At 38.7% G+C, this 144,179-nt stretch overlaps 1 protein-coding gene across 1 annotated transcript; it reads left to right on the top strand.

Annotated features, from left to right (window-relative positions):
* The first annotated feature begins 25,836 nt into the window (after positions 1–25,836).
* Positions 25,837–75,038, top strand: ZPLD1 (zona pellucida like domain containing 1). The gene is made up of 10 exons (XM_003418970.4): positions 25,837–25,942; positions 39,774–39,994; positions 43,946–44,127; positions 45,685–45,757; positions 49,507–49,604; positions 51,028–51,108; positions 54,332–54,503; positions 55,964–56,072; positions 72,037–72,066; positions 72,491–75,038. The coding sequence occupies exons 1-10, from the start codon at positions 25,837–25,839 to the stop codon at positions 72,664–72,666; spliced, it is 1,248 nt and encodes a 415-aa protein (XP_003419018.3). The 3' UTR covers positions 72,667–75,038.
* The last annotated feature ends 69,141 nt before the right edge of the window (positions 75,039–144,179 follow it).

The raw sequence follows: 144,179 nt of genomic DNA, 5'->3' as shown, positions 1-144,179 counted from the left end.
TATATCCCTATTATTAGTATGTTTGCTTGCAAAGAATTCCATTTTTTCAGTTCATTTTCCACATTTGTGCTTTTATTTTTTGTTCTTTCTAGATTTAAGCTGGAATGTAAACTTGGTTGAGGCTATAACTCAAACTTGATTTGCTATTTTTTATCTTCATTACAAAACAGTGTAGCTGGAAACCAAGATATGCTATAAAGTGAAGTATTAGGCTGAACTTTGCAGACTCCCAGTCATTGCTGATTATTCACAGATATTTCAGTTGATTTCAAGTGGAAAATAATAGGAATCCTAAACTCCCAAGAATTCAATAATCAGGCAAAGAAAAGTACACTTAAAATAAGAAGTGATTGCTTAATTCTATACATTCAATAATACTCCTCCGAATACGGAACGAACATCACAGTATTTTATTGCTGATGACCAATGGCCTTGCCAAAGCTTATAGAAAATGTATTAATAAGAAGGTAATAAAAAGGATGATATTTGCTGAAAGAAATTGCAGAAGCAATCTCTAAATGACCTGTTCCCCTGATCTGCATGTTGCGTGAGTAGGTAGTCGCACGCTAGCTTAAAGCAGTCAGTGAACTTTTCTGCAAAGGACTAGATAGTGAATATTTTAGCAAATATTGCTTCTGTCATAAGTACTCAGATCTGCCATTGTAACATGAAGATAGACAAAGAAAATACACAAATAAATGAGCATAGTTGTTCTAAGAGATTTCATTTATAGGCACTGAAATTGAATTTTCTGTCATTTTCGTTTCACAAAATGGTATTGTTCTTTTGATTTTTTTCAGTCATTAAAAAAATGTAAAAATATTCATAGTTTGCAAGCCATACTAACACAAATGGTGGGCAGGATTTGGCCTGCAGGCCAGGGTTAATTTTCTAGGATTTGTGATAAGATATACTAGCACATTAAGAAATATAAACAACAAAACAAAATTATACACATGGATCTTTATGGCTTTTTTTTTTTTTTGAAAAATGACAGAAATGTTAAAAAAAATGCTACAGAGACATAATTTGAGGGGAAAAAAAAAAAAAAGCCGCTAAACCTTAAGACCAGCAAAGCCGGAGTGAAAGGAGAGGTTTGGGATCCCTCTTACTGTATGCTGGAAAAACACAGATGTGAAGTACAAAAGATTTCTTTTCTATTTTGGCTAAAATGTCATTGATGCTAAATGAAAATGTCAGTGGCTTTATCTGTAAAGTTAAGATTCCCTATAAAATGGGATTAACTTGAAACTTTCACTAATATCATAGTTATTTAACGTGAAATTGCATCATTTGAAAGAGTAAAAAAGAATGAAGTCTATTTGTCCTCTATCAAAATTTGAAGTATGGTATTTGCTCAAATCTGCTTACCTAATAAAGAGCCAAATTTCCTGTAACTACACACTCTCTCAGGTGGACACATCATTACACCACGGAATAGAAATCTTCTGGATGTTACACGAATCGTCCTTTCTGATTAAACCATTTTTCTTTGGGTAATAAATGTTACTATATTGGAAAGAATTCATTGCCAATTTTTATTTCTATTTCGAATATAATTTGTGTTACTAATTTTGATAGAATAAGCAATAATAATTGCATAGTTTTTTAAATTACTCATCTTTTACAGATTTCAGCTCATTAGCCGTAGGATATGTACAATTTTTAACACTTAAAAGCATTCTTTGTGCCTGGGGTTTCAGTCTCAAAGGCAAAGCAGCTTCTGTGTATTTGAATCCTGACACAGCAATTTTAATTAGAAACTTACATTTAATAAATATTTAAAATTAAGGTAATGAATTTCTGGTTTCTTAAATTCATTGCTTTATCAACTCCAACTTAGAAACGTGTGCCATCATGGTCAATGAAGTGAAAAGGAGCTTTGGCAATGGATTACATTATCTAAGCTTAATGCTTCTCAGTTCATTTTAGTTGAAGTTACTTATAAGGTGTAAGAAGTACTAGCTGAATATTTTTTTAAAAAGTGAACCAATTGACCGAAGTTATTTAGGGGACATATAATCACTAACTGAACATTAAAAAAAAAAAACGAACCCATTAATCAACTAAATTCAAACAATTTTTAATCCAAAAATTTTTAACATTTAGATGTAATTTCCAATCAAGTTCTAGACCCCCCCAAATCTCATTTCCTTTTATATTAAAATCAGGTAAAAGCAACAGAAGTTATTTCTAGTAGGAGTGGGTTGATTCGAGAATTTTCATTTAGTTGATTAGATGAAACTGAAAATTTAAATTTTATCAGTGATTTGATATTTAAAAAATATAGTATCATCTCCATCAGGACTAGATGTTGGCGCGCTCAGTCTTTCACATTTTGCAGGCAGTATGGTATTATCCTTTTGTAACAAGACAAGCGGCACCAATGGTTAAGTGCTCAGCTGCTAACTGAAAGGTTAATGGTTCAAACCCACTCAAAGGCTCTGTGTGAGAAAGACCTGGTGATCTGCTTCTGTAAAGGTCACAGCCAGCACTTAGCAACAACAACAAGCTTTCATTTAACAAACATTTCCTCATTTAACAAACAAAACTCTTCGTCAGAAATGATGAAGAGTTTTGAGCAGAGAATTGACATGATCAGGCTGTCTATTTACAGGACTCATCAACCATGGTGTAAAGTGTCGTGATTATTTAAAGAAACATAAAATCTTACATCATTTGCTCAGAGAGGAGCCCTGGGAGGCAAAGTCTCCCAGTAGGAAACATGGGTCTCTAGTTCTTTCCCTAGAAATATTTTTTACATCTGATTCAACACTTTTTAGTTTATTAGTCAGAACTATATCACAGAAATAAAAACTTAAGCTTAATTCATTTATGGAGTCCCTTGAATGGCACAAATGGTTGAGTGCTTGGCTACTAACTGACAGGTTGGTGGTTCGAACCCACCCAGAGGCACCTCAGGAGACAGGCTTGACCATGTGCTTTCAAAAAGTCACGGCCTTGAAAACCCTACTGAGCAGTTCTACTCTTTACACATGGGATTGCCATGTGTCAAAACCGACTAGATAGCAACTAGTTTGTTTGGTTGTTTTGGGGGGGGAGGGGGCACCGAGGTGAGAGTAAAGAAATAAAATGTCAGTCTTGAGAACAGAAACTTGAAAAATTAGGTAGGAAGCTTAGGGGGCAGTGAGTTTATGCTAATAGGGGAGGAACAACTCAGCAAAGGAGGGCGAGAATGGTTGCACAACTCAAAGAGTACCATCAGTGTCCCTGAATTGTCCGTGGAGAAACTGTTGAATAGATGCAGGTTTTGCTGTGTATATCCTAAACAACAAAAAGAACAACGGAATAAATGAAAAACAACAACGATGATTAACCTAGGAAGAAGCTTAGGGTTATAAGGATGGGTGAAGGCAGATTCTCTTTTACTCTGTATATTTTAGAATGGTTTTCATTTTTAAAACAAAAATGTATTGATAAATTGTTTAATAAAAAAAAAGTTAATATTAACTCACTTGCAGTAGGTTCATAAATGTGCTGTGTTGCTGAACGGCTGACTACTGAAGGGACGTCAGCTGCCATGATGTTGTATCGGGCAGCGTTGTCCTTCCTTGGAAGCTCTGTGTTAAGATTCCTTCTATGAAACCAAGGTGCAGAAAAGAATCTACCCTCTAATAATAATAATAAAAAAAAAAACTAGAAATGGAAGTTCAATGTAGCAAAAGCGAATCCCTCTACCTCAGTGGTTCTCATGCTCACTGGAATCTCGGGGAGGAGACGTTTGGACATCTGTATTTCTTAAAACTCACTAGGGAATTTGAAGTAGCAGTCAGAGTGGACAGCCACTGTATTTTCCTAACTTAGAGAGCTCTGCTATGGCTAAAAAATATTAATCTCACATTTTTGTTTGGCTTTGTAATTATTTCTTTTTTAGGTTCTTCTCCAGCAATCTCACCTTCTTATTTCCATTAAAAATTAAAGTGTATATTTGCATTTTCTGCATATACATCAACTTTCAAAGGGTGGCTTGCTGACAGTGTTAAATAGCAAGAGGGAGCTAGTCTGTGATTTCTTACATAAAATTTGCAAATTGGAAAGTCTCATTCAGGTAGCAGAGGGTTTATGATGGATTTGAATGTGGAGTTTTTGAACAATGGCATTGATACTTTTAAAAAGGTCTTCTTTTTGCTGGCCGGCTCCTTGGCTGGCAAATGAGGCTAGTAAGCCTGGTACGGTGAAGGAAGGGCTGGAGTGTGATCTTCCCATGGCCCATTCTCTGTTCTTCAGCTTGACATCACACACTCCATCCCAGGCAGCGGCCTTGAAAAAGTGGGCTTTTCTTGCTAACATGTTATGGGGAAAACTGAGATTGTACTGATGCTAATTCAGCCCTGGAAAAAAACAGCTAAGAATGTCAGCCCTAATCCTTTGTTTACTCAACAAATAGTTATTAATTATTTGTTGTATATAAAGGGGTAACTTTTTTTTTTTCTTTCATCTATCAGGAAACTGAAAGGAAAAGAAAGTTAAATCTTTATTCTCCATGGATTACTTATTATGTTGTATTTAGTATGCAAAGGAGAAAACACTATTGTTATAAATATTCTCCTCTTCTCCCAGTCTCAAGAGGGTTTTCCTTTGTATTTTTCTTCTTCTTTCCCTTTGTGAAAACATTTCCTCTGGATACTAATTCCCTTCTAGGTACCTTCCTATTTTTCTCCTTCAGCTCACAAACTTCTTAAACAAGTGCCTTACATATACTGGATCTACTTCCTAAAAAAAAAAAAAATTTTTTTAATGGCAAACATCCCCTTCCAAAGACATAAACAAATAATCAACCAGATCCTATAATCCAAATTTGAGTCGTTACTCAGAACTTGGGAAATGTGTTTTCTCTCAACGTTGTTCTCGTGGATGGTTCGGTCTTTGAATGCTATTTACTTCTTGTTTCTTCTTCCGTGAGATCACTTGAAACATGTTTGTGGGTGGGGAGATTTAGTCCATAGGCATCCTGTCTCTACTTTATTCCAAACCTGTGGCTTTCAAACTTTTTGACTATAATTCCAAGTAAGATGTTTTACATCGTGATCTAGTTTACGGACACCTTGGAGCCCTGGTGGCATAGTGGTTAAGAGTTTGGAGGCTAACCAAAAGGCTGGCAGTTTGAATCCAATAACCGCTCCTTGGAAACCCTGTAGGGCAGTTCTACTCTGTCGTATAAAGTTCCTATGAGCCAGAATGGACTACACGGCGATGGGTTATATACGCTCAGACATAGCACAGGAGTTTTACATAGTGCTTGCTGATGTTTCCCATTCCATTCCATTCCATTCCATTCCATTCCATTCCATTCCATTCCATTCCATTCCATTCCATTCCATTCCATTCCATTCCATTCCATTCCATTCCATTCCATTCCATTCCATTCCATTCCATTCCATTCCATTCCATTCCATTCACCCTGTCCTATGCCACCCTATTCTATTTCATAAAAAATGCTATTCTTCACCCACTAAACTAATATCCTAGCACAATAATGATAGCAAAGTTGTTTTAATCTAAACCCATGATTTCCAATAGGGCCTGTGCAAGGGTATCATCCTCCTAAGGGGATGGATAAAGCTCTCCGTGGGTGTACAGTTAGTTTGACAACAAATCTATTCTTTGTTCCATTGTTTTGGTTTGTTTTTAGCAAAGAGAGTTAATTTATTTAGATTTTCAAATGTCAAATGTAAGAGAAATCAATTTTCAGAGTTAGGAGTTGATATGATGGTTACCCCCAGTAATGAATGATTTTTTTTTAAAACAGTTAATATGGTACTAACTTAAGTAAGAGGAGCCCTGGTGGCTCAGTGACTAAGTGCTTGACTGCTAACCAAAAGGGCAGCGGTTCGAATCTACCAGCCGCTCTGTGGGAGAAAGATTTGACAGTCTGCTTCGGTAAAGATTACAGCCTTGGAAACGCTATGGGACATTACTACTCTGTCCTCTAGAGTTGTTATGAGTCAGAATTGACTAGACAGCAGTGGTCTTGTTTTCGGTTGTTTTAACCGATGTACGAGTTTAAATATAAGGATTTGAATTTTAAGGTTCTCCCTGATTTTAACATCAATTCCTAAGCCGTGTTTTTATGTGTATGTGCTTTTTTGACTTGACTGGCTAAAAGTTCTGTGGATCTGAACTTATTATGCCCAGAAGTATCGTATTTTGTGGATTTAATTTTGTTGTTAGCAAACAGCGATGTTAGAGATATTAGAAATTATTATTTCAGAAACTGTTTTTATTTATTTTTGCTTATATTGTCTCTAACAGGCATGTAACTACCCAGAAGAATCATTTAGACACTTGGCATCATTTCCCATGTCTAAGAAAAAGGTGGCTCTGTGGGCTTCAATGTGTGTCTCAGAGTGATGCCGCGAAGGTTAATACTGCACCTCCCGAACAGCCGACAAATAATAAACGAAATCATGAGCATTAACGAGAGCAGGGCTGAATGTATGTGAGGCTGGATACAGTGCTTTCCTGTAGGACCAGTAGCCTATTTTACTTTGTGATTACTGCTTCCTAAAGGCCTTTGAGAAACAAACACAAATGTAGAAGCTAGGAGAAATAAAAGTACAAAACCAATATCAACGTACTTATGTCTCTTCATGTAATTTTAATTTTGTACATTTTTGTCTGGAAAACAAAAGCAGAAGAGCTAATGTTTTTCTTGAGAACCACTGAGATTAGGCTGTGGGGCCTCTTGCTGATTTTATTTCTTATAAAATGACAAGAGGAGAATATGAGGGTGTTCCGGAAGCACCATTTGCCACTTCATCAAGCCTCGTTGGCTCTCTCTAGGGCAAGAAGGCATTAGAAGATCTCTAAAGCCTCCTGGTAAAGTAAGGCCTAAATTCTGAGAAGGGTGGTGATTTTAGAAAGAAGGCCTCAGGGAACTTATCATATTTTATCCTCAGTTGTTAGAATGTTAAGCATTCACAGGATTTTTGTAGTTAGAAGCCATTTCAGTCCTCTTCCAGTCACTTCACTTCATGCGTGGGATCACTGAGAGCAAGGCCCATTTGTGACTTTCTCAAGGCACACAGACAGTGACAGAGTGAAAAAACAGAGTCCAGGCCTATAGTTATATTTGTTTAGGGGTGTGTTATCTATGTGGTGTAAATGTCGCATTATATGAATCATATAGAAAACATGCAAACAAAAATACTTTAGCGATTCGCTAGGAGGCAGCTGTTGGGAACTCTAGGCTACACGTTATGAGAGTAAAGCAGCTTTTTTTTTCTCCTAAGAACTATTTCATTACTCCAAGTCTGTTAAAAAAAAAAAAAAAAGGCTATCAAAGATATTTTTGGTGAATTGGGGAAATTTGAATATAACATTGACATTAGATGTTATTGTGAATTGATTATCTTTTTTTGAGTTCGGTAATGGTGCTGTGGTTATGTGGAGAAGGTTCTCAGAAGACGTGTGCTGGAACATCAAGGATCACAATGTCTAAAACTTAACTTCCTGATGATTCAACAATAAAATGGGTAGATGAATAGATAGAGAAAGCAAAATAAAAGAGATGGAAAAAGCTTTATCTGACTGGAATCTGTACATCTTGGGGCTGTGTTAACTTCTGTAGTCATCTCGGCTTCTGAGACTGTAACGCTGGTAAAACCGACCTCATTCCCAAGATGGTAATCTATTCAGTTGTGAAAAGAAGAACTAGCTGTGAAGAGCTCGCTGAGAGTCTGTGTGTCTGTGTAAAGGGTTTGTTCATTAAACCAGTTTACATCTCAGATGCACCCAAACGAAGTTTCTTTGTTTCTCTCTAAGTGAACTCAAATTACACAAGAGACTGCTTCTCTGCCCATGGTCATTTCAAGCCACTTCAAGATACCTCAGTTACTGCTGGTTTAAACTTTAGTTCCTTTGCTGTAACTATTCAGTCGTATTCAACCTTACGCTCGTCCCTCTTCTCATGTCTCACTTACCGTGGGTGGAAAGAGAGGGTAGGGAGACACTGTATCAAAAAAACAAAAACAAACCTGTTGCTGCTGAGTTGATTTCAACTCACAGTGACCCTATAGGACAGAGTAGAACTGCCCCACAGGGTTACCAAAAGCAACTGGTGGGTTTGAACTGCCATAGTGTAGGTTTAAGAGTACAGACTCTGGAGCCAGATTACCTTGGTTTAGATCCCATCTCTAACATTTCCTAGCGAAGCACCTAAAGCAGGCTACTTAACCTTTCTGTGCCTCAAATTCCTCCAAATAGGAACTATTATGGTACTGATCTCATAAGGTTATAGTGAGAATTAAAAAGGTAATATTCATAAAGCTCTTAGGATAGTGCTGGGTACATGGTAAAAAGAAAATATTACATACATTAGCTACTTTTATTTTTATTTTTCCTATTGTTCTGGCATTGGTGAGGGTAGTCAGTCCATTTACCATCCTATAGTTCTAATCAGCCTTGGATGAGAATTCTCATCTATTTGATCTTTGGATATGACCACTGCTGCTATTGTGTCCACTAAGGCTGGCGTAATTTATTATCTCTTTTCTCAAAATGGTGAAAGCACAGTGGTTTTTCCCACCTCCTACCTGTGATTTACCCTTTCTCCCACAAATTTTATCTCTTACTGGTACTGCTAGCCCTTGGAACTTCTACCACATTCCCTAGCTGTACCCTGGCTTTGGGCCATCTGTATTGCAACTATCCACTACCTCCTGACTCCCCAGCAAGGTACAACACATCTCACTGTTCAGTTGTCTTCTCTGTCTCTCTTGAGGAGTGTGAAAGCTTTTTATGATATTCTCCATGCTTGCTGGAAGACTGTATGGAAGCTATCTTGAATCTTCTCTCTGTCTAGATCTGACCCACCACCATTGACCCTCAACTTTGACTTTCCCATGTTGGCATGGAGCACTCTGACACATACCTCCTACCAGGTTTAAGACACACATCCTTTCTTCCACATATCTTCCTGGGTATTTTTATCCAAAGTGGGGAATAGAAAGAAAGCCTCATGACATAGTACTCTTGATTTTCATACTCACTCCTGTGGAGCAGAGCACCGTATTTATGAGACATCTTATTTCATACCTTCTCTGTGACTTTTACTACACACTTGGTGCTAAGCCCTTCAAGTCTGCCTCTTACAGGTAAAGCCTAGGCATTGAAGAGCTAACATTTCTTTGTCCTAGCAGCCAAAATCATGGATTTTTTTTTTAAATTAACTTTTATTAAGCTTCAAGTGAACATTTACAAATCCAATCAGTCTGTCACATGTAAGTTTACATACATCTTACTCCCTTCTCCCACTTGCTCTCCCCCTATTGAGTCAGCCCTTTCAGTCTCTCCTTTCGTGACAATTTTGCCATCTTCCCTCTCTCTCTATCTTCCCATCCCCCCTCCAGTCAAGAGTTGCCAACACACTCTCCAGTGTCCACCTGATTTAATTAGCTCACTCTTCATCAGCATCTCTCTCCCCCCCACTGACCAGTCCCTTTCACGTCTGATGAGTTGTCTTCCGGGATGGTGTCTGTACTGTGCCGACAGAAGGTCTGGGGAGCATTGCCGCCGGGATTCCTCTAGTCTCAGTCAGACCATTAAGTATGGTCTTTTTATGAGAATTTGGGGTCTGCATCCCACTGATCTACTGCTCCCTCAGGGGTCCTCTGCTGTGCTCCCTGTCAGGGCAGTCATCGATTGTGGCCGGGCACCAACTAGTTCTTCTGGTCTCAGGATGATGTAGGTCTCTGGTTCATGTGACTCTTTCTGTCTCTTGGGCTCTTAGTTGTCGTGTGACCTTGATGTTCTTCATTTTCCTTTGCTCCAGGTGGGTTGAGACCAATTGATGCATCTTAGATGGCCGCTTGTTAGCATTTAGGACCCCAGACGCCACATTTCAAAGTGGGATGCAGAATGTTTTCATAATAGAATTATTTTGCCAATTGACTTAGAAGTCTCCTCAAATCATGTTCCCCAGACCCCCGCCCCTGCTCCGCTGACCTTTGAAGCATTCATTTTATCCCGGAAACCTCTTTGCTTTTAGTCCAGTCCAATTGGGCTGACCTTCCTTGTATTGAGTGTTGTCTTTCCCTTCACCCAAAGCAGTTCTTATCTACTGATTGATCAATAAAAAACCCTCTCCCTCCCTCCCTCCCTCCCCCCTTTGTAACCACAAAAGTATGTGTTCTTCTCAGTTTTTTCTATTTCTCAAGATCTTATAATAGTGGTCTTATACAATATTTGTCCTTCTGCCTCTGACTAATTTCGCTCAGCATAATGCCTTCCAGATTCCTCCATGTTATGAAATGTTTCAGAGATTCGTCACTGTTCTTTATCGATGCGTAGTATTCCATTGTGTGAATATACCACAATTTATTTACCCATTCATCCGTTGACGGACACCTTGGTTGCTTCCAGCTTTTTGCGATTGTAAACAGAGCTGCAATAAACATGGGTGTGCATATATCTGTTTGTGTGAAGGCTCTTGTATCTCTAGGGTATATTCCTAGGAGTGGGATTTCTGGGTAGTATGGTAGTTCTATTTCTAAATGTTTAAGATAACGCCAGATGGATTTCCAAAGTGGTTGTACCATTTTACATTCCCACCAGCAGTGTATGAGAGTTCCAATCTCTCCGCAGCCTCTCCAACATTTATTATTTTGTGTTTTTTGGATTAATGCCAGTCTAGTTGGTGTGAGATGGAATCTCATCGTAGTTTTAATTTGCATTTCTCTAATGGCTAATGATCAGGAGCATTTTCTCATGTATCTGTTGGCTGCCTGAATATCTTCTTTAGTGAAATGTGTGTTCATATCCTTTGCCCACTTCTTGATTGGGTTGTTTGTCTTTTTGTGGTTGAGTTTTGACAGAATCATGTAGATTTTAGAGATCAGGCGCTGGTCGGAGATGTCATAGCTGAAAATTCTTTCCCAATCTGTAGGTGGTCTTTTTACTCTTTTGGTGAAGTCTTTAGATGAGCATAGGTGTTTGATTTTTAGGAGCTCCCAGTTATCGGGTTTCTCTTCGTCATTTTTGGTAATGTTTTGTATTCTGTTTATGCCTTGTATTAGGGCTTCTAAGGTTGTCCCTATTTTTTCTTCCATGATCTTTATCGTTTTAGTCTTTATGTTTAGGTCTTTGATCCACTTGGAGTTAGTTTTTGTGCATGGTGTGAGGTATAGATCCTGTTTCATTTTTTTGCAAATGGATATCCAGTTATGCCAGCACCATTTGTTAAAAAGACTATCTTTTCCCCAATTAACTGACACTGGTCCTTTCTCAAATATCAGCTGCTCATACATGGATGGATTTATATCTGGATTCTCAATTCTGTTGCATTGGTCTATGTGCCTGTTGTTGTACCAGTACCAGGCTGTTTTGACTACTGTAGCTGTATAATAGGTTCTGAAATCAGGTAGAGTGAGGCCTCCCACTTTCTTCTTCTTTTTCAGTAATGCTTTGCTTATCCAGGGGTTCTTTCCCTTCCATATGAAATTGGTGATTTGTTTCTCTATCCCCTTAAAATATGACATTGGAATTTGGATCGGAAGTGTGTTCTATGTATAGATGGCTTTTGGTAGAATAGACATTTTTACTATGTTAAGTCTTCCTATCCATGAGCAGGGAATGTTTTTCCACTTAAGTATGTCCTTTTGAATTTCTTGTAGTAGAGCTTTGTAGTTTTCTTTGTATAGGTCTTTTACATCCTTGGTAAGATTTATTCCTAAGTATTTTATCTTCTTGGGGGTTACTGTGAATGGTATTGATTTGGTGATTTCCTCTTCGGTGTTCTTTTTGTTGATGTAGAGGAATCCACGTGATTTTTGTATGTTTATTTTATAACCTGAGACTCTGCCAAACTCTTCTATTAGTTTCAATAGTTTTCTGGAGGATTCCTTAGGGTTTTCTGTGTATAAGATCATGTCATCTGCAAATAGTGATAGCTTTACTTCCTCCTTGCCAATCCGGATACCCTTTATTTCTTTGTCTAGCCTAATTGCCCTGGCTAGGACTTCCAGCACGATGTTGAATAAGAGCGGTGATAAAGGACATCCTTGTCTGGTTCCCGTTCTCAAGGGAAATGCTTTCAGGTTCTCTCCATTTAAAGTGATATTGGCTGTTGGCTTTGCATAGATGCCCTTTATTATGTTGAGGAATTTTCCTTCAATTTCTATTTTGGTAAGACTTTTTATCATAAATGGGTGTTGAACTTTGTCAAATGCCTTTTCTGCATCAATTGATAAGATCATGTGGTTTTTATCTTTTGTTTTATTTATGTGATGGATTACATTAATGGTTTTTCTGATATTAAACCAGCCTTGCATACCTGGTATAAATCCCACTTGATCATGGTGAATTACTTTTTTGATGTGTTGTTGGATTCTATTGGCTAGAATTTTGTTGAGGATTTTTGCATCTATGTTCATGAGGGATATAGGTGTATAATTCTCTTTTTTTGTGATGTCCTTACCTGGTTTTGGTATCAGGGAGATGGTAGCTTCATAGAATGAGTTGGGTAGTATTCCGTCTTTTTCTATGCTTTGAAATACCTTCAGTAGTAGTGGTGTTAAGTCTTCTCTGAAGGTTTGGTAGAACTCTGCAGTGAAGCCGTCCGGGCCAGGACTTTTTTTTGTTGGGAGTTTTTTGATTACCGTTTCAATCTCTTTTTTTGTTATGGGTCTATTTAGTTGTTCTACTTCTGAATGTGTTAGTTTAGGTAGGTAGTGTTTTTCCAAGAATTTATCCATTTCTTCTAGGTTTTCAAATTTGTTAGAGTACAATTTTTCGTAGTAATCTGAAATGATTCTTTTAATTTCATTTGGCTCTGTTGTGATGTGGTCCTTCTCGTTTCTTATTCGGGTTATTTGTTTCCTTTCCTGTATTTCTTTAGTCAGTCTAGCCAATGGTTTATCAATTTTGTTAATTTTTTCAAAGAACCAGCTTTTGGCTTTGTTAATTCTTTCAATTGTTTTTCTGTTCTCTAATTCATTTAGTTCAGCTCTAATTTTTATTATTTGTTTTCTTCTGGTGCCTGATGGGTTCTTTTGTTGCTCACTTTCTATTTGTTCAGGTTGTCGGGACAGTTCTCTGATTTTGACTCTTCTTTTTGTATGTGTGCATTTATCGATATAAATTGGCCTCTGAGCACTGCTTTTGCTGTGTCCCAGAGGTTTTGATAGGAAGTATTTTCATTCTCGTTGCATTCTATGAATTTCCTTATACCCTCCTTGATGTCTTCTATAACCCAGTCTTTTTTCAGGAGGGTATTGTTCATTTTCCAAGTATTTGATTTCTTTTCCCTAGTTTTTCTCTTATTGATTTCTAGTTTCATTGCCTTGTTGTCTGAGAAGATGCTTTGTAATATTTCGATGTTTTGGACTCTGCAAAGATTTGTTTTATGCCCTAATATGTGGTCTATTCTAGAGAATGTTCCATGTGCGCTAGAAAAAAAAGTATATTTTGCAGCAGTTGGGTGGAGAGTTCTGTGTAAGTCAATGAGGTCAAGCTGGTTGATTGTTGTAAGTAGGTCTTCCGTGTCTCTATTGAGCTTCTTACTGGATGTCCTGTCCTTCTCTGAAAGTGGTGTGTTGAAGTCTCCTACTATAAATGTGGAGGTGTCTATCTCACTTTTCAATTCTGTTAAAATTTGACTTATGTATCTTTCAGCCCTGTCATTGGGTGCATAAATATTTAATATAGTTATGTCTTCCTGATCAATTGTCCCTTTTATCATTATGTAGTGTCCTTCTTTATCCTTTGTGGTGGATTTAAGTCTAAAGTCTATTTTGTCAGAAATTAATATTGCTACTCCTCTTCTTTTTTGCTTATTGTTTGCTTGATATATATTTTTGCATCCTTTGAGTTTTAGTTTGTTTGTGTCTCTAAGTCTAAGGTGTGTCTCTTGTAGGCAGCATATAGATGGATCGTGTTTCTTTATCCAGTCCGTGACTCTCTGTCTCTTTATTGGTGCATTTAGTCCATTTACATTCAGCGTAATTATAGATAAATAAGTTTTTAGTGCTGTCATTTTGATGTCTTTTCATGTGTGTTGTTGGCCATTTCATTTTTCCACATACTTTTTTGTGCTGAGACGTTTTTCTTAGTAGATTGTGAGATCCTCATTTTCAAAATGTTTAACTTTATGTTAGTTGAGTCGTTACGTTTTTCTTGGCTTTTTTCTTGAGTTATGGAGTTGATATTCCTTTTTGTGGTTACCATATTATTTACCCCTATTTTTCTAAGTAAAAACCTAACTTGTATCGTTCTATATCGCCTTGTATCACTCTCCATCTGGCAGTTCAATGCCTCCTATATTTAGTCCCTCTTTTTGATTATTGTGGTCTTTTACCTATTGACTTCCATGATTCCCTGTTATGTGTATTATTTGATTGATTTATTTATTTTTTAGAATTAATCTTAATTTGTTTGTTTTTGTGCTTTCCCTGTTTGAGTTGATTTCAGGACGTTCTGTTTTGTGACCTTGTATTGTGCTGGTACCTGATATTATTGGTCATCTGACCAAACAATCACCTTTAGCATTTCTTGTAGCCTTGGTTTGGTTTTTGCAAATTCTCTAAACTTATGTTTATCTGTAAATATCTTAATTTCTCCTTCATATTTCAGAGAGAGTTTTGCTGGATATATGATCCTTGGTTGGCAGTTTTTCTCCTTCAGTGCTCTGTATACGTCGTCCCATTCCCTTCTTGCCTGCCTGGTTTCTGCTGAGTAGTCTGAACTTATTCTTATTGATTCTCCCTTGAAGGAAACCTTTCTTTTCTCCCTGGCTGCTTTTAAAATTTTCTGTTTATCTTTGGTTTTGGCGAGTTTGATGATAATATGTCTTGGTGTTTTTCTTTTTGGATCAATCTTAAACGGGGTTCGATGAGCATCTTGGATAGATATCCTTTCGTCTTTCATGATGTCAGGGAAGTTTTGTGTCAGGAGTTCTTCAACTATTTTCTCTGTGTTTTCTGTCCCCCCTCCCTGTTCTGGGACTCCAATCACTTGCAAGTTATCCTTCTTGATAGAGTCCCACATGATTCTTAGGGTTTCTTCATTTTTTTAAATTCTTTTATCTGATTTTTTTTCAGCTATGTTGGTGTTGATTCCCTGGTCCTCCAGATGTCCCAGTCTACATTCTAATTGCTCGAGTCTGCTCCTCTGACTTTCTATTGTGTTGTCTAATTCTGTAATTTTATTGTTAAGCTTTTGGATTTCTACATGTTGTCTCTCTATGGATTCTTGCAACTTATTAATTTTTCCACTATGTTCTTGAATAATCTTTTTGAGTTCTTCAACAGTTTTATCAGTGTGTTCCTTGGCTTTTTCTGCAGTTAGCCTAATTTCATTTGTGATGTCTTTAAGCATTGTGTAAATTAGTTTTTTATATTCTGTATCTGATAATTCCAGGATTGTATCTTCATTTGGGAAAGATTTTGATTCTTTTGTTTGGGGGGTTGGAGAAGCTGTCATGGTCTGCTTCTTTATGTGGTTTGATATGGACTGCTGTCTCGGAGCCATCACTGGGAAACTAGTTTTTCCAGAAAATCTGCTAAAAAAAAAACTGCAGTCAGATCCCTATCAGAGTTCTCCCTCTGGCTCAGGCTATTCGGATGTTAATGGAGCCGCCTGGGGAGGGTGAGGGAGGGATCAGAGAGCTAGGAGTATAGCACCTCAGAATATAGCCAGAGTTGTTTGTCTTACTTGGAATGACTCTTATATCTGAGATTTCCGTGGGGCCCGTGGCCTATATGTACTGGCTGTGTGGAGATTGCCCCCCAGGGGGTCTGGCCCGCTGGCGTCAGGGTCAGATCCTCCGCTGTCAGCCCCACCCCCAAGGTTAAGGCTCCCCTACTGGGACGGTGCACTCCCGACTCCAAAATCAGTCGCTGCCTTTTGGGGACTCCCCTTCCCGCAAGCCCTGTCGTGCGCCGCTCCCGCGACCCGGGTGGGCTCCCCCCCCCGGGGTCAGCTCAGGAGAGCGGAGCAGCTCCCTGCGCCTGAGCCGCGACTGCGCGTCCCGTCTGGGATGCCGCTCTCCCCGCTCCAAGGCTAGCCACTGCCTCCCGGGGACTTCTTCCACCGGCTGCACCGCCACACCGCCCGCGGGAACCGGCTGGGCCCGCGTGAACCGGTTGGGACCGCCCCGGCTTCAATTCAGGGGGATGGAGCCGCACCCCACGCTCATGTCCCTCCCGCGCCCGCCAAAGTCCCGGCAGGACGGCTCCCCGGCTGGGATGCTGCTCTCCCCGCCTCAAGACCAGTCACTGCCTCCCGGGGACTTCTCCCTCCGACGCACCGGGCCGCTTGTGTGAACTGGGTGGGCGCCACCCGCGCGAAAGTCTGGCCCCCCCAGGGTCAATTCAGGGGAATGTAGCTGGTTCCCGCGCTCGCGCCACGCCCGCTCCCCGCCAAAGTCCCGGCGGGACGGCTCCCCGGCTGGGATGCTGCTCTCCCCGCTCCAAGACCTGTCACCGCCTCCTGGGGACTTCTCCCACCGGGTGCGCCGCCATGCCGCCTACGCCAACCGGCTGGGCTCCCTCCCGGGAGGAGTTCGGGGCTAGGGCTGGGCCCCTTGTCTGTGCCGTCTGCCCCCCTGGGCTCTGCCCCAAATCGGGCTTCGAAGGTCACCTGACTGGTACGCTGGCTCCTGGCTCTGAAAACAAGCACTGTCTCCCCGTATTTGTTCGTTCTCCGTCTCTAAATCTGTGTTTGTTGTTCAGAGTTCGTAGATTGTTATGTATGTGATCGATTCACTTGTTTTTCTGAGTCTTTGTTGCAAGAGGGATCCGTGGTAGCGTCCACCTAGTCGGCCATCTTGGCCCCGCTTCTAAAATCATGGATTTTTATGGCTAGTTTTTTCTACTTTGAGTTTAAAATAAGATTGTTTCAAAGCCATAGTTGGGATTTTTTCCCTCCCATATAGATTATTTTCTCCTTAACTCAAAGGCCTTCAATGTCTTCTCATTCTACTTAGGAAAAATGGCCAGGCTTGTCTCCTGCTCCTCCTCTCCTTGCTTGGCATCGTGAAGTGTCTTTCAAATTCCACAAAATATTGACTGTTTTTATGTTTTCGGGTCTATGGTTATGCTGTGCGCTACACCTGCAGCGCTGTTCTTCTGTCTTCATTCAGCCAGCTCAAAGTAACCCTTCAATTCTTGTCAACTGTGGTACTTCACAGAAAATCTCTTCCTGATACCTTCCATCTAAATTAGGTTCTTCCACTGTACTCTCTTGAAGCACCCTGTGCTTTTCCTTCACGGTGTTATTGTTAAGGTGCCGATTCATGGTGACTATGTGTACAGAGTAGAACTGCTCCATCAGGTTTTCAAGGCCGTGACCTTTCAGAAGCAGGTTACCAGGCCTCTTCTGAGGTGCCTCTGGGTGGGTTTGAACCACCAGCCTCTTGGCTAGTAGTCGAGTGCATAACTGTTTGCACCACCCAGGGACTCCCTACTTTCCTTCATAGCACTTACCAAACATATTTTGTGAGTATAACTTTATGAATGTGATTATGAGCTTAATGACTGCCTTCTTCTCTAGACTATAATAAGCTCTGTGAGGGTAGACATCTCATCTGTTCTGCTCACCACTGTATTTCCAGTACACTGAGTCTGGCACTTAGAAAGTGCTCAATAAATATTTGTGGAGTGAATGAATAAATGAATTAATGTAGGAATTTTAAATAGTGGAGCACTATTGGAAAAGAGTTCTTTTATTCTTGGGCAAGAGGTACCAATATATGTGTTTATCTTCCTATTATCATTATTGGTACCAATGTAAACAACTTTGGTTGGAATATATCAGCATGATATCTTTCCTGCTTAGTCAGTTTATGTGCTGTGCCCGTTCCTAGTATTTTGAATCTCATCTCTAGTGAGAAGAAATATTTTCAATCTAAAATGCTGATACTAATAGTCAATTGTCTAATTAAGAAGGAATGAGCATTTAAGATAGTTAAATTATCATTTTGTTATTAATTTGTTGCCAGTACACCTTATTAAAGGAGAAGGAGGTCAATATACTAAGATGGCTTCAAAGCTGTTTCAGAAGAGTAAAAATATGAGTATTTTGAAAATGAACCTGGTAAATTATTAAGCAAAAGCTTTTAAAGTGACTCGGCTCAATCTGTCATTATCCCCACTCCCCTCCCTTCCACCCCTGAAAAAGAACTAAGGGACTAGAATAAATGTTCTAACTTAAACACTGTGGATCATTAAATGCTGTAGATTACTAGAGAAACCCTCGACAGAAAGACAAATGAGGAGGGCAGGCAAAGCAAAATAATTGAACATTCACTTTGTGTCAGGGACAATTGCAGTAGGTTTTTCTCTTTGGAGCAGTCTTTAGTATTCTTATTTCCTTATGGTACACATCAACATCTTAAAAAAAAATTTTTTTTTTTTTTTTTTTTTTTTACAGTTATAAAATTTCTGAATGTCTTCTTGATGGCTAAACATATTTCCTTCTTGTTTGAGGCATGATTCTGAAAATACACCATGTGTTTTATTCTTTGTTTAGGAAGACAAGGACATACTACATTAAAGAATGCATGTGTATATAATAATGGATATTTCTGATGATGGTTTTATATTTTCATTTCCCTTTGTAATGTATATGTTGCCTCTGTTGCCCAAGTGCAACATAGAAATAAAGACTACAGAGCTTCAAGCTAGACACTACATCAAAAACCATGTTTCTCCATTAAATAGTCATGATCCCCAGCACATTAAAGCCAGTGATATTGGAGGAAGAGCTAATGTGTTCTTTTTCTAGAGGCAAGTCTGTGTAACACCATAAGACTTAACTCAGCAGGACAGTTGCCTACTTGTACGGCTACAGTGCCACTTTGCCTCAGATCTTACCGGGTCCTCTTGGTTGCCTTGAAGGCAGAGTAGGGCTTCATTCCTTTAACTTAGACTTTGATCTCTGTTAAAAACAGAGTTCTTGGGAACTCTTGAAACTCTTTAAACTGTTTCCAGTCATTTAAAGTGTAATGTGAACTCTTTCCTATCTTTTCCAAGAAAGCTTAGCTGGGGAGATACATGAGCTCGGGGGAATGAGGACATGACCCCTGTAGGGTCCAGTATGCCTTTACAGAGCAGCTAGCTGATAAATACCATCCAGTTGCCATTGAGTCGATTCTGACTCATGGCCATCCCGCTCATGTCAGAGTAGAACTGTGCTCCATAGGGTTTTGAAGGCTGCTCTTTCAGAAGTAGATTGCGAGGGCTTCCTTTCAAGGTGCCTCTGTGTGGACCTGAACTTCTTTTATTTAGCAGGTGAGGTCAATATGTATAAACCAGAACAAAACTAGTTGCCATGCAGTCAATTCTGACTCATGGTAGAGTCTCTTGGTGGTCCAAATGGTTGAAGAGCTGGGCTGCAACAGAAAGATTGAAGGGTCAAGTCCACCCACAGACTGGAGAGTCAAGTCCAGCCAGGATGCACACAGGTCTCCACAAGTATAGAGATGAGCTTGAATGAGACGATTGTGGAGGGCACCAATGCCAGGTATCATTTCATATTTTGTGAATATGAATAATAAAATACTCAGCTTGTATTTAATCATCTTAGGTTGATGATTAAATATCCCAACAAATAATATTTGGTTTAATTTTCTATTTTTCCTTTCAACTATAACAGCATCATACATATCTGCCTATATGAAGGCAATCAAATTAAGGAAAGGTGAAACTTAGACAAATTGTTGAGCCTATTCATCTCTTGAAAAGTTATTTCTTGACAGTAGATAAAGGCACTTTCAAACACGTTCATTTTTTTTCAGGTCACAGTGGTGCTATTTAATAAATTACTTTTCTCAGACTCTAAGAGCTACCTTTATGCCTCTGAAAAGGTTAATGCAGTTTTCAAAGTGTCCAAGTTATACTCCAGAGAATAATTTATGCACTACAAAAAGTCTGTTTTATTTGGGAAGTGCCTAAATAGCAAAAAAGGGTGAGGTGTAAATGAAAGACAGATTAGGGAGTTCATAACCAAAGTTGTCTTTTCCCCTCAAGCTTCATTTATATGGATTGATTGTATATCCCTGACCACTGCATTTACAATTTCAGTACTCTTTCCTCTTCATTCTAGAACTTTCTAATCTTCTTGCTTTATTTTTCTCCAAAGCACTTACCACAAATATATTCTGTATTGTACTTGCAGATTTTGTTTCTTTGTGACTTCCCTCACTAGAATGCAAGTTCTGGTCAGATAAATTTTTTTTTCTAACAGCTGTACCTCAGCCCCCTGGACAGATCTAAACACATGCAGTAATTATTTAATATATGAATACAGGAATAAATCTATGTTGATCAAATTCACCAAATAGCTATCAACTTTCCATTTAATCTGGTGACATATGGATTGGCAAAGCCATGTAATGGTTGAGGGTGGTTTCTGGAGTTATCGCACCTGGGTTTGAATGCTGATCCTAACACTAGCTGTCTGCTTCACCGTGGGAAAGTTACTTAATGTTTCTGTGCCTTAGTTTTCTCATCCCCAGAATAAGGAGAATTACATTACCTATCAGGGTTAGAAAAAGACTTTCTTCTGAGGTGCCTGTAGGTGGGTCCAAACTGCCAACCTTTCAGTTAGTAATCGAGCGCTTAACAGTTTGCGCCACCCAGGGACTCCCCCGGTACATGGTCAACCCTTAAAACTCACTACTACTACTAAATCAGTTTAGTAGAAGAGCAGAGTAATGTTCTTTATGCCCTTCTTGCCTAAATGAAATAGTTATGACGATTAAGTGGATGTTAAAAAAGAATGCTTTTGCCACAGTCATGTGAATCATTTAGTTAAAAGCATGTTTTAAACATACACTATTAATATGGCTTACTTTCTGAAATGTAGCAGAACATTAATTTTATTTACTTGACAAACTCCAGTTAGGTCAGACAGACCCGTGTACTAACTGCAAAGGTTGAGTTAGACTTTGAATTCTACTTGATCACTTACTAGGTCTGTAACCCTGGGTGAGTCAATTCAAAGCTTTAAGCTTCAGTTTTCATATTTATGAAATGGGTAAGAGGACATTTATACTAGTATTTGACTATTGAGCACAGCACAGTGCCTGGCACATATCAATAAATGGAAGGTCAAAAAAGATTGTTATATAGATACAAAATCTAGATAACAGTGCTTATGACAGAACTGTATCAATTTATATAAAATTGAGTAAGAATTGAAAGGGAAATTAAATTTTCTGACTCTAAATTCAATCTTAAGCAAATAAATTAGAAATTAATATTTTGGGAGGAGTGCAAATTATCATTAAAAACACTAACATAAGAATATTCACATACTTGACATTAAATCACTTAGCATAGGAACCCTATTGTATGGTTAAGCATAAAACACAGGGTCGGTTTGTAATGGCTTAAAAGATGCAGGTGTCTCTTTTTAATCACTTCTAAATTCCTTGAAATTCAACTTGGTACATGGGATCCTCCCCCTGCTCTCCCACCTACATAAGAAGTATTTACGAAGGTACCAAGCTAAGAAAGGCCCCTGGGTGGTACAGTCAAGCATTCAGCTGCTAACCTAAAGGCTGGCCATTTGAGCACAACCAGAGATGCCTCAGGAGAAAGGCTGGGCTGTCTACCTCCGAAAGGTCACAGCCACGAAAACACCGTGGAGCTCAGTTCTACTCCGAAACACGTGGAGTCGCCATGAGCCGGAATTGACTCGATAGCAACTTTTTTTTTTTTTTTTTAAGTTAAGGAACTTGTACCTAACCCTTGTGCACACAGGTCTTCAAGGTCATTATTATCTAGGAATTTGTTGTTAATATTTTTTAACACTGACTGTGTTAGGTAGAGGTATTATAAACATACCAAAAAACCAAACCCATTGCTGTTGAGTCCATTCCGACTCATAGTGACCCTATATGACAGAACAGAACTACCCCAAAGAGTTTCCAAAGAGTGTCTGGTGGATTCCAACTGCCGACCTTTTGGTTAGCAGCCGCAGCTCTTAACCACTGCAGCACCAGGGTTTCCTATTATAAGTGTGGTTAGGAGCAAAGTGGGGGGCTGCACTTAGATATAGCGGAGAAGATGGAAAATGCTTTTTCTCATGCTCTCTAACCAGCGCTTGCTGGAGCCACAATGGGTCAGTAAGCACCTCAGGTCATCCCAGAGTGGACCAGAGAAGTCTGGGTCTACCTTCTGACATCAGCTCCACTAAGTTTCTACAGCCAGAGCAGAAATGGAATACAGATGTTTGGAACTGCACCTGCTCAGGAGCAAAGGAACCCACGCATGATACTTGGGTAAATGTAATGAGTCTTCACACAGCCCGCAAATTCAGAGAAATTCCATTTTCAGAAAAGAGTTTTAGGGACTGTGGAAAGGTAGCGGCTCTGATCTTACTGCCAAAGTTGATGCTCAGAGGAAATGATGAAGATAGGCCTGAGGGTAGGAAGTTTGCAAGTTAATAGTTCGCCATTTTATTTTAACCTGTAAGTGAAATGTAGAGTCTCCTGAAGTTCTGAAAGTACCATAAGTACTGCCAAATGTTACGGGAATTAAACATATGGATACTGTCTAAATAAAAGATATGGGTGTCCTTTTAAAATTTCTTCCCTAATATACCTTAATATTTAAACACAGGTCAATACAGACATGATAAAAAATAAATTACATGATTCAACTAATCAGGGCATCTGTCAGCCCTGGGCACCTCTGTATGGAGAAGCCTTGCTCCAGGGTGCTTGGCTTGGCCAAAGGCGCGCAGGCCTAATCCCCGTCCCCCGTGCTGGATGCCTGATTAGGGCACAGGCTGCTCATCAGTGTGCAGTGGTCCTGAAACTAATATTTGAGCACCTTCTATATGCCCAGATTATGCTATGCTCTTCATACACTTACTCTTTATGAAGTTTTATGACCATCGTAAAACTTTTCAAATGACAAATCTGGTAAAAGGCTGAGGAGGGATTTGAATCCATACGCCTGATATCAAAATCAAAGTATTTTCTGTTATAGCGAGCAGGCTGCTGTCTGCCTTTACCTTCTCTTCATTGAAATTACTTACTGAGAATTTTAATCTTCGTAACAGTGCTGTAGAGTTTGTTCAATGTGTGAAGAAGGGAGGCATGCGTTTTTGGGAACAACCTCAGAGCTGATCTCAAGTTGTAAAGGTAAGACTTTACTGTTGCTATCTTTTTTTTTTTTTTTTAATCAATAGGGTGTTTCAAACAGCATGGGTTTCTCATCCATATTTGGATGGGGTGTCTCAGTGATTAAACATTCGGTTAGTAACCAAAAGGTCAGCAATTCGAATCTGCCAGCTGATCCTTGGAAACCCTATGAAGCAGTTCTACTCTGCCCTGTAGGGTTGCTGGGAGTCAAAATCGACTTGATAGCAACAGATTTCTTTTCCCAGTGCTGCCTATAGTAGTAATTTTCACTGTTTTTACATTGAGCCCTTGTTTAAAAAATATTTTCTTCCCCTTAATTCCCATATTGTAAAATGCATTTATTAAGCAAATTGCATTCATTAGATAAGAATGTTTATCTATTTTCATACAAAAAAATCTCTTAAATATTACAATTTAAAAGCAAAAGATAGCAAACAATGGTAAATGGCAGTAGAAAAACCACTAAACTTACTTAATAACACAAAAAGTATTTAGCTAGTTTGTGCAGCAAACTTTATTGTCAGAAAGAGATGTGTGGTTGAATCTTGCTCCTCCACTTGTTGTCCATGTCCTTAGATTCCTGACTCATTTCTTCCGCTGTGCACGGGGTACTAATTCCAACCTTACCTGGTTGCTACAAGGGATCTAAGTGAGAGACTATAGGTAAATGATTTAACACAATGATTTCTCTGTATCGTGTGTCCTCAATAAATGTTACCTTTCCCTTGTGAGAGAATATGAACACTAGAAAGGTTTTAAGAATAATGAAAACAGCTCACCAAGCACAATTCTTGACTCTGTGAATCCCTAGGGATCTGGAGCCTCTAGGTTGAGAGACAACAGTGTGGAGCTAGGGTCTCCAGTGCCTTCTGGGAACTAAGGGGGCCTCCCACAAGAAGGGGTCTTCCAAAGACTCCAAAACAACCAAAAACAAAAACAAAAAAACCATACCCGTTGCCATCTAGTCAATTCTGACTCATAGCAAGCCTATAGGACAGAGTAGAACTGCCCCATTAGGGTTTCCATAGCCTTCCAATTCTATCGTTAAGTGTTTTGAGGAGCTGCACAGTGAAACAATAGGTGTGGCCGAGACAGGCCCAGGGATCGGCTCAGACATTTGTGTGAGCCTTTTGTTTATTGGGCGTCTCAGGGGATCAGACATAAGGCTGTCTCCCAAAAGTCATTAGTTTTGTGCCTGAGTAGTATGGTATAATGCTGAAGGAACGGAGTGCCTGTGGAGTTAATATTCTTGCCAGTCTGTTTTTGAGAGTAAACGTACGCCTGCCTTTCCCACATCCTCACCAAAGTAACTTTGTTCACCATAAACCTGGTATCCTAAAATGATAACTCAAAGGCTCTATTTATTTCCTTCCTTTTGCTAAAGACTTAATCATCTAGGGGCAGATCTTTTAAGGAGAGCCAAATACCATTTTTTTCTCTCTAAAACCCTAAGCTTTTAAATGCACTAAACAGTTCTACTCTGTCCTATAGGGTCGCCATGAGTCGGAATTGGCTCAACGGCCCTGGGTTTTACACCTGCTTACAACTTTCTTTTCTTTCTGCTTTTGATGCATAGGCCAAAAACACCAATTCAAAAGATTTTTTTTTTTTTTTTTCCTCAATGCTCTGAGATGAGATGGGCACTCTGGAAGCAGCTATGGCTTTATAAGGACAACGAAAGGGCATCCAGGAAAAAAATAATTATTAAATACCAGACCGACTGGTGTTTAAGTAATAAAGTCAATTTCTATTTATTTGTTCAATGTGCCATAGACATTTCAGATAACGCCTCTCATTACTTTTTCGTAAGAATTCAATGTCTATATCCGTCCTTATTGGATCCCTGGTGGCAAAGAGCTTAACATGCTCAGCTGCTAACCAATACGTCGGTGGTTCAAATCCAACAGGTGCTTCTCGTGGGAGAAAGATGTGGCAGTCTGTTTCCGTAAAGATTACATACAGTCTTGGAAAACTGTCTGGGGCAGTTCTACTCCGTCCTGTAGGGCAGCTGTGAGTTGGAATCGACTCCACAGCAGTGGGTTTGGTTTTTGGATCAGTCCTTACTACACTCCAAGGGCCAGCCATAGGAGGAATCACAATGCCTTCCCACACATAGTATTTTTCACTTCTTCCTCTTCCCTTCTGTATTTCCTGAGAAAATGATACACAGACCATTGATTTTCAGAAGTGGCAGTAGTTTGGAATTCCTTTGTTGAGAGGATATAGTTTTTTGACATTATTTGGTCATTAAGAGTATTGAGGACTCTTAGAATCAAGCACTGAGTGCTTAAATCCCTCTGGCTTTGTCTTGTTGGTGCCATGTAAGGTACAGAGTTGGCTCCAAATTGGTTGGTCTGCCTAGCTATGCTGTTCTAATCCATCAGATACTTGGCATATGTTCTTTCTATTTATAATAGAGAATTTTTATTGTTGCAAACTTTATCTATGGTTTACACCTTACCTCTTCTGCTGCAAAAGCCTGGCTTTTTCACCCTTAGGAAGCTGAAGCCAAAGAATGAAAAGAATATTGAAATATTGTAACCCAAATCTCTGCCTTCACTGCTGATAATTATTTCTGGTAATTCTCAGGCCGTTAATGAGCTTTGACTGCATAGATGTAAACTGTGTATCCAATGCTGAATTGAGGTCAGCTTTAGTCTTCCCCACGCAGAGGAATGAAGGATGGTAATGACCACATGATAAATAACCCTCTTCTAGGTTTTGCAATGGAACGAATGTGGTTGCTGCTGCTTCTCACAGTTAGAGTGCTTGCAGGGTCTGCACAGTTCAATGGCTACAACTGTGACGCCAACCTCCACAGTAGGTTTCCTGGTAAGTGAAAATAATATTTTCTCTAATTACATCTGGAAAGAGTGATTATGTTTGAATAATAAATCACTTAAATACACATGGAAAATGGAAGCCTATCCCTACATTAAGTGGATATTAACAATTGGCAAATGACAAAAGGCATTTTTCTGGAGTTGCAATTTACATCTACATTAACATACAAAGTGTTCATCATAGTTAATATTATAATGGTCACTCACAGATTTGAAAAATATTGGCTAGTGGGTGGCGAAATTGGAAAAGCTTAATTTCTTTCAAAAATTTGCCTAATTGATGCCTCTTTTTTTTAGTAAGTTAATGTGGACTTTTAAAACTGCCCCTTTATGCTAATAGTCTATTTAGGAAAAATTCTTAAGAAAATAATTATGATATATTATGCAATTCTCAGAAAAGGTAATTTCAATGAATTGTTGATCATCACAAAAGTATACAGGCCAGCCTCACAACGAATTTCACAGAAGTTAATTGCCCACCCATACTGTGACAGATATGAGATCTTGACCATATTGATGGACGTATCGCACAGGTTTCTAAAATCGGAAGTCAGTGAGAAGGAACTCAACATTTCATCTAAGTATCCACCATTTTATAATAGTTAAAGTTAGAGAACCGTAGTTCAACAGTTCCAAAATAACAATTAGCCAAGCTGGAACTGCTTTTCCAAGTCTGCCATGCAAACCTGAATACCTTCTGCCATGTTTACATTCTCCAAACCTGTCATTGGTCCTAGGCTTGGATGATGCCTGGCAGCATCACACCTGTGTAGAGCCATCGGTAAGTAGTAACATCATTGATAGTAGGTTCCTAATTTAACCGAAGAGAGGTAATCTGCCTTGTTCCAGAATAAACACCAGAGCAAGTCACAACGTCATTATGAATATTTAGTATGCATGTGCTTGGCATATTAATTAAAATATGGAGGTCACGGTGGGGAATGCCTAAGGGCAAGGCTAGAAAGGTATGCTCAAACAGGGTTGTTAATGGTTTTGAATAAAACAAATGAGTTTTTTTTTAAATTTTTATTATGAAAATTTTCAAACATATACAAACGTAGAGACTAGTACAAAGAGCATTTATACTGATCATCCAACTTCCTTAATTGTCACCATTTATCAATTTTGTTTAATTTTTCTCTTCTTCTTACCACTCCCATCCCAAGAATATTTTAAAGTAAGTTTATTTTATCTGTCCATGCTTCAGTATGTATAATTAATGGAAAATAAGTTAAAAAAATGGAACATAACTATACTTCATGCATACATCTAATAACCTTAACAATAATTTCTTAATATTATCTAATATTCAACCAAATTGCCTCTAAGACATCCACATGTTATACATATTTGTTGATACATCTCTTAAGTTTATTTAAATTTATAGCAGCTCCCCCTTGGCCCCTTGGTTTTTAAAAATGCTACTTATCTCTTTAAACCATTGTATCACTTGTCTTGTAGAATTCTGACACTCTGGATTTGGCTACCTGCAACTTTGAGGTGTCATTTAGTATGCTGTTCCTTCCCTGTATATCCGATAAACTAAATAGAGCTAGAGGTTTGCATAAATTCAGGTTCAATTGCTTTGTCAAGAATACTTTGTGTTAGGCTGTGTGTTTTGCCTTTACCTTGTAGACAATGAAAAGCCATTGAGTAGCTCTTAGCAGTGGCACGAAATAGTCACCTTTTGTAGTAGGAAGCAGACACTGGGAAGAGTGTGAAAGATAGAATTGAATTAGAAGAGACTAGAAGCAGAAGGAAATAGTATGAAGGCTGTGGCAATGGGAGCAATAGAAGGAGACAGCTATTAAGAGATATTTTTGTGGTGGACACTGCATAACTTGATAACTGATTGGACTTGGTGAGGAAAAGAGAAGACTGGAGGATGTTTTGAACTTGGACAACTGGATATTGATACTGTCAGCTGACACCAAAAATATAAAATACTTACACATTTTTTTAAAGTTTGAATTTGGAAGTAATAATTTTGAGGTGTTTATAGACTGTCTAGTGGTAGGCTCTATTTCGTAGTAGGAAATACAGACAAGCATCTGAGGAGAAAGATAAAAACTGAAGACAGTTGTGTGAAAGCTGAACCCAGTACAGTGAGGGAGGAATGAAGAGAGGAGAGGAAAATGAAAGCTACGCCCATAGACAACAGTTTAGGTAACTTTGGTTGATGAAGGAAGAGAAGAGTAAACCGAGTCAGTAACTAAAATGAGGAAAGAGGCTTTTCGGACTAGAGAAGCCTGAGCATACATAAGTAAGGAGAAAGTATTCAGAGATTGAAAATAATGAAAGAGAAATAATTGATGCAATGAGGAAAGAAAATACGGAAATGATCAAGAACACAGGTGGTACAATCAACCTTGGAAGAGTGGTAGCTGTTTCCTTGATTGAGGAGAGAAAGAGAGATAAATACCCAGCAGCTGACAGAGGCTAATCGTGTCCACCGCCTCAGTGAAGTGGGAGGCGGTGGCCCTCCTGAGAGTGAGCTGGTCAGAGGCCTGGCCTGGGGCCTGGAAGGTTGGTCAAGCCGTGACCCTGTTATGGATGAGTAAGAAGGCCAAAAATAAAATGATTCTTCAACAGGAAGGATTTAGCTGATGTACATGTAGTCACATATTTGCAAAGATAAATAAAACATGCCAATAAGCCGGGCAGTGGCTAGGACAGCAGAAGGAAGCATTTATCATATGATAAATTAGAAAAAAAATGTTAAAAACATCCATTTACAATGGCATCCACTGACCGCCTGTATCAAAATCACTTCAGGTGGTTATTAAAAATGTGGACTCACCTGCTTTACCCCCAAACATGCAGAGTTTAGAATCTCTGAATGTGGTGCTAGGAATCTGCATATTAAAAACCTACAGATGAATCTAATGCAAACTTATATATAAGAACAACCGATATAGTGTATTTTATTATTTTTTTGAGTCTGTTATTCCAGTTAAAAGCACAGTCATGTCAGCATTTTTAGTACTGTCCTTAGACAACAAACATCCAAACTTTCCAAACATATACATACCCACAGAAATACATGTACAAACACACACATACACATCGTTGCAATTTAATATCCGAATATATATTTTTTCAAACTAAAACCCAGATAAAGCAAAAGCCCCAGGAGAGGCTTTAAGTTTATATGGGCATTATTTTTAAATAAGCCCAGTTTTGCAGAATGTTGGCAGACAGAAGACCACAGTGAGCGAATAAGATGTAAAGGTTAATTACTCATTCCCCTCTTGACTTGCAACTTCTTTTCCACATCAGAATCACCCTAGATGTCATCAGAAGCCCCACTAGCTGCTCAGATCCCAAGCAATGGGATGGAATGTGAATGAGGCTGGCAAAGGAGAGGGGCTATCTAAATGCAAAGCAATGTTAATAATGATGAGAGTAATCATTTCACCCTATCTGACCTTTGCTGTTTCATGACATTGAACTATTTTCTTTAATTTCCATGGCATTTATCCTTGAACTAAAGGAATCACCATGGTCTAATTCATTTTACATTTAAAGGGGTACCATTTAATTTTAAGGTAGTTAACTCTTGTCTATCCAAGCTAATGTCAATGGAGCAGAATCATGAACAACTGAAATTATAGTAGTGCTCTTCCCAAAATAAAACTCAAACATACAGTTGACTTTTAGAGTACCAAACAATTATTTTGACCAGAGTGAAACAGACAGATAAATGCACTTGGCCTCTGTGACTGATGGAAACCTTCTGGAGTTATCCCCTTCTTTCGGAAGGGAGTAGTTAGCATATGAGAGTTAGGCTAAAATTCCAGGCCTCTATAGAAGTCTGTAATGATATACCCACAACCAAGGAGAGAAACTTTGCGGCCTGACGTTGTCTTACAGTGAACTAACCAATCCTTGAGGAATTGAATGAAAGTCTGTTTCATAACTTGTCAATTTGTATTGTATTTAAAATAACAATAATAAAGAATGGAGGGGCAGCAGTGGCACAGTGGTAGAATTCTCCCCTTCCGTGCGGGAGACCTGGCTTTGATTTCCAGCCAATGAACCTTATGTGAATTCATTACCCCGCCATCACTGGAGGCTTGCATGTTGCTGTGATGCTGAGCAGGTTTCAGGGGAGCTTCCAGATTAAGGCAGACTAACAGGAAAAGCCTGGCGATCTAGTTCCAAAATTCAGCCGATGAAATTCCTTGGGTCACAACGGTCCAATCTGCACCTGATCATGGGGTTGGTGCAGGACTGAATAGCTCTTTGTTCCCTTGTGCATGGGGTCAACATGAGTTGGGTGCTGACTGAATGGCAGCTAACAAATAACAGTAGGAAAGAAAACAACAGGTTCCATGTATTGAGTGGTGGACACATCACGTAAGTCACTCTTTTATTCCTTCCAACAAACCCACAAAATCTTTTTTTTTTTTTAATTTTCATCTTCAGATGGGAAAACTTAGTATTTGTCCAGTGCTACAAAGCTAGAATGTGACAGAGATATAAAACTAGGACTACTTCCACCAAACTATGATGCTTAAGATGAAATTTGAATACTGTTTAAAAAATATGTATATAGGTGGAGAATCACAAAGGATATTACCACATTAAAGGATCTGAAAATCATATATGGTAGGGAAATTTGTTTAGCCTTTTTAGGACCTGCTTGACTAAGGAAATATTTTTTTCCAGTAATACTTATTAATATTTCATTGAACAGTAGTTCAGAAAAACATATTGAAAGTCACCTATTCAGTGGAGAGACTTCCTGGGTGGGTCAAGCACAATGAACTGTCTAGTCTTATGTTAAAACAAAACCAAACTCGTTGCCCCCAAGTCAATTCCAGCACATAGCAACCCTACAGAACAGAGTAGAACTGCCCCATAGAGTTTCTAAGGCGTGCCTGGTGGATTCGAACTGCTGACCTTTTGGTTAGCAGTTGTAGCACTTAACTACACCACCAAGGATTCCAGTCTCGTGTTAGGTTTTGCTTAACCATTGCACTGGCCTATGCCCAAAGACAAAGTAAGAGTGGATAATGGAATAATTAGTTGAGGATATATTCTGGCACTCCGTGTAGATAAGAAAGGACAACTCTCCTGCCTTACTACTTACGTTGTAGCGTTTTGGTCTTCAAGATGTTAAGACGATGCCTGCTTTCTACTTTGCGCTTGTGATTGCAATTACTAGACCAGATGAGGTAGAAGAACTGATCCAGGCAGCAATTGCTGATCGCAGCCTGATTAATCTACAACGATAATGTGCAATGGAGAGGAGAGCAGTTAGTCAACAAGTCAGAGACCGAATAATTCAGGGCCTATACCCTTCTACTTCTCCTGCTTGTATAAGTAAAACCCATATACTTTTTCCCTGCCTGCAAAAGATGACCAAACTCTCCTGGCTCCAGAGAACGTGGAATGGTAAGTGCAAAAAGAAGCCTGCAGAGTTTGCATCCAACTGCACATGCATTTCCTACAGACTGGAAACAACAGCTTGTGTTTGCTAACAAGAAACAGATGTTGTGATGAAAAACTCACCTGGCAAGAAACCTGTTCAATACAGAGAGGAAACTTGAATTCCTAATCCCGTTTAGTTTCTCTATCAGCTGTTGGTATTTTCTGTAGATGAAATATCAATACCACTTTAGGACTTCTTGCATTTTTAGCACTAAACCTCAATATTGTATAAAAACTTGTTAAGAGGAAATATAACTTTAAAAAAATGAGTTAAAACAACATATATAGCATCTGTTCTCTAAGCAATTTAAAAGTTTATGTAGTGCCAAACATGACTATCCTCATTTTACAGAGAGAGAAGTGGAAATGACATATAAATTGCTCTCATAATCCACTAAAATGGTATAAATTGGTTTTGGGGTATTTATTGGATTCCAGGAAGTAAATTATTTCCAGGTGAGATTTCTATGGCACTACAATACAGTGTAATCTTCAGCACGTGGAAAGATTTCTTGTTCAATAGTGAACAGGTTTTTGTTTATACTATTCATTTTAAACCAGTACTACTTTTAAGTCTGTACTTCCCAGCCCATGGAAAAAGATGCAGTCATATTCACGAGCGCCTGGAATGAACTGCCCAGAGCTTCCACTTGTTCACAAAAGACCCACCCACCCACGTCCACAGCATGGCTCCCCAAGTTGTTTCGGAGAGTCCCCAGGGTGGCATCTCACACAGGCTCAGGAAACAATCGACACCTGTTCTTTTCCTCTAGCCTCCTTGGCAGAGCATCTCAGGAAATACCTTTGCAAGCAGTGCTTTTTGTGAAAACACTGTTCCACTTGGCCTAGCTGCTCCTTGCGCTGGGCTCTCCTGACCCTCCAGTCGGTAAACTGCTGTGATCTGTGGAATGAGGTAGAGGCGGCGGAGGGAGAAAACTGATCTTCTTCCCAATTTTGCTTCACACGTTGCCATCGGAGCACTAAATAGACTTCCTTAGGCTTAGTCTCACAAATCCTTTCATGGATCCTCTTTCACTGAGATTCAAGGTCAGTTAGTTCCTCAGACAAGGAAGGGAGTCAACACACTGCCATCGACTTCATGGCTCTTGTCTTATTCCCCCTCTCATCTCTCTTTCTTTGGCCCAAGCATGTAAATCACACAGATACTTGGTGGGGATGCCTAATCCCACCAGGTGGAATCCACCTGAGTGTCAGTTTCTGCCCACTCAAAATATGTAGCTGTGACTAAGCCGCTGAATTGGTTAAAGACCAGCAACATCAACATTCTTAGAGCTGGGAGCTCCTTAGAAATGCAGAAACTCAGGACCCACCCCAGAACTACTAAATTAGAATCTGCATTTTAACAAGATTCCCTGGTGATTCGTATGTACAGTAAAGTATGAGAAATGCTGGTTAGAGCATGATACTTGTGAAAGGCAGGCTCTGATCCTGTCTGGTTTTGCTAGCTTTATGTTTTTTTCATAACCACAGTGTTCATGCCAACCCCAGTTGGCCATCATGTACTTGCTTGCCATTAATGACAATAGAGATGAACAAATCTATCACCATTAAGGGAAATTAATTTTAAAAATTCACTATTAATAATGCATCAATATAATCAGTCACCAAGATTAATGCATTTAAGAAGGTAAAATACTTAAACAAATAGCAAAAAGCCATTAATTTCATGTTATTTAATGGGTTGCATTTTCTCAATTTGAAGTCAGAAAGTATATGGCATCAAGCATTTTGACATTCATCTAAACTGTCTGAACAGAGAGGAATCATGTTGGTAGTTGGCAGAATACAGCTAGGAAATGTAAGTTCTGGATGAATAGTCAAGATAAACCCATTTCAAATGTGCATGTATTTTCTTTGTGACTGTTGGAACCTGATATTAAAGGGCTAGAAGCCATGCATGCTTCTTGTGAAAGAACTGAATTAAACAGATTTTAATAAACATTTTCTGAGTGTCCATTGTTAGACATGCTGGGAAAGCCCAGAGTTTTCAATAAGTCACAATCTAGTGGGAGAGCAAATATTCACTGCCAGATCTAAGGTATGTGATACAATAGAGCCGTTAATAGAGATGAGCTGTATAATAGTTATAGTAGACAGGGAAAGTAATGTGAGCGACAGCACAGGGGATGATTACATTCCATTGCGGAACTAGGGAAATGCTCCTCAAAGGGCAGCTTAGACATTTTCTGTTCTCAGTCTATTTCTCTTCTTACCTGAATGTTCTCGTGGGTATTTCATCAGTTACTATTTTTTATTATGGCTATGCTAAATACTTGGCATTTATCAAATTTATATTTCTTCCTCTTTTCTATCCATCAAATATTAGACTAATTTTCAACTACCTGTTGTACATTTCTACTTGAATGTCTTATATGCACCTTAGCCTCTCAGAAACTGAGCTCATTACCTGTATTCCTCTTTCCTGTATTCCTTATCCCAGGGAAAACTGAACCAGTTACTAAACTCAAAACCTGTGAATCAGTTTGGCAACCTTTCTCTTCAGATCATCATTCACCCAGTCTCCTATAAAATTTAGCCAGTGGGAGGTACCATTTAATTTCTTTCAAAAATCCCTTCCGACACTTCTCCCTACCAAACATGGTTGTATAAATCTCTATTATATCATTATCAGACTGTATGTAGTTGTCTGCTTTTCCTGTCTTCTCAACTTGACTATGAGCTCCTTGAAGTAAAAGAGTCTTTTGTTACTCTTTTTATCTTCAGAGTCTAGTTCAGGGGCTGACATATAATATGTATAAGCTAATTGTTTTTTTAAAATAATTTTTTGACATGAAGTGGCATTAAGTTAAAAAAAAAACAGAAAACAAACCCATTGCCACTGAGTCGATTCCAACTCATAGGTACTCTCAGGGCAGAATAGAACTGCCCCATAAGTTTTCCAAGGAGTGCCTGGTGGATTCAAACTGCTGACCTTTTGGTTAGCAGCCTTAGCTCTTAGCCACTATGCCACCAGCGTTTCATTTAGTTTAGATTTGCAAAATAACGGGGTCAATAACCTCTAGCCACTTGCCATTGAGTCCATTTCAGCTCATGGTGACCCCACCTATGCCAGACTAGAACGGAGCTCCATAGGGTTTTCGGTGGCTGATTTTTCAGAAGTAGGCTGGCAAACCATTTTTCTGAGGCACTTCTGGGTGGACTTGAACCACCAACCTTTTGGTTAGCAGCTGAGCGAGTTAACCATTTGTACCACCCAGGGACTCTCAACAGTCTCTAGCCTAGTACAAAACGGATGGCACTGAATTTGTATGTTCAGCTCCGTGTATCTGCCTTTTTTTTACATTATACATCTACCCCTAGAACTGCTTTTCATACAGATTTTTACTTTTGCAGATTAATTGTAAAGGAATGTTTTAAGCCACTGCACTGGCAGTATTGACTACCAACCTACAGCCCAGCTTTGCTGTGTCATCATCTTTGTACGGAAGAATATGTGTGTGCAAATTATATGAATAATTACATTGGCCTTTGTCATTATTCTTTAGAAATAATTAGAAAGTGTTAAAATAAAAATTGTGATACTAGTGAAATGTAGGTCTCAAAGCTAATAGTAATAAGAAGCAATAATTATCTTTTAATTTATCAAAAGCCAGTAATCTTTAGCTTCATTTTGATACTGTCAGATTTAAGGAAGTTGAGTATGGAATTGTTGAGAAAAGGAATAAAGTTAGATTTACTTATTGGATATGTGAACGATATGCTGCATAGATATTGGCAGTAGTTGTGTCTAAAGAGAAAGATAAAATTAGGGATTTTATCATTCTTTTATTGTTCTAGAAGTAGAACTTTATGGGAGTAAAGAAGTAGAATGATATTTTTATTCACATATAAAAAGGATCATCTCCTCTTTTCTCCAGTTTATATGGCAACCATATTCCGTGAACCCCAAATCGGGACATATTTTTATGTATGGGGAGATACATGGTTGACAGTGTGACAGGGCATATAAAATTGGCATAATTTTAGGAAATTTGAGACAGACAAACTCACTGACTGATTGACAGGTGAGAGGAGGGTAGAACATTTCTTTATTTAACCAGGAATTCAACTGAGTACTGTATTTTTTAAAATTTCTATAACAAAAATGAGCTTGGTTAAAATATCAGGGGAGAAAACATTGCCATTTGGCAATATAAGTGCATATGAGCCCAGCTTCCCATTTTAAATATACTCAATATCTTTAAGAACAAAACACTAAAAACAACAGCAAAAAGAAAAAAGAAACTGCTAAAATTATTAATTCCTTGGTTTTTTTGTTGTTTGTACTCTTTAGTTTAATACTTGGGTATCATTCAAAGGGATGTCATAGTTCAGACCAGGGCTTAGACAGCAAGTCTCAAAAAATGTAATTTCTGGAAAAAAAAAAAAAAACAGCAACTCTCCCTCTGGCAGAAATATCCCTTTGGCAACTTAAAGTATCTTTTTCCCCCCCCTCCCTCAAAGCCTTACAAATGTGAAGTTGCACTGACTGAGTGTCTTTAGTATATATAACTGGGGAGAAATGTCTTCTGAAGGAGCGGTGAAGAGTCTTTGGAACTAGGACGGATTTGCACAGATGTCTTTTCTCACACGGCAAAAGCCCTCCGTTTGCTATCAGATCTTCACGAAGGATCAACTCGTAGCGAATTCAGTCTCCTTGCAGACGTTACAGGGCTCCAGTTAAAAAGCAGAACACAGAAGGTAGCCCTACACCTGGACACAGTGATCACTGCCATCTGTGAAGGTATACCAGGCATCATCTAATTCTCTCAGACAAAGGCGAAGAAGCTAAAGCTTTTAGTTGGTTTATGTTACGGAATGATACATCTCTTTTGCCATATCTTCCTTAATATATATATCCACTTTGATGCATTTATGATTTGCCCAGTATTGCAATGATAACCATCCTCTATTCTGCTAAGCTTAAAAGCAGGTTCTGAATGAACTCTCTAGAATTTGATTTGACATTCAAGTAGACATTTGTTACCTTGAAGACACCACTGTTTTCTGTGCCTGCCACTTGGCCTCGTGTTCTGCCATTTCTTCCTTGACATTTTACATTCTAATAAAAACAGAACTGTCCAGCTCCCAAATAGCCTGAACATATTTCACATCTGAAACATATTTCACGCTGTCTCTTCTGTGTTGTAAAGCTTCCACTCCTTTGTGGAGGTAACTCCAAGTGATACTTTGAAACTCAACTCAATGCTATCTTCTCTGGGAGGCCTTTCCTCATCAGCTGAGTTGGGTTGGGCTGTCCCATAGCTCTCTACATGATCATTCTGCCAAGGTGGGCTATGTGAATGTGTTAATGTGCTAATGTGTCTATTTCCCCTAAAGGACTGTGAGCTGTTTGAGAACAAGGACCACTACTTTTCAACCATCAATTCATATTTCATTTGGAATCATTAATTTATAATTCATCAAATCATGAATTCATAATTTCCAAGTACTTTAAATGATTGATTGATTGATTAATTAATTAAATGCTCACTGGAGTACCTTGGTGAGTATCTTACTTTGTCACTGCTGGCTAACAAAAAATACCACAGGTGGGTGGCTTTGAAGAACAGAAATTTATTTTCTCACTGTTCTGTAGGCTAGAGGTAGGAGTTCAGGATGTAGGCTGCCAAGGAATGTCCTTCTTTGTCTCTTTCAGCTTTTGGTAGCTGCTGACAACCCTTGGTGTTCCTGGGCTTGGAGATATATCTTCCATGTGAGTCTGTCTTTCCTCTGTTTGTATAGCTCTGTGTCTCTTCTGCTCTTTTTGTAACTCAGAAGTGATTAGGTTTAGGACGCACTGTACTATACAGTATGACCTCATTAATGCAACAAAAGAAAATCCCTATTTCCAAACGGGTCATAGGTACAGGTTCAGGAATTAGGACTTGAACACATATTTTAGGGAATCACATTCATCCATAACAGTAAATGTAATAGCTTCCCGCCTTCTTGGGCTTTCACTTTATTGAGAAGACAGACACACGAATACATATATGATTCTAAGGGAATACGATAGCATGAAACAGAATTGTATAATTTAGATTAAGGATCATGAAAGTCTTTGGAAAAATTATAGTTGAACTTAAGACCTGAAGGGTGAGTAGGAGTTACTCAGGCAAAGAATAGCAGTAGGAGCATTACAAACAGGGGGGACAGAACTGAGTGAAGGCCTTGTGTGTGAAAAACTGTATGATACTTTCTTAAAACACTCAGAGAACTTTATTGAGGATTAACTTGCATGCAACAAAATACACCAATATTAAGGGTACAGCTTAAAATTTTAACGTATGAACACATTTGTGTAACCACTACCGATATCTAGAGAACATTTCATCACCCTCAAAATTTTCTTTGTGACCCTGTTCTAGACAATTCCATCCCAGAGGTGACCACTATTTTGGCTTCTATCACACAATCTGATGCTTTTAAAAAACCGAAACAAGGCTAGTGTGATGAATCTAGGGAGCAAGGGGGCTAGAAGAGAAAGATGACAGGTACCAGATCATGAAGAATCTCGAGGGCCTGATTCAAAATCTGGACTTTGGGCCTAAGTGACATGAGCCACTGTTGACGGTCTGAGCAAGAGGATAACATGGTCAGAGCTATGTATTAGGGGCTGTATTAACTGGGCGTAGAGTGGGGGTGTGGGGCAAGGTTGAAAGTGGAAATACAGGAACCAGTGAGGTTGGAAGTGACCACAATATTCCAGGAAGAAAATATGATGATGGTATGGACCAAGGGGTAGCATGTTGATGAAGAAAAAGCAAGAGATATAAGACATATTTTGAAGTTAGTAGCCACTCAATAAACATTTGTTAAAATGAACTGTATTGTTTAAGTGAAGAGCATCATTGAAAAGCTCTGGTTGCATTAAAGAGTTAATGTTGCTGAAGGCTAATGGAGAATCTCTCCCAATTTTAAATGGTGTTTAATATTTCTATGTTGGCCAAATGTACTTGATAATATATTTCTTTTATTTTTCCACCCACAAAGGGAATATTACTTAGAATTTTCTATAATAACTAGCCTTAGATTTACCTTATGGCTATGAGAAAGATCTCCCATCTTTCTTTATAGATAACTATAATGAATTTAAAATTATAACCAAACACAGAAATTTCCATATTGATTTATTTACATCCTCAAAATATGATTTACTTTGTCTACAAAATGTTGAGAACAAATACTCCAAAGAGATAATGCTGTTGAACACTTCCACCCGTAGATTAGGACTGAGTTACTAAAATAATTTTATGCCAAAAATGTTAAAGGATATTTACATATTGTTTAGGTGAATGCCGTATCATTAACCACAAATATATTTTCTTTTGTTTAGTTTTCCTTTTTTTCCGAACACTCGAGGTCATTTCTCCAAAGAGCCTAATCCATTTTGGTTTGTCTCCACATTTTAAAAACCTAAGCGCTCATTTCAGATTCCTTATCTAATTGATTAAACAGAAAGAAAAAGTGGAAAGGTTTTTAAAGCCAGCAAAAGTAAAAGCCTCTATAGCTGGGGAATTCCTAGCAGCCAAATTCTCCATTTTCTACATACATTGTCTTTATTAACATGTAGAAAAATAATTAAATAGAGATATGAAATTTTTTTCTGTGTGTGTATTGGTCTTTTCACCTCTGCAGACCTGGGATGGCTCCCAATCACTGATAACTCGTGAAGTCATGGAGAGCTGTGCAAAATGGGTTTTGCATTTCCGTGTGTAGTTCACAGTCATTGGCAACATTTTTTTTGAGTTCACTGTGTTTTTGTTTGTAATATCAGGGCACTATTTTTCATTCTCTTTCTCTCTAGTGTGATTTAATAGAGGCAAAATAAAATTGAATTCTGATGGATGGCTTTTGTTTATACATCCTGGGGAAGAGGGGTTACCTAAATACCAAAGTGTTTAATAATTTGATGTAGGATGGATTTGAAAGGCTTCTTTCTTACGCTTGGGAATATGCATCATTTGTAATAAGTTTTACTACTCTAGACAGGTGATCAGGATAACTCAGTTATTCTAGTTCTGAATTTCCTCAGTAACCTGATTTTTTTCCACTCAGTTCTCAAATCATTTAACATCACTTGACTGACATTTAACGCACAGCCACTGTACACCAGGCACAAGGAAACAGACGAAGTATTCTCTCTGCACTCGAAATCTCTTCCTAAGTAACTAAGTCAAAGACTATTTTTCTTGGCTACTTTTCCAGATAACGTGCTGATTGGACTATGATGTATTCAAAAATAGACATGAATTAAACACACCAAGGAGCTGAATGAGTAAGGCCATGTTAAAATCATTCTTGTACCCTCTACTGTGCTTTTGTGACTTACGTTTGTTTCCCATATATTTTTATTTCAGCTGAAAGAGACATCAGTGTCTACTGCGGGGTACAGGCCATTACAATGAAGATTAATTTTTGCACCGTGCTTTTCTCGGGTTATTCAGAAACGGATCTGGCCCTGAACGGAAGGCATGGGGATTCCCACTGCAGGGGGTTCATCAATAACAACACCTTCCCTGCCGTGGTCATTTTCATCATCAATCTCAGCACCTTGGAGGGCTGTGGAAACAATTTAGTGGTAAGATTAGTGTAAAATTCTGTGCTAAGTCTGGGGTCATAACTAAAAAAAAATCCCTCCACTTCATGAAATAATCAGAAACTAAATCTATCTTTTGAGAAAAAAATTTGCAATGAAACCAAACAAATCGCTTTCTTTTGCCAGTTTGAGCCTTCCCCTCCCTAACGGACGATTCTATCTTCCAACAGTCATTCTGTTTCTAGTAGCTGGGAGGTCGAGGGGTCTGATATTTGGTAGGAGATTGGGCAACATTAGTTGTGTGTGTGACATTGTCTAGGCAACGTTACTTTGTGTGTGTGACATCGATGGCTACTTCTCTACAGTTTATCATGAGCCATTTTCCTTATGCTTTTTATGGAAGTATCCGATCATACAAAAAGGATTTGTTACTGTAAGTTTGACAGTGAACCACTGGGCTATTGGTTTTTAATGACCTCATTCAGAAAGAAAGATGAAAGGTTAGGAAACTTGGAATCTTCCAGGTTTTATGTTTACCATTGAGTGAGGGATATCAGTGCTTTGTAAAAGAGGGCTGTCCGCATTTCTGGTGTGAAATTCTACATGGTTTAGGACTTTCCTTTGCATTTCAAAATGTTTATTATACCTGGTCTGATCCACAAAACCCCAGTAGCATACCCTTTCAAGTCACTGTGAAAATGAAAGCGCTGTTCCGAACATTTCCACCCTGGATGAGAACCACTTGTCTATATCATTCATTGATTTATTCATGCACTGAACACTCAAAAATAGAATCAAATAAGGAATAAACTCTCTAGAGGATTAAAATTAATTAATATAAAAATGAGATGGGGGCATTAGTTACACCAGGAAGTCACTGGGTGACGCAAATAGTTAAACACTGATCTACTAATCGAAAGATTGGCTGTTCAAACCTACCCAGAGATGCCTTGGAAGTGAGTCCCGGCAGTCTGTTTCTGCAAGATCACAGCCTTGAACACCCGAGGGAGCACAGTTCTGCCCTATAACACGTGGGGTTGCCACGAGCTGGAGAAGACCTACGGCGACTAACAACCACCGTGAAACTGAAATTCACGGAGTACTGTTCTTCATTTCACTTGTTTAACTATCTTATAGGTAAATCCTAGTAAAGAGGAAAGGGAGAAACAATGAGTATGACGACTTAGTCCAGCGAAGACCGAGACGTTGGCTTTGACTCTCACCAGTTACCGTCTGGGATTACACAGGAAGCCTTGGTTACCCCCAGGATGGGCTTCTAAGGCCTGGAGGGGAGGGAGACAGGAAAAAGAGCTTTCTCGGGGTCTCTTTCTTTGTTCCTTCCCAGGGGCCTTAGAGTATTGTGCGCATGACCGTTTCCAACCCTGAAGCTTGGGCAGTGTTGACTCCTTTTATTAAAAACATTTATTTGTCTCTCTGTGTTTTTTGCAGAGAGGTTATGAATGGGCCTCAGGGAGGTGATGCAAGTTGGTTATTACATGTCTGTGTTTCCTTGTTGGAGGGACGGAGCCTGTGTGGAGATGAGCAGCATTTCCGTTCCTCCTCCCACACCCTGTACCCCTTCCTGTGTGGCACTTTCTTCTCCAGATTTGGCCATTTTGCCCTACTGTCGAGAAAATAATTTAGGAGAACAGTCAGAGAAAGCTTCTGTGTGTATGTGCCTTTTACATTTTTAAAGAGCTAAATAACTCTGGTATAAAAATTTGTGTATACACCTATATTTATATTTTTAGGAAGAAAGGCCTGGAAATCTACTTCTGAAAAATCAGCCACTGAAAACCCCGCGGAGCACAGTTCTAGTCTAACACACATGTGGTTGCCATAAGGCAGAGTCTACTCCAGCTGGTTTTATATCCATATCTACATGCATATACACACACACACATACACACAGGTATATATATATATTTAAACAAACAGGTAAGCAGTGAAAGGATGGAAAGATTTCCTTTTTTTTTTTTTTTTTTGCCTTCGATGTCACCAGCTTTGGCATCTGCTACAAAGGCAATCGTACATGGGCATAATAAGTAGATGCCTAAATCACTGGATTAGATTCAAGCTGTTTTCATCTATAAAGAGTCTTGCCCCATTTATGAATTAGCTGGATACTAGTCTCAGCTTTACCCATATGTCACCAGGTTCTTGTATAAAACTTATTTTATTGTAGAAAATAAAGTTACTAGAGGTCTCATTGTTATCAGGTGCTGTCGAGTCAGTTCTGACTCATAGTGACCCTATGTACAAAAGAACAAAATGTTGCCTGGTCCTGTACCATCCTTACAATCGTTGCTGTGTTTGAGCTCATTGTTGTAGCCACTGTGTCAATCCATCTCATTGAGGGTCGTCCTCCTGTTCACTGACCCTCTGCTTTACCAAGCATGATGTCCTTCTCCAGGGACTGGTCCCTCCTGATAACATGTCCAAAGCATGTGAGACAAAGTCCGGCCATCCTCATTTCTAACGAGCATATTTGTTCTTTCTTCTGGCAGTCCATAGTATATTCAGTGTACTTTGCCAACATAATTCAAAGGCATCAATTCTTCTCCTGTCTTCCTTATTTAGAAGTGTCAGTAATGACTGCTAAATTTTTTATGGAATACCTTATTGTATTTCACACAGTGGAAGAAACTATGTCCCCTCTCTGGTCATTTGAAAGTTAAGAACATTATTGATTATTCCTAGGGCAATGGTTCTTAAATTTTTAGGGGGATTAGAGAATCTAGTGAAAGTCAGAAGTTATTTTCCCAGAAAATACACACATGGATGATATTTTCATGTAACTTCTGGCAGTGTTTTTGAAATCCATCTATGAATTATTACCCTGGGAGGGGGTAGGGATCTCTATGAATCACCCTGAGAAAATAGGTCCTCAGAAAATTTGTGACCCACATACAATTGCTCAAAAATTATTTATGGGGCCCCTAGATGCTGGTCATTGTGTGCTGAAGATACAAAGGTGAACAAGATTGACAGGTCCCTGCTCACAAAGAGCTCTTGTTATGGCGAAGGAAATGCCATGTAAGTAGGCTACTCATGTGCTGTGACAATTGGGTGAGTCAGGAGACGACTCCCAGGAAACATGAGATCCAGGAGAGGAATGGGATATGTCATGGTGAAGTAGGGGAGAAGGGAGGCTGAAGGAGTATACACAAAGCCAGAGCAATGAGGGCCATGTTCTGTTAGTAAAGCTAGGGGCGGAAGCATTGTTAATCAAGAGTAGAAGCCTGAGATGTGATGCTAAAGTGAAAAATGTTGTTGTGTGTTGTCGAGTTTCCCTGACTCATAGCGATCCTGTAGGGTAGGGTAGAACTGCCCTGCAGGGTTTCCAAGGCTGTAGTCTCTACTGAAGCAGATTGCCGGGTCTTTCTCCCAGAGGGGCTGGTAGGTTTCAACCAGGGCTTCAAACTTGTTCAGGTTTGACCTCCTGCTTAGGACTTAAATTTCCATCCCTTATATATGCATAAGAGTCACCTGGGAATCTTGTTAAAATGTAGATTCTGATTAAGTACATCTGGGGTGCAGATGTAAGTTATCAGCAGGGAACAGGAATGAATCGAGTTCGAAGCCCTGGTTCCAACCAACGACCTTTCATTAGCAATCAAACACTTAACCATTGCACCACCACGACTCCTTTAAAGTGGAAAATAGGGTCAGATTAACAAGGGTTTTAAAAACCATGCCCCAAAGTTTGGATTTTATCTGTGACTGTTCTTCAGTTACTTGTTGTAACGCTCTGTCTCCTTTCTTATTTATGAAATATGAGTAAAGTGGTTTTGACAAATGTAAAATTTCATTTAGTTAAAAGACATAATCACATATGAATAGCATTATGTGTGTATAAGTTCAAAATCGTGGTACATTACAGGTGAAACAGGCCCTAGAAGTCATGTGGTCTACTGTCTTTATTTTGCCTACGAAGTAAGCAGGTTTATATATAGCCATTTTATCACTGAAATTGATCTACCATTCCAACAGGTATCCACAGTTCCTGGAGTCAGCACTTATGGAAACGCATCTTCGGTACAAATAGGAAATATTTCAGGGTACATTGATACCCCAGATCCACCAACAATCATCAGCTATCTACCTGGGCTTCTTTACAAATTTAGTTGTAGTTATCCACTGGAATACCTGGTTAATAATACCCAGCTTGCTTCGTAAGTTTACATTTTACTCTTGCTTTCTCACATTGCCATTACATTGGAATCACTTCTTGTCCCTGAAGGATTTATGAAGATAGCAGGATTCGTTAATGACTGCACTGACACAATGTAAGAAGAACTATATTAAGTTTAATATGTATATGTATATCATTGATATGACCCGTAACAACAGTTCAGGATATATATACGAATTAAATTAAAACTGGCTCAAACTCTGCTGTGCTGGATTCATTAAAAGTCAGGCATCTGCCATCTGCCTTGTGTTCTCCTTGTTCCCCTCAGAATTGCCTAAGAAACCCAGTGCCAGGATCAAAAGGCCCTATCACGTTTTCAGTGCCTGCATGTTTTGATCACTAAGTCAGTGGATCCTGCCTGGCTTCCCTCTCTGTCATGTGCTTGTATGCTCTCACCATTGGACTCTGCTGCTCTAGAAGCCGGGTCTCCATGCCTCCTGCTGAGGCATCACCCTTGGCTGCCCAGACCCTACATGGGTGCTGATAATTCTCAGGAAAGGAGACATGACTCAGAGTCAAGACCTGGGCCCTTGAGGTTACAGCCCTTAGCACATCCTCTAAGACAGAGTTCCATCTCATGACTACATAATCATCTAGACTTGGCAAATATTTTTGACACAATATGGAATGATTGAGTGAAAACTCTCCAATTTTCAGGTTTGATGTCATGAAGACCTACTTATCATTTAATGATAGTCATGAGGGAACCCAAGGAAACACAGAAGCTACATTTTGCTTCAGTTCAAAAATATTCATAGTTGGCTTTAATGGCACAGTGATGATAAACACCTTGATTGAAAGTAAGACTTTGATATGGAAAAGGATACAGGTCTACAGGATAAAGGTGTAGAGGGAAGCAGGTTGTTAGGGTGCCACAATCTCTCACCACCATACCTGCCCATTCATTCCTGAACTGCAATGTCTATGTCGGTTCACTTACATATTCAACCAGCATTTGTTACATACTCACTGTATGCTACACAGGAAACCCTGGTGGCTTAGTGGTGAAGTGCTATGGCTGCTAACCAAAAGGACTGCAGTTTGAATCCACCAGGCGCTCCTGGGAAACTCTTACGGGGCAGTTCTACTCTGTTCCGTAGGGTCGCTATAAGTCAGAATCGACTCGGTGGCAACAAGTTTCATATGGTACACGTTGCTGTAGAACCGAACAAAGTTGAACAGAATCCCCCGCTCTCCGGGAACTTCTCTTCTAATGGGACTGATGAAAGTATATTGGCAGCAGACGGATTCAAATTCTTATGAAATAAGGTTTTCCTGCCAAAATCTCAAATATGTAATGCAAAGTAAATACAAAAAGATGGATTGCTAAGTCCAAAGATCATAAAGAATAACTTTACTTGGTCCTTCTTTCTTTTTAATTATTTACCTGTTCAGTGATTTAAACAGTATGCCCTACTAAGTAAAAGTGTAACAGGCTTATTCAAGAGTTTCAGTGATGAAATCTAACAGCCAGCTATAACAGAAACTTTTAATTTAAAATCTCATCAATGCTTTTCTTTTTCTAAATCTGTGTCAGGTCCTCAGCTGCTATTTCCGTGAGAGAGAACAATGGCACATTTGTCAGCACTTTGAACCTGCTCCTTTATAACGTAAGTTGATGGATGAAGGATGTTATTTTCTCTTTCACTGTTCTGAGGAGTGAAAGGCTTTTATACAAAAATCTACTGAAAGCCATATTAACCTTGTTGTACTTTGGTAACATTTTCCTTCTTTACTGCCATTTTCATATGTCCCTGATAAAAGCACACCCAAAACTTTATTTTTTAAAAGTTGTTAAATGATTTAACTTTTGTATCATAAATGTTTCCATATGGTTACTCAGCGTATCTACGTACATTCATATATGTATACTTATTTGTGTGTGTGTGTGTGTGTGTAGACATAGGGTCAAGATTTTGGGAAGGATACTTTTGTGATAACAAGATAAGGGAAACCCAAATGATAGTCCCTGAGAGGCACGTTTGGTGATGAATGTGTTAATATTTTCAATATAGGTTTTGGCTGATGACAATTCTGTCTGATCTGAAATAATTCAGAATGACTACATACGGTTGTTTAAACTTTTGTCATGTAAATATGGACAGTGGCAGCAAAATGCGAAAAATACATGGATTTCTATTTATAACGGTGACATTAATCCCCCAAATGATATTTTCACGTTGATTAAAAATTTTTATTCATACATTTTAAATGTCTGATTTAAATATCAATTTTTCAATCTATCAACCAACATTTTTGTAAATTATGAATCTGATTTTTGCATTATTATTCATGTCATCATGGAACTGAGTTATAATTCATGCAACTGATTTAAAAGTCAGTGCTTTGTACTTTGCATATAATGAGCTATAAATATTGTAGCAGGGTGTTTTCCAAAGGCATTAAAAAAATCATGTTTATAAGTTTGTAGTCTGACACCACAGAGTTCTAAACAACAAATTAAAATGTGCTGGAATGAAGATTGCTCTTCTGTCATTTCCAAACTTTCTTCTGCAAGGAGAAGCTGCCAAGTTACTTGGTTCTACAATACTCAGCAAATATGTGCCAATATTAGTTCCTGTTATGGGAGCTATGTATTATTGTTGTGGCTAATATTTATATAAATAACTTTAAACTGGAAAGTTTCTGTCTGTTGATTTATATGTGTACTCTTTCTGAGGCAGAACTGAGATGACTGCTTGGGATTCAATATTATTTCTTATAATTGAGAGAAACAAAGATGGGAATCCCAGATTTTAAAAACATGAAAAATATATCCACATACCACTTAATGATATCATTATTTTCTGTGGAATGAAACTATTCTCTTACCGAAAAAGCAGAAAATCAAGATTTGAAAGTGTGCATTTGAGGACAGCTTTGTTGTTAAGGCCTTTCCTTTACCGTTTGAAATCATATCGTAGCCCGTTGTTAACATACATACACCTTCAGAGAATTTTTATAATTTTCTGATAACCTTAGAATTTCAATTCTTAAAACTGTAACCAACTTTTGATATGATACTGTAAGTGAAATACCTTGTACCAAAATAGGTGTCATTTTCAATAAAAATATATTAGTGGTTAAATTCAAAATTAAATTAAATTTTAAAAACCAATTTTTTAAATAAAATTCAACCATTTCCCCATAAAACAATTTTTGAACCTGGCACCATCATAGTATCTTATCATGTTGTAGGATATTAACCAATTAGTAATTTTCTTTAGAAAAAAATTGGTATATTTTATTTGATTCAAAATCGTATTTATTATTTGTTTGGAACACTTTAACACTTGTTTACCCAAATGTAATTTATTGCAGCATTTAAAATGAAGTATCATTTAATGACTGCTGGGGGCCATTTCTTCCTATCTCCCATGCAGTGAGTGGCTTATGACTTTTAAGCCTTAGGTGTGATGTTGCGTATCACTGTATTCTTGTTCTCTGGTTAGTTACTTAGAGAGGAAAATATGTACCCAATTTGGATCCAGCACAACCGTTAATTTCTAGGTGCCCTGAGAATCAATAATTATAACGATAACAAGCGATGACATTTTCGACTATGTATTTCCCATATATGAAGGTTATTTCAAGTTGAACTGTGTCCTTAGTTTGGTGTAATATAAATACAGCAGTTTTCTCCTGTGCATAAATGGGAAGTAAAGAGGCCTTCGTGTATTTGAGTTGTATCAAAATATTGTATCTTCTGAGTCACAATTGACTGGACGGCAATGATTTTTTTTTTTTTTTTGGTAAGTGAGTACAGAAACGGTAAATCTGAAATAGAGTTTGAGACTAAAAATATTTTTAAAAGTTAGAGAAAAATATAAAATAGATTTAATTTTAAGGACACGTGGTTCTAAGAGAAAAAGCAAATGGCACAAGAAAGAGAACATACCTCTCAAATGCCATTTCAGAAAAAAAAAATGATGATTTATGACTAAGCCACAGCTAGATCATATATCATTTGCAGATGACCCAGTTATAATACTTGTAAAAAAGTGAGCATTCTTCTGGGCAATACCAATGCAAGTATAAGATGAAAGAGCTGTAGAGTTAATGAAGTATAGAGTAGCTACAGAAGTTGGAAAAGGGAGCCAAAAGATAATTAAATAAAGATACTACCTACTATTATACCATTGCAACAATAAAAAATTTGTAAAAAAAAAATTACCTATCAGAAATGGTTAGAAAAACTATAATCGCTTACTACTGAAACACAGGAAATAAAAGACTAAAAGGTAATGGTTTCCAAACATAGCACATAACCCCTCATCTACCTGGTTTTATCTGGGAATGAAATGATCCACATAAATGCAATTTCTTCATAAACGAAGCATCCAAAGTATTATCGTCTTAATAATAAAAATTTTCAAAATGTATTTTGTTCTTCCCAACCTTCCTAAACAGAGTACGCTCCATCTTTCAACTTTCCTGAGTGACTTTGCGATTTCATAATGAACATCCAAAACTTCCCTTTGTAGCAAAACAATAATATATTTAGAGTTACTAAGTTTTGGGGTAACAATTTGTCCCTATGCTGAATGACTTCAGACTGCTTAAATTTAGTTTTTTTTCCATTGTACACTTTTTCCTTTATTATCAAATTAAAATGGTCATTTCTCAGTTTTTTCTGATCTGCTGTATCAGGGAGTGAAATCAGTAAGCTTTCTAAAAATGGCTAAAATAAGGATAAGAGCTTAAAATGAAAGCCTGAGACTTCCTTCAATAGTACTCAACGGCATGCATTTTGCAACTCGGAGAGCATATTGGTGTCTTTTGTTTTTTTCTATTAAATTTTGGTCATTTCCTATTGCAATATAAGTGATTTTGGGTAAATGAGAGATTACCAAGTGTGTACAGACCTTCAACTCCAACAGTAAAGGGCTTCAACTTAAGTAGATATAATTTAAATAAGCTGAATATTAACCACAATTTAAGTAAATGGAATATTGATCTAAATACATTGATATTAATTGCTAAATATGATTTAAGTAAATGGAATATTAATTTAAATAAACTGGATAATGACTTTTAAATTAGTGTTACCCACTGACTATTAGCCACTGCTTATCATTTAAATAAAATGAATTATTAACCACAATATAAGGTAAAGGAACGGAAGGAAAAACATTTATGCATGAAAATTAAGTTGTTACACAGATATGGTTTAAGAGCCGTTCTGTCAAACACCAGAGAACTAACTACACCCTTTTTGCTGCTGGCTCTGTAGATTCATGTGGCATTTTAAAATGTTGATTTGCTCCTTCTTTTTTTCCCTATAATGTTGTTGCTTTAAGTGGTAAATGTGCTGTTGCTGGGATATGTGATACATTAATTTTGTTGATTTTTTCATTAGGATTCAACCTACAAAGAGCAGTTAATTATCCCAAGCATAGGATTACCCTTGAAAACCAAAGTATTTGCAGCTGTAGAAGCCACCAATCTGGATGGCAGGTATTTTTACATGCTTTTTTTTTTTTTTTTTTATCTTTTGTCACTTAAAACAATTTGGTTGCTCTGAAGCCTCACAAATCAGAAAGTTAGCTCATTCACTTTAAAATTCTATTAAAAAATGCTACCATTGCCACACAATTTAGGCGGGCTAATAAACAGAAAAAAAATAACAACAACAACAAATTGCAAAGATTAAGGGGTGACACTCATTTTATGTCATTAATTGGAAAATAAGAATTCTTCCCGTCAAGACGGCAGGATCGTGACCGGAAGGGGCCTGTGGAGACCTGGGGTGTCAGAATGTTCTGTTTCTTCACCTGAAAGGTGATTAACCAGATACGGTCACTTCGCGAACACTTAGGATTTATGCACTTTTCTGTATGTATGTGACTCTTTGATATTCTTTTAATAAAAAGTGAAGACTCTCGGCATAAGGGTCTGGGCCAGGATTATATAAATCAATCCCATGAAACATCTCTGCAGAGAACAAAATGCATCGTCTACTTTGAAAATGCAGTCTTGGTCAAAACTGAAAGGGAATTCGAAAGCTAGAGGTTCGGTCCTACCCTAAAAAGACATGTTTGTAAATGTTTTATTTTGCATTTCTTTCTGCATTGTTCTTTACATTCTGCATCCTGAAGAAATTGGTATAGTCTAGAAATGTGGTTCTATTTTACCTTTTCCCTTTCTTTTTTCCTGGTATACTGTCTTTGGAAATATATGATTCCTTGACTTTTTTTTTTTTTTTTTCACTTAATACAGAATTGTTTTTCTTTTTCTTGGTAATCACATCCTATTGGTTACACTCTATTTTTGATAACACCCAGGGTTAGCATGAGGTCGAGTGTAAACGGAAGCATACTCAGGCCTTGTGGATGAAGGCTGAGTGTTTGCCTTGGTGCTTTCTTCTACCTAAATCCAGTGTCTGTATTGTACTCCAACATTCCCTCCACTGATTGTGGCATAATTTACAGTATAATTTATGTCCCAAACTCCTTTGCTGTATTTAGAACTCTGACATTCCCTGTCTTCTGTTAGAGACAGTAAACTTCTAGAAACAAAAGGTTATTGTTGGCAGTGAACCTAAGCATCAATGTAGCTCACTTTGGGGTTTTGTTTTTTTCAAACTTTGACCATTTGGTTGCTTTGTATGGAAATATCTTAATGCTGCTAGCTAGCACAAGTATCTTTGAGGCATTCCTCTTAACTCCACTCGATGTGGGGATGGCAGTTCTTTGTTGCAGACTTTTAAACACCTTGAGGTTAGGAAAAAGTTCTAATAAACAAGAAGGCTCTGCAAATAGCAGCTAATATAAAACTGTACTTCCTGTCGTAAGGGGTTTGTCAATATTTATTTCCTTGGGTTATTAACTAACACCCAAAAGTAGATTCTCATCTAGATTATGCTTACCCCCTTGTGCAGATGGAATGTCTTAATGGATTATTGCTACACCACGCCATCGGGGAACCCAAATGACGGTATACGGTATGATCTCTTCCTTAGGTATGTGGCTAAATCTCGTATAGACACCAAAGACCAAGTTACAATTCATTGAAATGGAAAATCTAAGTCAGAAAAACAAACGAGAGGACACTTCTATAGCTTTTGAATTTAAAGTTTTACACTTTGAACTTTTAGTCCTTATAAAGCCGGAAGTATTTTTTTTTTTTATAAAGGTCAAGAACAATTTTCAACTCAAAATCCTCATAATGTTATTGCTGAATGAGAGTTGCAAGCAAGTTAGTTCCATCAAAGAGGTTTTATTCATGTTTTGGAGGTGCGGGGAGATTTCCCTGTCTTAGGAAAAGCGTGGTTAGGGTATTGTCAATAAGAGAAGGGTAGTAGGAGATCACTACCTATCTGCAGCTAGACCATCTCATCAGATGTCAAGAGGAGAGTAAAGTCAAGTAATGATCTGGGTAATTTAGACCCCAAAAGGCTTTTGTTCATTTATCCATATTTAATATGAACATATAATATGCCTACTACTCCTTTTCTATCAGAACCAATAACTTCAAATTCATTCCCCAACAGCCAGTGACAGAGTGAATGTAATCTACATTGGGGGAAAAGGAGACATTGATCATAAAAACATTCAATCATCCCAGTCCCCTTGCAGCATTTTTTATCTGGCAGTAGAATAGACAGAAGAGTAAAGCAATGGCTTCTAATCATGCTTATGAAATGCACTTGGCTCGGTTGGCTCAGTTAACTGCAGCTTATTGACACATGATGGGAATAATATGATGGGAAACCAAAAGAATGGGTTTCATTGGCTGACCAAGGTTAAGATGATGTTCAGAGGGTATGGTCAAGCTCACACTCATATCCTATTGCTGGAAGTGTTAATTTTGGCAGCATTTCTGGGAAAAAATGTCAAGATGTGTCAGAAGCTTTAAAAGATTTCATATTCTCTGATTCCATGTTTGCAAGTTTGGAAGCATATTCTAAAATACAATGCTCTAGTCTATCAGTGATGTTTAGAACAGTAAAACCTGGGAGCAAACTGGATATCAGCAAGGACAAGATGGCTAGAGGGATCACACTGACGCTACAATCATATAAAGTTACTTAAAAAAAAAAAAACCCACCAAACCCACTGTTGTTGGGTGGATTCTGACACATAGTAACCCTGTAGGACAGGGTAGAATTGCCCCACAGGGTTTCCAGGGAGCGGCTGGTGGATTTGAACTGCCCATCTTTTGGTTAGCAGTGATAGCACTTAACCACTATGCCACCATGGCTCCATAAAGTTACTTATAAAGTTGAAAAAAAAAATCATTAAAATACAAAGCGAATGACTCATCATACACAATTGTATGTGCAATAGGCCTTATTTATATAAAATACAGACAGAAATAAAAAAATTAAAAAACCCATTGCATTGGTCAAATCTCTGCAAAAGACCTCTTTGAAGATTTAAAAAGCAAAGATGTCACTTTGAAGACCAAGGTGCACCTGACCCAAGCCATGGGTTGTCTCCTATGCGTGCAAAAGCTGGACAATAAATAGGGAAGACAGAAGAATTGATGCCTTTGAATTATGGTGTTGGTGAAGAATATTGAATATACCATGGACGGCCAAAAGAATGAACAAATCTGTCTTGGAAGAAGTACAGCGAGAATGCTCCTTAGTGGAGAGGATGGAGAGACTATGTCTCATATACTTTGGACAAGTTATAAGAAGGAATCAGTCCCTGGAGAAGGGCATCATGCTTGATAAAATAGAGAGTCCACGAAAAAGACTCTGCATGAGATGGATTGACACAGTAGCTGCACCAAATGGGCTGAAGCATAACAACGATTGTGAGGATGGCACAGGACCGGGCAGCATTTCTTTCTGTTGTACGTGGGGTCACTATGGGTCAGAACCACTAGACGGTGCTAACAACGAACAGACAGAAGAGACTATAAGGAAATACGTTGAAAGGTCCACAGTGGTTATTTATGTAGCATTGTGGATCATTTTGTTTGGATGTTTTTCTTATTTTCTGAAGTGTCACAATGATCACACATTGATAACCTGGAATATGATCACGGTGGTGTCCTACTTCTGAAGCTTCTCATTTTTCTTATTGGAAACTATAGAGAATAAAATGGGGAGCTAAAAAATTTCTCCAAACTCCACTTTCAGTGAAAGTAGGATAAAAGGAAAACCTAGAAATTCCAAAATTTGTGAGAGTGTTAACAAAAGCAGTTCAGATCAGCATGAAGTAGGGCTTCAACTTTGTCGATGTAGAACAACCCTTATGGAGGGCAATGTGGCACTATCCGTTGGATCCTCCAGAGACCTTCTACAAATAACCCTGCACACGTTCAAAACAGTTTATGTACAGGCTGTTTATTATTGCACTGTTTGTAGAAAGCAAAGACTCAAAACAATCCAAGGGTACATGAATAGGGAACATCTGCACAGTGGAATACTATGGAGCTGTGGAAAAGATTGAGGAGGCTCTCTAAACATTGAAATGGAAAAATCTCTAAGATACTTCGCTAAATTAAAAAAAAAGGCAAGTTACAAAATAGTGTAGCTAGTATGCTATCCTTTGTTTAAAAGGGGCAACAATAAGAAGATATTCCTTCTGCATACATTGACATACACCCTGGGAGGGTAAAATAATTAACGTGATCACCTCTTGCAGGGATTGTATGTATATGTGGAATAGATGTGAACAAGGGCAAAGATGGGAGTGACTGAGGCTTTTTACTATATATATATTTATATATATGTAATTGTTTAGATTTTTAAACTATATGAAAATCTAATTCCTATAAAATTTTACGGCAATGTTATAATCAGAAGAGACCCCTGGGGGTGCAGAGGTTGAAAAGTGCTGGACTGCTAACGGAAAGGTCGGTGGCTCGAACCCACCATCCACTCTGCAGGAGGAAGATGTGGCTGTCTTTTCCCGTAAAGATGTACAGCCTGGGAAACCCTGTGGGGCAGTTCTGCCGTGAGCTATACGGTCGCTATGAGTCAGAGTCGACTCGACCGCCCGCAGTGGGTTTGATTATAATCACAAATGTTTCTGTTTCGATTTGACAGTCTACGTCACTCTTGCCATCTCTATTGAGTTGGTGTATGCTCTTATAAGCGTTTGTAAGGCGGTATGGTTTTGTTAGCTGTTCCTATAATGGAGTTCCCTTAGTACGGCAGACATGAATATACAAGCCCAGCAGTTTGGTGCTTTCCAGTGATGTCCTGTTTTCACCTCCCTAAAACGCAGCTGCGACAAAGATCCTCAGACCACCGTCATTGAAAACGGCCGAAGCCAGCAGGGCCGGTTTTCATTTGAAGTGTTCCGATTTGTGAAACACAAGAACCAGAAAACGTCCACCGTCTTCCTGCACTGTGTCACGAAGCTCTGCAGAGCCGACGACTGCCCCCTCCTCATGCCAGTATGTTTTTGCAACTTTGTTTTAAACTGTGGAATTGATGTAATCTGAAGGGTTATCAAATGTTAGCAATCAATTTCTATATATTGTGTAGCATCAGGTCAAACAACTTGAAACAGGATTTACTCACTCATCCAGTAAACATCTATTGTATACCTACTTCATGCCAAGCATTTTACTGGGGCTGCAGGGCTGAAGCATGCATGTATTCTGAATTAATTTAGTTTATACTTTAGGAGCATGAGATAGTCATGGAAGAAAATAAGATAAAAAATTTATGGTGCAAAGACATACATATATATGGAGATTATATGTATGTGTGTGTGTATTATCTCCATTGTGAGGGAGATGGGGGAGAACTTGGGAGGATTGGTAGAAGGGATTAACCTTGAGCTGTGACTTTGAAGATGGATGAACACAAAGGGACAAAATTAAAGGTATGAAGGACACTCTATGTCCAAGTCACAAACATGTAAAACAGGCTGGTTAGGGAACTTCCATTCCTTCAGTAAGGCTGGAGCACAGTAGGGAATGATGGGAAGAGGGTTACAGGTTGGTGACAGAAAGGTAGATTGGGGCCAGATGATCCAGGAACCCCTCAGAATCTCTCTGCGCTAAAAGCTATGAAAGATGTAGATCTAGATTGCAAACCAAAACCAAAAACCAGACTTGTTGCCATTGAGTCAATCCCAGGTCATAGTGACCCCATGTGTTACAGAATAGACTGCTCCATGGGGTTTTCTTAGCTGAACCTTAGCAGAAGCATTGGCAGGCCTTTCTTCCATGGGTGGGTTTGAACCACCAACTTTTAGGTAAGCGGCCAATTGCAAACCATTTGCACCACCTAGGGACCTGCAGCTGCGCACAGCCAACATTAAAATGCAGATCCATTTATCAGTGTACAGAAAACAAATTCTATTTCTGACAGGCCCCCTTGGGGTCACATCAATATTGACCTGAGAAAAATGCAAGCATGGTTTTATAAAATTGGAAATAACTTTAATATGTTTGTTTATTCTAGATGCATGTATAAATGGGGAGATATCTCTTCACATTCATTGATTACTTTGGTCCTAACCAGCCAGCTATACAGATTGGGTTAAATGGACAGTCCACATTACCTTGGCCCTGTGCTGACTAACATTTCAGGGAAGGATTTATTAAAGGCTGGAGAGAAATAAAAGTAGAAAAATTTGATAAACACAGCTCTTTTTCAGGAGAGCCATTGAGCTATGTAAATTAATGAGGCAAAGCACCACGAAAGCAAGAGGAAATAAGAAATGTAGCCCAAGCCAGGATAGGAAACACAGTAGCAATTGTATGCAAAGTAATTAAACGCACAGAAGGAAATTAATAAAATTAAACACGTGGTATCCCTTCCGAAAGAATCTGCTTTCCAAATGGCCATAAAGAAACAGTTTTGTGCAGGTGTGGAATTTCATTTGTTTTCATTAACACCTCAGATTTGCGGCCACAGAGAAAGGAGAGATGCGGGGAGGAGGACAACCTGGAGCCCTCAGAGCACTTCTGGAAACGCGGTCCTCTCCGCTGGTCCCATCATTACCCGGAGTGGTAGGAGCGCTTCTCCTTTCCTGTGTACTAATAGACTTTCCAGAATGGCTTGCTGCTTGACTTCTCACGGGAACTAAAAGGTGTTCTTAAACAGCACTAATTCAACTGTGAGACAGGATAAGCTGCAGCAGCTTTAATTTTACAATGGTTTCCTATTTATTCAATTTTCACACAAAGAGCAATAGCCTCTTTTCACATTTTTCTCTCTTTCTCTCTCACTCTCTCTCTTTCTCACACACACACCTATACGCAGCAAAGGTTATATTTCATTTCACCCTCCGATCCAATCTTCGCCCTCCCCTGCCCCTGTAAGCTGGCCTTTGTGGGTCAACCAGCACGCTTGCTGTCTAGTTTCTGGTTGGTTTGGGTCAATGGGTGACTTTGTCAGGAGATGGGAAGGCACTGAAGAGTGAAATTCACTCATCTCATGCCAGACAGCTCTCCACAGAACTCCTGTCTTTGGGTTCTGGAAACCTCACCTTAGCCCTTAGTTCAGGCAACTCAACATTTTCTTGTGAGTTCCCTACATCTTTGTAAATAGCTCCTTTATTAACCAAACCACTTCCCATTGAGCCGATTCCAACTCGCGGTGACCCATGTGTGTCACAGTAGAACTGTGTTCCGTAGGGTTTTCAATGGCTAATTTAATGGCTAATTTCCTAAGTGGGTCAGCAGGCCTTTCTTCTGAGGAGGCTTTAGGGTGGACTCAGACCTCCAATCCTTTGGTAACAACCGAGCATGCTAACCATTTACACCACCCAGGGACTCCCCTTCTTTAAACTCTCCTTAAGCTCAGCTTAAGTACCATTTGTTTTCTCCCAAGACCCTGAACACTACACACCACCATCCAGTCCACTCATTCAGTATGCTCATAAATTGACACGATCTAGTGGACACAGCTGTTTAGACACACATGTTCTTGTGTACACAGATATTTTGCATGCATGTTTACATGCACACACACACACACACACGCATACATACACACACACTCCTAAAGTATATTGCTTTAACTCAGTGTGGACCCGGAGACCTCCAGAGCCGGTTGGAAAAAACCACACGTTGTTCAGTGTAAACAGCACTGAAGCTGAAGCCAGGAAGCTGGTTCTGTTCTCAGCTTTCATCTTAACAGCCACAAGACTTGGAATTTTACTTCGCTTCTCTGGACAAATGTTTCTTCATTTTTAAAATAAGGGATTTAAAAACATAGCCTGAATGTTATAACTCCGTAGTTCTAAATGTGTTTTTAAAAATGCAAAAATTATGTTTGGATTGTATGCTAATAATATTTTTTTCTATTTTATAATAACAGTAAGGCTGTTATTATTTTTCAGTTAGATTGTCTTTATCTTTTTCCTCATACCTCCCATACCATTAGGAAAAAAAAAAAAAAATCCAAACCCATTGCTGTAGAGTCCATTCCAACTCATAGCGACCCTATAGGACAGTAGAACTGCCTAATAGGGTTTCCAAGGCTGTAAATCTTCATGGAAGCAGATCACATCTTTCTGCTGGGGAGCAGCTGGTGGGTTCAAACCGCTGATCTTTTGGTTAACAGCCGAGCACTTTAACCACTGCACCACCAAGGCTTCTTTCCCATTCCATAGTGAAAAGAAAGTTTTGCCCACAATAAGTAAATAATTAAGCAAAAAATGTTTTTGGCCTGAAAAAATCCAAACAACTGCTTCTAATCATAAAAACAAACTAACATCAGTTTTAAATAATGTAGAAATAGATTAAAATACGAGATTTTAAACTTAGTTCATCCTCCTTGGGGACTTAAGTCATACTTTGAATGGTTTGGAAATGACTGGTTTGTGTTTGTGAAAGATCCAATACTTCTGCCTTTCTAACTGTCAGAAACAGCTCATAGAATTACACTGGATGAAAACTCAGCTCTTGTTGCCAATAATTAGGAGTGTTTTGGGTACAGTAAAAACGTTTTTATTTCTGTGGTGCATATCTACAGTCAGTTTGCTATAAAGACAGAACGTTGAACAACGTATCTCTGGCCATCTTGAGCAGATGGCTTTTCCTCCTTAGTAACTTCCTTGTTTTCTTTTCACCTATGCCAAACCAAATTTAAATATTACAAATTTTAAAGAATTTGCTAGAGTAAATAATTAAAGAAATTACTAAGAACTCCAAATCCCAGTTACCAAGTAGAAGTGTTTAATTCTACATTACTAGAGAGCTGTCCAGGTTCATAGGCTTCACCCATACCGTGTTCAGTTGCCTGAAATATCTATGCTATAACCTTAAAGAGGTAATACAATGTACGTCATGCTTGCGTTTCTTCCTTTGCAATGTTTGACCTTTTTCTACCTCAAGAATGACACCTTATTCCTCAATACACTGACCTTGTGCTTTAGTTACGTTAGCCTCTCAGCCAGCAAAACCCTCAACGGAGCGTGTTCACACCTTCCAGACACCCTTGATTTCTCTGTTTCTCGCTGTCTTTGGCTTTATTATTATTATTATTTTAAATAATTATTGGTAAGTAGCAGTAGGAGGGCCTTCACTTTTTGGTGATCTTGGTTTCCTCGCTACTTGTTGTTGTGTTGTTGTCTGGGGCTGTCAGTTTGATTCTGATTCATAGTGACTCCATGTGACTGAGTAGAGCTAGAACTGCCCCATAGAGTTTTTTGGGCTTTAATCTTCAACAAGGTAGATTGCCAGGTCTTTTCTCCTGAAGAGCCACTGAGTGGGTTTGACTCAACCTCTTAGCAGCTGAGCGCTTCACACTTGCATCACTAGCACTCCTGCCTAACTATTTAGAGGGCCATATATAACAATCTTACATTATAGTACTATTCCATCCACACCAAAAATTGTTTCAAATCCCACATAAACACAACATGATAGTAAAAATGCCGACTAAAGCACAGGGACATTTGCTCTCTGCATTTGTGATAGCAACTTCTATACCCATGGGTCAAAAGAAAAAAATAAATATTTTTCTTCAGGGGGTTGACCTGGACTTGGATCTTTGCTTCTTGATCCTTGTGCACAAGCCACAACAATAATACAGAAACATAAACAAAAGAAAACCAGCAGTTAAAACAAACAGAAATGTTACAATATAACAGCCTTTCCTGAAGTGCGATTCTTGGAGCAATAGTCCCTCAAAATGCTCTTCAGATGGGTTCCACGAATCAAATATGATAAGGAAATACTTTCCATATATGGGTATGTTAAAGGCAGCCCTGAGAGATCTTGCAGTTTTTAATAAAAGGCAGTTTATCTTTTTTGAGCTTCACATTTCCTAAAATTATTTGACTACAGCAGTACCATTTTGCTGTATAAACCAAATCCATCGATTCTGACTCATAGCGAGCCTATAGGTAGAGTAAAACAGCCCCATAAGGTTTCCAAGGCTGTAATCCTTATGGAAGCAGACTGCCACATCTTTTTCCCACTGGGGCTGCTGGTGGGTTCGAATTACAGACCTTTTGGTTGGCAGCCGAGCACTTAACCACTGTGCCACCAGAGCTCCTTTTTTGCTCTGTAATACTTATTAATATCCTGTGTTTTCCATAGAATTCACGCTCGGCCTCGTTTATCTAGCAATATGGCATTTACCTCCATTTTACAGATGAGGACACAGCCTCAGAGAGGTCCAGTGACTGGCTGGAAGCCATGCCAGTAGACGAAGGTGGAGCTGTGCAGTGTGGTGTTTAAGCATGCTGACTCTGGAGTGGTCTTCTGGGTTCAAATCCCTGATAGGCCAGTTACTATTTGTATGACTTTGGGCAACGTACATGACTTTTCCATACCTCAGCTCTTCGTCCTACGAAACGGGAATAGTAACAGTTCCAACATCTACAGGTTACTGTTAGGGTTAAACCAGGTGATCTGTTGAGCACTTGGAATAGCTCCTGGCCATTGAAAACACTTAATACTGGCCATTAATACTGTAAGTACTTTAATCCAGTCTTTGTCACTTGTAGTTGAGAGGCTAGAGTTCAAGAAATAATTTAATACTAAGTTGAACCATATGAAATTGTCAGTATATAACCAGTTCTGACCTATGAAACAGGCAAGTTCACATGGTCCAGCGTAATACAATATGAGGAGATTTCCAGAACTCAGTAAGTCATATTCATCCACATGCAAACTCCATGTACGTATAATGTCCAAAACGATAACCAGGGCTACACTCTTTCCTTAGCTTCACTTTGTTTTTACCTTAGCTTAGCTAGAATTTCTCTCTCCAGGTCCCTGTGGCCAATTTTAAAGACACCAGTCCAATTTCAGGCTTGATTTGCTCTCTTCCAAGCTCTGTAATACTTGGAACCTTTGCTCTGTTTACTCATTGAACCACCTCTTTCCCCTAGACATCTGACTGATGTCACATCCAATAAGTTGTTCAACCTAGAAACATCTGCTTTTGTTTTTGTTGTTGTTGGTTGGTTCATGTGTATGTTAAGTGAAATCAAATCCATTGTGTTTATTTTTACTCAACATTCTTAATCCTTTTGTTAATTTGGGGACAGTTTTCACATTCCAAAATCCAAAAGCCTCGAAATTCCTAAAGTGTTCTTCATTAAAACTCTCAAACACTGCAACTAATGCTTAAACTACCCAGGTTAGGGGAAGAATTCATCAAGGGATGCAGTTCTGAAAATTTAAATAGGCAAACACTGAAAAAGCAATAGCACTTAGTTGTCCTGTTGACATAAATTCCTACAGAGAAACCCAAGCCAAACCAGTATCATTGAGCTTTGTGAACAGTTGGTAATTCATTAACTGTATTTGACAGGCACTCCATTAGCAAAACTGGGATAAAATAAACAGGCCATGGTCTCTGCCCTCAGGGATCTCAGAGTCCAGAGGTAGAGACAATTAACAAACAACACAGGGAAAGTAAGACGTTTGTAGGTTCTTAACTTGAAGTATATGGTCCATTTCACCACGTACATAGTTAAGGGTAGTTTTTAATAGTTTGCTTGTGCTAAGAAAGGACAAATATTCTTTCTGCATATATTGTTGGTAATTATTTTCTGTTTCAAATACTTATATGAGAGGAAAGCAGAAATTGAAAATTTATCTGCCGTTATCTGGCTTTCAAACAGCTGTGGTATTGCTGCTCTCGCCTTCCTCCCGTGGACTCTCAGCTAGCTGTATGCATTTTTGGAGAGCCCACTGTCATGGGCTGAACTGATAACTAAGACGCCCACCAAGTATAGTATTCCAATCTGTTCTTCCTCTGATTCCAGAAGACTTCGTTTGCTTCTTCTAGCACATGATGCGTATGTTGAGAGCAAGTGGATGTGAGGGAAAAACAGAAGTGTGTGGTGACAAATACCTGGAAAATGTCTACCTCCCTTTTCTAGGCTAGACAGTGCTTTGGTTTTTTTTTTTTTTTAATTTCAATTGTTGTAATGAAACATCTTTTACCAAAGCCTTCTACAACAAAGAGATTTTTATTGTGACATATCAGAAAACAAAAATGGGAAACTGGCCGCAAGCGCTCAGGCTATAAAGAGAACAAAATCCAAAGAAGCACAATCTATAAGTGCTTTTTCTTTTTTAATTAAAAAAAAAATTTATTGTGCTTTAAGTGAAAGTTCACAAATCAAGTCAGTCTCTCACACAAAACCTATATACACCTTACTACATACTCCCAATTGCTCTCCCCCAATGACACAGCCCGCTCTCTCCCTCCACTCTCTTTTTTCCTGTCCATTCTGCCAGCTTCTAACCCCCTCTACCCTCTCATCTCTCCTCCAGACAGAACATGCCAACATAGTCTCAAGTGTCCACCTGATCCAAGAAGCTCAATCCTCACCAGCATCCCTCTCCATCCCATTGTCCAGTCCAATCCCTGTCTGAAGAGTTGGATTTGGGAATGGTTCCGATTCTGGGCCAACTGAAGGTCTGGGGGCCATCACCACTGGGGTCTTTCTAATCTCAGTCAGACCATTAAATCTGGTCTTTTTATGAGAATTTGGGGTCTGCATCCCACTGCTCTCCTACTCCCTCAGAGGCTCTCTGTTGTGTTTCCTGCCAGGGCAGTCATTGGTTGAGCTGGGCACCATCTAGTTCTTCTGGTCTCAGGCTGATGTAGTCTCTTGTTTATGTGGCCCTTTCTGTCTCTTGGGCTCATAATTACCTTGTGTCTTTGGTGTTCTTCATTCTCCTTTGGTCCAAGTAGGCTGAGACCAATTGATGCATCTTAGATGGCTGCTTGCTAACATTTAAGACCCCAGACTTCACTCTCCAAAGTGGGATGCAGAATGTTTTCTTAATAAATTTTATTATGCCAATTGACTTAGATGTCCCCTGAAACCATGGTCCCCAAATCCCCACCTCTGCTACGCTGGCCTTCGAAGCATTCAGTTTATTCAGGAAACTTCTTTGCTTTTGGTTTAGTCCATTTGTGCTGACCTTGCCTGTATTGTATGTTGTCTTTCCCTTCACCTAAAATAGTTCTTAAAAAAAACCACTATCTAATTAGTGAATACTCCTCTCCTACCCTCCCTCCCCTCTCTCGTAACCATCAAAGAATATTTTCTTCTCTGTCTAAACTAGTTCTCGAGTTCTTATAATAGTGGCCTTATACAATGTTTGTCCTTTTGCAACTGACTAATTTCACTCAGCATAATGCCTTCCAGGTTCCTCCATTTTATGAAATGTTTCACAGATTCATCACTGTTCTTTACTGATGTGTAGTATTCCATTGTGTGAATATACCATAATTTATTTATCCATTCATCCATTGATGGGCACCTTGCTTGCTTCCATCTTTTTGCTATTGTAAACAGGCTACAATGAACATGGGTGTGCATATATCTGTTCGTGTAAAGGCTCTTATTTCTCTAGGATATATTCCAAAGAGTGGGATTGCTGAATCATATGGTAGTCCTATTTCTAGCTTTTTAAGGAAGTACCAAATCGATTTCCAAAGTGGCTGTCCATTTTACATTTCCACCAGCAGTGTATAAGTGTTCCACTCGCTCCACAACCTCTCCAACATTGATTATTTTGTGTTTTTTGGATTAATGCCAGCCTTTTTTTGTTGTTGTTGGAGTGAGATGGAATCTCATTGTAGTTTTGATTTGCATTTCTCTAATGGCTAATGACCATGAGCATTTCCTCATGTATCTGTTAGCTACCTGAATGTCTTCTTTAGTGAAGTGTCTGTTTATATCTTTTGCCCATTTTTTAAATGGGTTATTTGTCTTTTTGTAGTTGAGTTTTTGTAGTATTATGTAGATTTAAGAGATCAGGTACTGATCAGAAACGTCATAGCTAAAAACTTTTTCCCAGTCTGTAGGTAATCTTTTTACTCTTTTGCTGAAGTCTTTGGACGAGCATAGGTGTTTAATTTTTAGGCGCTCCCAGTTATCTACTTTTTCTTCTGCATTGTTAGTAATGTTTTGTATACTGTTTATGCCATGTATTAGGGCTCCTAATGTTGTCCCTATTTTTTCTTCTATGATTTTTACTGTTTTAGATTTTATACTTAGGTCGTTGATCCATTTTGAGTTCATTTCTGTGCATGGTGTGCGGTGTGGGTCTTGTTGCAAGCTTTTGCCGATGGATATCCAGTTATGCCAGCATCAGTTGTTAAAAAGACTGTTTTTTTTTTTTTTTTCCCATTTAAGTGCTTTGGGGCCTTTGTCAAATATCAACTGCTCATATGTGGATGGATTTATGTCTGGATTCTCAATTCTGCTCCATTGGTCTATGTATCTGTAGTTGTACCAGTACCAGGCTGTTTTGACTACCATGGCAGTGTAATAGGTTCTAAAATCAGGTAGAGTGAGGCCTCCCACTTTGTTCATCTTATTTAGTAATGCTTTACTTACCCAGGGCCTCTTTCCCTTCTGTATGAAGTTGGTGATTTGTTTCTCCATCTCATTAAAAAATGTTGTTGGAATTTGGATCAGAATTGCGTTAAACCTATAGATCTCGTTTGGTAGAATAGACATTTTTACAATGTTATATCTTCCTATTCATGAGCAAGGTATGTTTTTCCACTTACGTAGGTCTCTTGGTTTCTTGTAGAACTGTTTTGTAGTTTTCTTTATAAGTCTTTTATATCTCTGGTAAGATTTATTCCTAAGTATTTTATCTTCTTGGGGCTACTGTAAATGGCATTGATTTAGTGATATCCTCTTCGATGTTCTTTTTGTTGATGTAGAGGGATCCAGCTGATTTTTGTATGTTTATCTTGTATCCTGATACTCTGCTGAACTCTTCTATTAGTTTCAGTAGTTTTCTTGAGGATTCCTTAGGATTTTCTGTGTATAAGGACATGTCGTCTGCAAATAGAGATACTTTTACTTCTTCCTTGCCAATCTGTATGCCTTTTATTTCTTTATCTAACCTAATTGCTCTGGCTAGGACCTCCAGCACAGTGTTGAATAAGACTGGTGATAAAGGACATCCTTGTCTGGTTTCTGATCTCATGCGGAATGCTTTCAGGCTCTCTCCATTTAGGATGATGTTGGCTGTTGGCTTTGTATAAAAGCCCTTTATTATGTTGAGGAATTTTCCTTCTATTCCTGTTTTGCTGAGAGTTTTTATCATGAATGGGTGTTGAACTTTGTTGAATACCTTTTCTGCATCAATTGATAAAATCATGTGATCCTTGTCTTTTCTTTTATTTATATGATGGATTACATTAATTGTTTTTCTAATGTTGAACCATCCCTGCATACCTAGTATGAATCCCAATTGGTCATGATGAATTATTTTTTTGATATGTTGTTGAATTCTATTGGCTAGAATTTTGTTGAGGATTTTTGTATTTAAGTTCGTGAGGGATATACGTCTGTAATTTTCCTTTTTTTGTGGTGTCTTTAGCTGGTTTCGGTATCAGGGATATGCTGGCTTCATAGAATGAGTTTGGGAGTATTCTGTCCTTTTCTATGCTCTAACATACCTTTAGTAGTAGTGGTATTAAGTCTTTTCTAAAAGTTTGTGGAACTCTGCAGTGAAGCCATCCAGGTGAGGGCTTCTTTTTGTTCGGAGTTTTTTTAATTACCCTTTCAATCTCTTCTTTCATTATGGGTCTATTTAGTTGTTCTACCTCTGTTTCTGTTAGTTTAGGTAGGCAGTGTGTTTCTAGGAATTCATCCATTTCTTCTAGGTTTTCAAATTTGTAAGAGTACAATTTTCATAATAATCTGATATGATTCTTTTACTTTCAGTTGGTTCTGTTGTAATATCACCCATCTCATTTCTTATTCGGGTTATTTGCTTCCTCTCCTGTTTTTCTTTTGTCAGGTTTGTCATTGGTTTATCAATTTTGCTGATTTTTTCAAAGAACCAGTTTTTGGTCTTGTTAATTCTTTCAATTGTTTTTCTGTTTTGTATTTCATTTAGTTCTGCTCTAATTTTTATTATTTGTTTTCTTCTGGTGCCTGAGGGTTTCTTTTGTTGCTCTCTTTCTATTTGTTCAAGTTGTAGGGATAATTCCTTGATTTTGACCCTTTCTACTTTTTGGATGTGTGCATTTCTTGATATAAATTGACCTCTTAGCACTGCTTTCTCTGTATCCCAAAGGTTCTGATAGTAAATGTTTTCGTTCTCATTGGATTCTATGAATTTCTTTATTCCATCCTTAATGTCTTCTATACTCCAATCTTTTTTGAGCAGGATATTGTTCAGTTTTCAAGTGTTTGATTTCTTTTCCTTGCTTTTTCTGTGATTGATTTCTACTTTTGTGGCCGTATGGTCAGAGAAGATGCTTTGTAATATTTCAGTGCTTTGGATTCTGCTAAGGCTTGCTTTATGACCTAGTATGTGGTATATTCTAGAGAATGTTCCATGTGCACTAAAAAAGAAAGTACACTTGGCTGCTGATGGGTGGAGTGTTCTGAATATGTCTATGAGGTTAAGTTGGTTGATTGTGGCATTTAATTGTCCATGTCTTTATTGAGCTTCATTCTGGATGTCCTGTCCTTCACCGAAAGTGGTGTGTTGAAGTTTCCTACTATTACTGTGGAGCTGTCCATCTCACTTTCCAATGCTGATAGAGTTTATGTATCTTGCAGCCCTGTCATTGGATGCATAAATATTTAATGTGGTTATATCTTCTTGGTATATCGTCCCTTTAATCATTATGTAATGTCCTTCCCTATCCTTTATGATGGATTTAAGTTTAAAGTTTATTTTTTCAGGAATAAATATTGCCACTCCTGCTTTTTTTTTTGATTGCTGTTTGCTTGATATATTTTTTTCCATCCATTGAGCTTTAGTTTGTGTCTCTAAGGCGTGCCTCTTGTAAGCAGCATACAGACCGATCATATTTTTTAATCCATTCTGCCACTCTCTGTCTCTTTATTGATGCAGTTAGTCTGTTTACATTCAGCATAATTATGGATAGGTATGAATTTAGTGCTATCACTTGATGTCTTTTTTTGTGTGTTGTTGACAGTTTCTTTTTCCTACTTAATTTTATGTGCTGAGTATATTATCTTTATATATTGTCCTTTCCTCATATTCATTGTTGTTGATTTTTTTTCTGCTGAATCTCTATTTTTTTCCTGTATTTTATTTTGATGTGTAGGATAGTTTGTCTCCTTTGTGGTTACCTTGTTATTTACCCCCATTTTTCTAAATTTAAACCTAACTTTTCTTTCTTTGTATCGCCTTGTCTTCCTCTCCATTTTGGAAGATCTATGACTACATATCTTAGTCCCTCTTTTTTGTTTTAATGTTGTATTCTTTCACATAATAACATCACTGTTTCCCTGTTTTGAGTGTTTTTTTATCTTGATATATTTTTGTGATTTCCCTGTCTGGGTTGACATCTGTTTGCTCTGCCCAGTGTTCTAGTCTTGGGTTGATAGCTGATATTATTAATTTTCTAACCAAAGAACTCCCTTTAGTATTTCTTGTAGTTTTGGTTTGGTTTTTATGAATTTCCTAAACTTCTGTTTATCTGGCAATGTCCTAATGTCACCTTCATATTTATGAGACAGTTTTGCTGGACTCGACGGCACTGGGTTTGGGCTTGCTGGATATATGATTCTTGGCAGGCAATTTTTTTCCTTCTTTTTTTTAAATAAGTTATCCCATTGTCTTCTTGCCTGCATGGTTTCTTCCGAGTAGTCCAAGCTTATTCTTATTGACTTTTCTTTGTAGGTGACTTTTCATTTATCCCTAGCTGCTCTTAAAATTCTCTACTTATCTTTGGTTTTGGCAAGCTTGATTATAGTATGTCTTGGTGACTTTCTTTTAACATCTACCTTATGTGGAGTTCGATAGGCATCTTGGATAGATATCTTCCCATCTTTCACAATATCAGGGAAGTTTTCTGCCAACAAATTTTCAACAGTTCTCTCTGTATTTTCTGTTACCTCTCCCTGTTCTGGTACTCCAATCACTTGTAGGTTATTTCTCTTGATAGAGTCCTATATGATTCTTAAGGTTTTTCTGTTTTTTAAATTCTTTTATCTGATTTTAGTTCAAATATGTCGATGCCAATTGCTTTATCTTCAATTTCAGAAATTCTGCCTTCCACTGGCTCAATTCTGCTTCTCTGACTTTCTATTGAGTTGTCTACTTCTGTAATTTTATTGTTAATCTTCTGAATTTCTGATTGCTCTCTGTCTATGGATTTTTCCAGCTTATTAAATTTCCAGCTTATTAAATCTCTTAATTTCTTCAAGCTGCTTTATATGTGTATTCCTTGGCTTGTTCTGTGTATTGCCTGATCTCCTTTCTGATGTCTTGAAAGGTTCTGCATATTAATCTTTTGTATTCTGCCTCTGGTAATTCCAGGAAGGCACTTTCATCTAGAAGATCCTTTGATTCTTTGTTCTGAGAGCTTGTTGAGGGGATTGTGGTCTGTTTCTTTATGTGACTTGATATTGACTGCTGTCTGTGAGCCATTTATAAGTTATCGTATTAGTTTATTTTATGTATGCTTATTTTTTTTTTTTATTGTGTTGTAGCTTCTTGCTTTGTTTTGTTTTGATATGCCTAAATGGGTTGCTTGAGTGAGCTACCTTGATTATTTTTGCCTCTGGAGCTCTGACGTTCTGTTCTCAGATAGCTAGAGCTGTTACCAGGTATATTAGTCTAGGAGTCCATTCACTTTTCTCGTATGAATTAGCCCAGGTGTCCAGTAGTTGATCATCAAGTGTGTGGTACAGGCTCTGTCCTACAGTCTTAGAGGGGCAGGGGTGATTGATGTAGGTACCGGTATCTGGTTGCATCAGGGTGTCATGCTCTGAACAAGGCAGGGGGCTGAGAATCATCCCCCAAGTGTCTCTGAGGAAAGCATGTCCCTGTTCCCTAGAGCATACAGGTGGGTGGGTTCTGCAGACTGACCATGGGCACCCAATGTTTTTGGTTATAAGGACTGGGAGGTACCAGTTATCTTTGGACCCCTTTCGCAGTTGGCTGGGTGACCTGAGTGGAGCCACCAGTCCTTAGGCCCCAGATGTGGGTAGGTGAAGACCCTGTTTAACAGGGAAATCAACATCAAACATCAAACACCCACATCTCCACCATACAGCTGAAACGGTTGTAGTCTGCCAACAAGGGCCTATTCTTCTGAAATAGCCCCACACATGTCCATGCGGAGCTGAAAGTACTCAAAGTTCATGGACTGTTTATGCCTGGACAGGAGCCACTTTCTGTCTTGAGCTCCCCTAGTTAGTAAAAGAGCTGGCAAATTATCTTTTCCCCCCAATTGCAAATTTATCCCTCCTCCAAGGCGGGGAGGATGGCTCTAGGTGCTCGACAGGGTCTATCTCAGACACAGGGAAATCATCCACTGAAGCTGGCCTGGGAGCGGTGGATGGGGGTGGGGTGTGGTAAAATATACCCAAGTACTTTGCTTTTGCCAAGAGCACTGTTCTTCTCTGGTTCTGGAGGTGTGAGTAGGCAGTGTGGCTGGCTGGTTTTCCCTGAGGAAACTGTAGCTGAATGCTGGTACCAGCCCGCTGCAGCCACTCCCAGGAATGGTGCCTGAGGGCTCCCGGTGATTCAGGTCTGGTAACCCCTCTCCGCTTCTGAACTGTCCCTTCCTCCACCACCCCTCAGTTTGTTTTCTAACCTTGCCTTTGATGTTCAGGGCTCCTAGCTTTTCTTAAATATACTCGTTTCACTTGGTTTTTAGGGTCTTTGTTGTAAGAGGGCTCACCAGAAGCGTCTGTCTATTCTGCCATCTTGGCCCTGCCTCTCTGTAAGTGCTTTTTATACAGTTTTGACGGGTGCTGATTCATTATAAGTAAGGATTTTTCAACATTCCCTTTACAATCATTGGAGCATGTACCTATGTGTAAATTACTTAAGACTCCAAATGTTTAAAGAAGTAAGATCATAACTGGGTGATCTTTTCTTGTTTTTCTTCTCTAACAATTTGGTTTCTTGGCTCAGGTGTCCTTGGTCTGTCATATGATAGTTTTCTTTATTTGTTATGTAGGACACCTGTGATACTGGGTAAATCTTTAACTCGCTTCCTGGGATAAATTATTTAGTTTTGGTACACATGTCCACGATCCATTGAACAGGTTAGAGTCCTCTGTTCTTCCCCTTTTATGTAGTTTCTTATTGTTTGAAGTCATATAGTTTCTGACAAACAAGTTGGCCTTTGTTGGTTATGGCCTGCTGTGGTTAGTTTAACCCTTTATCACAATAATATGAAAGTGGCAAGATACCAGAAACAGCAACCAGATAAAGTTTTTCTCTCTACCTTTATCCTTCATCAAATACAATTCCAAATAATATTCAGATATTACCCACTTTGATATCAGCCATCCACCAAAGGTAGGACAGTACCATTTTTTTAATGTCCTGGGCTTGGAGCTGCTATGACTCATTTGACATTTTCCATACTTTAGCAGGGTTGTTTTGTCTCCTACAGAGAAGTGTTTTTTTTGGGGGGGGGGGAGAGGTGACTCATTTCTTTGATTATTCTCAGGATGCAGAAAATAGTGGGGACATCCAGTCATAGTATTTTTTCCTTATTACTTTCTGTTCTGTTTTTAAGTGAGTAAGTGTTCTTTCTAAATGAAGAGTCACTTTTAAAAAGGAATTTTAGAGCACTACATGTTCTCCTCCCATGTTCCAGTGAGAAAGCCTGTCTTGGAAAAGAACATAGACCTTTTGGATGAGTTGGTCACCATCTATTCTTTTCATCTGTTTTTCCATGAGAAGAAAGTTTCTTTGTAAAGTGATGGTGATTGGGGGTCAGGACGTTCCTAAGGATGTTCCGTAATAATAATTTGTGTTATTTTTCTTTTTGTCCTGTAGCAATGCATTGCACCATTCTATGTAATTCTTTGAATGAGTGCTTTACCAATTTTTTGCATTATATTTCAGGGTCAGACAGCAGACAGAACCAGCATTTCTGCCAAGACACATATATCAGGAACAAAATGGCACCAGATGTTTTATAAATATCTCACTAGGTTCTCCCATCAGTTGTTTCAAATATTAATCGTGAATTTTCATAGCTTGAGATATTATTCACCTCTGTAATCAGAAATATTTTCCATACTTGTGGAGCTTATATTCTTTTAGAAAAGGGACTCTGGAACTAAGCTTTGATCTAAGTGTATGTTTCCAGTATCATGGAGGCTGTGACGTTAGAAATTTCTTCACTTGTAAAATGGGGGTAGCAATAATATTTAAACTATATGGCTATTATGAGGATTAAATGTCATCGTATATGAAAGAGCACTTTGTAAACTGTACAGTATTACACACACATTAATTATAAAAATATTTATATTCCAGAACCAACTTGGTCAACTCTGCACATTTTATGATTCAAATAAAAAAATAGCCAGCAAAATTCACACTCATATATTAAAACATAAATATAAAAATATGAAATCCACTAGTTGTACAAACCAAAGGGTTAATAGCTACATGCTTATAAAATGGGCAACAAAATTTGGGAAACCAAATGAGCATGTTCATTGCATCCATTTTTATGTTGCTGGGAAAATGTGAAAAATCAACAGCTTTAATTTTTCCTTAACAGACAATAAAACTACAACTCAAGCTCGTGAGTCATGTTTTCCTTTCATTTAGTTAAGTGTGAATTCACCGTCTTGGAACTTAAAATGATGTTTTTGCAGACTAGGATGGGCAAATTGGCAACACTTAAAATAAAGTGGGACTAAATAATGAATATTTCTCTGTAACAGAATAACAAATGGCATGTTATAGGGCCATAAAAAATGTAATAGCTGTTAACAATTACTCCCTCACTAACCTGACTAGAGAGACAATGATGAAGCAAAGTTGGCAAGGAAGAATACAGCACAGTAAATTTTGAGATTCTGTTTGTATCCCCGGGATAATGGCAGGGGAATGAAACCTAGGACATGCATAATAGTGAATGGGAAAGCAGTGTGGTATAAGAGGACTTTCATTATTGCCTTCTCTGTCAATATTGCAGGGTTTGAACTAGTTTTTCCCAGTTCAGTCATGGCCAAGGAAGCAAAACTGGGACAGACCTGAATTTTTAAATTTTGGGTGAACCAGAACAGGAAAAATGATGGGTCGAAGCCCTGCTAGAAACCTAACCTCCCTCTCAGAAAACAAGGGCAACATATGTGTTGCATAGCAACCAAATCTCTTGCCCCCTGGATTTTGAGCAGAGTTGGAAATAGGAGTGTGTCACTCAAAGATGATGGCTGACCACCACTGCTTTGAATGTGTGCTACTTTCTACAGTCCTGGCAATAATCCAATCTCCTGTATCAGGCTCCCAAAAGGGCTTACTATGCCTCTTCTGAGTCTCCCATTCCAGGGTCTTTTCCTATCTGGTTATGGTTCCGGGTCACCCAAATTGTGAAAATTCAGGTCTGTTTCAGTTTTGCTTCATTGACCATGACTGCACTGGTTTGAACCAGTTCAAAGCCCTGGGACATTGTGGGAGGAGTGGTGGGAGGGTGTAGGTAAAATGTAATTAAGTAGTCAGAATAAACAAAGATAAATGTTTGGAGAAACAATGTCACTTTTCTTTTTCTGCTTTTTTCCCCCAGAAGAGACGCCAACCAACAATTCACAGCTTGGTAAGATAAATAACATATTATCATTAAAATAATATGATGTTCTCTTCATTTTAAGTACATTTTGAGGATCAGTTATAAAACTAATCAAGTATATGTAATGAGCCCTGGTATTACTCATTGGGTGTATTTTAAATAATAGTTGGCTGACAAGTTTTTAATTCACATGTGGTCTGTTGGTCAATTTTATAGCATTCTACAGATGATTTTTTTTTTTTTAAACTATGCTTGGGGTACCAGGGCTCTAAACCATGCAATCCTTTTGGTATTCAGTTGAATTGCAGTCAAATAGATTGTACCATAATACATTGTCGTGATTTATTCTATACGATGCTGATGGCAGATATTTTGCAGGTATATATTGAGGTAAAGGGAGAGAAGTTTTATATTGGACCTTTGCAACTCTTGTGTGTTCTATTATTTGCAGGTTCGCTGGGTCAACCTCCTTTCCAGCTGAACTCCATCACCAGTGCACTGATATCAGGCATGGTCATCCTGGGAGTCATGAGCTTTTTTCTTCTCCTTTGCTCACTGGCCCTTCTACACAGGAAGGAACCCACCAGTTTGGTGTTGAATGGCATAAGAAACCCAGTTTTTGAATGACTATGACAGGTCCTTGCTCTCAGAAGCAGCCTTCACTGACTATATGTGTGTGACTCAGTCAGTCTTCCATCTGAACTGAATGCCAGCCAGCACTTGTTATGTGTAGGCTTGTTAGCTGTAACGGTGTAGCTCATCAGCTGATGATAGAGAATTCTGATAATACTGCTATTGCCATTTGTGTCTGGGGTCAACCCTATTTGTATGGCACCAGATGGGTATACTAACTATAAACAAAAAAGTATTCAGGACTTAGGTCTTACAGGATCAGTCATATTTCCTTTTATTTGAATTTTCTTTTGATTGTTGGCTATGGAGATAAAAGGTGGGCTTAGAAAAAAATTGTTGCATTTTTTTCCCGAAGAATTAAAGCCCAGTGTGATGACATTTAGATTTGCACACGTTGTCCTAAAATAAAGGTTGCTTTTTGTTTTCTACCAGCTAATTCCAGCTTCGGGATTTGTTTTAATTGGATTGGTCAATTTGGACACCTGAGATTTAATTACTCTGTGACCTCTTATATTTTTGGCTGATTTCCATGTCTGATGACATTCATTTTAAAAGAAACTCTTGGGAAATGTATTTTAACCTGGAACATCCATTTGGGTAGCAAATAGCAGAAATGGTTGTTAACTTCCAAGGGATACTAAAACCAGAAAAAAAAAAAATTTAAACCCATTGCCGTAAAGTCAATTCTGACTCATAGGGACCCTATAGGACAGAGTAGAACTGCCTCATAGGGTTTCCAAGGAACGGCTGGTGGATTCAAACTGCCAACCTTTTGGTTAACAGCCAAGCTCTTAACCACAGTGCCCAAATGAACCCTAAATCATTATTCATTTGGATAAAAATGGCTGTAATCAACTTTCTCCTTCTGATTCATGTGAAAACATCAACACATGTTAACTCTCCTCCCAGGTAAACAATTCAGTTGCTGTCACAGCTGTGCTTCCAGCAGGGAGGCGACTGTGCAAAGATTATTCTTAATCAGTACCTGGAAAACAAACCGTGATTGTGGGAGAGGACGTTGCCACCCCCACCTGGGCACAGTGTGCCTATGTGGGTTTTTAACAACCTCTTGTTTCCTTTTGCCCTTAGAACAAAGAGGAAATCTAAGGTGTCATAATAGTCATGTAATAAATAGTGTTTTCCTCTAATAGTAAACTTCAAGAAGTTTTGATCCTTTATCGGTTTTGCAAAAACAAAACAAGCCAAGTTTTAACCAGTCCATGTTCTTAAAAACACACACACACACACACACACACACACAGATCTTCGAACTTTCCCTGTGTTCAAGCCAAACCATACACACAATTGAATAGATAAAACAATTCAGTGACAAACTCCAAAACTTAGCATGTAGAGCTCTAGAAGTGCCATATTAACTATCAAAGTTGCCATAAAAACTAATTTCTAGTCAACGTTTGTGACCTATCTTAAAGGACTAAATTTACCCACCGCATGCAAATCGCTATACAATTTGAGATTTATTTCAAATGAAGTAGTTACACTCTGAATTTAATAATTAAATTAATCATCAAATAAAAAAAACCTTTTCTTCAGTTTACCTGAATATTTCAGGAGGAAGTGTGTATATTATGAGGATAATTGCCTCAACCTACTATTTCAAGGTATAAACACAGCCAAACTGAAATGGGATCCAGAAACTTACTGGAAAATTTCTTTAATATAGAAAAAGCGTAAGTCATTCAGGGAATCAGTTTATTCTTCTCTCTGTTATTTAAAAATGACTTTGAAGAGACCATTCTACAATTTTTATTTGCTTGAAAATTTACTGTCTAACTAAAAGAGAAAAAAATCCTATGGGGGAGGAAAAAAAATGCAGCATGCTACTTATGTGACCTTATAAGTATGTGGATAATATTAAAATAATCCAGTTAATCTATTTCAGATATTTTGAATGAATTGCCATTGATCCAAGGACTAAGTCAGAACTTAATTCATATCATTGAAGCCAGTTTGATTTTGATGTTTTGGGGATATACTTCACTTTCTGAGTAAAGACATATTTTACGAGCAACTTAAGTTTCAAATTATTTTTTGCTTCCCCTTCATCATAATGGGGGAACCAGAACTATAATGAAACAAGCCAGGTTTATTTTGTGTAGTTTTCTTCTTTTAAATCTGCAGTTATAAGTAGAATTTAGTTATGCTGAATATTTCAGTTACTGTAGTGTGAAAACCTTACAAAATATGTGCAAATATTCCTTCAGTTTTAATACCTCAAACTGTTTTTGGCACTTCAGGGGTAAGGTCTGATGACATGTAAGAGATGATTGTTTAATAAAATAATCGAAAACAAATATCTTTAAAACATTGACCTGATTTTTTTTTTTTTAAAGATATTTCTCTTTCCTATTCTCAATATCTTCTTATCCCTCCTTTCATGAATGTTGGGAAGGATTTCACCTAAAAGAAGCCATTCTTACACATCAGGGAAAGGACATCGATCTCTGAAGCTAGATGAAAGCTGAGTGAAGTCTGTCCTCTCAGTGCTAAGCTTCCTTGTTAAGACACAGCGTATTGGAAGACATAGCACCGAGATCCGCTGAGAGAAAGGAAGTACACTTTACCCTGAGTTTGAACTCTGCCTAAAACTGGAGCCTAAATTTATAATGCTTTGTAGGGAGAGTATAAACTGGAAAGCCTAGAAGTTCATCTTCTACCTGGAGCTTCTCAGTCTCCTGCAGAGGTCTGTCAAGGTCTGGCTGTTCTCCCACGTTTGCAGGGAGGGTAGCTAGGGAACCAACACCGAGCTGAGGAGAAATCCATTTCCCAACTCGGGAAATTTAGTCTTACAGAACTAGACGCTACTCTGGGGCCTCAAGTATTGGCAGTTGGCTTTGGGAGTATCAGGAGATATGAGGGTTCGTGAGGGTATGGTCAGCTGTGGAAAATGTAAGGCCACTTTGCATAGCCTCACAGGCAGGAAACTTCCAGAAGTGAGAGCAGATCAGCAGAAGTCCATGGGACTGTATTCCACATTTATAAGAAAAAGAGCAAGCTACTCATAAGTCAATTGCTTTTGGAAATGTGTTTCCGTGATTAATTACAAATGGTGAGACACTGAATATAAAACAATATAAATTTGTAACTAAAAAAAAAGAGAAGTTGGATAGTAAATAAAACAAATACCGGAGTTAGCTTTGAAACATGATAAACTTATAAAACACACCATCCATATGTATCACACTGCTGAAAAACAAAAAGTCGTAATCAAGCCATTGATATTAAGGGAATAAATGAATAAAAGTGTTAGAAAAATTTGACAGTAGACAATTGAGACAATTGTAAAGCACTTAATGTCCAGAAGGAAGGGCTCATGAGCAGACAGTCCTCCTTTATGTTAGCTGAACGATATGGATGAAATGGAAGAGAGGCAGGGTCAGGAGGAGGTAGACAATGATGAGCTCCAAATTCATGCCAAGTTATCCCACACGTTTAGGAGAAAGAGGGCACAAGGGGGGATAGCATTGGAGGGCCAGCCAGACCCACATCCTGCAGGGTTGCCATTGAGGGTGCTGGTAGGCAAGGAGAAGGGTAAGGACATCATAGGTGACAGCAGCCTGGGAGCAGTGACCAAAGTAATGCAGGATAGCAGAGATCATAGGGGACAGATGCAGCAAGACAAGCACTGGACCCTGAGAGGGAGGCGACGTCGTAGAGGGGACTGGTTGACTCGTTAGGAGGTCAGGCCTAGAATCTTTGAGAGCTGTTCCCCACATTCCTCAGGCAGGCAGCCTGTCTCCTCCAGAGGCTCAAGGTAGGTGGAAACTAGATAAACATAAGTTACATTTTTATGCTTATGAGACTACCTTGCTTGACAGTTTGTTGGCAAACAACAGCCTCTGCAAACCTGAATGACACAGGAGAACTAAAATAGCTTCGGTTGACGCTGCTTTTTGCTGAGATAGCAAAGAGAGAGTTGGTTTGGGGGCTTTGACTCGTGTATTAGACGTGATATTTGGAGGTCTCTGCTCTGTAAACTTCATTTACAAGATGCTTTGTACTCTCCGCGAAGTGAAATTGAGAACTCAGATTATTATCTGCATGGCTTAAGCCTCCAATTCCGTTTTGCCACAAGTATCTGGATATTTTCCTTTTGACTTAAATTGCCAATGTAATTACCTCAATTTTCCCTTTCATTTTCTATGTAGAAAAGAGAAGCGCTATCATTATATGGAGCCTCAGTCAAAGGCAACGTGGCAGGAATTTTGAGGTTAGTTTCATCAGGAGCATAACTGTACTAGCATTGCCCAAAGCAGAATCCATTACTGAATAACCCTGCCGGTTTGACTAATCAACTAGCACTGGAAGACCCTGAGACGGCTGTGGTCTGACAATTTCACTGTAACTCTGACTCAAAGTCACACAGGTCCTGAAGCTATTTCTCCTCATGTCTGTAGTTTTGTAAGTTTCTTTCTTACAGTAGTGAACAACTGACTAAAATGAAAAATTACCCTAGAGGAAATGTAGTCATTTCTAGAAAGTATTTCCTATTTGGAAATTGGAAGATTAAAAAGAAAACAACTGATTTGTTATTTAAAAGCTGCTGTTTTGCTATTTCATGTTTTGTTGATAAAATGAGATGACAGAGAATGATGCAGGCACCCTTTGTTCAAGAATTGAACCCAATTTGAATGGAGTTCAATTATGAATTGAATTTGAATTGAAGCCCCACTTGGCTTCTGTAAAGATAAATCATGGGTGTCCCTTCTGCATCCACTGCGCTAAAAAAAAAAAAAAAAAAAAAGCATAAAACAAAGGCGATTCATATCTTTCATCAAGTGATCCATCAAAACCTTACTGATTTGTTTCCAGTTTATCAATGGATATATAAGGAGAGTTTTGCTTATTTCACAAAGTAATCATCTATGCTCATTTATGCATCTGGGACTTGATCAGAGATTCTCTTTAAAGTTACCATTCACATGGCCATTACCATTAAACCCAAAGGATGGTGTGGTTATTTAATAAATAAGCAGTTACAGAAATGTTTCTTAGCTAAAGAAATGTGCACACATTTGGCCTTGCATTCGATGTAATATCATAAAAAAATACATAAGGAAATTTGCCTGGTTACCACTCATGACCAAATCTACGTAGCCCACTCCCCCAGGATGGTATTTTCATCAACGCATAGTAGTATTCCTCAACTTTGTCTTGCTTCTCTGGGTATACGATTCAGCTTGGCGGGAATTCTGTGTAATGTTTTGACGTACATGCAATCTGAGTCAGTTAGCAAAAGGTAGACCTTTGGGCTGGGACTTGGAAAGAAAGGCTAAAAGAGGTTAGAGGTATGCATAACTTTCTTTTTTTATTCCTAAAATATTCAAACTTAGAGGAAAATGAAGAAATCAACGTAACAATCACCTATGTTCTACCACTGAGGAGTAACAAATATGTATATTTTGTTTTAATTGCTTCGGATACATAAAAATTTATTTATTTACAAATAAATCGAAATCTGTTTGTCTTCCTCTCTAATCCTTTTCTCTCTGTGCCCAGAAGGAATCACTACCATAAGGTTGGTGTCTCCTTCCCACCCATGTTTTTATATTTACTGTCACTATGAGATCAGAATTGACTCGACAGCAAAGGGTTTTTTTTGTTTTATGCATATTTTCCAAATAACAAAGAGTTTTAATGTTATCATACCGACACTTCCTTATCATACCTCTTTCACTTCTTGCTTTTTTGAAGTCCACAGCATGTTATTGAGATCTCTTCATCCTGATACAAGTCAGTTTCAGGACTTCTTTACGTATTATTTTACTTGCTTATTACTAAGGGCTTAGCTCTAACCAACGGGCCAGCAGTTGGAATCCATCAGCTGCTTCTTGGAAACCCTATGGGAATGGACTCAATGGCAACACATTCGGGCACCAATAACGGGCTGCTTTACTTCTTATTACCTGACAATAATTTCTTTATAACAGGTCTTGACATCTCGTGGATATTTTGGGGATAAAGAAATTCTTTTCTTTTTTGGCCTTCAAAATTACTTGAGTTATTCTTGGATCATTACTTTCATATATGGATTTTTAAATCTGATTGTCATGAGAAAAATGATGTTAGAAGTTTGATTGGAATTTCATGGAAGTTCTAGATTAATTGGGAGGAAATTGCCATATTTTTGGTACTGAGAGTTTTTCGTTACTGATCATGGTCTATCTCGTCATTTATTCACGTCTTTCTGTATTGCCTACAATTAGGCAATTTTCTCCATAAAATTCAATCATTATTTTATACAACTTTTGTTAGATTTATTCCCAGGTATCATACATTTTGGTAGCTTTTGTAAACAAATTCTTAAAAAAAAAAAAAAACCTGAACTTTCTAATTGCATACTACAGCTGGATATAAACATTAGTGAGTTTTGTTTTTATATTTTACTTACTACCACTACTTACCACTCATCGAGTTTGGGATCTGACCCTTTTGGCTGTTTCTTCCTCAGAGAGCTCAGAACTTCAGACTTACTCAAGCTGTACAACGGCTACAACCAATGAAAAGAAGCCAAATGAGGCCCTAGGCCAAATGCTTTTATCCAATGTATTCTTTTCAATAAGAATCATTGGTATTTTTATTTAATCACGTTATATTTTCTCCCCCTCTGAAATGGATACATCCCTGGGAGGAACAAATGGTTAAGCACTTGGCTACTAACTGAAAGGCTGAAAGTTTGAATCCACTCAGAGGCCCGTTGAAAGAAAGGCCTGGTGATCTACTTTTGTAAGACCACAGCCATTGAAACATCTACGGAGCACAGCTCTGCTGTGAAAAATGTGGGGACACCATGACTCAGAACTGACTCGACAGCAACTGGTAACCTCTGAAATGGAATTTCTTTCTTTTTTTTTTTTTTAATTGTGGTAAAGGAGCCCTGGTGGCACAGCGGTTAAAGCAGTCGACTGCTAACTGAAAGATGATCGGTTTGAAACCAGCAGCAACTCCATGGGAGAAAGGTGTGGAAGGCTGCTTCGATAGAGATTTATAGCCTTGGAAACCCTATGGAGACTCTATGAGTCACAATCTACTCAATGGCAGTGGGTTTGGGTTTGTTTGTTTGTTTTTACATGTACATAATACAATATTTGTCTTTTGTGACTGCCTTATTTCAGTCAACATCATTTTGGGAATATTCTAAATATTATTAGCCATTCAGACTGAAACACATACCTACATACATATATGCTATGTATATATATATGTATATGTGTGTGTGTATATATATATATATTTTTTTATATATATGTGTGAATATATATACGCAAAAAAAAAAAAAAAAAAAACCAATTTCCGTTGAGTTGATTCCAACTCATAGCGACCCCATCGGACAGAGTAGAACTGCCTCATAGGGTTTCCAAGAAGAGGTTGGTGGATTCGAACTGCTGATCTTTTGGTTAGCAGCCTGAGCTCTTAACCGCTGTGACACCAGGGCTCCATATATATATGGAGTAGAACTGCCATATAGGGTTTCTGAGGAGTAGGAGTAGCTGGCGGATTTGAACTGCTGACCTTTTGGGTAGCAGCTTTACCATTTACCCATTGTGCTGCCAGGGTTATATATGTTGTTGTTGTTGTTAGGTGCCATCGAGTCGGTTCCGACTCATAGTGACCCTATGCACAACAGAATGAAACACTGCCTGATCCTGAGCCATCCTTACACATATGTATAACAAAATACTTGCCACTTCAATAGTTTTTGCACACAATTAAGTGACATAAATTACATTTATCATGTTGTGCAAAATCACCACTGTTTCTGAATTTTTCCATCACCCTGAACAGAAGCTCAGTGCCCCCTAAGCAATGACTTCCTCTTTCTCCCACTCTCCTACCCCTGTTGTTATTGTTAGCTGCCTTTGGGTTGAGTTGATTCCGACTCACGGCAGCCCCATGTGTGAGAAGAAGGGCTCCACAGGGCTTTCAAGGTCATGACCTTTTAGGAGCTGACCACCAGGGAGGCGGAGCCAAGATGGCGGAATAGACAGAAGCTTCCCGCGAGCCCTCTTTACAACAAAGACCCCAAAAAACAAGTGAAATGAGTATATCTGTGTCAAGCTGGGAGCCCTGAGCATCAAAGGCAAGCTTAGACAACGAACTGAGGGGCAGGGGAAGGAAGAGACCATTCAGAAGCAGAGAGGAGTTGCCGGCCCTGAATCGTGGGGAGCCCTCATGGCACCATTCCCGGAGCAGCGGTGGCGGCGGGCTGGTCCTAGTGTTCCGCTGCAGTTTCCTCAGGGAGAAGCAGCAGCCACCCAGCCCACTCACACCTCGGGAACCTGAGCAGAAAGGCGCTCTCAGCAAAAGCTAAGGACTTGCGTATATTTTACCGCGCCCTCCCCACCCCCAAGCCAGCTTCAGCAGCTGAATCCCTGGGCCTGAGATAGACCCTGATGAGCACCTAGAGCCGTCCTCCCGGCCTTGGGAAAGGAAAATATTTGCAACTGGGGGGAAAAGATAATTTGCTAGCTCTATTAACTGGGGGAGCTCAGGACAGAGGCGGTTCTTGTTCAGGCAGAAACTGTCTGTGGACCTTGAGCACTTTTCTCTTCTGCATGGACCTGTGTGGGCCTATTTCGGGAGAATAGGCCCTTGTTGGCAAACTCCAACCATTTCAGCGGTGTGGTGGAGAGGTGGGTGTTTGACGTCTGACATTGCTTTGCCTATTAAACAAGGCCCTCACCTACCCACAACAGGGACCTAAGGACTGGTGGCTCCACTTGGGTCACCCAGCCACCTGTGACAGGGGTTCAAAGATAACTGGTACCTCCCAGTCCTTACAACCAAAACCTTTGCGTGCCCATGGTCCCTCTGCAGGACCCACCCACTTGCATGCTCTAGGGATCAGGGAAGCATTTTCCTCAGAGACACTCAGGGGTCGGTTCTCAGCCTCCTGCCTTGTTCTGAGCGTGATCCCCTGCTGCAATCAAATACGGGTATATACATCAATCACCCCTGCCCCTCTAAGACAGTAGGACAGAGCCTGTACCACACACTTGATATCAGCTACCTGGAAACCTGAACTGAATTCATACAAGAAAATTGAATGGACTCCTAGACTGATATACCTAATAACAGCTCTAGCCAGCTGGGGACAGGACACCAGAGCTCCAAAGGTGAAAATAATCAAGCTCACTCAAGCAGCCCATAGGGGTTTATACCAAAACAAAACAAAGCAGGCAACTATGACATAGTAAGCAAGCATAAACTAATACACTAACTTCTAGATGGCTCGGAGACAACAGTCAATATCAAGTCACATAAAGAAACAGACCATGATCCCCTCAACTGGCTCTGAAAACAATCCAGGGATCTTCTAGATGAAAGTGCACTCCTGGAAATACCAGATGCAGAATACAAAAGTTTAATATACAGAACCCTTCAAGACATCAGGAAGGAAATGAGGCAACACGCAGAACAAGCCAAGGAACACACAGATAACGCAACTGCAGAAATTAGAAAGATTATTCAGGAACATAATGAAAAGTTTAATAAGCCAGAAAAATCCACAGACAGCAATCAGAAATTCAGAAGATTAACAATAAAATTACAAAATTAGCTAACTGAATAGAAAGTCAGAGAAGCAGAATTGAGCAAGTAGAAGCTAGAATTTCTGAACTCAAAGATAAATCACTTGGCACTAATATATTTGAAGAAAAATCAGATAAAAGAATTAAAAAAAAAAATGAAAAAACCTTAAGAATCATGTGGGACTCTATCAAGAGAAATAACCTACTAGTGATTGGAGTACCAGAACAGGGAGGGATAACAGAAAATACAGAGAGAATTATTGAAGATTTATTGGCAGAAAACTTCCCTGATATTGTGAAATATGAGAAGATAACTATCCAAGATGCTGATCGAACTCCACATAAGGTAGAAGCTGACCACCAGATCTGTCTGCTCAGGGACCTCTGGGTGGGTTCAAACCACCAACCTTTCAGCTAGTAGTTGAACACTTAACTATTTGAACACCTCTGATGACCACTAATAAACTTTGGTCTTTATATATTTGCCTATTTTATGTATTTCGTGTAAGTGAGATCATACAATATTTGTCCTTTTGTGGCTGATATTTCACTCTGCATAATTTTTGGAATGGTACTAAATAGCATTAGTCATTCAGAGAAGTAGTTTGTGTCATGGGGACTTCCAAAAATGTTATTCACCCAAGACTAGTTCTGAAAGTAAAAACTCTCTGCCTGGTGCGAGCAGGTGAGGTAGTGATCAGAGGACACCACCTTTGCCAACTCTTAACTAACACTTGGCCTCTCCTTAGGACTTCTTATTCAGAACTTGGAAGGTATTCAGGGTTCGTTTCGGGAAGGATAACAATCATGCAGGAAACCCAAAGCTTTAGGATTTTTCTAACACGAAGACATCTAGCCAGGGGCAGGGCTCAGTTCTACCACATAGGGAAGCAAGCGTAAGAGGCAGGTGTGCAGCTTTGGTTGCTGCCTGAGTGACACACAAAATGGCACTACCCTTCCTTTCCTCCCCTCTCTATGTGTCTGAAACTTTTGTCAACTGCTTCTGGGGTAACACCTTTTCATCATAGTCTTACAAACTTTTGAAAAGAAATGACATCTGGGTAATGTGCCAAGGAACAGAGGAGAGGTGGCATACATTCCTATCTTCTTAGTTTCTGAATAGAAAGCAGTTTCTCAAGGGTCCTTCGGTGCATTATTTGGGCATGGAGAATGTTATTGGACTCCTACAAACTTGGCAACCTCAGTCCTAGGGCGTGGGTGAAGGAGAATCAGAAGCAATGACACTCAGTTGTTACAGAACATTTTCTAGGGCCTTTGCACTAGTTTTTTTTTTTTTTTTTGTCTTTTAAGAGAGGATCAGGGTCCTGGGTGATCCTAAAGCTTTTGGTGATGAAACTGTCTGTGATACTAGGGGAAACTCCACACTGGAGCATGATTAGGTATCACTGGGCTTGTTTTGGTGGGAAAATCACTGAGCTTAGGTTGGTGAGGCTTGAGTTTAAATGCTGGCTCTGCTACTTATCAACTACGTTTCTTGAGGAGGTTATGTCATCCCTCTGGGCTCCAGTTTCTTGTTGTGTAAAATGGGAATAGTATTACTACCCCTGGGGTTTTTACAAGAAGTGTGATAATATCTGTTGCGGATGTATTTGGTAAATACATAAATGTTAGTTGCTATTAAGTTATTTTATCAAACTTACCTCCTGTTTTAAAAATTGCTCTCAGAGGTCCAGGCTGGGGAGTGAAGACGTGCCCCAGAATGGTGTGCCAGGAGCTGGAGAGAATGCACCGCATGGTGCGTTCGTTGCCCCTTCCTCCAGTAATGTTCCAAAGCCAAGGGGTGTTGAACTGAAGCACATGAGAGGAGGGCTCTGTAGGGAAGAGTCCTTGCCTTTGGTCACAGAGAAGTCGCTTATGGTGCTGTGGTAACCCATTTGTCCCTTCTAAAGAGGGAAAGCAATGGAGAAATGGTGGGAAGGCATCGCCAAGGTGGTGGGCCAGGGTTGAGCCCCTCAGCCTATATATGCCGAAGAGACAGGCGGGAGTACTGGGACAGAGGACTGGGGACTCTAGGTGGCCAGCAGTTACAATGGGGAGTTCTTGACTCAAAGCACGTCATGTTTTATTTGTTGCTTGCTTGATGGTGACTCATGTCACACTTACAAACTGGTTTCCTTTATAAATTTCTGCCTAGTGGTAAGTAGTCATTTACAAATGACCTTTTTTGGTTTGAAAGATAAATTTTACAAGATGTTAAGGAAAAGCGGCAACTTATATTGCTTTTCCCATCGATTGTCAAGAGGATCTGCATTACAGTTCCACATTTCCTGACTACTTTGGGAGATGAAGGAGCTGTAAGTTATACTGAATTCCTCTCCAAAGCCTTATCTTGGGAATTAGTAACAATACCACTCTTTCTAGAAGCTTGAGAGCAATAAAATATCTTTAGAGTACTTGAAATCTAAGCACTTATCTACCAGAGAATTATATATAAGTTTTTTAAAAAATTATGTTTTACTCTTAAAAGAAATCAGAATTTTCAGCTTATATTAAATCTTTATATTTTAAGGCAATGCAGAAGGCCAGGTCTTCATAGAAGTTCAAATTCAATTTCATAATTTTTTTAACATTAATTTATCTATGCGTCATAATTTAATCTTTCAGCCTTTTCCATTTCATAAATAATATTTTTTACTTATAATAAAAGAAAGGAATAGTACTTTGTATTTGCTAGCTGCTCTTATATGAAACGGACATTGAAATTACCTCTCATTATCATAATTCTATTTAGAGGAAATTGAATCCATATTTTTATTTGAACATATTTGAAGCATAAACTGCCTTCCAAGTTCGATGAATTAGCTAGTTCACCTTGTGGAGTAACATTCTTGACCAGGTTTTTATTCACCACATGGGATATGGCAGAAATGAACAGAATAAAAATACTCCAAATTTGATGCAGTTGATCAAGGTTGCTTATATATTAATTAGTGTGAGTTGGTGTGTGAGAATGGTGAAGGTTGAAGAGCTGAACCTTGATTATCAGGGAAATTTGCCAGCATTGATATGGCTTTATAAATACTGCGCCATCAATAGACAGCAGGGCAAACTACTAAAAACTTGATTTGACTGTGTAATAAAGTGATAATTATTATGCATAGCATTAATGTCTTCAAGATTATTTTTATTTAGTTTTTGTCTTAGTTATCTAATGCTGCTATAACAGAAATATTACAAGTGGATGGCTTTAACGAACAGAAGTTTATTCCCTCACAGTCTAGGAGGCTAGAAGTATGAATTCAGGGCACCGGCTCCAAGGGAAGGCTTTTTCTCTCTGTTGGCTCTGGGGAAAGGTCTGACATCAATCTTCTCCCAGATCTAGGAGTTTCTCAGCACAGGGACTCTGGGTTCAAAGGATGTGTTCCACTCCTGGGTCTCCTTTCATGGTGATAGGAGGTTCACCTCTCTCTGCTAGCTTCTCTTTCATTTTCTCTTGTAAGATTAAAAGGTGCTACAAGCCACATCCCAGGGAAACTCCCCTTACATCAGATCAGGGCTGTGACCTGAGTAAGGCTGTTGCATCCCACCCTAATCCTCTTTAACATAACTTAATCTTGCCTCATTAGCCACAGGCAGTGATTAGGATTTACAACACATAGGACAATTACATCAGATCACAAAATGGAGGACAACCACACAATACTGGGAATCATGGCCTAGCCAAGTTGACACATATTTTGGGGGGATGCAATTTAATCCATGATAAAAAATTAGTTTTATTTAATTAAAAAAATAAGGATTGCTCACCTATATGAGGCCAAACAGTCAACAATTACCTCAAAACAAATTTTCCTGTAAGGGGGCAGGAAATCTAGATTGATGGAAATGGAACAGCCAGAACAGAAAAAGAAAGTTCATGCATCGTGAAGAGTGCAACCAATGCCACTGAACAAACTGTGTAGGAGACCTCAACAGCTGTGTAAACTTTCAGCAAAAACACAAAATATTACTAAAAAACAAAATAAAAAAATACAAAACCATAGACAAGCACAGCTAATCACTTAACACCAGCCTGAAACCCCAATTAAAGCAGCCTCCCACAAAACATAAATAAAAAATGAGATTTGTTTGTATTGGTTAGAGCTATGTTCAGCTGCAAGTAATAAGACATATAATAGTAGTGTTGTTAGGTACCTTCTAGTCAGTTCTGACTCATAGTGGCCCTACATGACAAAGCAGAACTGCCTCACAGGCTTTCCTAAGCTGCAATCTTTATGGGAGCACATAGCCAAGTCTTTTCTCACGCAGAGTGGCTGGTGGGTTCAAACCTCGGACCTTTGGTTATCAGCTAAATGCCTAACCATTGCACCACCAGGGAGTTTCATGTAAATATCCAGGACTGGCATGGCAGCTCTGCTCCAGAAAGCCCACAGGGACCCAGGCTCCCTCTAGCTCATTGATCTACCACCCCTGCCCTATAGCCTTGTCCTCATGGTCCAAAATGGAGAAAGCTCCAAAAAAGAAGCAAAGGGCATACACCATCAATAATTTAAGGAAGTTTTCTGGAAGCTGCCTTAAGACACTTTCTCTTACATTGTATTGGCCAGAACTTGGTCATATTATCCATACTACCCGCAAGGGTATCTGGGAAATGGAGTCTTTACTGTGGGTGCCCAGCTGAACATCTTGGGGTACTCTTACGCTATGCAAATGGTATAGTCATTTACTTACAATTTTAAAATGTTAGGATGGTACCTTAGTTTTTGTGGGTGTTTATCAATGTATCGTTTTTAATAAGGAAAATATTAGATGTCACTTCAATACAGAATTACTTAAATGTGTTATAGTACTTTTCTGTGATATAATAATATGTAGACATTGAAAACCAGTTTCCAAAAAACTTTTATCCAATGAGAAAATGCTTATGCTATGAAATGAAAAGGAAGAAGCAGTATATAGCATTGCATATATAATATGAGCTCACATAGAAGAAAGATAGGAAGAAAATTGACAGAAATGTTAGCTAAGAAAAAACAATTTGTTTTAATATCAGTCTTCTTATACTACTTTCTAGGATTTTATTTATTTTTGCAAAAATGTCTAGATCATATAAACCAGAAAACAAGTTTGCTTGTCTGGCAAATTGAGAGTTGAAGCAAGTGTTTTGTATACATTATTGAGATAATTACATCAATTCCCCATTTTATTTAATTTCATCTCCTGAAAGGAAAAAAAAAGTCCTTTGTCTGTAATCTAATAAACACACACAGGCCAAGAAAACAAAAACCCAAAGCTTTTCTGAGAGAGAGTGAAAAAGCAACTGCTCTGCTTATTCCTAAATGGTTTTAACATTTTACTCACTGGTCTTCTTCGCACATTGGCAGTTCATTAGCAGACTCTAGAAGCCTGACTCCTTGTGACAGCAATGAGTGAACTATCGGACTCACTGGTTTTCACGTGTGTGTTTGTTTCTCCCGCATCGCCAGCATTAGTTATGGTCACACAGCCGGCCTCACACGGAGAACGAATTGTGCTCTGGGAAATGGCTGAAAAGCACCCTCATCTTCCTTGTGTCAACAACGAAATTATGTCTGTCCACGCTCCCTGGAGTTCATGGCTGGAATGGTTGAAAACAGCATTTAGAAAATTTCCCTCTCACCCTGAGGGGGGAAAAAAAAAATCTATGCCAGTGTTGTTGTTTTTTTTAAAATTTTACAAATCATCTGTTTTCCCCTTGCTCTTTGGAGCTGAGAAAAGCTGTGTGTAAAGAATGCTTTTTGTACCTGAAGGCAGTTTTCAGAACGAGCATAACGCCACTGCCTGCCATTCTTGAGAACAATAACATGTGAAAGAGATACGGAGAGTCCGGATGACACCCTTCAGTTGAACACTACCCGTATTTTGAACTACACGAATAAGCATTTTCTATGCATTTTCACCTCGCCCCACCTCCCCATCGGAACAGTGATCATTGCCTTATTGACTCTGTATTTCCTCCACTACCGGTTAAGTATCTCCTAGAACAGATGACCAGGACCCCACTGCGAGCACAACGGAAGAAAGAAGACCCGGTTGCTGTCCGGTTGATTCTGACTCATGGGGACACCCCGTGTGTCAGAGCAGAGCTGTGTGCCACAGGGTTTTCAACGGCTGATTTTCAGAAGCAGACTACCACGCCTTTCTTCTGAGGTGCCTCGCCTCTGGGTGGACTTGAGCCTCTAACCTTTTGGTTAGCAGCCAAGAGTAATCATTTACACCACCTACAAGGTCTGGATTCCAACAGGCCTGAGGAGAAAGGCTGCAGCAGTGTTCTTTCATTAGCTCTTTCATGGCAAGATCTTTCCTCAAAATGGCAACCAGAGGAAGCACCTTTATACACACCCAGGGTTTGAAACAACGCCTCGAGGGCCGTGTGGCTTTCCTAAATTGTAAACTGTACAGTTCAAAAGGATCTCTTCTTGCCTGAGCTTCAAATCAACATTTTTCTTTCTTCAGGAAAGCACAGTGTATCTTTTTTTATGTTTTATTTTTCAGTCAAAATGAGTTCCCCTGATACCTAAAGCCCTTGCTAACTCTAAATGGGAGGCAGGACACAAAGAATAATGTACTGTTTTAAATGTAGATGGAAGATGTTGAGATTAAATGTTAAAAACCACACGAAGATATATTCATTTCACTCTCACATTTAAATAATGCTCACATTAAATAATTGTGCCAAAGGAGTTGTCCAAACGAAACAGTCAGTCATGGCTTTCCCCAGCTGAGCTCTGGCAACTATAAAAGCCTAAGGCTCATGGTGAAGCTATGAAGAGTATTTTTTTTAAAAAAAAATCATTTGCAAAACATGAGCAAAATCTTATTTCTATGTGATTATTGGCAGAAAAATGAACAAGTTCTACAATACTGATCAGGCGAAGCTTTCTAGATTATACAGATTATGCAGATAGAGCCCAAGGAATCTGAACCATGTGGGACAAAACTGAGTTTTGAGGGGCTTGGCATAAATTGAAAAGTTATAGGCATTATTGTTTTTCACTCTTATCTTATTTGCCATCTATATCTGTATTTTCTTCCAAACCAACCCCATTGCTGTCAAGTTGATTCTAACTCATAGTGACCCTATACGACAGCATAGAACTGCCCCATAGGGTTTCCAAGGAGCAGCTGGTGGATTCAAACTGATCTTTTGGTTAGCAACTGAACTCTCAACCACTGCACCACCAGGGCCCCATGAGATGTATAAGCTTGCACATAAGCACGTAGAGCTCCTGGGGCCCTTGCCACAGGAAGTCAAGGAGTTGACCACTTTGCTTCTGAAGCAGATTGCTCATTTCTGAATACCTAATTATCATCTGTGGCTGACCTTGGTCTGGAGTAAAGAGAGATGGTACTGGATACTTGTGGATACTTGTAATAACTCTAGAACGATGGTCCTGGAACAATGGTCCCCAGACTAGCACCACCCCTGTTACCTGGGAACTTGTTAAAAATTTGGTTTCTTAGGACCTAGTCCAGACCTACTCAATCAGAAACTCAAGGGAGTGGAGCTCCATGTTTTGTGTTCAACAAATCTTCCAGGTGATTCTGACACATGCTAAAGTTTGAGAGCAACTGCTGTAGAATTAGATTGAAGGAAATTTCACAAAGCTGAAAAAGGATCCAAGACTCTGGTCATATCCACACCACCCAATGTCTAGGTCCAGCAGTGCACCTTCATTAGGAAGTCACTTTTTTCTGTTCCATACAGGATTTTATAGATTTTCCAGACTGAGAAGACTGTTCTTTGGTCAAAGATATACACATAACTGAATTCTTCTGTTGTTTTTACCACATCCCGTTAGGGGCAGAGAATGCTTCTCAACGTGGACATTGTCAATGTGTAGATTGTACAGATTGTGTCTCTGGCAACATTCTATAATACGAAAATATACATGTTTTGGAATCAGACCTAATTTGAATCACAGTTCTATCATTTTTTAGCTGCATGACCTTGGGGAGTCATTTAACGTCTTTGATCTTCAGTTTCCTTATCTATGAAGTGAAAATGTTCATACCAACTTGTAATGGTAACCCGAGGCCTGGAAATAACAGGTAAAGCAGCTAGTTTAAGGCCTGGCACAGGTAGGTGTTAGACATTCCACCTTGCCCAGTCCCCCCCGATGGTTGCACCTGCTCCTTGACACTATTGTGACCTCTGATTTCTCAGTCTGTTCCTATGTAGAGTGGGGGAAGCTACATGCATGGTCTGTGGTCTCAGACCACCTGGGTTTGGATCCCTGCTCTGCATTTTCCTCATCTATACAGTGGGGAAATACTACTGCCTTCCTTGACAAGTTGTTTTCAGGGATAAATAAGTATAAGGTGCTTATCAAGTGATTGGCATGCAGTTACCATTAGCTATTTTTGTTATCCTAATTCCTTAGTCCTTTGTGACTTCACTTTTCTTCCTCATTTTGTTTGTACCCTAACACATAGTTCTTTGGTGGAAAAAAATTCATCTGTTTATGCACTTATTCTTTCAGGGGCAGATTAACAGTAAGCAAAGTGCACATGGGCTTCCAGTAAGCAAGGCACGCATGGGCTTACTTTGTTCACTTACTAATCTGTTGTGCACAATTTCACACAAAGGTACGGTGGAAAACGGGAAATCGTGCACTACAGGTTAGTAAGTAGGCACAAATAAACCCACATGTACCTTGCTTATTGGGTAATCTGTCCCTGCATTCGTCCATTGTGCAAATGTTTCTGAGGATTTACTGTGTGAAAAGACTTGAGCACAGACAGAGCTCCTGGTTCATACTGTTGAAGCACAGTTTGCGTTTACCACTTACTATTGCTGTAAATTAACTTCCTAATCTGTAAACTAGGGATAACGATAATTCCTTCTGTACCTATGTTACCAATATCAGTTGCTGTCCAATTGATTGCAGCTCATGGTGACCCCCTGAGTGTCAGAGTAGAGCTGTGCTCCATAGGGTTTTCAATGGCAAATTTTTTCAGAACTAGATTGCCAGGCCTTTCTTCCAAGGCACCCTGGATGTACTTGAACCACCGAGCTTTTGTTTAGCAGCTGAGCACATTAACTCTTTGCACCACCCTGGAACTCCTGTATCTACGTTGTTGTTAGGTGCCATGGAATCGCTTCTGACTCATAGCAACCCTGTACATTAGAGTGTTATAAATAAAATGAGGTAATAAATATGATTCCAAAAACTGAAATTAAAAGCTTCAAAGCCATACACATGTAATCGAACCACAAACACCTTTACAGATAACAGCATCATCAAGTCAGAGGAGTGTAGCTATTGCTCGTCCTTTCCAAACACAACCCCCAGCCTCCTACTTTTTTTTTTTATATTCTTAACACAATGAGATGAAGGAGAAGAGCAAGTGATCAAATGACTAAGAAAGTAAATGAACAGAGGGACCACATTCACAAGATTTCTCTTCTCTTCAAAATCTTAAACTAAACCTTTAAATACTAATTTAAATATTTTGTATATAACTGTTTACTTGTTGAAAAGAGCACTTATACTCTGAAAACAAGAATCCCACTTCTGAGCGTCATTCTAGGGTCACTGACTGACATTTGAGCACCTGTTTACTGGAGGTAGTGCCAGTCCACGCCTGGTCCGGGCGGCCTAACTGCAGGTTGCTGCAGACGCAGTTTGGGAGCCGGCGAAGGTAAACCTGACAGACTGTAGAGTTCCTTCTCCATCAGGAGTGGTGATAGGGTCTTAAGTTTGTCTTGCTGCTCTACAGCCCATTGCCCGTGGATCTCTGGTCACTGCCTGGATTTCTGTGTGTTCACCAGGCTTCACCCTGTTCTGTTATTTGTCACTTCTCATGCCTGGACATCAGTCTGGATCCCTGACTTGGTCTCCACTTTTCCGAGAACCTGCAGAGCCCTTTTCTCTGCCTCTGTTCCTATCGGTTGCTACCGGGTCCTGCCACGAACTAGAATTGTAAGCTGCAATGCTTCTTGACCAAATGTATCACCAGTGTTGGAAGATTCCTCTTTTGCGTCTATCTCTTCTCCTTCTTGGAATTTTATACCATCCCAGATCATATGTAAGTCTGTCTTATCTGTGAGTTTTAGAATTTTAGATGGTTGGCCACCCCCAGAGGGTCCAGTGCATGTAGGTTCCTATTCAGCTTACTTCTCTTGAACTACAGTCTGCTGAGCAGTCTCAGAATCTCTCACAGCGGGTCACAGCAGGGATTCTTTCAAAGAGCAAAAGAGTCATTTCAAACTTCCCTAGACAGCAATTTAAGAGAGCCAGTCCTTCAAATCATAAAATTTTAGGAAGGCAAGCAAAAAGATTCATAATTAAATGTTTAATCTTTATTATAGCTAGCATATTAATTTTAAGTAGTTTTAATTTATAGTATAGTGCAATTTTATTTATGTGCAGCGTGTATACTTTATAGCGTAGAGTGCCCTCTCAAATGGTCAATGTGTATAGGGCATTTATGCACATTTTATTGGACTCTGAGCATAATTTTACTGTTCAATATATGGAAGAATTTTATGATTAATTTTATGACATTGTTGGCCTAAGCTAGGCTTACTTTTATGCCAAGTTTCTTGTCAAGAACGCAGCTTTCAATTTTAACATTGTGTCTATGGGAAAATACATAAATACTTTGCCTTCCATGAACGCCTGTTTGCTATAATTTCAATGAAGCTAATGGATGGAGACTTAGATTTTCTTGTTGCATTAGAACTTCTTTCCCTCTGTATTTTCCTTTTGGAATTGTGATTTTTCCCTATGGTTATACTTACTGCTGCAAAGTGATGGTTGAGTCCCTTACTATGAGTGAAGCACATATTTCCTTGAGATATGTATTTTTCAAGAAGCTGAAGTTCTTAAAAAAAAGTACATGTGCTACCCAGCAATCTCAGTCCTAGGTATATACCCAAAGAAATGAAAGCAGAAATACAAACAGAAGACTGTACATCAATGTTCATTGCAACACGTTTCTTGATAGCTAAAAGGTGGAAACAACAGAATGTCCATCAACAGATGAATGGATAAACAAAATGTGGTATATTCAACAATAGAATGTTATGCAGCCTTAAAGAGAAATGAAGTCCTGATTCATACCGCAGTGTGAATGAACCTAAAAAAACATTATGCTGAGCAAAATAAGTCAGTTGCAAAAGAACAAACACTGTAGGATTTCACTTATATGAAGTAAGGACATATATATAGAAAGAAAGGAAGACTAAAATCGATGTCAGAAGAGACTCTGAAACTTACTTTTGAACCTAGAGTAGCTAAAGCAAATGGAAAAAAAAGATGAAGTAAAAGAGCTGAACAGAAAATTTCAAATGGCAGTATTACAATGAAATATGCAAAGACCTGGAATTAGAAAACCCAAAGGAAAGAACCTGCTTGATATTTCTCAAACTGAAAGAACTGAAGAGAAAATTCAAGCCTCGAGTTTCAATTTTGAAGTATTCTATGGGCAAAATATTGAACAATGTAGGAATCATCAAAAGAAGACAGAAGACATACACAAAGTCAAAAAGAATTGGTCGATGTTCAACCATTTCAGGAGGTAGCACGTGGTCAAGAACCAGTAGTACTGAAGGAAGGAGTCCAAACTGCACTGAAGGCAGTGGCAAAAAAACAAGACCCCAGAAACTGACAGAATACCAGTTGAGATGTTTCAACAAACAGATGAATGGTGGAAGCACTCACTAGTCTATGACAATAAATTTGGAAGACAGCTACGTGGTCAACTAAATGGAAGAGATCCATATTTGTGCCCATTCCAAAGAAAGGTAATCCAACAGAATGTGGGAATTATTGAACAGTATTTTTTTTTATCATTAATATCACATGCAAGTAAAATTTTTTTGAAGATAATTCAAAAATGGTTGCAACAGTATATATCCACAGAGAACACCGAGAAATTCAAGCTAGGTTTAGAAGAGGACGTGGAACAAGGGATATCATTGCTGATGTCAGATGGATCTTGGCTGAAAGCAGAGAATACCAGAAAGGTGTTTACCTGGGTTTTATTGACTATGCAAAGGCATTCGACTGTGTGGATTATAACAAACTATGGATAAAATTGCAAAGAATATGAATTCCAGCACTAAATGTAATCTGATACTTTAAAATCCCAATCTTTAGACTTTATATAATAAACTATACTTGCTAGAATGATAAGATCTCATAAACAGAAAATATCTAATCTTTTGTTTACTATTGAAAGCTTTTAATTTATGCCAGTTGTTCTTTGTTATTATGTATTGTAAGACGCAAAGCCTCACAACTATCTTTTTATCCCAATGAAAAGTCATATAAATTTAGAAACTATTTCATTTCGTCCATGCAATGCTCACTTCAATCCAGAGTAAGCAGAATATTTCACATGCACACAGTGAACCTCTTACAGTCCCATGTTAAGGTTGTCAAGTATTCTAATTTCAATCCTATTTGACCAATTTAAATTGCAATTGAAATGGTTAGATCCCGCCATTGGATTTTAATTACCTTCAGTTTTACCAGAGGGGGCTCACAAAACCCTTTGTAACAAATTCATTTCCTGTTTAACCAAAGAGCCAATATCCTTTAAATAGACTTTTCCCCTGCCAGGGCTTTCTCTGGAAAGAATTAGTTATAACACAACCTGTTGTTTATTTCCTTCTCTACTTCAGGACAAACGCATGAATGAAACAAAGTAACACACCCATACGGGTTATCCTTTCTTTAATACTTGCCCTGAGTGGCTTTATCATTTTAGGTAGTACCTTAAATTCTCATAAAGGTAATACTCTGCGCCTTTAATTATACCTTTCTATGAGTCGGAATCAACTTGACGGCAACGGATTTTTGAGTTTTCTTTGCATAGGTCATTTCAAATACAACCTTTCTGTAGAGCACATAATTGCACAATTCAGTGAAGTACATAGAGCAAAAGAAATCCCTACTAGTGGTACTGTGGTTTCAAACACAACACAGAAGGAAATCATAGAGATTCCATCTGAAATGTACACGTTTATGCTTACATAAAAATACATTGTAGAAGGTGTAGCGAAAGCAGGCCTCAATCTTATACTTGATTTAAGCTCTTACCAGGCATTTTTGGATATCTCATTAATTGCTTCATGCTGCCAGGGCCCTACTTAGGGCACTGATGCAGTAACCTTGTAAGTGGTCCCAGTGTCCTGAAAGATGTCAGTTGGTCTCCAAAAGGGCCCTGCTATTGTTTATACTAAAAACAGGAGGACTAAAAGTCAGGGATGCTAAAGATGACTTTTGTAACATCATAAAATAACTTGGGGAATGCAAATATTGTCACATATGAATGGGTATTATGAGGAAAAGAAGTTTTGTCACTGGAAGCTTGAGGGTTTTTGATATAACAAATGTCTTAGGAGTCAAGGTAACCCCATCATGGTGCTACGGCATCTTTGCAGAAAACTTTCCTGTTACTCACACACTGTCATGATTAAAAATTATCAAGAGATTGACAGGTTTCTTTAAACCCTTTTGTTACTACATTTTTTTCTCCTTAAAAATTTTTTTTTCTTTTTTTTTTTTGACGGGATATGTTTTCAGTACTGGAATGCATGCTTACTAATTGAGTGTTTAATTTTTTGGTTGGTAATACAGATTTTGAGAAAGATGATCTGGTAATACAAGCCACCAATAAGGCGAGAGGCACTGTGGTGCCACCGATCTGTGGTATGACAATATGCCAATGAGATCTATATACATAATTTATTGTGGGCACCTTTCCATTGGGTTACATGGGGAACCTCTGTTTTCCAAATGTGACATAGAAAAACCAAAACAAACCCATCAGGGCTCCCTAACTATCACACAGGAAAGCCATAATTATGCTTGCAGAAATAAAGGAAATAAAGGCAGAAGCTTACAAAGCTAACACATTCAGGAAGCATCACCTAATAGAATGCTCAACCCACATAACAACGAGATTCCAGTTCAGGTCTGCAGAGCTCCGCGCATTCCAAAATGGACCCACCTTGATGCTAAATGCATTAGAAGCTGAGTGATGCCTTACCTCTGAGGTCAAAAACCAAAAACCAAACCTGTTGCTGTCCAGTCGATTCCAAATCATAGCAACCCTATAGGATAGAGTAGAGCTGGCCCAGAGGGTTTCCAAGGAGAGGCTGGTGGGTTTGAACTGTTGACACTTTGGTTAGCAGTTGAGCTCTTAACCACATTGAGGCTCAGAGACATAAAAAGTGGCTGATATACTACTAACCCAATGGTAACAAAATAGTTCAATGGGATATGTTGCCATTATCATCAAATCCGACGGGCTTGTGGCTCATACTTTAAAATTATCGTCTAATGTGAATCAACTAGTAAATAACTTAAAAAATATTCAAATTAGATTTTTATAATATCTGCATGTCTCACTTAAAAGCATGTGGACATATACAAAGAGATTAATTCCATATCCCTTACTAACCAGTATTATAGAAGACCTAAATGATTGACAGCTTCAGATTTAGACAGGTCTTGGCTCTGTTACTTACTAGCTCAGTGATCTTATATTCTCTAAGTCTCGGTATCCTCATCTGAAAGCGAGGGTGACCTCATATGGTTGCTGTGAGCATTAAATGAGATCACCTGATATAAATTCTCAGTGAAGGGCCTGACACTTAGGATATCCTTAAAATGTTGTGGGTGGCAATGATGATGAGTAGCTCTCAGCTCAGACATAAATCCTTTGCCCACTTCCTTACTTCCCATATTCAGTCAGTAGTCAGTCCTTCAATCCAGCCTCCATAATCTCTCTCACACCTGGGCTTTATGTTCTGTCCTGTTCCCCCTGCTCTAAGTCAGGTCCGGCTTAGATGAGAAAATGTATGTGAGGGTATTTTGTAAATTCTAAAACACAATAGAATAGTTACTTTTAACATTTTCTTAAAACTTATCAGACCTATAGTAATTATCTGCTTTCTCTATTACTAGTCACTACACATTCCAATCCATTCTTTTTCTTTTATTGTTGTTGAACATATACACAGCAAAATATACATCTATTCAACAATTTCTACTTGTACAATTCAGTGACATGGGTTACATTCTTAAAATTGTGCAACCATTCTCACTCTCCTTTTCGGGATTGTTACTCCCCATTGACATAAACTCCATTCTTAACAGTGCTCCCTGAGGTAGCCTTTAAAACATATCTCTCTAGACTATCCACCTTCCTCAGGAACCTTCAGTGCCCCATCATTGTCATGGACAATGCTCTACTAAACTTGGCCATTGTCTTACTTTGTAACCTTGTTTTGCTATTTCCCTTCAATTCCCACCAACATCCTGCTCTTTAGAACTTCAGAAAGATTTCCTCCCCTAAATTTGTTCTGACTTTTCTTGCCTCATGTAAGCAATTACAGTCATGTTTTCCTTAACATCTACAATACGTTCTGTGAAACGGGACCTTACTTGATTCGGACTTTGTGCGAACTCCATATTATATGCTTAGCAAAGCTATATGGAATACTGTAGTGTACCTGTATTGACTAAATAGCCAACATACTGTACACAAACAGTACTGTATTTCAGCTAATATATCTGGCAATGCATGAGATTGGATGCTGCTGCCTACCAGTCAAAATAGGGAAAGTTCACATTAACGATAGAAAGTACAGTATAATGCGTGCATAAGCCAGTAACATAGGTGTTTATTATGACTATCAAGACATATGTATTATAGGTTATATATGTGCTATTCCATTATATACCTGGCAGTATAATCACTTTGTATACAAGAGACATGAGATAAATGTTATCTCACGTTATTAGGAGAGATCAGTCCCTGGAGAAGGACATCATGCTTGGTAAAGCAGAGGCTCTGTGAAAAAGGGGAAGACGCTCAATGAGATGGATTGACACAGTGGCTGCAACAATGGGTTCAAGCATAGCAACGATTGTGACGGTGGCACAGGACCAGGTGGTGTTTCCTTCTGTCATACACAGGGTTGCTATGAGTCAGAACCTTCTTGACGGCACTTAACAACAACAACACAACATAAGCTTATGAGACTGTGATGGTTAATGTTGTGTGTCAACTTGGCAGTGCCATGATTCTTAGTGGTTTGGCAGTTGTGTAATGGCATAATTTAGTGGTAATGCAATGCTGTAGTTTCCCCCATTTTGTGATATAAGTGTAATCACCTCCATGATGTCATCTGATGCATCAGCCAATCAGTTGTAAGGGGAGTTACCTCAGGGGTGTGGCTTGCAACCAATATATATAGATGTTCTGGCAAAACTCGCTGGCTTTTGGTCACTCTGTATTCTGCATCCCACTGGTCATCATCTGACTTCTGGTTCTTGAGACTTGAGCCAGCAGGCTGCCATATTGTTTGCTGATCTTGGGATTCAACAGCCTCCACAGACCGTGAGCCAACAGCCTGCTGTATGACCTGCTGATCTTGGGTTCTTAAATCCCTGCAGCTACATGAGTCAGGAGAAGCTTCCAGACTGACACCTGACCCAAAAACTTAAGACTTGGCAGTCTCTACAACCATATGAGCCATTTCCTTGAGATAAATCTTTCTCTCTGTCTCTTTCTCTACATATATATATATATATATATATATATATATATATATATATATCACTTATTTTGCTTCTCCAGAGAACCCAGACTAAAACAGGGACCACAGATATACATACGTGGTTGGATGTTGCCTGAATGGGTGTTGTGCAGTGCATGACTGTTATCATGTAATTAATTGGGCAAATATTGACTGTGAAATTTCGTATATGTCCTTCTCTTTGCCAAATGGCCTATTTCTTGTTCCACTTTTCAAATTCCTATCCTACAAGGTACTACATAATTTTTTTTTTCTCTGTTATGGATTGATCGTGTCACCCAAGAAGTTATGTTGAAGTTCTAACCCCTATACCTGTGAACATGACCTCGTTTGGAGTCTTTCTTTTTAAATGTTATCAGTTAAGTTGACTAGGTCATTCCTGAGTGGGGCGGGGTCCTACATCCTTCTGAGTTGTGCCTTATAAAACAAGAAAACAGCCCAAGAACCAGTCACACACGGGAGGGATGACAAAATGTGAAGAATGACAAAATCATTTTGATTCTCCTGGAATTCAGGTTTCTGGGTTCATGTTCATGGAGAAACCCTGGAGGCATAGCAGTTAAGTGCTATGACTGCTAACCAAAAGGTCAACAGTTTGAGTCCACCAGGAGCTCCTTGGAAACTCTATGGGGCAGTTCTACTCTGTCCTACAGGGTCGCTATGAGTCGGAATCAAATCAACGACAGCGGGTTTGGTTTTTTTTCCTTCCTTTTGGGTTCATGGTGTTGCCAGGTGGAAAACCCAAGTTCTGCTTGGTGTGACCTGTCTCAGCCAATAAAAGAAAGACCAAGGTGGGAGAGTGGAAAGTCTCTTTTGTTGTGCAAGGAAACGAGCAACCAGGGCTGCTGCCACCAAGACTGCTCAGCAAGGGTGAAGAGGAAAGTTACTTTTTAAGGGGTTTACAAGTAGGAAGTTCATACACATTACATCAGCAACATTCTTAATTATACTATATAGGCGCAATGGGGTTTACACATAACTTCATGCATTGCGTGTTCAGAAAATGATGGTTAAACTCCACCCAGAGGTGGGGAAGTTACTATATATGAGGTCTAAAAGGTTATCCTGAATGTCAGCATGGCACCTAAACTGGTTTCTGCCAATTTCCTCTAGTTTTAGGGCAGTAAGTAAGAATAGGGGAACCAGGATTTTAATGTAAATCTATGGGGCGTGTCAAGCAAAGGAACCAGGATTCTAATATAAAGGTATGGGGCTTGCCAAGCAAGCTGCTTGAGGCAGTGGAATTTTCCACAGCCTGGGGATCTCTGTCCTAATGGAACTGGGGTGACCACCCAGGCCATCTGCCCTTAGGTGTCCTTTTGAACCTTGATGGAACTGTTTCCGTGGGTCACCTTCAGGTCGAACAATAGCTTAGTCTTTTGGAAAATTATCTATATGCAGCCAGCTTCCAGAAGCAGGGACTTCAGGGTCTGACTAGAGGCTGTTTTAGGATGTATGGCATGTCCTTGGTGGCTGTTCTTTGACGTTATCTCTTGAGAAATTAACACAACAATGACCTATATAACCCATCTTCACCGTCTCCTCTTTGGAGTGGCTTCCAGACTTGTTTGGGTGACACTGCCTGATTCAAACCCTGTCCATTCATAATAGATAAACTCCATTACTCTAATTCTTAGTGTTTCTCTAAGGAATTTAGTTTTCTTACAAGGTGAACCTACGATTAGCAAAGAATTTCCGGCAGAAACTGGAAGTTGGAGAGAACAAATGGAACGATTTTCCTCTCAGTGCTCTCAGAAAGAATTGACATAATAACTGATATCTGAATTTGGACTTCTAGCCTTCAGGGCTGTGAGCCACTACTTCATGATTTTTGTTACTGAAGCCATATGAAACAAAGACACTTTCTCAGATCTCCCAGGTGGGAATCAGCACCTTCCTCACCTGTCTTTCGTTTTCTAGACTTTATCCTTACTTGTCCTTCTACCATAGTTTGCCACTTAGAGCATAATCTGAGAAGCCTGGAGGGCAAGAACTGGGTTGCCATTCTTCCTGAACTTTCCACAATGTCTAGCAAAACATTCTTCACACACACACACAAAAAGAAGGTGCTAAATCAGGAGAAGAAATACTATATGTCTTGTCTGTAAGTGTGTTTGCTAATACCAAGCTACAGTGAAGAAATAGAGGAACAAAAGGTACAGCAGCAGTTGGATAGTAATAAAAAATATATATATATATATATATTTTCAAACCCAGAGGGGACAGAGGCTGGCTTTTATGCTCCCTTCACTTTTTTATGTATTTCTGTTAGGCTGCACATTCTTTTGATATTTATTTTAACCAGAATTCACTGGGGTGAAAATGTTTGATGAAGGTCATGGATAAAAGATGGAAGGAAAAGCACAGTTCTTCCTGAAACCCAAAGTGTCACTGTGGACTGAAATCTTTGATCTGAGGTATCTTACTAAGGCCTATGACAAATTCCCATTCTGTTACACAGCAACAAAAAAGTATATCCATAACTTTCTGATTTTTTTTTTTTGCCATTTGATGACCACCTGTATTACCCTGACCTGGACAGTTCGCAAGTCAGAGGAAAGTGAAAATTTATCACAGAACAAAATGTCGTTTATCATTGGCCATTCTCCTCATTTTCTACCTCCTATTTCTACCCTAATATGGTTCTCTTTAGTCCTAAATTGTTTTTCTGGGTGAGATGTTGAAGATTGAAAAGCAGAGTAAGAAAATATCTTCTTGGGTGTAGGATTATCCATGTTTACCAGTCTATCAATCGGGTACCATGGTGAGGACTGCTTCAGTCTTCCCAAATATCTCATCCTTCATGTAAGTCACAGGACACTACTGTGAACTGCATGGACGATGTAGCGGGAAAGGTTATTTGGGAACCAAATAATGACTGGGGGCAAGGTACCGTTAAAATGTAAAACAGTAATTAACTGGATAAATAGCATTGTTCCTTTAAGGATTTTAAAATTCTGCCAGACCCATTCATCTAAGTAAATGAATAAAATTGAAGGTTCATCTTACCTCGGCTATGGACCATGAAAATTTGTCACCTTTTCCTGTGAGGAATGCATTATCTTAATCCCTCCTACTTTGATCCCCACTAAAAGATAGGGATAGACGAACTGAAGGAAAAAGAATATTCTTCCTCATATTAGCCATTATGCTGGGCAAAACAAATTTTTAGCTCAACTGGTAAGCTAAGTGAGGGTGGAGAAATTACTGCCCCTCCTCCTTTATTTTTCCATGTGTCAAAATGTTGTTCTGGTCTTCTTGGTTTTGATATGGCCTTACAATGATGGCTTTCATCCTGCTGAAATCATATGAGTTCTACTTTGCATCAGATCATGAGAGAGGGATGTATTGGGTGCTTTTGTTCCCATGATCAATTCCCCTTTCATTTAAAGGTGCGTTAAACACGGTTTAGTTTACAAGGATATTCAAATCACACAGGTTTTCCTTTTAAAGTTTTCCACCTGATAGAACAGACCAACCATATCATAGCTACATTGCTGTTTGTACTGAATCCACAGTTCCGGAAAGATATTGCCTGCGAAATGACTGCTAGTGATAAAATGAATAAATTATCAACACTAAGCTACAACATGCACACCAGATGTAACCATCCTTTTCTGGAATCCATGCCCACCAAGAGGAGCTATGTGAGAAATTGGCCCCGAGCTCTTTCAGCCTCATAATCAGGGCTCTAATTAGCACGCTGATAAATACTTCAGCAGCCAGCAGACAGTAAGCATCCTGTGTTCTAATTTATACAGTTCTTCTGACATTCTCTGGTAGGGAATGATAAACCACACAGCTAATACCAGGGGCTCATTAAAGCGGTAAATATTAAGTAAACTCTATTCACAAAGTAGTAGTATTATATCTCAGTCTTGATTATCCCTGTAAATGAGAAACAGGCAATAGGATGCATAAATGCAATTTATTTACTCAGCTCATGTAAACTTTTTGTCTTACATTTGTTGACCACTTATTCCTTTCCTAAAATCTGATATGAAATATAATAGACTGATGTGAGTTTACTGCCGCTCTCTTCTGCCTATCCCTGCAGAAACATGCAAACGCACTGCTGTTATTGTGAGCTGCCATTGAGTTGGCCCCTGACTCAGTTTGACCCCATACACAACAGGACTAAATGCTGCCCAGTCCTGCACCAACCCTATGGTCAGTTACAGACTGAACGGTTGTGAGCCGTAGTGTTTACATTTGCTGATTCTAAGAAGAAAATCACCAGGCCTTTCTTCTTAGTCTGGAAGCTTTGCTGAAACCTGTTTAGCATGATAGCAACATGGGAGCCTCCACTGACAGACGGGTGGTAGCTGCACGTGAGGTGCATTGACTGGGTATCCAGCCCGATCTCCCTCATTGTTATTATGTTGTTAGCGGCCCCAAGTCAGTTCCTACTTATAATGACCGTACATAAAACAACCAAACACTGCCTGGTCCTCGCAAATGTTGTTATGCTTGAGCCCATTATTGCAGCCACTGCGTCAATCCATCTCCTAGAAAGTCTTTTTCTTTTTTGCTGATCCTGTACGTTACCAACTATCATGTCCTTCCCTCCTGATAACACGTCCAAAGTACATGACACAAATTCTCACAATGCCCGTTTCCAAGGAGCACTCTGGCTATACTTCTTCCAAGAAAGACTTGTTCATTCTTCTGGAAGTCCATGGTATGCTCAATATTCTTTGCCAGCACCATAATTCAAAGGCATCAATTCTTCTTCGGTCTTCGTTATTCATTGTCCAGCTTTCACATGCATACAAGGTGGTTGAAAATATCCTGGCTTAGGTCATTTGCACATTACTACTCAAACATCTTTACTTTTGAGTACTTCAACGAAGTCTTTTGCAGCAGATTCACCCAATGCAATATGTCATTTGATTTCTTGACTGATGCTTCCATGGGTGTGGATCCAAGTAAAATGAAATCCTTAACTTCAATATTTTCTTCGTTTATCATGATGTTGCTTATTGGTCCAGTTGTGGGATTTTTGTTTTCTTCATGTTGAAGTGCAATCTGTACTGAAGACTGTAGTCTTTGATCTTCATCAGTAACTGCTTCAAGGCCTCTTAGGTTTCAGCAAGCAAGGTTGTTTCATCTGTATATTGCAGGTTGCTAATGAGTCTTCCTCCAATCTTAATGCTCTGTTCCTCTTCATATAGTCCGGTTTCTTGGATTATTTGCTCAGTATACAGATTGAATAAATATGGTGAAATGATACAACCCTGATACACATCTTTCCTAACTTTAAACCACACAGTATCCCCTTGTTCTGTTCAAACAGCTGCCTCTTGGTCTATGTACAGGTTCCACATGAGCACAATTAAGTGTTCTGGAATTCCCATTCTTTGCAATGCTATCCATAATTTGTTATGATCTACGGAGTTGAATGCCTTTGCATTGTTGATAAAACACAGGTAAATATCTTTCCGGTATTCTCTGCTTTCAGCCAAGATTCATCTGATATCAATGATATCCCTTGTTCCATGTCGTCTTCTAATATGGTCTTGGCTTTCTGGAAGTTCCCTGTCAATGTAGTGCTGTAACCACTTTTGAATTACATTCAGTAAAATTTTAATTGTGTGTGATACTAATGATATCATTTGATAATTTCCACATTCTGTTGGATCATCTTTCTTTGGAATGGGCAACAATGTGGATTTCCTCAGTCAGTTGGCCAGGTAGCTATCTTCCAAATTTCTTGGCATAGATGAGTGCATACTTCCAGGGCTGCATCCATTTGTTGAAACATCTCAGTTGGTATCCTGTCAGTTCCTGGAGCCTTGTTTTTTTTCCAATGCCTTCAGTGCAGCTTGGACTTCTTGCTTCAGTACTATCAGTTGTTGATCAATTTGCTACCTCTTGAAATGGTTGCATGTTGACCAATTCTTTTTGGTAGTGACTCTCTATTCCTTCCATCTGATTTTGATGCTTCCTGTGTCATTCGATATTTTGCCTGTAGAGTCCTTTGGTATTGCAACTTGAGGCTTGAATTTTTTTCTTCAGTTCTTTTGGCTTGAGAAATGCTAGGCATGTTCTTCCCTATTGGTTTTCTAATTCTAGGTTTTTGCACATTTCATTATAATACTTTACTTTGTTTTCTTGAGCTGGCCTTTGAAATCTTCTGTTCATCTCTTTTACTGCATCATTCCTTTCATTTGCTTTAGCTACTCTGAATTCAACAGCCAATTTCCAAGTCTCTTCTTATGTCCATTTTAGTCCTTTCCTTCCCTTTTAATGACCTTTTGCTTTCTTCCTCTATGATGTCCTTGATGTCATCCCACAACTCATCTGGTCTTCCACCATTAGTGTTCAATGTCTCAAATCTGTTCTTGAGATGATTTCCAAATTTGGGTGGTGTACACTCAAAGTCCTATTTTAGCTCTCATGTACTTGTTTTAATTTTCTTCAGCTTCGACCTAAACTTGCATATTAGCAATTGATGGTCTTCTCTGCAGTTGGCCCCAGCCTTGTTCTGACTGATGATGTTGAGGGTTTCCACAGTCTCTTTCCACAGATGTAGTCAATTTGATTCCTATGTTTATCGTCTGGTGAGATCCATGTGAGTCACCATTTATGTTGTTGAAAATAGGTATTTGCAATGAATAAGTTATCGGTTTTGCAAAATTCCATCATGCAATCTCTGGCGTCATTTCTATCACCAAGGCCATATTTTTACTGATCCTTCTTTGTTTCCAACTTTCACATTGCAATCGCCAGTAATTATTAATGCATCCTGAGTGTGTATTTGATCAATTTCAGAGTGTAGACGTTGGTAACTTCAATTTTCTTGTCTTTTGCATCAGTGGTTTGTGTGTATATTTGAATAATAGTTGTTTTAACTGGTCTTCCTTGTAGGCCTGTGGATATTATCCTATCACAGACAGTGTGTTTTCAGGATAGATCTTGAAATGTTCTTTTTGATGATGAATGTGATACCATTCCTCTTTAAACTATCATTCCTGGCGTAATAGACAATATGATTGTCTGATTCAAACTGACCAATACCAGTCCATTTCAGCTCACTAATGCCTAGGATATTGATCTTTACGTGTTCTACTTCATTTTTGCCAACTTCCAATTTTCCTGGATTCATACTCCGTACGTTCCACTTTCTGATTATTAATGGTGTTTGCGGCTGTTTCTTCTCATTGAGTCATGCAACATCAAAGGTTGATGCAATAGGAAGGTCCCAAAAGCTTGACTGCATCCATGTCATTAAGGTCAACTCTCCTATGAGGAGGCAGCTTGTCCCCAGTCATATTTTGAGTGCCTTCCAACATGACAGGCTCATCTTCCAGCACTATATCAGACAATGTACTCCTGCTTTTCATAAGGTTTTCACTGGCCAATTCTTTTCAATAGTAGATCTCTAGGTCCTTTTCCTCAGACTGTCTTAGTTTGGAAGCTCCGCTGAAGCCTATCTATCATGGGTGATCCTTCTGGTATTTGAAATACCAATGGCATAGCTTCCAGCATCACAGCAACACAAAAGCCACCACAGTATGACAAACTGACAGATGCATGGTGGGATCTCCCACATGGAAGGTAAGTATTCTACCACTGATGGTATTTTTTTTTTTTTTTTTTTTTAGTATATACTAGGCTCTTGCATATTCAGGAATAGGTCTATGTTGAACCAGTTTTATTGAAGTGTCTATATTAGGCTCTTTCAGGTTGCAAAGAACAGATAGGTATGTAGGCTTCTTCAGGAAATATGAGGCTCTTGCCAGGATTCACAAAGGGGAGACAGGTGGAAAGTAGTCTTAACAGATGCATAATCAAGCCTCGGGGGGGCTGGAACAGCAGTAAGAATTAAAGCTGCTTTATTGGCACCACAACAATTCTAGTAATGAAATATCTCCCAACTGCATTTTACTGTCTTTCTGATTATTTTTCTACTTCTGTTTCTCCTGCTGATGGGTGACTCCGCCTACCTTCTGTTTACTCATGGTTTCTCCTGCCTCATGGCTCTTGTTTATTGGAAATTCTCCCTGTGTCTTTTCTTCTACGCTCCTTTATCTTTTGAGTCTCTATTCTTTGCATTCAAGTTTCTCAAGTAAAAGAATCTAATCAGGTCAGATAATTGTGATTCAGTATAGATCACCCACAAGGAATAGGTGTTTAACTCCAGGACACCTCACATGCTATGTAGATCATCGTGGGGGTGGCTGCCTTCCATTTATGGGTCATCAACTGTAACAAGGCTGCTGGGGTCACATGGTCCAAAGCATCGTGACATATGCATTGGATGTGAGCATCTTTAGTTACACGTTGTGCCTGTTGCTGTTGAGTTGGATCCTACTCGTGGCCATCCCATGTATAACAGATCGAAATGTTGCCCAGTCCTGTGGTGTCCTCATGATTACCCATACGCTCAAGTCCATTGTTGCAGCCACTGTGTATTTTGAGTGCCTTCCAACCTTAGGGATTCATCTTCTAACTCGATGCAAATAATATTCTGTTCTTCTCCATAGGATTTCATTGGCTGATTTTTGAAAGTAATGTCTTCCTAGTCTGTCTTAATCTGGAAACTCTGCTGAAACTTTCCTCCATGAGTAACCCTGCTGGAATTTGAAATATCAGTGGTATAGCTTCTAGTGTCATAGCAACATGCAAGCCACCACAGTATGACAAACTGACAGACGGGTGCTGGCATTGTATAGAAGCCAAGTTTTTTCATTTATGAATTTTTAGTTGTAGGAAGTTCCAGGAAAATAATGAAGAGCGAGATGAAAGAATGATAATGACTAAGAGGAAGAGGAGGAGCAAATAGCTTGGGAAAGGTTTATAAAATTAATGCTTGGTACTCATTTATGTTTTATTTGAGATCAACAATAATAAATATAACTTTATAGAAAAAGTCCTTTTGTAACTCTTGAAGAAATTTAGGCATTAAAGAGAAATTGTCATCCTAAAATACAGTGTATAGTTATTAAAATTAGAAATGTGTCTGCATGAGATTAAGAACAAACTTCTGTTCATTTGACTGTACTGTCACTCTAGAGGAAGTCAGTATATATACCTAGAATCCTATAATTTAATAGTTGTATGGGAATATAAGGTCATCTTATCCAAAGCTCCTATATTACAATTGAAGGATAAGGCTAAGCAATGGCCCAAGATGTCACAGCTAATTAGTGTCTAGTTGCTGTGGCACATCTTGAGGGACCATATTTACAGTCTAGGAAGGCACGGGCTTTCCTAGATTCTGTGCTTTGACTAGAACACTGTGAGCGGCACTTCTGTATCTATCTAAGAGAATATTACCAGTTTCAAGCGATTATTATATTACTTAAAACCCCTAATCAGCAGCCCAAGGAAATGTGACAGAAGTTATTTGTATTACCAATAAGTGAAATAGCTATTTTTTCCCTGCCTGATTTGAATACTCAAATTCATTTATTCCTCCAAGTTGTTCATACAACATGAGAGGAACTTTAAATTATGCCATTTTACATTTTTCAAAGGATTTGACCTTAGTGTAATCTCTGCATCAATACAATTCTTTCTTTTTTTTTTTTTTCCTGGTTTACTCAAAGGGTTGCATGTGAAGCTTTGCAAAGACACATGCAAGCCTGCCTTAGCTCAGGAACCAGCAGCATTGTCTGAGGACTTCACATCTTCGGATTACCCCTTATTACAGACACGGTTATTTATGTCTTCACAATTACATTCTTGTAATTTTCCCTTCCATAGGGAATATTTCCAATACATCACACTAAGCTGGCTATTTAGAGCAAAAGAAATTAAACCATGTTGAAAAATCCTGAGGTGTAAATTATGCTCATTTAGGCATATTACAGGTGCCCAGATTAAGTGATAGATGTCTTATTCTCAGATTCACTCTGCTGAAAGCTCAGCTTTCTCTTAGATTCCTGGTTGCTGAGAAAACAAAACTAGCCATTTTGCCTCATTCTTTGGGCAAACTTCTAGACAGAGAAAATCACAAATATTTAGATAGATAAAAAAGATAAAATCATTTTCCATATCACTCCCTAACATCCCAAGTTGGGCACTGGGAGTTGGGTTTTGGGGTAGAAAAGCAGCAATAGTACAGTGTTATTGCCAAGGAAAGAAAAAAATCTTAGTCTGTTAGAAAAAGAAAACAAAAACCTCTCACCCATCAAATGACCACTCCAGCTAGCAGTAGAGTTTAAAGTGCTTCGTTGAGTCATACTAAGTCAGCAAGAGTAAATTACCACATTCAAATATGTTGTTGGTGCTCAGAGTCTCAGAACAATCCAGCAGTCTCAGTTTTGTTCTACTTATGTTCATATTCTCAGTAAGTTATGACCAACAATCATCTAGTATGTTTGGACTGTCAAACTTTTATGCAACTGGTAATGATCCTTCCAGAATGGTTTCTGTGGCCACTGAAGCTTTCACCCATAAACCATTCACTTAGAAGGAAACAGGGAATGATCAAGGCATTTTGTGTTTGCATCTGTATACAGACCCATGATTCCTAACGTTGCATCCTCTCATTCCCTAAATGTCACTCTTAAATGCTACCGTAATGCATATGGTTCTGAATAATACTAAGAAATTAAAAATAAAACCCTTGTCCTTGTCGTAGCTTGGAATCTGATTATTTTAATGGTCGCCAGCTAAGCACAATGACATGCAGTTAGAAAGTCTCCAACACAGGGGCTCACTTTATCCCTAGCCCTACTTTTAATCCTGTAGTAAGAAGATCACCATAATCGGTAGGAGAAACACCGCAGTGGGTAGTTCAGTAAAGCAGTTGTAATCAGGGAACTCAAAGATGTGACAAAGGTCACTGAAGCACAATTATGGGGAATCGGGTAGCCAGGAAAGCAAGGACTCAGCATATGCCATTTAGATGACTAGCAAAGGAGGCAACAATCATGAGCCAGGGCTCATGAAGAGGAATCCAGTCTCAGGAAGCTGGGGCTTAGAGGCAAGATTATTTAAAGTGAATCAGGGAAAAGGAGTGGACTAGGGTAGTTGTTGTTAGGTGCTATTGAGTTGGTTCTGACTAACAGTGACCCTTTGTACAACAGAATGAAACACTGCCTGGTCCTGCACCATCCTTACAACCACTGCTGTTTGAGCTCATTGTTGCAGCCACTATGCCAATCCACCTCGCTGAGGCTCTTCCTCTTTTTCACTGACCCTCTACTTTATCAATGTGATGTCCTTCTCCAGGGACTGGTCTCTCCTGATAACACATTCAATGTAAAAAAACGTACGTGAGACAAAATCTCACCATACTCGCTTCAAAGAAGCATTCTCATTGTACTTCTTAGAAGACAAACTCGTTTAATTTTTCTGGCAGTCCATGGAATATGCAATATTCTTCATCAACACCATAATTCAAAGGCATCAATTCTTCAGTCTTCCTTATTCATTGTCCAGCTTTCAAATGCATATATATAAAAAAAAAGGCGATTGAAAATACCGTGGATTGGGTCAGGCACACCTTAGTCCTCAAAGTGACACCTTTGTTTTAAACACTTTAAAGAGGTCTTTTGCATCAGATTTGCTCAATGCAATATGTCATTTGATTTCTTGACTTCTGTTTCTATCGGCATTGATTGTGGATCCAAGTAAAATGAAATTCTTAACAACTTCAATATTTTCTCTGTTTATCATGATGTTGCTTATTGGTCCAGTTGTGAGGATTTTTCTTTTCCTTATGTTGAGGTATAATCCATACTGAAGACTGTAATCTTTGGTCTTCATTAGTAACTGCAGCAAGTCCTGGTCACTTTCAGCATGCAAGGTGGTTTCATATGCATATCACAGGTTGTTAATGAGTTTTCTTCCAATACTGATGCCACCTTCTTCTTCATATAGTCCAGGTTCTCAGATTATTTTCTCAGCATACAGATTGAATAAGTATGGTGAAAGGATACAACTCTGAGACATACCTTTTCTGACTTTAAACCACACAGTATCCCCTTGCTCTGATTGAATGACTGCCTCTTGGTCTATGTACAAGTTCCCCATGAGCACAATTAAGTCTTCTGAAATGATCATTCTTTGAGATGTTATCCATAATCTGTCATGATTCATACAGCTGAATACTTTTGCATAGTCAATAAAACACAGGTAAACATCTTTCTGGTATTCTCTGCTTTTGTCCAGTATCCATCTGACATCAGCAATGATACCCCTGATTCCATGTCCTCCTCTGAACCTGGCTTGAATTTCTGGCAGTTCCTCGTTGATGTACTGCTCCAACCATTTTTGAATGATCTTCTGTGGAATTTTGCTTGCATGTGATATTAATGACAATGTTTGTTAATTTCCGCATTCAGCTTGATCAGCTTTCTTTGGAATGGGCACAAAGATGGATCTCTTCCAGTCTGTTTGGCCATGTAACTCTCTTCCAAATTTCTTGGCATAGGCAAGTAAATGCTTCCAGTGTTGCATCCATTCATTGAAACATCTCAACTGGTATTCCTCAATTCCTATTGTTGTTATTGTTGCTAGGTGCTATAGAGATGGTTCTAATTCATACACTGCCTGGTCCTGCACCATACTCACAATCATTGTTATGCTTGAGCCCATTGTTGCATCCACTGTGTCAATCCATCTCATTGAGGATCTTCTTTTTCACTCACCCTCTATAATTTACCAAGTATGACATCTTTCTCCAGGAACTGGTCTCTCGTGATAACATGTCCAAAGTATGTGAGATGTCTTACTATCCTCACTTCTAAGAAGAATCCTGGCTGGATGTCTTTCAAGATAGATTTGAGCACTCTTCTGGCAGTTCACGGTATATTCAATATTCTTTGCCAACACTAGAATTCAGAGGCATTGATTCTTCTTGGGTGTTCCTTCCTTATTCATTGTCCAGCTTTCATATACACAGGAGGCGATTAAAAACACCACGTTTTGGGTCAGGCGCATCTTAGTCCTTGAAGTGGCGTCTTTGCTTTTGAACACTTTAAAGAGGTCTTTTGCAGCATATTTGCCCAAATGCAATGTGTTGTTTGATTTTTGGAGTGCCTCTTCCACAGGCATTGATTGTGGATCCAAGTAAAATGAAGTCTTTGACAACTTCAGTCTTTTCTCCATTTATCATGATGTTGCTTAGTGGTCCATTTGTGAGGATTTTTATTTTCTTTATGTTGAGGCGTAATGCGTACTGAAGGCTGTCGTCTTTAATCTTAATTAGTAAGTGTTTCAAGTCCTCTTCACTTTCAGTAAGCAAGATTGTGTCATCTGCATATTGTAGGTTGTTAATCAGTCTTTCTCCAATCCTGATGCTCCAGCTTCTGGAATTATTTGTTCAGGATACAGATTGAATAAGTAGGGTGAAAGGATACAACCCCGATACACACCCTTCCTGACTTTAAACCGTGCAGTATCCTCTTGTTCTGACTGAACAACTGCCTCTTGGTCCATATACACGTTCCTTACGAGTACAATTAAGTGGTCTGGAATTCCCATTCTTTGCAACATTATCCATAATTTATTCTGATCCACACAGTCGAACGCATTTGTATGGTCAATAAAACACAGGGAAACATCTATCTGGGATTCTCCGCTTTCAAAGGATCCATCTGACAGCAGCAATAATATCCCTTATTTCATGTCCTTTTCTGAATCCAGCTTGAATTTCTGGTAGCTCCCTGTCGATGTACTGTTACAACCACTTTTGAATGATTTTAGCAACATTTTATTTTTGTGTGTTATCAACGATAAAAAAATTTTTTTTTTTTTTTTATTATTTGATAATTTCCACATTCTGTCGGAACACCTTTTTTGGAGTAGGCATAAATATGAATCTCTTGCAGTTAGTTGGCCAGGGAGCTGTCTTTTAAATTTCTTGGCATAAAGGAGTAAGCACTTCCAGCACTGCATCTGACTGTTGAAACATCTCAAATGGTATTCGGTCCGTTCTGGATCCTCGTTTTTCACCAATGCCTTCAGTACAGCTTGGGCTTTTTCCTGCAGTACCATCGGTTCTTCATCATGTGCTCCTTCCTGAAGTGGTGGGACGCTGACCAGTTCTTTTTGGTACGGTGACTCTGTGTATTCCTTCCATCTGCTTTTGATGCTTCCTGCTTCATTCAGTATTTTGCCCATAGAATCCTTCAAAATTACAACAGAGACTTGAATTTTTTCTTCAGTTCTTTCAGCTTGAGAAGTGCTGACTGTCTTCTTCCCTTTTGGTTTTCTAACTTCAAGTCTTTGCACTTGTCATTATAATACTTTACTTTGTCTTCTCGAGCTGCCCTTTGAAATCTTCTGTTCAGCTGTTCTACTTCATCATTTCTTCTGTTCACTTTAGCTTCTCAGTGTTGCAGAGCAAGTTTCAGAGTCTCTTCTGACATCCATTTTGGTCTTTTCTTTCTTTCCTGTCTTTTTACTGTCCTTTTGCTTTCTTCATGTATAATGCCCTTGATGACATCTCACAACTCGTCTGGTCTTCCGTCATTAGTGTCCAATGGGTCACAAATCTATTCTTGAGATGTACCGTTGGTTCTTGATTATATGCTACCTCCTGAAATGGTTCAAAGTTGACCAGTTCTTTTTGGTGCAGTGACTCTCTGTATCCCTTCAATTTATTTTGAAGCTTCCCGTGTCATTCATTATTTTGCCCATGCCAAACAAAACAAAACAAACCCATTGCCGTCGAGTCGTTTCCATCTCATAACGACCCTATAGGACAGAGTAGAACTGCCCCATAGAGTTCCCATGGAGCGCCTGGTAGATTCAAGCTGCCGACCCTTTGGTTAGCAGCTGTAGCACTTAACCACTACGCCACCAGTGTTTCCATAGAACCCTTCAATATTATAAGTTGAGGCTTGAATTTTCTCTTCAGTTATTTCAGCTTGAGAAATGCTCAGCGTGTTCTTCCCTTTTGGTTTTCTACCTCTAGGTCTTTGAACATTTCGTTATAGTACTTTGCTTTGTCTTCCCAAGCTGCCTTTTGAAGTTTTCTCTTCAGCTCTTTTACTACAATATTTCTTCCATTTGCTTTAGCTACCCGACATTCAAGAGCGTGCTTCAGAGTCTCTTTTGACACTCATTTTGGTCTTTTCTTTCTTTCCTGTCTTTTTTTTTTATTAACTTCTATTAAGCTTCAAGTGAACGTTTACAAATCCAATCAGTCTGTCACATATAAGTTTACATACATCTTACTCCGTACTCCCACTTGCTCTTCCCCTATTGAGTCAGCCCTTTCAGTCTCTCCTTTCGTGACAATTTTGCCAGCTTCCCTCTCTCTCTATCCTCCCATCCCCCCTCCAGACAAGAGTTGCCAACACAGTCTCAAGTGTCCACCTGATATAATTAGCTCACTCTTCATCAGCATCTCTCTCCCACCCACTGACCAGTCCCTTTCATGTCTGATGAGTTGTCTTCGGGGATGGTTCCTGTCCTGTGCCAACAGAAGGTCTGGGGAGCATGGCCGCCGGGATTCCTCTAGTCTCAGTCAGACCATTAAGTATGGTCTTTTTATGAGAATTTGGGGTCTGCATCCCATTGATCTCCTGCTCCCTCAGGGGTTCTCTGTTGTGCTCCCTGTCAGGGCAGTCATCGATTGTGGCCAGGCACCAACTAGTTCTTCTGGTCTCAGGATGATGTAGGTCTCTGGTTCATGTGACTCTTTCTGTCTCTTGGGCTCTTAGTTGTCGTGTGACCTTGGTGTTCTTCATTTTCCTTTGCTCCAGGTGGGTTGAGACCAATTGATGCATCTTAGATGGCCACTTGTTAGCATTTAAGATCCCAGACGCCACATTTCAAAGTGGGATGCAGAATGTTTTCATAATAGAATTATTTTGCCAATTGACTTAGAAGTCCCCTCAAACCATGTTTCCCAGACCCCCTCCCCTGCTCCGCTGACCTTTGAAGCATTCATTTTATCCCGGAAACTTCTTTGCTTTTGGTCCAGTCCAATTGAGCTGACCTTCCATGTATTGAGTGTTGTCTTTCCCTTCACCCAAAGCAGTTCTTATCTACTGATTAATCAGTAAAAAACCCTCTCCCTCCCTCCCTCCTTCCCCTCTTCGTAACCACAAAAGTATGTGTTCTTCTCAGTTTTTACTATTTCGCAAGATCTTATAATAGTGGTCTTATACAATATTTGTCCTTTTGCCTCTAATTTCGCTCAGCATAATGCCTTCCAGGTTTCTCCATGTTATGAAATGTTTCACAGATTCATCACTGTTCTTTATCGATGCGTAGTATTCCATTGTGTGAATATACCACAATTTATTTACCCATTCATCCGTTGATGGACACCTTGGTTGCTTCCAGCTTTTTGCTATTGTAAACAGAGCTGCAATAAACATGGGTGTGCATATATCTGTTTGTGTGAAGGCTCTTGTATCTCTAGGGTATATTCCGAGGAGTGGGATTTCTGGGTTGTATGGTAGTTCTATTTCTAACTGTTTAAGATAACGCCAGATAGATTTCCAAAGTGGTTGTACCATTTTACATTCCCACCAGCAGTGTATGAGAGTTCCAATCTCTCCGCAGCCTCTCCAACATTTATTATTTTGTGTTTTTTGGATTAATGCCAGCCTTTTTGGTGTGAGATGGAATCTCATCATAGTTTTAATTTGCATTTCTCTAATGGCTAATGATCGAGAGCATTTTCTCATGTATCTGTTGGCTGCCTGAATATCTTCTTTAGTGAAATGTGTGTTCATATCCTTTGCCCACTTCTTGATTGGGTTGTTTGTCTTTTTGTGGTTGAGTTTTGACAGAATCATGTAGATTTTAGAGATCAGGCGCTGGTCTGAGATGTCATAGCTGAAAATTCTTTCCCAGTCTGTAGGTAGTCTTTTTAATCTTTTGGTGAAGTCTTCAGATGAACATAGGTGTTTGATTTTTAGGAGCTCCCAGTTATCGGGTTTCTCTTCATCATTTTTGGTAATGTTTTGTATTCTGTTTATGCCTTGTATTAGGGCTCCTAAGGTTGTCCCTATTTTTTCTTCCACGATCTTTATCGTTTTAGTCTTTGTGTTTAGGTCTTTGATCCACTTGGAGTTAGTTTTTGTGCATGGTGTGAGGTATGGGTCCTGTTTCATTCTTTTGCAAATGGATATCCAGTTATGCCAGCACCATTTGTTAAAAAGACTATCTTTTCCCCAATTAAATGACACTGGTCCTTTGTCAAATATCAGCTGCTCGTACGTGGATGGATTTATATCTGGGTTCTCAATTCTGTTCCATTGGTCTATGTGCCTGTTGTTGTACCACTACCAGGCTGTTTTGACTACTGTGGCTGTATAATAGGTTCTGAAATCAGGTAGAGTGAGGCCTCCCACTTTCTTCTTCTTTTTCGGTAATGCTTTGCTTATCCGGGGCTTCTTTCCCTTCCATATGCAATTGGTGATTTGTTTCTCTATCCCCTTAAAATACGACATTGGAATTTGGATTGGAAGTGCGTTATATGTATAGATGGCTTTTGGTAGAATAGACATTTTTACTACGTTAAGTCTTCCCATCCATGAGCAAGGTATGTTTTTCCACTTGAGTATGTCCTTTTGAATTTCTTGTAGTAGAGCTTTGTAGTTTTCTTTGTATAGGTCTTTTACATCCTTGGTAAGATTTATTCCTAAGTATTTTATCTTCTTGGGGGCTACTGTGAATGGTATTGATTTGGTGATTTCCTCTTCGGTGTTCTTTTTGTTGATGTAGAGGAATCCAAGTGATTTTTGTATGCTTATTTTATAACCTGAGACTCTGCCAAACTCTTCTATTAGTTTCAGTAGTTTTCTGGAGGATTCCTTAGGGTTTTCTGCATATATAATCATGTCATCTGCAAATAGTGATAACTTTACTTCCTCCTTGCCAATCCGGATACCCTTTATTTCTTTGTTTAGCCTAATTGCCCTGGCTAGGACTTCAAGTAGGATGTTGAATAAGAGCGGTGATAAAGGGCATCCTTGTCTGGTTCCTGTTCTCAAGGGAAATGCTTTCAGGTTCTCTCCATTTAGAGTGATATTGGCTGTTGGCTTTGCATAGATGCCCTTTATTATGTTGAGGAATTTTCCTTCAATTCCTATTTTGGTAAGAGTTTTTATCATAAATGGGTGTTGGACTTTGTCAAATGCCTTTTCTGCATCTATTGATAAGATCATGTGGTTTTTATCTTTTGTTTTATTTATGTGATGGATTACATTAATGGTTTTTCTGATATTAAACCAGCCTTGCATACCTGGTATAAATCCCACTTGATCATGGTGAATTATTTTTTTGATGTGTTGTTGGATTCTATTGGCTAGAATTTTGTTGAGGATTTTTGCATCTATGTTTATGAGGGATATAGGTCTATGATTTTCTTTTGTTGTAATGTCTTTATTTTATTTTATTTTTTTACCTAGTTTTGGCATCAGGCAGATGGTGGCTTCATAGAATGAGTTGGGTAGTATTCCGTCATTTTCTATGCTTTGAAATCCCTTCAGTAGTAGTGGTGTTAACTCTTCTCTGAAAGTTTGGTAGAACTCTGCAGTGAAGCCATCTGGGCCAGGACTTTTTTTTGTTGGAAGTTTTTTGATTACCGTTTCAATCTCTTTTTTTGTTATGGGTCTATTTAGTTGTTCTACTTCTGAATGTGTTAGTTTAGGTAGGTAGTATTTTTTCAAGAATTCATCCATTTCTTCTAGGTTTTCAAATTTGTTAGAGTACAATTTTTCGTAGTAATCGGAAATGATTCTTTTAATTTCATTTGGTTCTGTTGTGATGTGGTCCTTCTCGTTTCTTATTTGGGTTATTTGTTTCCTTTCCTGTATTTCTTTAGTCAGTCTGGCCAATGGTTTATCAATTTTGTTAATTTTTTCAGAGAACCAGGTTTTGGCTTTGTAAATTCTTTCAATTGTTTTTCTGTTCTCTAATTCATTTAGTTCAGCTCTAATTTTTATTATTTGTTTTCTTCTGGTGCCTGATGGATTCTTTTGTTGCTCACTTTCTATTTGTTCAAGTTGTAGGGACAGTTCTCTGCTTTTGGCTCTTTCTTCTTTTTGTATGTGTGCATTTATCGATATAAATTGGCCTCTGAGCACTGCTTTTGCTGTGTCCCAGAGGTTTCGATAGGAAGTATTTTCATTCTCGTTGCATTCTATGAATTTCCTTATTCCCTCCTTGATGTCTTCTATAACCCAGTCTTTTTTCAGGAGGGTATTGTTCATTTTCCAAGTATTTGATTTCTTTTCCCTAGTTTTTCTGTTATTGATTTCTAGTTTTATTGCCTTGTGGTCTGAGAAGATGCTTTGTAATATTTCGATGTTTTGGACTCTGCAAAGGTTTGTTTTATGACCTAATATGTGGTTTATCCTAGAGAATGTTCCATGTGTGCTAGAAAAAAAAGTATACTTTGCAGCAGTCGGGTGGAGAGTTCTGTATAAGTCAATGAGGTCAAGCTGGTTGATGGTTGTAAGTAGGTCTTCCGTGTCTCTATTGATCTTCTTACTGGATGTCCTGTCCTTCTCCGAAAGTGGTGTATTGAAGTCTCCTACTATAATTTTGGAGGTGTCTATCTCACTTTTCAATTCTGTTAAAATTTGATTTATGTATCTTGCAGCCCTGTCATTGGGTGCATAAATATTTAATATGGTTATGTCTTCCTGATCAATTGTCCCTTTTATCATTATATAGTGTCCTTCTTTATCCTTTGTGGTGGATTTAAGTCTAAAGTCTATTTTGTCAGAAATTAATATTGCTACTCCTCTTCTTTTTTGCTTATTGTTTGCTTGATATATTTTTTTCCATCCTTTGAGTTTTAGTTTGTTTGTGTCTCTAAGTCTAAGGTGTGTCTCTTGTAGGCAGCATATAGATGGATCGTGTTTCTTTATCCAGTCCGTGACTCTCTGTTTCTTTCTTGGTGCATTTAGTCCATTTACATTCAGCGTAATTATAGATAAATAAGTTTTTAGTGCTGTCATTTTGATGCCTTTTCATGTGTGTTGTTGGCAATTTCATTTTTCCACATGCTTTTTTGTGCTGAGACGTTTTTCTTAGTAAATTGTGAGATCCTCATTTTCATAGTGTTTGACTTTATGTTAGTTGAGTTTTTCTTGGCTTTTATCTTGAGTTATGGAGTTGTTATACCTTTTTGTGGTTACCTTATTATTTACCCCTATTTTTCTAAGTAAAAACCTAACTTGTATTGTTCTGTATCGCCTTGTATCACTCTCCATCTGGCAGTTCAGTGCCTCCTGTATTTAGTCCCTATTTTTGATTATTGTGATCTTTTACCTATTGACTTCCATGATTCCCTGTTATGTGTATTATTATTTATTTTTTAGAATTAATCTTAATTTGTTTGTTTTTGTGATTTCCCTATTTGAGTTGATATCAGGATGTTCTGTTTTGTGACCTTGTATTGTGCTGGTATCTGATATTGTTGGTTTTCTGACCAAACAGTATCCTTTAGTATTTCTTGTAGCTTTGGTTTGGTTTTTGCAAATTCTCTAAACTTGTGTTTATCTGTAAATATCTTAATTTTGCCTTCATATTTCAGAGAGAGTTTTGCTGGATATATGATCCTTGGTTGGCAGTTTTTCTCCTTCAGTGCTCTGTATATGTCGTCCCATTCCCTTCTTGCCTGCATGGTTTCTGCTGAGTAGTCTGAACTTATTCTTATTGATTCTCCCTTGAAGGAAACCTTTCTTTTCTCCCTGGCTGCTTTTAAATTTTCTGTTTACCTTTGGTTTTGGCGAGTTTGATGATAATATGTCTTGGTGTTTTTCTTTTTGGATCAATCTTAAATGGGGTTCGATGAGCATCTTGGATAGATATCCTTTCATCTTTCATGATGTCAGGGAAGTTTTGTGTCAGGAGTTCTTCAACTATTTTCTCTGTGTTTTCTGTCCCCCCTCCCTGTTCTGGGACTCCAATCACCCGCAGGTTATCCTTCTTGATAGAGTCTCACATGATTCTTAGGGTTTCTTCATTTTTTTAAATTCTTTTATCTGATTATTTTTCAGCTGTGTTGGTGTTGATTTCGTGGTCCTCCAGATGTCCCAGTCTGCATTCTAATTGCTCGAGTCTGCTCCTCTGACCTCTTATTGCGTTGTCTAATTCTGTAATTTTATTGTTAATCTTTTGGATTGCTACATGCTGTCTCTCTATGGATTCTTGCAACTTATTAATTTTTCCACTATGTTCTTGAATAATCTTTTTGAGTTCTTCAACAGTTTTATCGGTGTGTTCCTTGGCTTTTTCTGCAGTTTGCCTTATTTCGTTTGTGATGTCTTGAAGCATTCTGTAAATTAGTTTTTTATATTCTGTATCTGATAATTCCAGGATTGTATCTTCATTTGGGAAAGATTTTGATTCTTTTGTTTGGGGGGTTGGAGAAGCTGTCATGATCTGCTTCTTTATGTGGTTTGATATGGACTGCTGTCTCCGAGCCATCACTGGGAATCTAGTTTTTCCAGAAAATCTGCTGACTGGTACGCTGGCTCCAGGCTCTGCAAACAATCACTGCCTCCCCGTGTTTGTTCGTTCTCCGTCTCCAAATCTGTGTTTGTTGTTCAGGGTTCGTAGATTGTTATGTATGTGATCGATTCACTGGTTTTTCCAAGTCTTTGTTGCAAGAGGGATCCGTGATAGCGTCCACCTAGTCCGCCATCTTGGCCCCGCCCTCTCTTTCCTGTCTTTTTAATGACCTCTGCCTTCTTCATGTTTGTTATCCTTGATTCTACAACTCATCTGGACTTTGGTCATTAGTAGTCAATGCATCAAATCTATTCTTGAGATGGTCTCTAAATTCAGATGGGATATACTAAAGATTGTATGTTGGTTCTCGCAGGCTTGTTTTAATATTCTTCAGCTTCAACTTAACTTGCATATGAGCAATTGATGGTCTGTTCCACAGTCGGCTCCTAGCCTTGTTCTGCCTGAGGACATCGAGCTTCTCCATTGTCTCTTTTCACAGATGTAGTTTATTTGATTCCTTTGTTTTCCATCTGGTGAAATCCACGTGTATACTCGCTGATTATGTTGTTGAGAAAAGGTATTTGGAGTAAGTCACTGGTCTTGCAAAAATCTATTATGAGATCTCTGGCATCATTTTTATCACCAAGGCAATATTTTCCAACTACCGATCCTTCTTCTTTGTTTCCAGCTTTCCCATTCTAATCACCAGTAATTATCAATGCATCTTAATTGTACATTTGATCAATTTCGGATTGCAGAAGTTAGTAAAAATCTTAAATTTCTTCAGCTTTGGCATTAGTGGTTAGTGTGTAAATTTGAATAAAACTCATGTTAACTGGTCTTCTCTGTAGGCTTATGGATATTATCCTGTTACTGACAGTGTTCTATCTCAGGATAGATCTTGAAATGTTCTTGACGATAAACAGTATGTCATTACTCTTCAATTTGTCGTTCATGGCATAGTAGAGCATATGATTATCTGATTCAAACTGACCAATACCCATTCGTTTCAGTTCACTAATGCCTAGTATATTGGTCTTTATGTGTTCCGTTTCATTTTTGATGACTTCCAATTTTCCTAGATTCATACTTAATATTTTCTCTGTTCTGATTATTAATGGATGTTTGTAGCTGTTTGTTTTCCTTTTAAGTCATGCCACATCAGCATATGAAAGTCCCAAAAGCTTTACTCCATCCATGGCAGTAAGGTTGACTCTGATTTGAGGAGGCAACCCTTCCCCAGTCTTATTTTGAGTGCCTTCCAACCTGAGGGGCTCATCTTCCAGCACTGTGTCACAGTATGTTCCGCTGCTATTCATAAGATCTTCACTGGCCAGTTTTTTAGAAGTAGATCTCTAATTCCTTCCACCCAGTCTGACTTTCTCTGGAAGCGCCAACAAATCCTCAGTACCATGGGTGACTATGGTGGTTTTTGAAATACCAGTGGCATAGCTTCCAGCATCACAGCAACATGTAAGCCACCACAGTACAACAAACTGACAGACTAATGTTGATAGACTGGGGTTATAGTTGTAAAAATAATAATGTCAGAACAGTGATAAACCAAAAACCCCATTCCAGTCAAGTCGATTCTGACTCATAGCAACCCTGTAGGGTAGAACTGCCCTATAGGGTTTCCAAAGAATGGCAGGTAGATTCAAACTGCTGACCTTTTGGTTAGCAGTGGAGCTCTTAACCACTATGCCGCCAGGGCTCCAGAACAATAATAACTGATATATTTAAAGCTGTTACTCTCAGGTGCCTTGCTAAAAACTCTTACATGAACTAGATAAAAATCAACTGATTATTACAGCAATTCTCTTTGTAGATATTTTGTTCCTATTCTAAAGTAAAGAAACTGAAGCCTAGAGAAACAACTTGACCAAAATCACACTGCTTGTTTGCAGTTTTGCCTGCTGTTCTTGATATCTCCTATTTGCTCCTCAAATCCACTCGTCATCTTTCTTCACCCTGCTCTTCACCCTAAGATGCCAACAGGAGAAGATTAGAGGAGGGAGAATAAGGAGGTAAATGCATTTATTCCTCTATCCCCACTTCTTGCCCCCCATAGGGTCATTTCAGGTTTCTGCTGTCCGTTGTCTGAAAGTCACAGCTCCTCTCCATACTTCCTTCTCTACCACTGTCTCAGATTTCAGTAACTACTCCTTTCCCCATCTTATCATATTTAAGGAGCCACTTGTCATTTCCCCACACCCTTTTCAGACTTTTGAAGGTAGTTTTTTTTTTTATTAACCTAGTTTACCCTAGGTTTGTTGAATTATCCTAGTTTGAGTGTGAGATCTGTTGCCTGCTTGAATCTCAATTGATGATACCCTAAATAACCTACGTTGTTGTTGTTAGGTGTCATAGGGTTGGTTCCGACTCATAGTGACTCAGTGTACAACAGAATGAAACAGTGCCCGGTCCTGTACCATCCTCGCAATTGCTGTTATATTTAAGCCCATTGTTGCAGACACTGTGTCAATTCATATCATTGAATGTCATCTTCTTTTTTATTGACCCTCTGCTTTACCAAGTATGATGTCTTTCTCCAGGGACTGGTCCCTCCTGATAACAAGTCCAAAGTATGTGGGATGAAGTCTGGCCATCCTCTCTTCCAAGGAGCACTCTGGCTATATTTCTTCCAAGACAGACTTGTGTGCTCTTCTGGCTGTCCATGGTATATTCAATATTCTTTGCCAACACCATAATTCAAAGGCATCAATATTTCTTAGGTCTTCCTTCATTTATTGTCCAGCTTTCACATGCATGTGAGGTGGTTGAAAACACCATGGTCTGGGTCAGGTGCACCTTGGTCCTCGAAGTGACACCTTTGCTTTTTTTTTTTTTTTAAAGAGGTTTTTTGCAGCAGATTTGCCCAATGCAATTCATTGTTTGATTTCCAGACTGCTGTTTCCATGGGTGTTGATTGTGGATCCAAGCAAAATGAAACCCTTGACAACGTCAGTATTTTCTTCATTTATCGTGATGTTGCTTATTGGTTCAGTTGTGAGGATTTTTGTTTTCTTTATGTTGAGGTGTAATCCATACTGAAGGCTGTGGTCTTTGATCTTCATCAGTAAATGCTTTAAGTGCTCTATGCTTTCAGCAAGTAAGGCTGTATCATCTGCATATACAGGTTGTTAATGAGTCCCCCTCCAATTCTGATGCTGTCTTCTTCTTCATATAGTCTAGCTTGGGGATTATTTGTTCAGGAGACAGGTTGAATACATATGGTGAGTGAATACAACCCTGATGCACACCTTTCTTGATTTTAAACCACGAAATATCCCCTTACTTTGTTTGCATGACAGCCTCTTGATCTATATACAGGTTCCTCATGAGTACAATTAAGTGTTCTGGGATTCCCATTCTTTGCAATATTATCCATAATTTGTTATGATCCATACAGTCAAATGCATTTGCATAGTCAATAAAACACAGATAAACATATTTCTGTTATTCTCTGCTGATCCATCTGACATGAGTAATGATATACCTCGTTCCACATCCTCTTCTGAATCCGACTTGAACTTCTGGCAGCTCCTTGTAGATGTACTGCTGTAACTACTTTTGAATGATCTTCGGCAAAATTTTACTTATGTGTGATATTATTAATATTTTTTGATAATTTCTACATTCTTTTTATCACCTTTCTTTGGGCTGGGCACAAATATGGATCTCTTCCCATTGATTGGCCAGGTAGCTGTCTTCCAAATTTCTTGACATAGGCAAATGAGCACTCCCAGCCCTGCATCCCTTTATTGAAACATCTCAGTTTGTATTCTGTCAGTTCCTTGAGCCTTGTTTTTTGCCGATGCCTCCAGTGGAGCTTGGCCTTCTTCCTTCAGTACCACTGGTTCTTGATCATACGCTGCCTCCTGAAGTGTTTGAATGTTGACCAATTATTTTTGGTACAATGACTCTGTATATCCCTTCCATCTGCTTTTGATGCTTCCTGTGTCCTTTAATGTTTTACCCACAGAATCCTTCGAAATTGCAACTTGAAGCTTGAATTTTTCCTTCAGTTCTTTTGGTTTGAGAAACGCTGAGTTTGTGCTTCCCTTTTGGTTTTGTAGCTTCAGGTCTTTGCACATGTCATAATATTTTGCTTTGTCTTCTCTAGCTGCCCTTTGAAGTCTTCTGTTCAGCTCTTTTACTTCATCATTTCTTCCCTTTGCTTTAGCTACTCGGCATTCAAGAGCAAGTTTCAGAGTCTTTTCTGACATCCCCTTTGGTCTTCCCTTTCTCTCCTGTCTTTTTCCTCAACTTTTGTCATTAGAGATTAGTGCCTAAATTTGAATAATAGTCGTATTAACTGTTTTCCTTGTAGATGTATGGATATAGTCCTATCACTGACAGCGTTGTACTTCAGGACAGATTCTTGAAATGTTCTTTTTGACAATAAATGTTACACCATTCCTCTTCAATTTGTCATTCCCAGCATAGTAAACCATATGACTGTCTCATTCAAAATGGCCAATACCAGTCCATTTTAGCTCAATAATGCCTATGATATTGATGTCTATGAGTTCCATTTCATTTGAAATGAGGAAAATCTAATTGCCTCCCCAGAGTTAAATTTTAATGTCAATAAAGCTAAGATGTTCAAAAAACTGCCAGAGGCAGACTATTGTGTTTTTATGCAAATAGTACATGCTTTCTAGGTTTGTTTGCCAACAGCGCTCTCCCCCACAAGGTATTTTAGCAAGCGCACTATGCTGGTTTTTTTTTTTTTTTTTTTTACAGAAACGTGAAAAAACTTGGTATAGTGGTGCTTATGAAAATACCTCACTGGAGGAGATCATGGTTAGCAAATGTGGAAGGTGCACATTATTTGTGTAAAAATACAGTAACTTCCAGGCCTGCAAGACTTGGTAGTAACCTAATTAAATATATTAACACAGATTTTAAACAAATGGATAAATCTATCAAAAGAGAGCACTAGCAGCTTGCTGGACAAAGAAAAAGGAAGTTAGTGGGGTAAATAGTGACTAGGCCTATGCTGGCGCAATGTGATGAGTGGAGGGGGACCTTTGGCTAATGGATTTGACTACTCCTGCCCCATTGCCAAGGCCATCCTTAAAGGGAGTTTTTGGCTTTATTGGAATATCCAGCTTTTCTAATTGTATTCTTATCCAGCAACTTTTTTATTACAATTTGATTTCCCATATAGTTGATGTTCAGGGAGAAAAATATACTGGCTAGAAATGAGAAACCTGAATCAAGTAGAGTTGATACTAAAATTAATCGGTTGACGTTTGGATTTTTTTTTTCTTCATCTGTTCCATGAGAGAGACAGGTCACTCTAGATGTGCTGACAAATCAGTCATCACACCCTGTACAGCTGAAGGCCAGGTGCTCTACCATGAAAAAGTTATTAAAGTCGTGTCATCCCACAAAGCCTTGTGAGAGGAGAGCAAGTTGGCTGCATTGGGGACCCATTTTTCTCTACAATATGGTGGGGTTTTGGTTGTTTATTTATTTTACAAACAGGTGGTAAGTATACCTAAAGTGTCAGACACTTGGCTTTGTACTGGGGATATATGACATGCGAGATACAGTCTTGGCCCTCAAAGAGGTTAGAATCCAGTGAGGTCAAAAGCAAGTGAGGCCTCTTCTGTCCTTTCATCCACCTGACTGGTATTGCAAGTGTTGAGAGGAATTCAGATGCATGAAACGATATTGGGGCCCCGTGTGGATAGGTTGCTAAGACTGAGAGGAACAGCTCTTGGTTCATAAAAAGGTTGGCTGACAAGCTTCTTTTGTGACTAGAATATATATTCTAGCAGGACCCAGGATTCACTCCCTGCCTGGTTCCTTAGACTTAATTTTCAGAACTTGCTGGGTTTCCTGGACTGCCCTCACTGGGGACTGGAGCTTAGTCTCCACCTTGTTCTTTGCCACAGCTGAACGTCAGCCCTGCCTTCTCCTATACTCAGGCCAGAGTAGAACCACAAATATCCTCTTTCTGGAAATGGAGGCCAGATAATATTCTAAACATATTGTCTCCTAGTATCTTATGACTGTTACTATATAATGTCAAAGTAAAAACAATTATTTCTCTTAAATCATCTATTCCATTCGTTCATTTATCCATTTGCCCAATCTACGCTCATTGAATAACTGCTGTGTGCGGGGCTCACCAGTCCTTTCCCCTCACAGCCTTATTCAAGAAAAGAGAAGACGTGTATGAGAATCACATGCATGATAACTCTGTAAAGTATTTGTGGGAATATTGGGCGGTGGAAATTTTGAGGAGTTGCTGGTATTGACAGAGATTGTGAAGGATAAAATAGGTTTTTTCAGGCAGAGATAGGAAGGACTCAGGAAGAGGCAACTGTAAAAATGGGGAAGGGGAAAGAATGCTGTTTGGAAAGTCCCACTGGCCTCTTATCCCAGCTTTGTCAATTACCATCCATGTGATAAGTGGGGAAGTCAAATCACCTCTTTATATCTTCCGTTTTCCTCATGAACCAATGGGATAAAGACACTCACCTTCACATGACTGTGAGGGTTATTTGCAATAATACCTGTTATAGTGCTTTGTAGGCTATAAAGTGCTACATAATGGTGGAATTTTTATTCACCCACAGCTTGTGAAAGGAAAAATCAGAGGAATCATGGGGTACGTTCTAGGAATTGCAGACATTTTGGACATGAATTCTGTTTATATGTTTAGGCCCTCTTTCATTTAAGTAACCATAAAAAGTGACTTACCTTTTTTTTTTTTTTGCAATTACTTAACTGGAATGCTGTTTTCCAATTAAATGTTAAAGAGACATGGTGATTACCAAAATTAGATAATATTATAAAATGCAATAGATTTTGGAAGCAAAGACCTAATGTAAATAAGTTCAGCTGAATACATGTTTCAGCAAAGACATACCATCCTGAAACACTTCCGTTTAATATGCAGTTCTACATGGGAAAATAGGAAATGTTGGACAAAGCTCTTGAAATGTTGGCAGACTAAGTAAATGCATTGAAGTCTGATCTATATTAGGTGGTTGTCCCCTCTTTGAAATTAATTGTCAGCTTGGTTTTAAAAAATTGTAGTATTCTAGTACTTGACTTTGGTTAATTACCTTCAGAGCCATTTGGGGATTTGGACATGAATTTCATTTTAATAAATAACATGAGCCTAATTTGGGAATGAGTTTTATTTTAAAACTGAATTCTTAATGCAAATGCCTAAGAGAAGCCTCTATAAAAACCAACAGCACACACAGGAGTTATCGTTTCATAATGTAAACACAGCCTAAAATTGCAGTAAAGATATAAATGCAAGAATTTTCGAACAGTCCTTTGTAAATGATCGCATAATTCCGAATGCTTCATCCCTTTGTTTTCCAAAAGCTGCTTTTAAATTCTGCTTAATCCGTTTCTCTGACAGTTGGGGGTGTCCTGTGACACCCACAGAAGAAACATTTTCTGCAATATTGCCATTATGAGCACCATCTTGATATATATAAAAGGCCATGAGCAATGGTAATTTGACGGGCTTCTGAGCCAACATCAACATTGCTGACGCCATGACATTATGTACACCAGACCTAATCACTCTCGTAATATAATGCCTCAGTAAATCTGTGAACACTAACATACAGTCACATCACCTTAGCACTGCCTCGTGCTACAGCATGTTGCCGCAGAAGCACGCTTGTTCAGTTAGTGAGCAGTTCAAACATAAATCCATGGAATGTAGTGTCTGCCAGTCAGAAACTCTGCTAATATGCTGGCATTTGCTTTCAGTCTTACCTGCCTCAACAATTTTAAATGCTATTTCAAAACCAGGCACGCCCATTTTGAAAGAGAGAATTTACCTCCTATATGAGACGTATACCCTACTTTAGGAAATATTAAAAATCCAATTTCAAATTTATAAAGCAGATAACCTAGGTGGTAACTATTTCCTTTTGAGAATAATTATTTGTATAGAGAAGGAATCACCTGGAAGGCTCAAAGTTCTTTGGAGATTGCATTAGTACAGTGCTCCAGAGAAACAGAACCAGTAGGCTATTGTTGGAGAGAAAGAGAAAGAGAAAGAGACAGAAAGAAAAAGAGAAAGAGAGACAGAGAGAGAGACTGATTTTCAGGAATTTGCTCACGTGATTGTGGGGCCTGGCAAGTCCAAAATCCATAAGTCAGACAGGCTAGAATCTCTGGCAGGAGTTCTATGTTACAGTCTTAAGTCAGAATGTTTCTCTTCTTGGAAACCTCAGTTTTTGCTCTTAAAGCCTTCTAATGATTGGGTCAGGCCCACCCACGTTATAGAGAGCAATCTCCTTTCCTTAGAGTCAACTGATTGTAAATGCTAATTACAATGCCTTCATAGCAACATCAAAACTAGTGTTTGACCAAACATCTGGGCCCCATAGCCTAGGCAAGTTGACACATGAAATTAACCATCGTAAAGACATCATAAAATAAGTTTGGTGCGTAAGCATTCAGAAACATAAAAACATACGTGCCAGCAATCTTCCAGCCAGTATGGTTCCAGTAAATGACATGTAGCCTTCCTACTTAGAATTCCTGCATATTAAAAAAAATCAATCTTCCTGCCTTGCTCAAACCATCAATGAATGAAGAGACAGACATGGACTAGTATAGAAACAGGTAACTGTAGTAAAACAAATAAAAATTAAGACACTACAATGATGCTGGTGAAGGATTTGCTAGTGTTCTGGTCTTTGGATCAAAAAGGCAACCAGATACAAACCAACTGAGTAAATGTTTCTCCAAAGTAGTTGGCATTTCTTAAAGAATCTAATGGCGTAGAATTTCGCTAAGTGTATTTTTGGGACAAAGTCATTATTTTGGGGATTTTTCTGTTGTGTTTTATAACTGTCAGCAGATAGTAGAAAGTCAATATAAAAGCATTGATAGTTCAGGACCTTTCTGTCATTATTTTTAGAATAATCAGAGTGTTTCTTTTTATCATTGAAGGTCTAGTAATGATTGATTCTTAAAACCAAATCCTGAAGTGAAATTTCATTTCGACCTGGGCTGTCCTGACTTATTTCCCAAAATTACATGATACCGTGCTTTAAGGACTAATGTGTGGTATAGTGAGCAGAACTGTGGGAAAGGGGTTCGCTCAAGCTGCGTCTGGGTTGCCTGGACAATAAGGCAGCAGGGATACTGGGGCTTCTCATCCAAGTTCAGTTTCCCATGGCACTAGTGTCATCCTTACTCTTGCAACATCCTACAGGCCACGAGGTTTCCAGCTGGGCTGTTGGCTTTCTCAGACAACTTCTGTAAACAGCTGGTATCCTAATCCCAACTGCCTGGCAACAAGCTGCTATGTATTCTCCCTCTGATAAGCCTACCTTCTCATTTTCCCTGTAAAAAGGGAGGCCTCATGTGGGAAGGATCTTTTTATTGAAATGTGGACTGACACTGTAGACCTAAGGGAATCTTAGCCCCAGCCTGGTTACCTATGGAAAGACGGGGAAGAACTGTAACTCTTCTTCTCTTGCTGATCCTTGGTTTATGTAAGTTCCCCTTTCTCCTTACATGCTGATTTCTTGACCCATCTTGGGTTACGATGTGGGATTTTCCCCAACCCTGTGTACAACAGGTAGCAGCCCTGAGGGATTTCTCCTAGAATGACTTGATATATTTGGTAAAGTCTCTAGGTGGTGGTATTTACAAAATATTTGAAGCTTAGAACAGTCATTTGGAAGCCTACGGGTTCCTGGAACACTCAATTATGTCATTATAAAAATACAACTATCCTAATATTATATTGGATGCTGATTAAACAATTTTGGTGATTAAATTCTGAAAGAAAAAAAAGCCTTAGAGTTAGCAAACTATAGTTAAAAACCAATCAAACCCGTTGCCATCGAGTTGATTCCGACTCATAGCGACCCTATAGGACAGAGTAGAACTGCCCCATAGAATTTCCAAGGAGCGCCTGGTGGATTCAAACTGCTGACTGTTTGGTTAGCAGCTATAGCACTCAAACACTACGCCACCAGGGTTTCCAAAACTATAATTAGATAATGTGATATTCAGGCCTCTATTCAGGAGCTTTCAGTGAGGAAAGAAGACTAGAAGTGGGGAGGGCTTTCTCTTATGTGCAGAAAGCCCACGGCAGTGACAAACCATGGCACGATTCCAGCTTGCCAGGCCATCAGAGCCCAAGGCTTGATTAAAGGTGAGAAGAAGACATAAAGATTGGCAGCTGAAAGGGTTGGCTCCACAGTAGAGAAGAACCCTTCAGCATCTCAGCTGGCGGTTTTTATAGTCAGGGCAAAGGATGAATTCCAGAATTTGGTAGTTTGTCGTTTAAAAAACCGAGCTCTGGGACAGAATTTTCTTCTGAAATACATGAGTGATTTTCACTGGCATTCTCATAAAATTGATTCCCTCTAGTTAGGCCATGAAGCAATGGCCAGTATAATGTAGTTATATACAGAAGAAAACTACTGTGTGATGTACCCATTAACATACATTATTTGAAACTTGGAATTCAAAGACTCCACAAGTTGACTACTTTTCTGAGGGTCATTAGGGCACTGTTAGTGCTTGAATGGTTACATTAATGGTAACTCGTCTACTTTAAGTGATGACGGTTATGATGGAGAGGAAGTCTAGGAGACATAGTTCAAAGATGCCTTGATTCTAACTGTATGGAAACAGTGTAAATATAATGAAGTCCTTAAGTATTATGCGTTCCCTCTACTTGCTCTGTGGTTTGCTGCCCATGTATAAAGTAAAATAAGGGCAATAGTGACTTCTGAATCCAATATGATCCTTATAAAATTAAATTGCTCAAAGTGAATAAAGATGAAAACGTTCAGGGCTCTTGCTTACATGTTTGGTGGAATAGTGTAAAAGAGCAGAGCATTCTGACAGGTTGAGAGGGTGTGAGCTCTAGGGAGGATTTACAATTGTCTCATGAAATGGTTTTGTAGACAGTCCAGACTAAAGCATCCACCTTAATTTCTTATGCTAAATGATCCTGATAATACCAGTCTGTCCTGAAAGAGCCTAGTTTACACAAAGCTTGCTAAGAACAAAACAGCAGCTCCCCATTAAACTTCCAGGACGATAACCACAAGAAGCCAAATGTGAGCTATTAACTCTTGCACAAGAACCTTGAGCCCAAAGGTAAGAAAAGCTGATTAACATAGTAAAAATCACTCCCCTAGATGGAGACTTAACAGGATAATGAGACATGCTAACATCATAATGAGTTAGGACTGTATCCTGCTTGTGTAAACCAAAACAAACCAAACGCACTGCTGTGGAGTGGATTCAGACTCATAGCGACCCTATAGGACAGAGTAGAACTGCCCCATAGGGAGTGCCTGGAGGATTCAAACTGCCTACCGCTTGGTTAGCAGCTGTAGCACTTAACCGCTGCTCCACCAGGGTTTCCTGTGCTTGTGTAGTATGGTAGAAAATGTAGAAACCTGTAGTTGTATGATTTGTTAAGAACTTCCCCCTTCCTCAGAGTAGAAAAGATGTGACCTGTGTAACCCAAGACAGGCAGAATCTGAGGACTGCATTCCACTGCTACTCAGCTTGTGCGCAACCCCAGAGTAAATACTCTCTTTGTTCCTCATCCTGGTGTTGTCTTCACTGGCAAAAGTCACATTGGGCAGAACCCAGAACTTGAGCTGGGTAACAATCCAAGATCCATATTGGTTATTTCCACAATTTTTTTTTAAATTCACTTTAATGTTTAATCACCAAAGCTCTACTTAATTTTGTATTGGCGGGCAACAGAAGAGGAAGATGAAGCTCTTCAGGACAAAAACCCATCCACCACAAAGGAGTCTTGGTGGCACAACAATAAAGTACTCAGCTGTTAACTGAAAGGCTGGTGATTCAAAGGCACCTAGCTGCTCTTCAAGAGAAAGACCTGGCAATGTGCTCCCATAACAACCAAGAAAATCCTGTAGGGCAGTTTCACTCTGTCACATATAGTTGCTTTGAGTAGAAAACCAACTCGATGGCACCTTCTCAGGAAAAGACAACCTTCAGTGCAGTCACTGAGACACAGGCATAACATGCGGACGATAATCTGGATTTCTAGACTAACAGCTTTGTTTTCTAAGAAAAACATGTTTTCCCTTGGTGGGCGAAAATGAGATGTGAAGCTATATGCCCGTGAGAGGTCTTAACCAAGTGACCATCTGCACTCCTCAAAATACACAGACTCAGGAACAGTGCTGTCTGAGTGCTGCTGCCAGCCAGATATTTCTGCAAGGTAACGAAAATACGTGTAAGCGTCTTATGACCATGATCTAATCATCCTGTGAAACTATCTGTAATCACTAACTATACTATTAATAATCAGTAACCAATCAGAGTGTGATTATGACAATATTCATTGATTTTCCTGTAATTGCCCTCCCTATGGTTTGGTTCCTCTTTTTATGTCATAAGAATACTTGTATAATGAAATTGCTCCAGGACTATGTGGTTTTGTTTTCAATGGGCTATGTAATTCCCCAATTGCAACTGTTTTAAACCCTTAACAAACCTCTCTGTTTTAACTTGAAACAATATTCAAGTTTTTCTCTACAACGACACCTAACAACAACAACAGTGTTTAAAAACCAGTCAGTGACATGACTTTCTTTCTCTGTCTTAGGTCTACATTTCAATCCTTTGGGAAGAAGGGCATTTAAAATATTGACACACTCTCAAACAATGATGCAATTAAATTAAATTGCATGGACTTTTTGAGAAGATAAAGGGGAAATGTAATACATTCTATGTGGAGCTCCCAACCTTGACTATATCCTTGGGAGTGAAATAGGAATGGACGGATTTTGGTGATATTTAGCTTTGCAACAATAACGATGGGAAATGTCAACATCCATGACTTATTAGTGCATAAGCCACATTTGAAAAAAGAGAAAAAACTCTTCTAGACAACGCTACTTTGTCTGTTATTCAAATGAGAAGGAACAAATGAGCCATTTATGCAGCTATTTTTTTTTCTCCCTCAAATCAAGCTAAATCTCATTAAGAAATGATTCCACCAAAATGAGCTTCTGCAATTAAAAATAACTTAGATTAGAGATAATCTATTTGACAAAAAGAATATGCTCTATTTATACTTATTTATTGTATAAAACAAAAATCAATTTTCTGTTAAGGGTTTTTCACTCAGAATTGAAGCATATTAGATCTAATTAACGGAATCATTATTTTTTTCTGTCCAGATGTTCGATCATCAAACAAGGAAGTAGATAAGTGAAACGTAAATCCATTTGATTAAAAAAACAAATCCCCTCCTCTTTTTGTGGTGTTCATCCCATATATGTATTTTTTTAATATGTTGACTCCAATTTGGCTGTGAATTATCCACAAGCCAATTAGAGAAACTTTAATGTGTTATTTTAAATCTAATACAGGGACAGCATGGCTCAGTGGATTAAATCAAGGAGAGAAGTGGGGCAATTACAGTACTAATCTTAGTTTTGCCCATTTATCTGCGACCACTTGACAGTTATGTATGTTCTCGTGACAGAATCTGCAGATCTATGGGAGGCATTCTCTTACCTCCCTCCTCCAGCTGCTGTTGTTTGAAAAATGTTGAACATCAAATGCCAAATAAGAAGATCTTAATTTTATTAAGAGAGGTATTAGTGGTTCAGGACTAGAATTCACCACCTTCAGTATGAGAGACCTGTGCTTGATCTGAAGTCAATGCACCTCATGTGCAGTGGAGGCCTGCAGGTTGCTCTGATGGTGAACAGGTTTCAGCAGGGCTTCCAGACTAAGATGGTCCAGGAAGAAAAGCCTGGTGATTTACTTCTGAAAATTAATCTGTGAAAACTTTATGGATCACAACAGTCAAATTCACAACTCATAATGAGGGTGATGCAGGACTAGGTATGGTACCTTTTGTTTGCCTGGGGTTGTCATGAGTTGGGGACAACTCTAAGGCAGCTAACCACAACAAAATTTTCATTCAATGTTGGCCCCTTTGTTGAAAATCAATTGATCTTACACGTATAGGTGTATTTGGGGCTCTGTGTCCTTTTCCATTTATCTACATGCCTACCCTTATTGTAATACCACAAGGCTTGATTACTGTAGTTGTAGAAATCAATTTAATAAGTCCTTCAACTTTTATATTTTTCAAAGTTGTTTTGCCTATTCTAGGGCTTTGCATTTCTATATACATTTTAGGATCAACTTGTCAATTTTAACAAAAATTCAGATGAGATTATGTTTGGGATCTTGTTGAAACTACAATCAATTTAGGGAGAATGGACATCCCAACAATATTGAATTTACTAATCCATGAACAGGAGCCTTGGTGGAGCAATCGTTAAGCACTTGGCTGCTAATAGAAAGGTCAGTAGTTGGAACTCACCAGGGTCTCCATACAAGATAAGATTAAAAAAAAAAACCTAGGAAACCTATAGGACAGTTCTACTCTGTCGTCAGAGAGGGTCACTATGAGTCAGAATCAGCTTGTGGCACTCAACAACAACAATCCATGAACATGTTATATCTCTTATTTTACTCAGATTTTCTTTACTTTCTGTCAGCAAAGCCTTGAAGTTTTCATTGCTGAAATCTTAAATATCTTTCATCAAATTTACCACTAAGTATTTCATGTTTTTTGATGCTATACTTTATAAATTTTTTATTTTAGAGGTTTATTGCTGGTTTATATAACAATTTTTTAGCTGACCTGTTATATTACAACTTTTCTAAATTTAATAGAGTTTTTTTTTCAGATTCTTTAGGATTTTCTACATAAATTATCATGTTGTCTGCAAATTTTTTTTTTTTACTTCTTGGTTTACAATATGTATGCCTTCTTTTTTCTTGTCTTATTGCACAGTCAAAAACTCCAAAACCAAACCCATGATGTTGAGTTGGTTCTGACTCATAGCAACCCTCTAGGACAGCGTAGAACTGCCTCATAGGGTTTCCAAGGAGCTGCTGGTAGATTCGAACTGCCGACATTTTGGTTAGCAGCTGAACTCTTAGCCACTACACCACCAATAAAATAAAATGGAAGTAATGGGAGTTATGTCCTTACTTTGTTCATAATCTTAAAGGGAAAGCCTTTAGTCTTCTACTGTGGAACGTGATGCTCGTTGATAACTTTTTAGAAGACGCTGTTTATCAGATGAAAATATTTGTTTCTACTTTTAGTTTTGAAAGCTTTTTATCGGTGGGATTTGAAATTTGTCACATGCTTTAAGTCGATCATATAATATTTCTTCCTTATTTCGTGAGTGTGGTGTGTTACACTGATTGATTTTCTAATGAAAAAACAACCTTGCGTTTCTGGTTGTTGTGTATCGTCCTTTATAATATGTACTGCTAGCTCTTTAGGATCCTTTTGAGAACTTTTATGTCTATGTCATGAGGGATATTGGAATGTAGTTTTTTTTTCTTATAATATCTTTCTCAAGTTTTGATATCAAGGTTATGCTGGCCTCATAAAATGGCATTTAAAACTATATATTTCCCCATATACACTCCTTTAGCAGATATGCTGTGTTTTCATTATCATTCAGTTTGACATGTGTGTTAATTTCCCTCATGGTTTTTTCTCTGCCTAATTGGTTATTTAAAATATATATATATATATATTATTATTATTGGTTATTTAGAAGGGTGTTATTTAAGTTTCAAATAACTTGGGGTACCTTTTTATGTATATCATTGTTGTGACTAAGTATCTAGTTGTAGTGGTCAGAGAATATACTCTATGATTTAAATTTTTTGAAATGCATCGAGACATTTTATTGCCCAGAATATAATCTATCTTGGTGAATGTTCTGTGAACACTTGTATACTCTGCAGATGTTGAATGTGGTGTCCTGTAGATATCATTAGGAGATGTTGAAAGATATTGTTCAGATCTTCAGTATACTTAAAAATACTAAGCCCGTTGCCATGGCGTTGATTCCGACTCATAGCGACTCTATAGGACAGAGTAGAACTGCCCCATAGGGTTCTCAAATCCTCTGGATGGTGAACTTGAATTTGGTTAGCAGTTGAGCTCTTAACCACTGCACCACCGGGGGCTCCTGAAAATTCTACAAAACCAAAATTGGTTGACCTTGAACCAAGTCCAACTCATAGCGACTCTATAGGGCAGAGTAGAACTGCCCCATAGGGTTTCCAAGGAGCAGCTGGTGAATTCAAACTGCCGACCTTTTTGTTAGCAATGACTTTTTAGTTAACCACTGTGCCACCAGGGCTCCTCTATATACTTATATTCTTTTTCTATATACTTTTTCTTTTTCTATTCATTATCAAGAGAATGTGTGAAAATGTCCAACTGTGGCATGAATTTATTTTTCTTTTTAGTAATAAATTTGCTTCATTGATTTTGACATTCTTTTATTAGATCTATACATTTTTTGGTTTGCTCTTTCTTATGAATGACATCTTTTGTCCTTATTAAATATCTCTCTTTATGTCTTGTAATACACTTTGACTGTTATTAAAAAGCCATGGCAGTTTTCTTAAGCTGAGTATTTTCATGGAAACCCTGGTAGTGTAGTGGTTAAGTGCTACGGCTGCTAACCAAAGGGTTGGCAGTTCGAATCTGCCAGGCACTCCATGGAAACTATATGCGGCACTTCTACTCTGTCCTATACGGTCCGTATAAGTTGGAATCGACTCGACGGCAGTGGGTTTGGTTTGTTTTTTTTTTAGTATTTTCATAATATATATTTAAAAATTTTTTTTTCTTTTGATCTATGTCTTTTTATTTAAAGTACATCACATAGAGACATCATTTGATTATGTCTTGCATTTTATCCAGACTGACATCTCTGTATCCTAATTGATGTGTTTATATAATTCACATTTAATATAATGATTATGAACATTGTCAGGTTTTTGTTGCTATTTCTTTTTCATTAGTTCCTTTTGCTTTTTGATTTCTGTCTTTATTCCTACTCCTTTTCTTACTTCCTTTGGAGTAAGTCAAAATTTTTTAGTATTAAATTTTATCTACTTCTATTTTTTACTTAGCTATTCCTGTTTTAATTTTTTTTCTTCATTGCTGCTTGACTGATAATATGCAACATTACTTATCAAATCCTGTTTAAATAGTGTATGACTTACCAACTCTCACTTTTCACTTGACACTTCCTACTTCCCACTACTACTTCATAAGTATAATATGCTTGACAAAACTAACCAACTAACTAACTTCACAAGTATAATATGCTTATAACAGTACAATTCCACGTACGCACCCCCATCCTTTGTACTGTTGTTTTAACATTGCTTTGTTCAACAAATGTTATGGACACTATCTTAAAATATTACAGTGAAACCTGTGATAGCTGGGACTCGACAGGGCTGCCTTGTTTTTCTGGGTCTCACAAGTTTTCCTTCTTTAACAGGGTGCAGTCTTACCACTTTTATATTGTTCCTTTTAATGGAAAACATTTGAGTTTTCCTTCTTTGACAGGTTTCTGTCTTACACAAGTTTTACTGTACTATTTTTGCTTTAGCATCAACTGCCTTTTAAGAAATTTATGAAAAGAAAAAATAATATTTTATATATACCTTTTTATCTACCATACCCCGTGCCTTTTTGGGTTCTGTAAGGATTTACAGCCTTTAGGGTAGTTCTGCTCTGTCATATAGAGTTACTATGAGTTGAAATCAGCTCAGTGGTAACAGGTTTACTGTCTGAATGGGATAGAACTCTAACATATATCAGAAATTCCAACCCCTAATGTCCATCCCTGAACCCTGTAGCAGCTGCTTTCTGATAAATCTGACGAAGTCTTGTCCTGCAAATGTGCAGCCCAACCATTAATGAAGGACTTGAGGGGAAAACCCAAATACATTTCTACCCATCCCCTGCGTGGCTTTTTCCTCTCTGGTGCTCTGGCCCTTAGATTCCAGCTGCTTCAGCTATCCTGAACTCTAATTTCTACCTCCTCAGCTCACTAGGCCTCCATATTCTCTCTGGACTCCTGCTTACTGTGCTATGGTCAGGAAATTGTCACTAGACAGAAAACTGAGGAGGTTATGAGGCTCATCTCATGGGCCTTCCCTTCCCTCAAGGTTTTCAGTATTTCACTGGCTATTAATCAACGTCTAAAAACACTAGACTCGTACATTTTGCCCAGTTTTACAATTACTCATGTCAGAAAGAATTGATTGATAAACATTATGTCATCATATCTGCAAGCAAAATATCTCCCTATGTAATTTTTTTTTTATTGTGCTTTAAGTGGAAGTTGACAGATAAGTCAGTCTCTCATACCAAAACTTACATACACCTTGCTATGTACTTCTAGTTGCTCTCCTCCTAATGAGACAACACACTTCTCCTCTCCACTCTGTATTCCCTGTGTCCATTCAGCCAGCTCCTGTCCCCCTCTGCCTTCTCGTCTCGCCTCCGGACAGGAGGAGGTGGCCACATAGTCTCATATGTTTACTTGAGCCAAGAAACTCACTCCTCACTGGTATCATTTTCTGTCTTATAGTCCAATCCTATTCCTGTCTGAAGAGCTGTCTTTGGGAATGGTTCCAGTCTTGGGCTAATAGAAGGTCCAGAGACCATGACCTCCAGGATCCTTCTAGCCTCAGGCCATTAAGTTTGGTCTTTTTATGAGAACTTGAGGTCTGCATCCCACTGTTCTTCTGCTCCATCAGGGATTCTCTGTTGTGTTCCCTGTCACGGCAGTCATTGGTTGTAGCCAGGCACCATCTAGTTCTTCTGGTCTCAGGTGGATCTACCTACATAATTTTTAGAAAAGAATACAATAGTTTTGCACACGTGTTCAAGGAGATGCTTAAAAATCCTGTTTTCTTTGATATATTAACTGTGCTTACCTAAGGCATGGAGCCCTGATGGTGCAGGTATAAGTGACTCTCTTTGTTGGATTTATTTTTCCTATTTTATGTCATTACCATTTATCAAAGTTATGATGATTCTTGATTGCATGCTCACATCATTCAAGATCACAACAGGAAACCTATATCACACTCAAAACAGGAAAATCAGAAGAGAGTTAACTTACAACAGAGTTATTTACAAAAGTGTGGGTGTAGGAAAACCTTATGGTTTCTGGATTTAGTCTTAGAGACGTCAGTCTCTACAATGGCACTTGTAAGACATTAAGTATGGGAATTTTTGATATCTAAGTTTTCTGCCATATGTAGTGAGGAAAGAATAATAATGCCAGCATTCACAGATATGGAGAGAGAGAAAAAGAGAGAGAGAGGCTTTTCATTGTGTTCAACTGTTCAACTCTCTGGCTTTAATTGCCCCAGCATCCACAATTTTCATTTGCTTTGCTGGTTTGGTGCCACATGTCGGTGTCAGCTAACAAGTTCTCCTGTTTTTCCTTAAATTAATTTCATCTGGGTTCTGTCACTTGCCACAAGAAGAATCCTAACTAATACTGCCAGTAAAATGCTTGAGGGAAATTAAGACTGATTTGAGAGAATTTATTCAACATAAGTGGGGCAACCTAGATTTTGCTAGTTAGATTGATTTATTTTAAAGGACTTAGGTCCTGGTACCTACCATTTTTGCTTAATAGTACTAAGATTATGCACATGAATCTTTAAAATTTTTTTTGTTCTTTCTCAAACTCACTAAAAAGTAAATGGCACCTGAGAGCATGTGAGGAGTTTTCTGATATTACCCCACCGTTTTGTTTTTATTTCCTTTAGAATTCTAAGATTTCTATTCGTCAGCTAAATAAGAAAGAAGAGAGTCATCTGAAATGCTGGTTTACCAAAAAGTAACCTTTCATCCATATATTTCATATCCCCTACCCTCTGGTCCAGGGCTTTGCTTGATTAAAATTTCTAAACACTCAACATTAAATGTTTCTACCAAAATGATTTCGCCCATAATCTTATGCAAAATATCCATATCTCAGCTTTTAGAGAATACCAATTTTATTGCTACTTATTGAACAAAGGAGTCAAGGTAGTTAATTATTACCCAAATCATCACTACTCATGGAACAAAGGACTTGCTATTTCCTGTTCAGGAATTGAAGGTGATTAATTATTACGTTATCTATCTTAATACAAAAAAATAAAAACCTGGAGTAGAAGCTGTCACATATATTACCTAACTGCTTGTAGAGCTTTAAAATGAATTATGTTTTTTAATGTAAGAAATACTTAGCATATTCATAGTTTAATAATTATTAATTAAATTAGCCATGTTTAAATAAAAACCTACATAAGTTGAAGCAATGAATGCAAAGTTCCCTCTTTTCTAATTTTTATTTACACTGTTTATATGAACAAGGTATGGTAATGAGATGAGAGGATGCATTAAACAAGACAGAGCCAAATTTTATGGCTTAGTTAGGTGAAGAAAAACAGCAGAGCTTTTTAAATAAGACTTACAATGGATGTTTTTGGAACCATATTCAGGCGAGGCTGTCAAGTAACTGTACGCCTTTAACTCACCTATAGGAAATAAACAATTTCATCCATCATGATGAAAAACTAGCAGGTCCAAATATGTATTCAAATCATTTGTTACACATGAATTTAATGAGGAAATTAGTATATTTTGACGATTTTAGTATCTAATTTATGTCTCAGCTAGTTTAGTGAATAAACAGGGAATTGCAGACTTTGTGCCAAGAGGAAAACAGATATGGTTTCTGCTAAGGGTTGGGGATTACGTAAGACATGCAAGCGATTCACCTACATTTCCCAGCATAGGTCCTCCCTCTCTAAGCCATTTTCATCTCTTCCTATTTTTCCCTACATTATTGAACAATGAGAACGAAAGCATCTGTCTGAAAAATATACTTTTAGAAAAAGTCTGCGTAAGGCAAACGCATCCAGGCATAGTGTGTTATTTGCTCTGAAGACATATTTTCCCGCTTTGTTTTCGTTCTCTGTCTTAGCTTGCCGTCAGCCTCAGTGCTAGATTTTTGGTTGCCTTGTGCAAACCTTGGTGTGTGAATGGGTGTGAGGAGTGTTAAGTTGAAAAGAAGGGTGATTACAGGAAGATAAACTCCTTTTTATTCAGGAGACACATAACTCCAATTCCTAGCACCTTCTCCAATCAGGCCTTGTCTAACCAAAGCCAGAAAATTTTCTTCCTGAGAACTCCTTAACTCATACTCAGGTAATCTTAAACCTTCCACCTGTCACTGATTCCTAGTGGTGGAACAGGCTGAATATACCTGAGTGTGGGTGGGAATAGGCGGAAAGTCCTGCTTTTATAGTTGCCCTTTTTGGGGAACCACCACTGGGACTAGGCTTAAATTTGAATCTAAGAGCTTCACAATGTGAATCAGATACAGGTTTGTTCTTCATCTTCAGTCTTTCTCTGTTGTCAAGATTTGTACTGCATAGTTTTTTAATATAAATCCTGGAGGATCACTAGGGAGATGGGCAAGGAATTTGAGAACTACTGTTTCTTAGGGTTATTGGAACTTTGACTGATTTTCTTTTTGTAGTGAATACTGGATGGATGTCCATGCCAGTCAAGAGTTGTAATAAAGAAATGAACCATTGAGTGAGTCAGTGAGCCACTTAGCTCTAAGCTCAAATGACTCAGACTGTGACTTTTGCAGGAAAGAGCAGGTGGACACCAGGCTTAGGCCAAAAGTTGAAATGTCAAAGGAAAGTATAATCCCATGCATGGCAAGGGTGGAAGAGGGCCTGAAATAAGGAAAAATGCCTCAAGGGTTTAAACCACGTTAGAAGTGAATCATAGTAGTGTTGCTAGTCAGGAGGAGTCATCTGTCTTCTTTTCACTTCTCTACCATGAATTTATTCTGGGAAAATTTTGTTTATAAAACATACATACCCCTTTTTCTTCCTTTGCTTTCCAACAATCACATCTTCTCTGATTATGTTTATGTTGTTGATATGAGAGTTATCTGTCGTACCAGACCACGCTCTAACTCTCCATACAACACAACGCCAGGTAGGGGCCATTTTTCCTGAGTACTGTAGCCTTCTCCACAAGGGGGCCTTGGTAGAACTTTAGTTTGTCGGCTTGTCTGTCCCAGAAGCGTATGTTATTTACAACCAAGCGATTGCAGTTTTGAGTTCTACTGTGTGTCTGGCCCCAGGGTAGAAGATGGGGATACACCAGTGACGAAGGTACAGGGACTATTTACTCCTTTTCAACCACTTAAACACAGCTGATCTGCTTCTCCACCACGTAAGGTCAGCCTGTCTCAGGTATGCACAAAGGGCTATCCTTTTCTTTTTTATATTTTCACTCTTCCACTAGCTCTCACCTTCCTCACTCCCTGGTTATTTGCCTGGCTTTCAGTATCTGCGGTTGGCACCCCAATTTTGTTTACCAAAATTTCCCAACTTCCGCTTTTGCCTTATCAACCTTGCTCTGCAAGCTTCCTTGATTGTGACATTACTGTCAATCTCTAGTTTAAGTGATTCTCAGGAAACTTTCCTCCACAGGAGAGAAAATAAGAAATGGTTATTTGTAGTTCAGAAGAAAGGTAAGGAACGAATATTTGCAGTTATTGTGTTTCAGACACGTTGATAATTTCTTCACATATATTATTTCAATTAATTTTGTAGCAGAATATATAATATATACTATGCCAAATGAGAGAGCCCTGGTGGCACAGTAGTTAAGAGCTCAGCTACTAAACAAAAGGTTATCAGTTTTAACCCACCAACCACTCCTTGGAAACCATATAGGGCAGTTCTTGTCTGTCCTATAGGGCCGATATGAGTCGAAATCAGCTCGACGGTAATAGGTTTGGTTTTCTTTTCTTTTTTCTTATGCCAAGTGGAAGACGTACAAAAAGAATAAAGGAAGAACATAAAGGAGAGAGTGATTTACTCTATCTCAGCAGCAAAGGGGTGACTAGATATTCTTCATTTGTGAGAAGAGTATTGGCCCGTTTATACATGAAAATGGTGCTGGCCAACTACTGCATAGGCACAGTGTGCCAACTTGTCTCCCAGCTTCCCCAGTCCATCCTGCACACAGTGGCCAGACAGTATAAAGACTTCACTGACTTCCCATTATATCGAGACTAAAACTCTCAAATCCTTTTAGTGGTGGACAAGAACCTATTAAATCTAGATCTGATCTACTCATCTTTGGCCCCTCCTCATTCACGCACTTCACTGTAGCCATACTGACCTTCTGGGTTCTCAAAATATCAGGTAGTTTCCCACCTTGGAGGTTTTATACAAGCCTTTGCCCAGGATGTCCCCCTTCTACCATCCCTGAAAGAATAGATAAATTTTGGAGTGGAGCTTGTGCATAAGGTTGCAGATTAGAGGCATTTCAACAAGATCTGTTCATCAAGTACAAGAAATTCTGACAAACTGGCTTAGTAAACAATTTCATTTCCTAAATGCTTATTTGTTAAACTGAGACCTTGTTTCCCTCAGAAACATTAGCAAGTGAAAGAGTTGAGTTAACCTAGGTAGCATGTTTGTTTATTGTTTTTCTGAGCTTTGCTTATCTTTGATTATATTTGAAAATATTTCCTTGCTCAAATTATGAGCATAGTGTATGTAAATGGCAACAGGCTTTGCATTTCTGATTTCTGTTTTTTATTGATTTATTTTGTGTAATGGTTAACTGTTATTAAATAAACTAGGAGTTAATCATGCTTATTGTATCAGAAATTAAAATAGGGCCTTTGTATCATAAGACTTAAAATTTCAAGTGCTGCTTTGGCATCTTTGGTCTCTCAGGGCCCCAAAGAACTATCTGTACATTCCCCTGCTCTTGCCAGATATTCCTCCACCCAGTAGAAAAGGCTCCTGTCCCGGCATGTACCAGTAATATGAAACTTATCTCTAAAAATGGAGGGTGCTGAGAGAGCAAAGAAATAGAAAGGCAACTGCAGGGTGGCAGGAAGGGAGTTTATTAAGAAGATTTACACACTAAGCAAGCCCCAAGCAGATTTCTGCACCTTGCAGTGGGATACGGGGCTTTATAGTGGTGTTGAACATGCCAGTGATGTCTCTAGACTTACATAAGGCCACCTCAGCAAGAATTACATAAGAATGACAGTGAATGGCAGTGAAGTAGCTGAAAGCATGATGGTGGCCAT

The sequence above is a fragment of the Loxodonta africana genome, chromosome 20 (assembly GCF_030014295.1).
Source record: "Loxodonta africana isolate mLoxAfr1 chromosome 20, mLoxAfr1.hap2, whole genome shotgun sequence".
Lineage (NCBI taxonomy): Eukaryota > Metazoa > Chordata > Mammalia > Proboscidea > Elephantidae > Loxodonta > Loxodonta africana.
The sequence above is the reverse complement of the archived record's forward strand: the minus strand, read 5'-3'. Positions and strand labels throughout refer to the sequence as shown.

Bases quoted from the DNA above. Each gene is read 5' to 3' on its own strand.
- ZPLD1 (XM_003418970.4), top strand. From the start codon at position 25,837: ATGGAACGAATGTGGTTGCTGCTGCTTCTCACAGTTAGAGTGCTTGCA. The intron at 44,128-45,684 runs GTAAGTTTACAT...AATCTGTGTCAG, and splicing joins AATAATACCCAGCTTGCTTC to GTCCTCAGCTGCTATTTCCG. The intron at 51,109-54,331 runs GTATGTGGCTAA...CCTAAAACGCAG, and splicing joins CGGTATGATCTCTTCCTTAG to CTGCGACAAAGATCCTCAGA.